Source organism: Microtus pennsylvanicus, chromosome 11, assembly GCF_037038515.1.
Source record: "Microtus pennsylvanicus isolate mMicPen1 chromosome 11, mMicPen1.hap1, whole genome shotgun sequence".
Taxonomy (NCBI): Eukaryota; Metazoa; Chordata; class Mammalia; order Rodentia; family Cricetidae; genus Microtus; species Microtus pennsylvanicus.
Genome location: NC_134589.1, coordinates 17,616,330 through 17,759,390, shown reverse-complemented (window position 1 = coordinate 17,759,390; position 143,061 = coordinate 17,616,330). Strand labels below are relative to the sequence as shown.

General features: G+C 50.0%; 2 protein-coding genes across 4 annotated transcripts; both read left to right on the top strand.

Annotated features, from left to right (window-relative positions):
• Positions 1-81,483: 81,483 nt before the first annotated feature.
• Crhr1 (corticotropin releasing hormone receptor 1) lies at positions 81,484-124,485 on the top strand. Of its 3 annotated transcripts, XM_075990466.1 has the most exons (13): positions 81,484-82,038; positions 101,768-101,855; positions 106,842-106,961; positions 111,246-111,331; positions 117,767-117,873; positions 118,574-118,694; positions 119,031-119,184; positions 119,395-119,455; positions 121,840-121,912; positions 122,255-122,340; positions 122,543-122,678; positions 122,848-122,889; positions 123,339-124,485. In XM_075990466.1, exons 1-13 carry the CDS (start codon positions 82,006-82,008, stop codon positions 123,477-123,479), a joined length of 1,248 nt encoding a protein of 415 aa, XP_075846581.1. In that variant the 5' UTR covers positions 81,484-82,005; the 3' UTR covers positions 123,480-124,485. The 3 variants fall into 3 exon arrangements, with proteins under 3 accessions (XP_075846581.1, XP_075846582.1, XP_075846583.1); XM_075990467.1 differs by lacking the exon at positions 111,246-111,331 and having other exon boundaries at positions 81,490-82,038; XM_075990468.1 differs by lacking the exons at positions 106,842-106,961; positions 111,246-111,331 and having other exon boundaries at positions 82,015-82,038.
• A 9,203-nt stretch (positions 124,486-133,688) lies between these two features.
• Positions 133,689-135,752, top strand: Sppl2c (signal peptide peptidase like 2C). The gene has a single exon (XM_075942162.1). The coding sequence runs from the start codon at positions 133,689-133,691 to the stop codon at positions 135,750-135,752; it is 2,064 nt and encodes a 687-aa protein (XP_075798277.1).
• The last annotated feature ends 7,309 nt before the right edge of the window (positions 135,753-143,061 follow it).

Below are 143,061 nucleotides of genomic sequence, written 5' to 3'. Positions count from 1 at the left end.
AACCTAGAGAGGTCAAAGAAGCTGGCCCAGGGTCATACGACTGCGGGGCAGAGTTTCACTTTGCTGCATCTGAGACCTCAACCAAGAAAAGGAAAGGCAGGAGTTGAAGCCCCCTTTTCTGGTGGGCAAACACAGGGCTGGGTTTCATCCTGACATCCAGATTGGGTGAAGCTCCGCCTGTGCTCCACTTCCCTAGCCCTGCCCTCCTGAGGTCTCAGCCATGGCAATCCCTTCTGTTCCAGAGAGAAGACCAGCAGAAATCAATAATACATGAACCACTGCTCCTGTCAGGGCAGAGGATGATGTTTTAAATGCTTCTTAAAATTCAGTATTAACAAGCCTTCGAAAGGGTGAAAATATTTGAATTAGGGAAAATGAATGTTTTATGAGCTAGGAGGGAAACCTAATCTCCCAGGGTTGGTCAATGCGGTGAGCCCACAAGCATTATGCAGTAAACGGACAGCTGACAGATCTATTGGGCTAGCCACAGAGAGTGTATATGTGCATGCCACTTGGAGTAACCTGTTTTTGCAGAGCTATGAGGACACCTGTCCTTTGGATAAGTCATTCTCAGTTCTGTAAAAATCTTGTGAAATCATGGCATTTCTGCCTTCTATAGTCTCCCAGCAGTGTATAAACCTGACATTTCCTGTAGGGCAAACATATACCTCCCCCCCACACACACATCATAAAGCCATGGGGTGAAAAGAATTTACTCAGTCAAAACTTTTGTCCCCACAGCCAAAATCTGCATAAAAATAGTCCCCAACAAACTTTCTTATTGACAGAACTCACTGATTAGAAAGGAGCCTCACACAGGAGGCAGTATGTCTGCTCTAACAGCAGACTCAGAAAGGTGTAATCTACTGATCTGCTCTGACCTAACAAATTGCTAATATTTTGTATTTACCCTTCACCTTGGTTTCAACCAACATAGGATCACAGCCCAGGAAATTAACTGTTTATACAGAAAAAAGGCCTGAGTTGCTTCAGAGAGAAAAATTCTCACCCGGGCATCCTGCTACATTCAAAAGCAGGGTTCCAGAGCTACCGAGAAGCAAAACAAAAGGCAGGCTAGGAAAGCCATGGGGAGGAAGCCAACAAGCAGCCGCACTGCCTCATGACTTCTGCATCAGCTCCCACCTCCGGGTTCCTGCTCTGACTTCCCAGGATGATGGAGCACAAAATGCAAGATGAAAGAAACCATTTCCTCGCCAAGCCGCTTTTGGTCACGGTGTCTGTCACAGCAGTGAAAACCTACCTAAGATACCTGTACTTGGTACTCTTCTTGTCACCGGACAAAACACTGACAAAAGTAACTGGAGGAAGGAAGGGTTTGTTCAGGCTTGCAGTGTGAGGGTGCACAGTCCATCATGATGGAGGAAGAGTTTGTTCAGGCTTGCAGTGTGAGGGTGCACAGTCCATCATGATGGGGTCAGGAAGGGTTTGTTCAGGCTTGCAGTGTGAGGGTGCACAGTCCATCATGATGGGGTCAGGAAGGGTTTGTTCAGGCTTGCAGTGTGAGGGTGCACAGTCCATCATGATGGGGTCAGGAAGGGTTTGTTCAGGCTTGCAGTGTGAGGGTGCACAGTCCATCATGGCAGGGATGGCATGGAGGCTGGAGCATGAGGCAGCTGGTCACCTGAATCCATCAACAAGAAGTGGAGAGACAGATGGATTCTGGCGCCCAACTTGTCTTCTCCTTTTTCTTTGATCCTGGATCCCCACCCATGATGGTACCACTCCCGCTCAGGGTGTGTCATCCCTCCTCAGTTAAACTAGAAACCCTCTCACAGACACACTCAGCTTGTGTCTCTATGACTACTCTTGATCCAGTCAGATTTGCCATCATGTGCCCTCCTCACTGTACCTGTAAATGCTTGTCCCCTGTGAAGAAATGTAGGTAGGACACCGGCAAACACCGGCATGATTGCCACACACTGCCTGGCAGCTGTGTGACACAGGGTGTCATAGCTAGAATTTCCGGTGCTGTGATAAAGCACCAAAGCAGCGTGGGGAAGGAAGGGTTAATTTCACTTGCTCTTCCATATCTCAGCTCATCACAGAAGAAAGTCAGGAGAGGAACTCCGGGAGTTAACCCGGAGGCAGGAGCTGATGCAGAGGCCATGGAGGGGAAGCTGCTCACTGGCTTGCCCCTTCTGGCTTGCTCAGCCTTCTTCCTTATAGAACCTAGGACCACCAGCCCAGAGGTGGCTTCACCCACAATGGACTGGGCCCTCCCCCATCAGTCACCAATTAAGAAGATGCCCTATAGACTCGCCTAAAGGCAATCTAATGGAGGTATTTTCTCAATTGAAGTTCCTCTTCCCGGGCATCTCTAGCTTGTGTTAAATTGACAGAAAAGATAAGAAAAACCAGGATGCTGGGTGGACTGCTTAGCCTTTTCAGACTGGTGACAGGGATCATACAGTGACAGGTAAGGGCAGTTTACAATCTAGAAATCTTTCAGAACTGTGAGCATGCCCTCACTCCCTCACGCTTCTACCCCCACACCACTGCCCCCACACCCTGTTGGAAAATACTCCTCTACATTGTGAGAGCCCTTTCCTGTAACAGACCTTGTCCTCAGCTCCTTTCGGGTTGAGAGTCTGCATTTTGGTAGGCATTGATTCGAAGAGGGCTGGGGGAGGACCTCAGCCAGAAAAAAGTGAGTATGAATTCGTTACCCTTTTAGACTGATTACATTTGATCCGCCGTACAGCGGTTTGGGAATACCCATAAAGGAGAGCACACACGAGAGATGGGATGCTTGTCCATCCCTCTGTACACACTGCAGATCTCATTCCGGCGACCCAAGACTTAAGAGCAGACAGGCAGCGTGTCAGCAAGCCACTGTAGTGTACAAATGAGGACATAAGTGGTAAGGCGTGGATGTGGCTTCCTGAGCACATTTGGGCAGGGGGCAAAGAATTCCCTGTTCAGAATCGGGTGCAGAGACCAGTACAGAAATGTCACTCACCGCCTTGCTTCCAGGCTTGATTTTGGCTACCTTTCTTATACAGCTCGTACAGACTTGTCTAGGGATTGTGGGCTGGGCCCTCCTATGTCAATCAACACCCAAGAACAGGCCCACAGACATTCCAGAGGCCAGTCTGATGGAGGCAATTCCTCCACTGACATTCTCTCTTCCAGGGAGTAACTGTGACGGGTATCTTCTTCTATTTCTCTCCACCTATTATTTTTTGAGACAGGGTCTCCAACTAAATGTGAAGTTCACTGATTTATTGAGGCTGGTGGTCAGTGAGCTCTGGGGATTCTCCTGTCTCCACATACCATCTTGCCTAGCTGGGTGCTGGGATCTGAGTTCAAGTCCTTGTGTGTGTGTGTGTGTGTGGCGGCGAGTGCACTTGCTGACCAAGCCACACACCCCAGCCCCTGCCTGATCTTATCTATTTTGTCTTTAGATCTTTCAGGATTTCCTGGTGCTTGTAGGATGTATGCTAAACTGGCCATAAATTCACAAAACGGCAGAGAATGGCCTTGAACTCTTGATCCACCTGCCTCCATTCCTTGAATGTTGGGATCGCAGCCATGTATTATCTTTCCTTCTAGTTTCCCATTGCTTTATCGGTCCCATGACTGAGGTCCAGACTTAGAGCAGACTCCCAACCTCAGTGTTACCACTTGCAGAACAGGGAACATAGTCCTGCGAATGTGGGGTTGAGGGCAAGCGGGATCCGTGAACAGCTAGTAACAGTAGGCGCGGCGCCATTTTCTTCCTTCCTCCTCATCTGCTGGCCCGCCTGCCTTTCACTCTGCTCATACAGGAGACTCACATGTCCACACAGCTTCCCCAGCCCCTGACTCCTCACAAAGCCCCTCTCCCTGAATGCATCTGTCACTCCCTAGTGTCCTGATAGCTGCTGTCAGGGACTTAATCACAGATTAATTGAAGATCCTGTTTACAGCTCCTCAACTGCAATCCTGTGTACCTTTGACCTACAGGCCTCTGCCTTAATTAAAGCAATTAGAGCCAGCCGCCAGTGACAGGCCCGGGGTTCTCCGGCCTTTGCCGGTTTCACACTTGCCTGCATTGGATGACAGGGCCAGCTGTCTACACCTGGTGTTCATAGCAGGGCCAGGTTCTCACCTAAGTGACTGACCACTCTAGAGGTAGAAACTGAATCCTGCCAGGCAGGCAGAGCAAGGCAAGATGAACATTTGGCTAAGTCGGGGACTCTCTCTCTCTCTCCCCCTCTTCCCTCCCCTGCCCTCACCCTCACCCTACCCTTCTCTCCCTTTCTCCACTGGCTTTTCTATTTTTCACACCAATAACTGGGCCACAGTGACCTCCTGTCTCAGCCTCAGCCTCCTGGGGCCAAGTCACATGCTCCCCGCCTGCATCCCCCCCTCCCCCAGCCCCGGCCTTGCAGGCCAGTGCAGGATGTTGACATCATTAATATCCAGGATAAGCTAAAGACCGTGCAGCACTTAGAGGGTATTCTGAGTGCTCTGAACAGACGATATGAATGGCAGTGAGCACAAGGACGAAGCCCTCAGCTTCACAAGTCACCAAAGGGCACAAATTAAACACCACCTCGCTCCTCAAAACAGTTATCCTCAAAAGGACAAAGCAGTTAGGTAGGGTGTATGCCCACAGTCCCAACATTTGTGAGGTAGAGACAGGAAGACCAGAAGTTCAAGGTTAATGTTGAGCTACATAGCGGGCTTAAGGCCCGCTTCGTTTCCTGAGACCCTTCCAGAGGAGGAACAAGGTGGCGTTTCACAGGCTGTGGGTACAGAGACCAGGGGGTGCTTGCTTGCGCTTGGTGGGTGGGAAAGCGGATTACACAGTCACAGCGAAAGCAGGGAGATTCCTCGGCAAGTTAAAACTACAGCCACCAAGGGGCCCAGCAATCCCTCTACGGAATAGGTGGAAAATAAAGTCAGCATGTTGAGAAGACAGCTACACTCGGTGATTACTGCAGTACCATTCACAGAAGGCGAGACGTGGAACCGACCTAAGATTCCATCAACTGAGGAGGAAGAGGGGTAGGAGAGAAGTCACGTGTGGAAGTGGAGTTCTGTCTGTCTTAAAGAGGAAAGAAATCCTTCCACGGATGAAGTCGAAGGACAGTACGGCCGTGGAATAAACCAGGCCTAGAAAAATAAATGCTGCAAGACCTCATCCATATGCAGACTCTGAGGACTGACTCCAAGCCAGGCTTGGAGGTGCAGGCCTGCGATCACTGCATTCAGGAGCCTGAGGCAGGGACTGAGAAGACTGAAGAACGTTGGCCAAAAAGGTCAAGTTTCTATTAAAGAGAAGGAATGCATTTGAGAAGTCTATTACATGACATGGTGATTATAGGGAATAATCGGGTTTGCATTTTATTAGTTTGTGTGCATATGTGTGTGTGTATTATGCTGTGTGCCTATGTCGCATATGTGTGTGTGTGTACATGTGGTGTGTGTGTGTACGTGTGTGGTGTGTGTATGTATGGTTGTGCTATGGCACACATGTAGAGGTCAGAGGACAATCTGTGGAAATCTGTTCTCTCCTTCTTCCATGTGGGTTCTGGGAATCAAACTCAGGTTATCAGGTTTGGCAGCAAGCCCCTTTACCTACTGAGCCAACTCGCTGGCCCTAAAACACTGCATTCTTGAAGACTGCTAAGAGAACACAAATGTCACGTGTTTTCTTATCATGTGGAATCTACATTTAAACATGTTTTCATAGCACACACACATATATATATGACTTTACAGAAAGATTATATATATGAGTATGTGTATATGGTATGGGACATGAGAGTAGAGGGGGGTTCTATGTGGGGAGGGGAGAGGTCTAGATAGGGGAGAAGTGGAAACAAGAAAAGATGATGGGGAGGAAGAGGAAAGAAAAACTTTGCCTGTCTTTCTTCACATGCAGAGTCTGGATTTCAACAAAAGTTGAATGTGTGTGACATGGAAACAGAGAGAAACTATTGGGGGCATCAGAGAGGAGGGGTCATCAGAGAGGAGGGGTCATCAGAGAGGAGGGGGCATCAGAGGGGAGGGGGCATCAGAGAGGAGGGGGCATCAGTGGGGAGGGGGGCATAAGAGAGGAGGGGGCATCAGAGAGGAGGGGGCATCAGAGGGGAGGGGGCATCAGAGAGGAAGGGGCATCAGAGAGGAGGGGGCATCAGAGAGGAGGGGGCATCAGAGAGGAAGGGGCATCAGAGAGGAGGGGGCATCAGAGAGGAGGGGGCATCAGGGGGCATCAGAGAGGAGGGGGCATCAGAGAGGAGGGGGCATCAGGGGGCATCAGAGAGGAGGGGGGAGTCAGAGGGGAGGGGGCATCAGAGAGGATGGGCATCAGAGAGGAGGGGGCATCAGGGGGCATCAGAGACGAGGGGGGCGTCAGAGGGGAGGGTGCATCAGAGGGAAGGGGGCATCAGAGAGGAGGGTGCATCAGAGAGGAGGGGGGCGTCAGAGAGGAGCGGGTACCAGGAAAGTGGATATGAACAAGGAACAGCATGAAGATGTCATAATGAAACCTGCTAATTTTATATTGTAATTTAAAATTTAGTTAAAATCTGGGATTTAAATATAGCAAAAACAGTAAATGTAAATTAATCTTGCCATAAAAGTATGCCAAAAATGTATGTGAGGTGATGTGTATGCCAACTAGCTCCATATAGCCACTGTACGATGTACATGTATTTCAAAATATGCTGTATGCCGGGCGGTGGTGGCGCGCGCCTTTAATCCCAGCACTTGGGAGGCAGAGGCAGGTGGATCTCTGTGAGTTCGAGACCAGCCTGGCCTACAAGAGCTAGTTCCAGGACAGGCTCCAAAACCACAGAGAAACCCTGTCTCGAAAAACCAAAAAAAAAAAAAAAAAAAAAAATGCTGTATGGAGCAAATATATACAACTTTGTCAGTTAATTAGACCATCCGTTTAAAAAGGCGTTCTGTATGTCAGTTCATTAAAATATCAATTTTAAAACGTGTTCTGTATTTGTCAATTAAAATATTATTTTTTTTTAAGTGTTCTGTTTGGGCCACTGCCCTGGCTGCTTGACATTGTGCAAACGACTGACCCTCTCAGAGTCTTGGCTTCTCCCTCCGTGATGTAGGATGTAGCCTCCGCCGGCGGGGCAACAGTGGAGCTGAAGGAAGCAGTCGCTGCTCATTGCAAGCTCAGTGCAGTGACTGGCACATGAGAAGAACCCCATTCATGGCAGCTGGGCTCCCGTTTTTATCACGACAATGCTTTGACCTGGTAACTCTGTGGAGCAGCTGACCATATATCTCCCTGTTAGCAGAGGACAAGACAGGTTCAGAGACGGTAAGTAGCTTGCCTAGTACCACACAGCAGGTAAGAGTTGAGCCCCACTTGGTGTGGTGAGGATGGCAGGGAACTCCTTGTGCCAACTGAAGAAACAGATGCCTTTGTGGATGCAGCCATGGGTCAACTCCTCCGGCAGGAGCCTCAGAAGCTTCGCTGGTGGGTCGCATTTAAAATCCTGACCCTCAGGCTGGCTAGATGGCTCGGTGAGCGTGCTGGCTAGTAAGATAGTAACGGTGCTTGTCATCAAGGCTGATTGTCTGGGTTTGAACCCCCAGGACCCACATGGAGAAAAGGAAGAGCAGACTTCTCATGTTCTCTGACTTCTTTGTGTGCTTCCTGGCGCACACGCGTGTGTGCATACACGCACACACAAATTAATAGTAAAACAAATTATGCACTATTTTATTAATCACCATTTGCAACTCTTTTCTCCCCTACTTGTTCTTGGCCATGCTGCCTTTATCACAGCAATAGAAACGCTAAGACACGAGCCAAAGAAGCTTTCCTGCCACAGTTGCCTTTGGTCATCAACAGAATTGAACCTAGGACACCTTGCCACAGGAAGGCATGGCCCCATCCAGGATGCACGCAGGACAACGATGTTGACAGTACCCAGGGGCCCTCAAAGGTCACAGGCATGCCTGCTTCTCTTCACAGCCCCGCTGCTCAACAGGAGCTCGCCTCGCTGAAGACCGTCAGCGTTATACACGAGTCCCTCGGCGGACATCTAGCAAACATTTGCTCTTTTTAAGAAAATAGCACAGAGACTTACCACACACACATTTTGCCCAGTCATTTCCCCTGTTTATTTATCCTGAAGATCATTCCAGTGCAGTTCATGGAGAATCGCCATGTTTTCTATGAAGTTGCCTCTATACTGCTGTGTGGATAATTCCTGTAGTTGGTTCCTTAGCCATTTCTGTGGTCCTCGGGCTCAGAAAGGTGCATTTCTCGTTATTGTGAGAAGATGCCTGACCAAAGCAACTGAAGCAAGGATTTGTGTTGGTTCACATTTCAGCAGACAGTCCATCACGGTGGGGAATCACAGCGGCATGAGCGTGAAGCCGTTGGTCATGTCGGACCCACAGGTGGGAAGCAGAGAGAGAGAGTGAACGCTGGCATTCAGTTTGCTCTCTCCTCTGTATTCACCAGCCCGTGGCACGGAGCCACCCACAGTTGGGGCGTCTTCTCACCTCAACCCAGTCCAGAAACTCCCTCACAGACATGCCCAAAAGTCTGTCTCCTTGGTGACTCTAGATCCTGTCGAGTTGACAATCGCTCCACCATCACAGAGGGCATGCAAGTTTTACTTTTTCTTTTGAGGGCTGAATTGACCTAAAATTTCTTTTACATTTTTTAATGTGTGTGTATGTATCTGTATGTATATATGTGTGTATGTTTGTGTGTATATATATATGTGTATGTATGCCTGTGTGTATGTGTGTGTGTAGGCATACCCATGTGGAGATCAGAGAAAAGCTTATGGAAAGAGGTACCTTTTTTTCCACCATGTGGTTTCGGGGGATCAGACTCAGGTCATCAGACTTGGTGGAAAATGCCTTTACCAAGTGAACCCTCAGAAGCTCAACAATAGTGATATTTTATTTGTATTTTAACAAATCAAGCTTGCCTGAAGATCAGAGTGCAAAGCTAGCCACACTAGTCAGCCATACAGGCCAGGCAGTGGTGGTGCACACCTTTAATCCAAGCAGCCACACTGGTTAGCCATAGAGGTCGGGCAGTGGTGTGTATGCTTTTAATACCAGCGCTTCAGAGCAGAGGCAAGCCAATTTCTGTGAATTTGAGACCATCCTGGTCTACAGATTGAGTTCTAAGACAGCCAGGGCTACACAGAGAAACCCTGTCTTGTAATAAATAGATAGATAGATAGATAGATAGATAGATAGATAGATAGATGGATGGATGGATGGATGGATGGATGGATGGGTGGGTGGGTGGGTGGGTGGGTGGGTGGGTGGGTGGGTGGGTGGATGGATAGATAGATGGATAGATAGATGGATAGAAAGAAAGGAAACCCCCCCATTCCTCCTCCTCTCAGCACTGATTTGAGGCCCCTGTTAATTTGTGTCTGGATAGTTGTTTCTTTTTCTTGTAAGCACAAAGAGACCTTTAGATGTGGCAAAATCAAACCACTTGCTCAGGCTAGGAGTTGACAGCTTGTGACTTCATAATGGTGTTTTTGCCCATGGAGGAAATCTTAATTTCTATGCAGTTGTTATGTTTTGAATATGAAATTTCCCCTGTGGGCTTATCATCTGTGGGACCCTTGGTTTGTGAGTGTTGGTGACTTTTCTCAAGGGATGTCAGCAAAGGTCTACTCACCCCAGACAGGGAAGCAACGACAGGCCGAACACGTCCGCCTAAGCCTCATTTAGCAAACCCATGCGTTTCACTGGGGTTACTTACAGGATCATGGATGACTCAAAGGCCTCTTTATCACTGCCTTAGTTAGGGCTTCTATTGCTGTGAAGAGACACCATGACCACAGCAACTCTTACAAAGGAGAACATTTAATTGGGGTGGCTTACATTTTCAGAGGTTTAGTCCCTTATCATTACGGTGGGAAGCATGGTGGCAGATGTGGTGCTGGAGATGCAGCTGTGAGCTCTACATCTGGATCCAAAGGCAGCTGAAAGAGACAAGTCACAGATGTCCCCCAACAACGCCACATCTGCTCCAATGAGCGCAGACCTCCTCGGTGCCACTCCCTACAGACCTAGGGAAGCCATTTTTATTCAAACCACCACAATCCTCATGGGCTTGCCCCAGCCTGGGTGGCTTTGAGCTCTGCACATCCACCACTCAGACCCCTGCACTCCACTCCCTGGCCCCACAGACTCTGGCATTTGACTGTCGGGTCCACAGTTAGTGGCGCTGTTTGGAGAGGCTCAGGAGGTGTGACCTTGTTGGAGGAAGGATGTCACTGGTGATACATTTTGAGAGCTTAAAGATATGCTGTTTCTAGTGTACTCTCTGTTTCTTGCTATAATTCAAGATGTGGTGGCACCTGCCATGTGCTACCACTGGTCTGCAAACAAAGCCAGTTATCTGTGTAAGTAGAACTGTAAGGCAAATAAACTTTTTTTTTTAATTGAGACAGGGTTTCTCTGTAGCTTTGAAACCTTGAAGCCTGTCCTGGAACTAGCTCTTATAGACCAGACTGGCCTCGAATTCACAGAGATCCACCTGCCTCTGCCTCTCGAGTGCTGGGATTAAAGGCGTGGGCCACCACCACATGGCTATAAACTCTTTCTTTTATAAGTGCCTTGGTGGCGGTATTTTATCACAGCAATAGAAAGCCAGCTGAGACAAAAGCTGGTGTCAGGGAGTGGCTGTGGCTACGAACAACCTGACTGTGGCTTTTCAGAGGAATGTGGAAGACTTTGGGTCTTAGGAGAAAAGCAGTTGAATGCACTAAATAGGGCTTAATGGGCAATTCAAGCAGACACTTGAACGGCAACTCTGAGTGCAATGAGGACCACTGAGGCCCAGCTCAAGAGGTTGCAGAGGGGAGCAATAATGGTAACTGTGCTAGAGACTGTTTATTGTGATATTTTGGCAAAGGATGTGGCTGCCTTTCGCCCATGTCTTATTAAAAACTTACCTGAGGCCAAATTTAAGAGTAATGGTCTAATTTCTTTGGTGGAAGATACTTCATGGTAGCCTAATATTGACTCTGTCACCTAGGTATAAGTAATCATTCTCGAGCAGATTTTCAATGAAAAAGAGCAACAGGGAGGTCGAAAGAAATACAAAATGTACAGTTTGAAGAGAAAAAGGACTCTAGCAAGCTTAATGTTACAGCCAAGGCTTGTGCGGGAAAAGAGGTTATAACCATTCAGGTTAGTGCCATTAAGGAGTCAAACCTGCACTGACTAGAGGGAGGGGCACCCTCAGTGCTAGACCCCGCCCACGTAAGCCTCCAGCCTGGGAAAGGAAAAGGTCTAAGGGTTATTCTGATTCTAGAGAGGAACAAACAAAAGCTGCTTGTAAATATGATTTGAGGTGGCCAAGGTCCATCCTAGCCTGGGATGAGCTTGGCAGTGCCGTCCATCGCGCTGACCTTAGAGTTAAGAAGATCACCAAAGTAAAGGGGTCGCGGAATCTTCCTCTGTGGGTATGGAGAGCTACCGAGGACGGACGTGTGGCAGGGAAGTCCCTTCACGCATGACCCGAGAGACCATTGCATGAAGCAGTGAAGATGAAGCCTGGTTTACGTCGGAGACCCCAAGATATTAGTGCCAGGGCGAGACATCTGCTAAGGCATGCTGCACGAGAAAGTGGAATAGTGGGGTTGGAGAGATGGCTCAGAGGTTAAGAGCACTGACTGCTCTTCCAGAGGACCTGAGTTCAATTCACAGCAACCCCATGATGGCTCACAACCATCTATAATGAGACCTGGTGCCCTCTTCTGGTGTGCAGGCATACACGCAAGCAGAACACTGTATACATAAGTAAATAAATCTTTAAAAGGTGTGGGGGGGGACCAACCCAAGAGAGAGATGTATTGTGTAGTTAACAAAGCTGGAAGGGTAAAGCCATCTAAGGCCTTTGAAATCCAGCATGGAGCTTCAGGATTTGAAGTTTCCCCTGCTGGATGTTGGTCCTGTATTTTCTTACTATCTCCCCATTCCTCCCTTTCGGAATGGTCATGTAAATTATGTCCCATTGCATGTTAGAAATATGTAATTTGCTTTTTGATTTTATAGGAGGCTATAGTATAGAGAATGCCTTGAGTCTCAGTAGGTATTTGAACTTTGGTTTGTTGAGATTATGAAAGATTATGGGGTTTTTGAAGTTGGACTAAATGCATTTTGCCTGATGATATGGCCACGAGACTTTTGGGCCAGGGAGTGAACTGTAGTGGTTTGAATGAGATGATCCTCCATATTCTTGGGCATCTGAATACTTGGTTCCAAGTTGGTGACGCTGTTTGGGAAGGTTTAGGAAGTGTGACCTTGCTGGAGGAAATATGTCACTAAGGGGCAGGATTTGAGGTTTCAAAAGCTATGCGATGGTTTTCCAATGTGTTCTCTCTCTCTCTCTCTCTCTCTCTCTCTCTCTCTCTCTCTCTCTCTCTCTCTCTCTCCACCCTTGCAGTTTGAGATGTGAGCTGTCAGCTGTTGCTCAAGCCACCTGCCACCTTGGCTCTGCCATCACGGACTATTATCCCTCTGGAACAACGAGCCAAATAAACCCTTTCCTCTATGGTTTATTCCTGCATTGTTTATTTCCTGATGGTGTTTTATCACAGCAATAGAAAAGTAAGACAAGGACGTGTAAGTCAGATTGCTTTGGCTCCATATTAGTCAAAAGTGAGCTACAGAGCAACTTTGCATTCTGGGAGCAGTTATTCAATGAGTTTAATAAACAATCCACTTAAGCCAATGATTAAAAACTTTACACATCCCCAATTGCTGTTTCTTTCTACCTCCATTTTCTGCTTTCCCCTGTTCCATTGATGAGTCTTTTTCTTGTGTTGTCTTAATCACTATGGCTTTGTTCTATTTTTAACATTGGTAGGTGTGAGGCCAGTCTTCATTTTTTTTAGAATGTTTCTCCTTATTCTTGTTTGGCTATATTTATATGCACTGGGCTTTATGATGAGGCTGACTCATTCCAGAAAGGAAGAACTGGTTTCAGAGATGTTGTGGGTGAGCAGGGGATGCCACCTCTAGTCCTGATGCAGAGTCCCTTCAGAAAGGGGGAGGGTTTATTGGATGGTTCCAGCTGCCTCGCGGTGTTCTTCCTTCTCTCTCCTTAACCATAGAGGGATTTCTAGTGGACAGAGAGGTGAAGAAATCGGGAAAGGAAACAAGCAAAAACGTACAGGTAGAAGAATCATGAAGCAAGGAAGAGAAGAGGCAGAGAGGGAGGTGGGACTAAGGGCATCACTCTTTGGAGGAGCCTGGCAGACGAAGCAGCGAAAACTAGAAGGAAGGAGGGTTCCTTGCAAGAGTGGGAAGAGGGATGCATGAGATGTGGGGGCTGGGTGAGAGGCCTGGGGTAGGGATGGGGTGGTCTGGAGCTGTGCCCACAGGACTCTGGTAAGAAGAGGCTGGCCATAGAAAAGAAAAGGAATAAAAGTTGGGAACTCTTACCAGCCTCGCACAGCCTGTGTGATCCTCTGGAGGTAAACTCTCACGTCCCTGCTGTAAGGATTACAGCGTGAGTTGGGACCCTAACAGGTCCCATGCCGGGTAAGGAACGGGGTAGGAGACAAATACCCCATACAGACAGAGCTTGAGTTTATTGAGAGGAGGGTAGAGGAGAGGGGAGAATGAGGGGGAGGGGTAATACGGAAGTGGGGGAGAGACGGAAAGCGGCCTCCTCAAAGAAAACAGCAGAAAGGAAGAGAGAGGGAGTACGCCCGGCTTGGCTCTTAAAGGGACCTTTTGCATCTGAGTACAAGACTAGGACCCTGGACTGACCAGGGTACTACCTGGGTGCATCTGGCCAGATGACAGGGCAGACCAGCATAATGCCTGAATCCTAACACCTTCCATATCCGGACCCTGCCTTCAGAGAAGCTACCGAGCTGGCTTTTGGATTGGCTCCCGTGAACAAGCATGGAACTCAGAGCTGTGATCAAGCTGTACACACCCTATGGAAGGAACTCAGAGCCGGGCTTGCGGAGCTGGATGCAGGCAGGCCTCTGGTCTGCCGTGAGCTTCGCGTCGAGGAGGTATTGCAGCTCTGTCATCAGATGCTGTGATTCTCCACACACAAAGAAGACAGCATAGAACTTTGCTCTAGAAGAGCAGGGCAGTATCAGAAAGGTGCCAGCACGGGACGCCGTGAACACTGGAGGAGGAAGGAAGGCAGAAGAAGCAGACATGGCGGCTCATGCACACCGGTCCAAGTGGGTACGCCGCTGAAAGGGGGCCCAAAGGCTCACACAAGCCTCTCTGGCCCAGCCAGAGCCTTGCAAAGGAATTCTCCTGGGAGAAGTTCTGTGTAGGCACCCTGTCCCTGAAGGTCCACCCTCCAGGCCTACAGTGGGCAGTCACAATGTCAACCTTCCTAGCAGGAACCCCTATTACTCCCACCCTCAAAATGACCGTTTCTCCACTGGGTTCTGAGTTTTAGCACCCCTTGGAAGCAGGATCCTGCTTATCCACCCTATGGCTAAATTTGTTTCTTCCCTCTGCAGCGAGGATGACCAGGCCCAAGCCCTCTCCTTCCCTCATAACTTACCAAGAACCACAGAGTACATTGATGATTCAAAGCTACCTGATCGTGACCCAACGTGTCCAGAAACACAACAAAATGTCAACAAATGGAGTTTAAAGGCCTAACTGACATTTATTAGGGATTCATGAATCAGGCAGTGTTCCATCCATAGAACAGAGAGGTGTCCTGCCGTGGCTGACCATTTGGCAGGAACAAAGAAACAGCATGAAACAAAAATAAAAACCAAAAATAGGTTTGTTTACCAGCTGTGGTGGTATAGCCTGGTTACCCCGGCTTCTCCAGAGGCTGAGGGGTTGCCAGTTTGAAACCAGCCTGGACTACATAGCCAGACAGTCTCAATAGTCCATAAATAAGTAGGGCTTGGGAACTAGCCTCGTGGTAAAATGGTTAGGCCAGCTTGGATTGTGTAGCCAGACTGTCTCAATAATAGATAGATAGATAGATAGATAGATAGATAGATAGATAGATAGATAGATAGATAAATGGTGGGGAGCTAGCTCTGAGGTCGAGTGCTTGCCCCGTATATACAGGTCCTGGGTTCAATCCCCACTGCTGGTAGAAAACAGCAAAAGCAGCTGATATCAGGTGTCTTTCCTTCTAAGAGTTACTGCAATGTGGCTGGCCTGGAGGCCTGGCTTGTGTGCCCTCATTTCTCACAGGTCAGATGTTAGAAGTTAATAGCTGAGCTTCCGTTTGGAGATGAGGAATCTTCACCCAAGTGACTCCATCTTGGGTTGTCTGTTGAGGTCCAGTCTGGAAGTTCAGGCCAAGTCAATGGCCTCCCATAAATCTTACTGACAATAAAATGTGACTCACTTCTCCTGGTGGTTGGGCTTTTTCTAGGTCTGGGCTCCCTGCTGTGATAGGGCTGCATTATAGGGCACATTGGCATCAGGGGCCCAATCTTGCCCTCCTCCCTGAGGCCTGACTGCTGGATGCCTGGGTGGGGGATCAGTTTCCTTCCTGACAAACACCTTGCTCTTTCAGAGCCAGTGTCTTGAAGAACTGCATTTCAGTTATGGTGGATAGGATGTGTGTGTGCATGCGTGTGTGTGTACATGCATGTGTGTGCATGCATGTGTGTGCATGCGTGTGTGTGCATGTGTGTGTTTGTGTGTGTGTCCATCCCCAGAATGTGATCTGGGGAAGGAAGCCAGAGGTACAAATCTATAGAGAGCAAGTGGGCTTGCTGAGGATTAAGTTTTTTCTCCGGGAATCTCCCTCTTTCTAAGCCTCACTTCCTTAGTCTGCCAATGGAAGGGTTTTTGGATTTGACTCTCTGGATGCCCCTCTAGCACTGGCCTGCTCTGGTTTTCTTTGTTTTCATTTGTGTTATTTATTTATTTTCAACAATATCATATATGTGTGTATGTGTACATATAATATACCTTAATCAGCCCCCCATTATCCTCTTCCTGCCCCCACCTTTCCTCTATTCCAACACTCCCCCTCTGTCCTACTTAGGGTCACTATAGCTGTGACGAACACCATGACCAAAAGTAACCTGGGGAGGAAGGGTTTCTTTGGCTTATACTCCACATCATAGTCCGTCATTGGAGGAAGTCAGGATAGGAACTCAAACAAGGCAGATCCTGGAGGCAGGACCTGATGCAGAGGCCATGGAGGGGAGCTACTTATTGGTTTTCCCATGACTTGCTCAGACTGCTTTCTTATAGACCCCAGGACCGGCAGCCCAGGGATGGCACCACCCACAATGGGCTTCCCCCTCCCTATCAACCACTAGTTAAGAAAATGTCCTGCAAGCTGGATTTTTTTAAATAATGTATTTATTTTTATTTTCTGTACATTGGTGTTTGTCCCGCAGGTGTGGATTGCCTTGGGCGGGCCACTTAGTCTAGGGTTAGTAGCCCGCCTGGCAGGTCAGTTATTCCAGGGTCCCGGAGAGGCACTACCTGGAAGATATGGGCTAGGAGACAGGAAGAAGGCCATGCAAAGTTTGTCAAAGCCTCCGTTTATTAGGGACGAGATACAACCTTTTATAGGGTAAGGAGTTGGGGGGATGGGGCACAGGGTTCTGGGCTCTTGCCGCGTGGTTCACGTTGGTCACATGGTCCTCGTTGGTCACGTAGGCAGGCAGGAGGTTATCTTTGGTCAGGTCACTTTAGGCCTGGAAGTTAACACACCTAGCTCCCTAGATAGTTTGGAATGTGGGGTGGGTTCCGCTAACAGATAGCTCTCATTAACAGCCAATTTGGGTGTGGGGTAGGCTCTGTCAATAGAACCATTCTTAACACAATTAGGGGTGTGGGGTTCTCTGCAGACTCCCCAGGGTGATGGTTCCTGTAATGATTTTAGGAGGAAACTGGCTCCTGACAGATCCCCCTTTCTTTTATAAAGACAGGCAGCTATTAAGTGAAGGGCATCAGGTCAGAGTCCAACCAAGGTGTCAGATCTAAAAGAGAAGTGACTGGGACAAGGAAAGACCCTCCTCTCGAATGGTGAAGCAATTTACCTCTCCTGGGAACAGAGGGGTGCCTTATGATTCTTAGGTCTAGTGGGGACCAGGTCTTTATCCCCCTTACCCGTCCTAGGATTCCCAGTATCCTGTCTTAGGTTGGGGGATTTCCTGCCACAAGTCACCCATCCTTGGAGCTCCTCAAATGAAAGGTATCTAGCGAGATTTAAAGTAAACAGATCACAGGTCACCCTGTCTTAGGCCATGTGGAGGGCACTCCTCATGCCTGGCACCATGCCATGTTGAGCCGGCCAGTACAGCCTCTGTATGGTGTGCTGTTCAGGCGAGGATCCACACTAACTCCCGTCATTGGGCCCCTGTGTCTATCACTAATGAAAAGGCTGTGAGTAGCTCCTCAAACAAAATATAATGATATAATTTTGGGCACCAATAACTCCATCTTCCAGACAAGAAGAAAGGGCATTTTCCAAACCCAGTATTCACCTTTTAATCTGGCCTTAGGTATCCTCCTTCCTAAATGCCTACTCCACAATAAAATTATGAGTGCTGCCTGCCAACAATTAGGGCAGTGTAAAAGGGATCTAAATCTAAAATTTTTAACATATGCATTAAACCCAAACACTTTACAGCGTGTGTCAGACTTTTCCCAACATCTATAAGCAGTTATAAGTATCATTAGATCAATTGCAGTAAGAGCACAATGACATACATAGTTGTTACCAAATACCAGTTCCAGTCTCTGAGCAACAGTGACAGGAACCCTAATCTTTCCCCTTCTTAAGTGAAGAGAGGTTAATATTTTAATTAAAATGAGTTTTGTGTCCCAAAGATTAAAACTGTCTGATGTTTAGTGCGCATCAGAAGCAGCTTAGCGTTTGTGCTTTAGGGCAGGTGGGATTCCTGGGTGAGGTGAGCTGGAGTCAGCTATCTGAAGCAGCACATCCTGGCACTTATCTCAGGCCGGTCTCCCTGGACTCTCTAGGGGCAGAATGACACCCTGCAGAGTGGGGTAGCAGGTTCTGTTATCAGGCACTCCTCTCCTTGGGGCAGGAAAGGCCGGACCAAGGACCTCTCCCCAATCTCCTCTGGAACTCCTCTGTGGGATGTCCGCAGCCTCGACAGCATCAGATCCAGCTTTTATTTTCTTTCTGTGAAAAAAGCATAAACATATCCTCGACCCCAAATATATATAGGTCGGGTTTTTTTCATAATGCATTGCAAGGGCTTTTCCACCTTGCCTTAGCAAAGGTCAGCTTGGTGTTATCACGCCAGATCCATTTGCATCAAGATCTGCTTGCAACCTTTTATGAGTTGCTTTCAAGGAGCCTTGTTACGCTCCACAATTTTTTTTTTATTAGCCATATATGCAGCTCTTCCATTGGAAAAGCCATTTGTAAAATTTAGCATAAAATCCTTTAAGGGATTTTTTAGCTATAACATTAGCAAAATACAGTTGTGTGAATTGTAGCAATGATCTTGGAAAAGATTATTGTTTTTGCCTTTGAATTGAGCAAACATAATTGTCCAGGAATCAGTCTTAAAATTATCAATGAATCTATTATTTAGTATAAGAAACATTGATCATAGTCAATATTTTGTCAAACCATTTTTCAGCTTTTATCCTGTCCTTTTGTATTAGACAGGCTATTGTTTTAAATTAAGAGTTTAATATCTTAACTGGCAAAACTGAGAAGGTTTAGCCATAAACAGCATTTTTTTATAAAACTGTTGTAGAATAAGTTTTATATTTAATATACACATTCTCCATAGCTGAATTATAATTAATATACTGTATTTGTTGATTATTGTATATTTTACCTGTTGATTTATATTTTACCTGCTTGAATACCTGCTAGGCAGCTTTCTTTAAGCTCTCTATTGGAAACTGTTTTTTTGTAAGAATTTTCACTAGCAGCTCAAGGTCTTTCATAAGAATATTATAACTAGGGCTTTAACCATTGTATATCTAATTAAAAGTTTTTAAGCTATCCTCCTCTTAAGTTTTAAGTCTGCCTTGCAGATAGGAAAATGGAAAAATGAAGCATTTTTTGACTAATAATGCTGGCCTCATTAGACACCAACATGTAGAAGAATGAAAATAAATCTATATCCATCTCCATATACAAAACTTAAGTTTAAATGAGCCAAAGGCCTCAGCATATAAAAATTATGTTGAATCTCATAGAGAAAAATTTTTGAAGCACACTTTGCCACATCTCAAACACAGCCTCAGTGGCACAAACATTGTGAGAAACCATAAATCTCCTGAACTGAGAAACTTTTGTATAACAAGGCTATATAGTGGGAAAAGATCTTTACTTATCATAAATCCATTCCAAAAATATATGAAGAACTCAGGAAATTAGTTATTAAAAATTTTAATCCCAAAAAATATTTGTTATAAACCTAAACTGAAAACTCTCAGACGAACTTAAAAATGACTGAGACATTTAAAAATGCTCAAACATAACAACCTTTAGTCCTCAGAGAAATGCAAACTAAAACTCCGAGATTTTATCTTATCCTTGTAGAAATGACCAAGATTAAAAATTATTATTAACAATTTATGTTTAAGAAAATGTGGTTAAAGAAAAAACTTTATTGCTGGAAGTGTAAACTGGTGTTGGAAGTGCATACTGGCACAGCCACTTTTGGATCATACCTAGTATTGAAAATCCTGGATAAACCAGACTCTCCCAGCAGGAAGAGAAGAACCAAAAATCCAGGGCTAGCCGCTTCAGCCCTAGGAACCAGCTGAAGACAAAGCCTTGACCTCGGAAAAACAGGTTTTCCAGCTGCGATTATCACAGTACTGTTTTAGGAACTAGGGGATTACAACCTTGGGAGTGGTCCCGAGGCAGGAGAGCTGTCCTCCTGCAACCACCATAGGATTTTTGGAATTTATGACCCTCCCGGACCACTAGGGTGTGGCCCCTTTCCTCAAAAAATTCTTTCTCCTGGTCACTGGGGGTCGAACTCCTCCCCCACCAACCAAGGCCACGTGTGCGACCTCAGCAAGGATGGTCTCCAGCGAGCTATGGGGCAGCTGCGCCATCCCAAGACCTGAGTGAGAGTCTCCCCAGCATTGAGGGACCCTCATTCTGTCTATTTTTTAAAATTAGGCAAATATCTACCTCAAAACTTAGCAATACCCCTTTTGGGCCTAAATACAAAGATGTTTAACCATACCACAAGGACATGTGCTCAGCCATGCCCATAGCAGAACCATTTTATCATAGCCTAGAATCTGAAAATAACCCAGATGTACCTCTTTTACATCTAGGATAAATGAGACATCATCCTTTTAAATATCCATGAATACCACAAAATATCTTGGAGTAACTCCAAGCAAGCAGGACAGACGTTTTGGGTCCTGTCATCTCTGCCTGTGAAGGCAGAAATGTTTTTTATTTTTAACCATTATCATTTGTTAGAGTATAACTCTGGCCCTTGATAAAGTTAATTAAGAGGCATGAGTCTCAGCAATTCGCCCTGAAGCCACACCTAGCAGCAGGGAAGGACCTCAAGCTGAAACAATACAACTCCCACCCAAGAGCGGGCCGTACAAATGGAAAAACTTGTAGGATAAGAACTTTAAATCTTGAAAGATCCCCTACTTTCTTGCGAAAGCAGAAGAAACACAGCAAAAATGACAATTTCACTGAAAGCAGTTTACAGATTCAGTGTAAATGTCCATTAAAAAATTATAGCAACATTTCTCACAGAATTCACATACAGATTTTAATGTAAATGTTCATTAAAATTATAGCAAAACTTTTTACAGAACTCGAAAGAACAATATAGAACTCAAAAGAACAATCTCCAACCTTATACAAAAGAAATAAAAACTCAGGATAGCCTAAACAATTCTAAAAATCCTCTGAATATATCACAATCTTTGATTTTAAAACTTTTTTACAGAAACACAGTGCTGAAATTAATCTACCTTAGATATAAACTTATACACCTACAAACTAAAGATTTTTGACCAAGAAGCAAGATTTTTAAAATGGAAAAGAAGCATATTTACTGTCCTAAATGAAGCTGCAGCTTTTTGAGTCTAGATTCCTGTATAGCAAACCTGCCTGTCAGCTTTCGCTCCATATGGCAGGGGGTTAAAGACATAGGCTCTCTAGCCCTAACAGCCAGCCTGCTTGGCAGGAGTAGCTGTGTGGATTGTATCCTAACTTCTCGCATCTTGAGGGACTCCCTTTTGAGTCCGCAAGCAAACACATTAAGCAAACACATGAAGCAAACATATGAATCTCTGTTTTTGACTCTTACTCCTCTCTCCCTGAGTGATTGATTAAATTCCTGTATGAATTTCTCTTCCCTTGAAAGTCCCATATCTTTTTGGACGACGGTGAGCCTGCGCCTACCTTATCCTGCAGATCTGTCCGAGTTCTACAGCTGCAGAACCTTCTGTTTTCTTCTTGTTGTCCCGGGACTGCGCGTTGTCGTCCGATAGTTGACCGTGCTCCGCGTCGCTGGTTCGGGCGCCACTGTGGATTGCCTTGGGCGGGCCACTTAGTCTAGGGTTAGTAGCCCGCCTGGCAGGTCAGTTATTCCAGGGTCCCGGAGAGGCACTACCTGGAAGATATGGGCTAGGAGACAGGAAGAAGGCCATGCAAAGTTTGTCAAAGCCTCCGTTTATTAGGGACGAGATACAACCTTTTATAGGGTAAGGAGTTGGGGGGATGGGGCACAGGGTTCTGGGCTCTTGCCGCGTGGTTCACGTTGGTCACATGGTCCTCGTTGGTCACGTAGGCAGGCAGGAGGTTATCTTTGGTCAGGTCACTTTAGGCCTGGAAGTTAACACACCTAGCTCCCTAGATAGTTTGGAATGTGGGGTGGGTTCCGCTAACAGATAGCTCTCATTAACAGCCAATTTGGGTGTGGGGTAGGCTCTGTCAATAGAACCATTCTTAACACAATTAGGGGTGTGGGGTTCTCTGCAGACTCCCCAGGGTGATGGTTCCTGTAATGATTTTAGGAGGAAACTGGCTCCTGACACGCAGGTATGTCTGTATGAGCACAAAGGATCCCCTAGAAGAGGGGTTACAGACAATTGTGAGTTGCCATGTGGGCATTGGGAATTGAACCCCAGTCCTTTGGAATAGAAACAGTGCTCCTAACCACTGAGCCATCTCCCTAGTTCTTGAAAGCTTATGGAGTCATTTTCTCAATTTCAGATAACTCTAGTTCGTGTCAAGTTGACATAAAACTAGTCAGCATGCCCTGCAGACTTTTATGGCCTGTGTATTTATGTGTTTACACCGAATTTCATTACGGTCGTGAGTGGTGTGGAAGTGAGTGGCTCATTTACAAAAACAAGGGCAACTTACCAGCCCGCTGCTGAGGGATAGGACTTCCTCTCTCCCTGTGACAATTAACTGCCTGTAGCTTCTCAGGGAGAGGTGAAAATTTGTGAGTCGCTTCCCCAGGTTTGAGAGCATGTTGGTGGCCCTGTGCTGTGCAGGCACCCGCTGTTGTCGTAAGCTCATGTGTGAAAGACAGTGCTTCCCAGCCTCTCCTTCATGATGCTCTCTGAGCCTTGGTAATATAGATGTTCGGTTTAGCGCTGGGCATTCAATTGGTCACTGATTCTCAACATTTTGTCCTGAATTGCCCATTGCCTAATGCTAACAGGGGTTTCTCTGACAGCAGCGCTAGTCTGCGGGTCGTTTCTGAGCCTTCTGTTGGGTAGATGGATGGGAGAGGGCGTGCTGTCTGCCTACTAAGTGCTTCCATTCATCTCATTTGTGGAAGGGAAGCAGCTGCCAAACAGAGTCCCATGGACCCAGCCAGAGACCGCAGTCTCACAGCGAGAGAGGCCAGAGATGGAAAAGCCGGTAGAGGAGAGAGCACTCCTCATGTCCAGGACAACTCCTCTCAAACGTGGTCACAGGAAGACCACTGGTTGAGGATTTTCCCTCTCAACTTCTCAGAGGGGAGCTAGGCTTCAGGACTGTTGGAAGCATGAGTTATCTCCAGAAGGGGACGAACTCTCAGGGGAGTCACCAAGGAGTCCAGTTTCTATCTGTGCTGAAAGTAAAAAGAGAAAAGAGAAAAATCAGAGCGGAAGAAATGACTCAGTCAGCAAAGCACTTGCCTCAAAAGCATGGGAACCTGAGTTGGATCCCAAGAGTCCATGCAAATACGGGGTATGGTCACATGATTGTGATCTCAGCACTGGGGAAACACAGATGAGAGAATCCCTGGGATTTGCTTGTCTGACAGCCTAACCTGATGGGTGAGCCCAGGCCAATGAGGATCTTGCCTAAACATACACACACACACACCACATACACACATATAAACACATGCATACACACACACACACCACCATACACACACACACCACATACACACATATAAACACATGCATACACACATACACACCACCATACATACACACACCACCATACATACACATACCCATACACACACACCACACATACACACATATGAATGTTGTAATATTGAGCAGCGGGCTACGTTCCTGGCACCCGGCCGCCCACACGGCTAGCTTTATACCTGAAATAATTACACAGAAACTGTATTCTTTTAAACACTGTTTGGCCCATTAGTTCTAGCCTCTTATTGGTTAATTCTTACATATTGATCTAACCCATTTCTAATATTCTGTGTAGTACCACGAGCTGGCTTACCAGGAAAGATCTTAGCCTGCGTCTGTCTGGAGTGGGAGAATCATGGCCACTGCCTGACTCAGCTTCTTTCTCCCAGTATTCTGTTCTGTTTACTCCGCCTATCTAAATTCTACCCTATCAGAGGGCCAAGCAGTTTCTTTATTAATTAACCAATAAAAGCAACAAATAGATACAAGACTCACCTCCATCATTGTTGGAGTAAGCCAAGTGTAGTGGCTTAAATGAAGTCAGACAGAAATTGTAATAATATATACAGCTTTAATTGGGAAATAGACTTACAGAACCAGAAGTTCCAGTGGAGAACAGGAAAGCAGAAGGGAAGGTGGGGAGCACGCCCGCAATCTTTATAAGTAAAAAATATCCTTGGGGGACCCGGCCCTACAAACAAGGTGATTGGCTGTGTCCCCCTACATATGAACACACAAACACACCATACACACACACAAAGAAAAAAGTCTCAGAGAAAACTCACAAGCCTGAAGCATGATTCTGGAGACAATAATGCTTTCCTTGCAGGACCTGTCAGACTTCTTGCCAAGTCAGAGTTTTGCAGACTTTTACATCATGTATCCACTCTCTTTCAGTCATTCCTAGCAGAGTGATCCTTAACATATGAGCCATTCTCCTTAACATATGAGCCAAGTTAAAGCCAGGCTGCTGGCGCAGAGAGCCCCAGCAGTGACTCAGAAGACAACTGTGGGATTCTCTGTCCTCTGGTGAGAGAAACAATCCAGGCTTGCTCACACAGACTTACAGAGAGACCCAGGTTCCTTCTGCTATGTGGCTCTGTTGATCCATATCCTGGGTTGCCATGGAGACACGGTCTCCATGTTTCTCTTAGTCTGTTCTAAGACTATAACAAAATACCGTAGACTGGGAGATTTGCAAAAGTAGAAATTTACCATTCATGGTTCGAGATCCAGTGCCTGGGACATCCTGTTCCATTTCACAGCTACCATTTTCTAGCTGTCCATGTCCACTGGCAGTGATAAACCAGCACCCTTGAGCCTCTTAGCAGAGTGCTATTCCCTAGCTAGGCGTGGTGGCACTTGCCTCTAATCACAGCACTCAGGAGACAGAGACAGGCAGATCTCTTGTAAGTTTGAAGCCAGCCTGGCCTGCATAGCCAAGTTTCAGGCTAACCAAAGCTACATAGTGAGACCTGTCTATAAAGAAGCATGAGTGCCGATGGAGCCCCCAATTTAATTTCCCAAGATCTCATCTCTCCGCACTATAGACACCCTGACTTACAATGGTATGATAACGTTTTTACTAGGCTCTGAATTTTTATCTTTCCTCAGTTAGTGATACACAGTGCAGTACTCTGACCATGCCAGACAGCAGCAGCAAGCAGTATGTAACTCCAGCCAGCCATGTGATCACAAGAGAAAACAACAGAATTGTGCAGAATTGCCAGCCTGCTTTAAATGCGAGCACTTAAAGTATTCAAGACAGTCCATATTTTTGCTAAAAGGTATGTTCATGCTATGTGGATTTGCCCAAATGCAGGTCCCTGGAGGTGTTCTGAGGATGATGAGGTAGACTAAACCAAAGTATAATATTGGGCAGGTTGGCTGTCAGTTGCATTTTTGACTTTGCCTTTACACATCTGTGCATATGTAAACCCTTATGTTTGTGTATTATTATGTTTTCTTGAAATGGGTCTTTCTGCATAACCATAGCTGGTTTCAAATCCTCTTTCTAGCTAAGGTTGGTGTTGAACTCACAATCCTTCTGGCCCAGCTTCCCAGTCCTGGGGTTATAGCCATGTATCACCATGCCAGGCTTCTTACAGTGTTTCCCCCTTCCACGGATTTCCCCGGATGTAACCCATTTACAAGAGGAGGTGTGTCTGTATTACACCGCACATTAGAAAACAGCACACAAATTGTGTGAGGAACAAACATTCAGGCCGCAGCATTAGTTCCAGCCTGGAAACAGGCCCCTCTCCTTGCTCACCTTCCATTGAGGAGAACTTAAGCTAAAGGTCACAGCTACAGCTGGACACGATGCATCCCAGGCAGCTTCAGCCAGTATCATCATAGAACAAGCAGCAGGACATGCAATCTCTAGATCCTTGAAAACTGTGTCAGCCTTGAAGTTTCTGTTTCCCTGAGAAGAATTTTTTCATGTAATTTTTGTTTTATTGGCATCTGCCTCTTTTTTTATCGTTCCTTCCTCTCCCTTGCCCCCCTCCCCCTACACACACACACATCCTTCCTTCCACTTCTTCTCTAAGCTGATGTCAAACTCAGAGGATAAACAGTATTGAGGTTCCAGGTTTCATGAGTCAGGCACAGCACAGTCAGGATAGGGACTGTGGGCTTCTCTGTCTTCCTTCCCAATGCAAGCCCATGACCACCTCCCCATCCTAGGGCTCCCTCAGTCCTATGCAAGCCCATGACCACCCCCCCATGCTAAGGCCCCCTCAGTCTAAACAGCCCTCGACAACCAATTTCGAAGATGGAGGGGATAGCAAGTAGACAAAGAGCTTGATGTGTAAATATGAGGTCCTGAGTTCACGCCCTAGAACCCAATTCTTAAAAAGTTGGGCATGGTAACCCACACTGTGATTCCACACCTGGGGAAGCAGAGGCAGGAGGAGCCCTGGGGCTCACTGCCCAGCTAATCTAGCCTATTGATGCATCCCCCACAGTGAAGCTGACTGGTTCTGAGGAACAACACCCGAGTTGTCCTTTGTCCTCTACATGTGTGAGTACACATACATACACATACAATGCACACATACATGTATGCATGCACACACACACCCCACCCACAACCACCACTATCACCAAATGCATTGGAGAAACAAATCGAGTATAAAGCAAGAAACAAGTACTGATTTTTGTAGGAAGGAGACCCAGATTTTATGTCTGATCTATATGCTACTAGTTGTCTGGATCTCCTGGCCTTCGCACGTTGTCAGAGGCAGACAGGGAGGCAGGGAAGGAGAAAGGGAGGGAGAGAGAAAAAAGAAAGAGAGAAAGAAGAGGAGGAGAAAGAGAAGGGAGAGAAAAGAGGGAAGGGGAGAGAGGAACTTCACTCGTGACCACTAAAACGTTTCAATGATTCTGACACAAGTTCCAGCTTGAGAAAGAGCATCTGCAGTTTTGGGGACTTTAACTGGCCTTCCAGTCTGAGAATGCCCGGCCAGGGTTTAATATCCTCCTCCAGCAATGAGTCTCACTGTGGTTTCCATCCACTGGTGTCTGGCTCACTTTCTCCTGGCTCCTGTAATTGTGGGTTGTAAGCTCATGTTCACCCCCAGCTTTCCTCTCCCTGCGAGGCCTGGGTTATGATCTTACTCCAAAAAGGATTAATATTCTAACCCCAGGGTGCTCCTAGCCTGGCCCCACTTCCAGTGAATTTCTCGTGTAGGGTTTTCCAAATCACATACGCAGCCCTCATTTAAACTCCGAGCATAGGAAGGAGCCTGTGGTGCTGGGTTTCTCGGGCAAGGCTGATGCTTTTCCACACAATGCCCAGATCAAGGCAGACATGTTTCCTTCAGTCTCCCGTGGCTGACAGGTGCACTTTGCCACTGTGACGTTAGCTGCTCTAATATCCCGCCCTGCTGGGGCCTTCATATAGGCTTGAAAACGCAGGACGGGTGAAGCAGCTTGTGGAAGGGCTTGCTGAGCAGGCCTGAAGACCTGGCTATGATTCATCCCTGAAATCCTGGGTGAAAGAGAACGACTCTCAAAAGTTAACCTCCAACTTCTACATGTGTTCAGTGACACACATGCATCCATAGTCACACCCCCACCTCTCTCTCTCTCTCTCTCTCTCTCTCTCTCTCTCTCTCTCTCTCTCTCACACACACACACACACACACACACACACACTATAAAGCTCTAGAAGCTATGTAAAGGAGGTGGGCTAGGGGGTTACCCTTGAGTCTTAACTTTCTACCCTTCTGTTCTCCCTTTACATAGGACCCTTGGAGTTGGCCCTGGCCTTCCTATGGTTTTAGCACTTTGTGAGACAGGTGTCTGTCACATTCTGCCTGGTTTCTAGGTGTCCTGTCTTGGGAGCTGTTCAGGTGTGGTACCTGATGGAGTTTGACACCCCACTGCTTTCAGACCTTTGTAAGCCCTTTTTCTACTCCTTTGTTCCACAGGGCCCCCACCCCTCAACTCCCCCCACCCCTCCCCTCCGTCTCCAATCTCTCTCCATACGTACACCACACGTCTTTATTCCATCTCGGTTGTTCAATTGGGGTCTTCTCAAGGAATATTCTGATAGGTTTTCCTCCGTGCTCCTGGTTGGCCCTCCCCAGCTTCTCCCTGTGGCTCTGGCCCTCCAATGTGACCAGTGGATCCATCTAACCCCCCCACTGCCCTGGCTCTGCCCCCTGCCCTCCCATCTGTGCTGTCTTGTCAGATTTGCTTACGCAGTCAGAGCGCTCAACCATCACATTCAATGTGTCAAAATGCGCTCAGCCTGAAGCAGGCTTAGGTCAGAGCCTTTCTAGCATCTCTATAGGGACTTCCTCCTTTGAATCACCGTGAACACCACGCATTTTGGAAAAATCAAGTTTAATTCTTTGAGATTGAAATATCATCACCAAACCTAGTGCTCAGCCAAACACAAATTAGCCACAAGCTAGCCTGCAGGGTAGAGGGGGGTCAAGAATTTGACCAACTTCCTGGGCCCTAGCTGTGTTGGAGAAAGTGTGTGAGAATCATGGCATGAGTTAGCCAACAGAATCACCAGAGATAGAAGAAGATCTGGTGTTAATTAGGGGGTCATTTTACTTTTGCCAACTTCCTAGGCTTCCTCCCCTCCCCCCTCTCTGCCTCTCTCTGCTCCCTTCTCTCCTTCCCCCTCTTTTTCCCTTCCCTTCCATAACCCACAAAATAAATACCCACTTTCTCTGCATGGCATGCCTATCCTAGTCTCTCACCCACCATGTGGCTCCCTGCCTGGGACCCTGCTGCCTTTGTGACCCTCTGCCTGCCACCGCTCAGGGACCTGCAGCGTGATCTCAGGACCCACTGCCCATTGCCGCTACTCGGGGGCCTGCAGTGTTTCTGCCACGGTGCCCCTCGGGGACCTGTAGTGTTTTATTTTTACCATTACATTGGTGCCTGAGACTTGAGAGGCTTTCCCACCCCTCTCCCAGGGTTGGGATCTGGAACTGGGTATTTTTCCATAACAACCACGTGTTCCATCTGCCTGAACGCCAACCTCTACGCACACCAGCAGCTTCGGTGGCGAGTTTTCCCCTTCCAGCCCCCAACCATAGCCTTCACCGCTACAGTTGAGCTCTTTCCATAGCTGAAAATGTGACTGGATGACCTGGGGTCAATCCTCCTGCTAGCCCTGCACATGCTGTGTGGTGCATGTGACTGGGGGCCTAGGATTCTCAGATTTTTCTTTCTCCCTTTTCTTTTCTTTCCTTTTCTTTTCTTTTGAACCATGAAGGCAGAGAGATGGGATGCTTATATAAAAAAAAGGAACCCCACACTAGCCCAGAACTAAGAAACAGACCGATGTTTACTAAAAGGTAAAACTTAAAAAAATCAGGATTCTCTGCTTGAATGATGGATGTAGATCAGATCCAAAGCAAACTGAACAGCAAATGGGGCCCAAGGGGAAGCAGAGAGGAAAGGGGGCGGACGCACTTCCGCATCAAGGTAAATAGTCTATGAGGCCACGCCCCAATAGGTGGGTAGTTGCTAGCTATACACCTTCCTGCAGCAGAACCACTCATCAGTGGTCCCTGCCATGAGAGACCATTCGGAGCGGCCTCTGGCCTCTCTGGCTTCCCAGTGCCTGTAGAGAGGAGATGTCCTTCAATAGGCCCTGTGGTGTTCTCTGCCGTTTTCACAGGTTTTCACGTTTTCAGCTATGGTATAAACTCTCACTCCGCCAGAGCCCCACCAGCTCCACTTTTCCTCACACTGTCCCTGCCACAGCTACTGCTGCCAACAAGATTGGTCAGATCCACGAGGCAGCTGTTCTCAATTCCAGCCTTTGCTCCCCACCACAGCTTGTGGTGTGGCGGCTGAGCAACAGGGCGGATCATGCCTCTAGGTCTCTCTTGTTATTATGTTGAAAACTCCCACGGCTTAGAAAATCATGACTTTTCCATACAACCCGTGAATGCTGCCATTTTGATTGAAGTCAGGTGACCTTACCACCATATTAACCGAAGTCAGGTGACTTCACCACCATCTTAACTGAGAGCCAGGTCAGGTGACCAAGTTCTGCCATCTTTACTGAGGTATTCCCTGCCTGGTTCCCTGGTGCTGACACTGTTACATGTATGTTTAGCACAGTGGCATGCCTTTGGTAGGGCCCACCAAGAGCATTCGCTTCACCCAATTCCTGTTTACTGTTAAATGCTATAATTGTCTGTTTATTGTATTTCATTCCAGACTACAAAGCAATAAGTCTCATGTTTTAAACTGGTATGTTCTTTTAAGTTTCTAATATAAAATACTATATATGTAATCCAACCCTGCTTTAAAGTATATTAAGCTGTTTTCTACTTTTGTCAGTATAGTCAAACTCGGATTCAACTCTCCAGGCAGATTCTATACTGAAGTTACATCTGATAAACAGCCCTCAACTGCTCAGAGATCTGGGGAATATGGCATTTAAATATTTAATTATTAAAAGACTTTTTCATAACAAAAAGAGACAGGTTGGCTCCTAGCAGCAACACTCTGCTTCCTCCAAAGAAGACAGAAGACAAATGGGCACAGAACAATGTCCATCTACAATATGCTTCAACTGCCAAGCACTGACCACTGGAAAAAATTACCTTTCATCTAAACGGAAGATCACCAGACAGTGGAAAGAATCGCTGGAACTGACAGCCTAGCTGCTCAGGTCAAGGTAGGCTTGTCTTCCCATGGATTTCTTAGTCCACAGGATCTTCTGGAGCCTGGCAGGCCCTGCGCTAAACAGCAAAAGGCAAATACAACGCTCAGCAACCCTGAGAAGTAGCTCTAGGTGCCAACCAAGTAAGTTCTCTGTTGTTTTAAAATCAATAACTCCTCAAGTAAAATTTTTTCATTCTCAAAGATCTCTGATGCAGTTTGACAGCTGAGAGGTTTTGTCAGTTTAAAAGGACAACCTCACCAAAAAATCTCAGGAAAATACAAATACAAGTTATTAAGGTGTATACCTACAAGTTATAAAGGTGTGAGGACAAGTGCACACTATCAAATTTCTCTCTCATGCTGCCTCTCATAGTCTTAAAAATACTTTCATTGTACAAAATATATCTGTCAGTCATTCTGCTGCTGTTTAAAACTTATGTTTTCACAAACCCAAAGAATTCTTGTGAGTTACAGGGAGCCAAATTGAAGGATCCACCTTAAACAGATCAGACACACCCCTTTCAATTCCCTGGTCCTAATTTTTTTCCCCTAAACTTAACTTTGTCCTCTGTTCTGTCAATACTTTAAACAGGTGTAAGAGGCAAGGCATTTCCATACCACAAACACCAGACAGGAGCAAGGAGACCAGCTACCCCAGGATGTGACCTAAAGAGACCAGCTATGTCAGGATGTAACTAGCATCCAGTTTTCTCAGGTTCGCCCCAAGACAATACCCACAAATAAGCAGAAAGCAGTCTTGAGAATCTGCCGCCCCAATTCCTTTAACCTGTTGTGCCTAACCTTCTGCCTTTTTATTATAAAAAGAGATGGGAATGCAATGGTCTGTACTTCCCTTGAAAAGACAAGCCCTACCCACTCCCTCTCCCATCCACCTGTCACCGCTGAGGCAGGCAGATCTTCCTTCTGCTTCTGTCCTGAACTCTCTTCCTTCTCATTTCTCTCCCAAAGAGGCAGCTTCTGTCTCACTTCCTTCTCCCCACTTTTCTCCCCTTCCCCCTCTCTGTTTCTCTCTTTCTGCCTCTCTCTCTCTGCTCTTCTTTCTTCTCCCCTTCTTCCATTTTCCCTTCATAACCCACTAAAAAAATATCCAACCTCACTCTGCATGGCATGCCTATCTGTCTCCGTCACTCACCTGCCATGCAGCTGTGGCTCCTCCAGGAACTGGCTTCTCCACAGCTCCCTGCCTGGGATCCGCTGGCCCTCATGGCCCACTGTGGTCTCAGGACCTGCTTCCTGCCTGGGATCCACTGGCCCTCATGGCCCACTGTGGTCTCAGGACCTGCTTCCTGCCTGGGATCCACTGGCCCTCATGGCCCACTGTGGTCTCAGGACCTGCTTCCTGCCTGGGATCCACTGGCCCTCATGGCCCACTGTGGTCTCAGGACCTGCTTCCTGCCTGGGATCCACTGGCCCTCATGGCCCACTGTGGTCTCAGGACCTGCTTCCTGCCTGGGATCCACTGGCCCTCATGGCCCACTGTGGTCTCAGGACCTGCTTCCCGCTGCTGCAGCTTGGGGACCTATGGTGTGTTCTCTTAGCTTGATGCCTGCTGCCACTTGGGGACCTGTAGCATTTTATCTAAACCATTACAGTCAGTTTCTCCTTAGGGAATCCACCCCGGGACTTCAAATGCATTGTCTTTATCGGAGACTCAAACAGTGACAGAAGACAAAGCCTTAAGTCATGTGACAGAATTCTAGGCTTCCCATTGGAAAGGGGAGCATGTCCTTCTTCTAGGGGTCAATTTTCTCACGTGTCAAATTGAGAGTAGCCCCATTGGGGTGAGGAGAAGTGGATGCCTGTGCAATTTCCACATCACAGGGATCTTCTGTTATTTAAACTGAGAGGTGATTCGGAATCACTACGACATTGCCCTGGGGCTTGTGTGATGGAGGGCTAAGGGTCACAGTCCTCTTCCCTATTGTCAGCAAAACCCACTAACCAATCAACTGGCCATTTCCCAATGTGTCCACTCTACTGCCTTATCATGAGGATGACTAGAAAGTGAGTTTTCAGTGAACCCACCATGGCCTTGAATCAGAATCCCACGTAGATTACAGCTGTTTGTTACTCCAGTGTGGTGGTTTTGATAGGAATGGCCCCAGAGGCTCACAGATTTGAATGCATAGTCATTAGGGGCACTATTAGAAGGTGTGGCTTTGTAAGAGTGGGTGTGGCCTTGGAGGAAGTGTGTCACTGAGGGTGGGCTTTGGGGTTTCAAACACTCAAGCCAGACCCTGTGTCTCTCTTCCTGCTGCCTGTGGATCCAGATTCATGGCAGCCAGATTCATGGCATAATTCATCCAGATTCATGCAGCTAAGGGAGAGGGAAGCAGAGAGCCACAGTCATAGTCAAGGGCACACTCCAGGGACCAAACCTCTTTCCTCATGGCTGCCACCTCTGAGAGACTCCACCTCCTTTCGTATCAAGGTGAGGACCATCCAGTGCCCTGTACTCAGTGCCTTGCCTGTCTGGCAGTAGGAAACCCTCAGGGCTCCATGCAATGCCAGCTCCCACTCTTTCCCTGCATCTGGACAACAATGGCACACGTGCATGCAGGGGGCTCCCCTCACCTGGAAAGGGCATGTGGGAAGGTGTGGTTAAGCCTCCTTTGCTGGCAAGCAGCACAAATGAACCCCAGCTGCCTCAGGTCACAGGGGACATGAGCTGGGCAGATCTGGAGACTTCTAATCAACAGCAAGGGCCTTCGCAGGGAAAGCAATGGTGGAGGCTTTGGGAGAAATGGTTCTTGGTACCCCCCGACATTCTTCCCAGGGACAGTCACATGGGGAAGGGTTGCCTCTCACCTCAGGGTAGAAGTTCAGATTCACGGGAGAAAAAACTCCCACCAGTTAGTTCCCACCAATAACTCTTTTGGGCTTACATAAATGTCTGGCACACAGTAGGGGGTCTGGACCACAGGAAGACACTGTGCCTGACAAAGACAGTGGGGGGCAACATTTGTACACAAAGTCATCCGCTGTTGACTCATACCTCCTCTGGAGGGGGCTACTCCCCATTTCCCCCAAAGAACAAGGGAGTTTGTCACTTTCAGCACTCATGGGAGCTCTCGTTGACAGTTCCAGGGCACCAGGCTTGTGGAGGATTCTGGGATAGAAACAGTTCTTACCAGCCTTCCTTGGGGAGGAAACACAGTAATGCGAGGCTGAGGGGCCCGGGGAGTCCAACTCTCTCTTCTCCTGACTAGGGGATGCTTAGGGCTGGCTGACACGGTCACAGAAAGTGCTAGATGTTGTTAACCTGCTTTACCAATTCCTACACAGATGGCTTCGTTTTTCTCACTGTGTGTGTGTGTATATATGTGTGTGTGTGTACAGATTCATGTTCCACAGCACGTATGTGGCAGTCAGATGGTAACTATTGGGAATCAGTGCTCTCCTTCCACCGTGTGGGGCCGGGAGACTGAGCTCAGGTTTCAGGCTTGGCAGCAGGCTTCTTCACCTGCTGGATGATCTTGAAGTCCATGGATGGCTTCTGTATGCCTGTCACCCTTGGCATCCTGAGTGGAGAGGAAGACCTGCCCTTTGATCTTACTCTGGACCTACCTGTGAAGTTCCCTCAGGTCGATCCCTTGCCCCTGATTCCCATACTTACCCCCAATACCCCCTCAAGTCCTTTTGCGATTCACCCTATCTCCAAGTCAAACTATCGTTTCACTCATTGGAGGCCTGACCAGAGGCCCTGTTGTTATTTTTACTCCTTTTCTTGTAATGGTCCCTGTGGAAAGGAAGAAAAAAAATGTCACCCAGATAAAGACACAAAACATTAAAAGAGAAGAAAACAAGGAGTGACATTTGGAAAAGTTTAGACAAGAATGCCCTAGAAAAGCTGAACTTGGGAGGCAGGAGCAAACCAGAGCCAAGGGGACTCGGGATGGACGGATGGTCAAAGGGCTGACATAGCCTACTGCAGAGTTCACTATCTGCACTGAGCAACCCTCGGGAATTCCTGACCTCAATCCCGTAATGGCCATAGGAGGCAGGAGTGGTTATTGAGCTTGAATAGGACGTTGAAGGTGTTAAGTAACCTTTCAGAGATCCATATCAAGTCTGGACATGGTCCCATATCCTTCGGACTCTGTATCTTAATCGCCAAGGCTCACAGACTGGCCTCTGCATCCAAGATCTCCGTGTCTTCAAGGTCTGAGCTGCCAAACTGTGGGAGACAGTGAGGAGCCCAAGGGACTCTTAAGCAGAGCAGACTCACTAAGGCAGAAGCCCTGCAGCACTGCAGAAAGGGGTGGGGACCAAAAGAAACTAATATGGAGGAATGGGGCCCAGCTCAGACTTTGCTTTTATGTTGTATTGCAAGCTTTGACTTCCTCTTCTTCAGAATGAGCCAGTCCTACTGACTCAGGTGGGCCATCCTGTGAGGTGCAGGTACAAAGACAGCCCTGGTTGTTGATCCTTAGGTGTCTTCTCTAGGACCCCTTACATACCACCCCCTCCTTTGTTCTGTTGAGACAGTGCATCATGTAGCTCAGGTTGGCCTCAAACATCTTACATAGCCAAGGATGCACTTGAATTCCTGATCGTCCTGCCTCCATTGCCTGAACACTGGAATCACGGGTATGTGACAGCATACCTTGTTTATGCAGTGCTGGAGACTGAGCCCAGGACTCGGTGCCTTCTAAGTAAGTCCTTTATCAACTGAGCTGGAGCCTGAGGCCCACTGCCTTTTGTCCCAGGGCCCATGGGTGGAGTAAAGCATTCTGCCCAGGAATCCGTAAGTGGAACAAACCCCTTATCTAGCCTCCCCTCACTCTGTTAGACCTGACTTTTGCTCCAGCTTCTTGGGAGGGACAGTGGGGTCATTTGTGACCACAAATACAGCCATCCATAGGGTGACATGTATGGGGTACTGGGTGCCAAATCACCCGGCCATTGTATTGTTTCTGGTTCTCGGGGTTCAGGGTACCAGCTCCCTTCTCAGACAGTTTATCCATCTGCTGTCTGCCACAGGCTTCCGACACTCAGTTTCACACAGACGCACAAAAACAAGACAACACTTCTCTCTCATCCCTGTTACAACAAACAAACAGGGAAACCCTCCAGCTGGTCCAGCTAGTCAGGACCGGCTCAGATGGTCTCGTCTGTACCAATCACTGTCTTATTTGGATCACAGAGCCAGGACAGGTATGAGCAGCTCTTTACAGAGAAACAAAGGAAAAAGTGGTTCTGAGCAAGTTAATCATGTCTTTTACTGTTGAAACCTTCCTTCTCTCGACTCTAAGGGTTCCCATCTAACTTGAAGCACAGGTGCTGTTTGCATTCTGTGACTTTCTGTTCCTTCCCTGGGGCTCAGGTCCCCCTGTTACCCACAGAGTACAGGCTACTTGTAGACCTGCTAGTTTTTCCAAGTTCAAGGAGGCACCGAGCCTTTTGCAACCGCCTTAATCAATCTCCTAACTCCCCCTTCCCGACATACATACCCCCCACCTTGCATGCTGGACTGCCCCCCACCTCGCCTCTGCATGCTGGGCCAGCAGTGTCCCTGTTAGAAGAGCCACTTTTGGTATAACAAGCCCTGCTTCCTAACCACAGAATCCCTTTGTGGGCAGCCCCTTGTCAACAGTCATGCAGTAGTTGGCTTGGGGCTTAGCTTGGGGAGGTGAAAGAAAGAAGCCATAAATGGCTTGCTTCAGGGTGTGAGACTGGAGGAGGAAGAATCTAACACACCTCCTGGGGCCATGGTGAGTGCAGGCTACTGGTTGTCAGCGTTCGCCATTCTCATTTTAACCTGGCATAGCAACGGCTGCTTTCCCTCCAAAATTGTGTGTGTGTGTGTCCTGATGCACTTGCACAAGTGTGTGCGCATACGTGTGGAGGCCAGAGGACAGCATCAAATGTCTCCTTCCATGGCACCCCACCTTGTTTTTTTGAGACAAAATCCCTCACTGAATCTGGCTCATGGATTCAGCTGTGCTGACTGGCCAGCGAGTTCCAGGGAACTGCTGCTCTCCGCGGCCCTGTCTGGCTTTTCACACAAGTACTGGTGATCTGAACTCAAATCCCCGTGCTGTGTGGCAGAATGAACTCCAAACTTCAGACATTATTTACACTTGTTCATTCATGTAGGGTAAGCCCAGCCCAATGGGGGGCGTGTTCGCCTCGGGCTAATGATTACGTATAAATCTGGTGGGAGTGAGCCGCTGGTCCTTTTTGTATTTCCTGCCCATCGCTGGATCCCTGATGTTGTAAGCTATCCCTTCATTAAAATTTGCTGTTTCATATTAAGCTAGCCTGGTTATTACGTCGCATACACATTCACACCGGGGCGTGGTAGATTCACGTGGTTTTAAGAGGCGTTCAGAGGGAACCCAGACCCCCTCGATGCTCGGTTTCCCACGAGAGCATCTTGCAAAACTCTCATCGCATATCCAGAATGTGGACAATGATGCAGGCAAGACATGGGAGGTTACTGTCCCTGCAGGGGCCTCTGTGCTGTCCTGTGATAGCCACACCCACTTCCCTCTCCCACCCCCACCCTGTCTCTAACTAGTGGTGTAACCGCTGGTCTGTTTTCTGTGTCTTTAGCTGTGCTGTTTGCAGAGTGCATGGTCACCTTAGGTGATCACCTTTTCCACGCAGCATAACTGAGATTCACCAGGTTTGCTCTGTGAACTGGCAATTCCTTCCTTCCTGTTCCCGAGCGATACTTCACAAGGACATCAAGGCAGTTTGTTTATATTTTAGTCGTTCCCCTACTGGAGGATAACCGGATGTCTTCCAGTTTGAGAAGAGACCAACATAGCTGCCACACACATTCACATACCTTTTTGCAATTTTTTTAAATTTTTATTTTATATGCATGTGCTTTGCCTGTATGTCTGTGCACCATGTGTGTGCGGTGCCCATGGGAGTGAGAAGAAGGTGGTGGATGCCCTGGAACTATGGATAGTTGTGACCTTCTGTGTGGATGCTGGGATCACACCTGAGTCCTCAGCAAGAGCAGTAAATGTTCTTCACCGTAGAGCCATCTCTCCATCCGCTAACCCATTTCTCCAATTATTTTCTGTCTGTTGTTTCACCGCATTGTGATACACGTCTGCTTAACATATGTGCATGCCACTGCGATCACCTGGAGGTCAGAGGCCACCGTGAGGGAGTCCGTCTCTCTCTCCTTCCACTGTGGATTCTAGGGACAGAACTCAGGTCATCGTTTTACCCGTGGAACCAGCTCTCCAGCCCAGCAGACATGATTTAGGTGAGTGCAGTCTTCACTTCTGTGGGATCAGTACCCAAAAGGGCACTCACTCGGCTGTCCAGTCATTGTTTAGTAATGAAACTGCCCCCTGCCTTCCACAAGGCAGCACTGACCATTCTACCAGCGACAGGTGAGTGACCCAGGGGCTATGACCCCTTGTCCGCACTGGACATGTCAGTGGTTTCTATTTTAGCTCTTCAGATGGGTTGGATGCTGCCTCATTGTGACTGAAACCTCCACTTCCTTAAAAGTGAGCATCTTTGCAAGTGCTAGCTGTTACCCACACCTTCCTCACCTAACTACCTTCTTCGAGTCTTACATTTCCCAATTAAACCACACTCGGGTTTTGTCGTTTGTTTTAAGTGTTATAAACTTAGGTGGCACATACCTTTGGTTCCAGCACTCGGGAGGCAGAGGCAGGTGGAACTCTGTGAGTTCAAGATCAGTCTGGTCTACAGAGTGAGACTTCATCTGATGTATGTGTGCACTTTATTACAATATACATATACTCTATTATATAAATAAATTTATTATATAAAACTTATAAATAAAAAAACTTCATACACCAAAATGAATACAACCCAAAGTCTATACATTTCGATGAACTTCTCTACAGTTAAAATAACCATTTAGAATGGAGGCTGTGCCGTGTCACACTGGACTTTACAGTTTGACTATCAAATATATTTTCTGTACTATCCACCCTCTGTTGTGAAAAATTCATAACAGAGAACTAGAAAAACAATTCGCTTTATGTCCTCTTTCATAACTCATGTTGATTCCCTGCATTGTTTGTTGTTCGGGTGATTTCTTTTTTAAGACAGGGTCTCCCTCTGTAGACCAGGCTGGCCTTGAACTCAGAGATCTGCCTACCTCTTGAGTGTTGGGTCTAAAGTCATGTTTCACTATGCCGAACACCCTTTGTTTTTGAATGACAGGTCTATGGCTGCTTTCATTGTTGCTGGTGGTTAGTTGGCTGTTTAGTTTGTGAGTTTTGTTGTTCTTGCTCTACTGGCTTCAAGTTCACTAAGTTCAAGGATGACCTTGAACTTCTGAAGCTCCTGCCTGCACCTCCCAGCGTTAGGATTATATTATAGGCTTGAACCACCATGCCTGGTTTATGTGGGGCTAGGGATTGAACCAAGGACGTCATGCATGCTAGGCAAGCACTCTACCATCTGAACTGCATCCCCAGCCTCCAGGCCTGTGGGTTTTTAAGGAGGGTTACACTAAGTGTATGAAGGAGAATGAGCCCCAGGGACAAGGTTGGGGACACAGTACTGACTGAGAAAGGTGTTGGTGGTGGCAGCCCAGAGTAATAAGACCTAAGAGGCCTGGCCCATTTGTTCAGAGATTGTCAGACATGGGATAGAACCACCCTGAAGCCTCGGTGTCCTCCAACCCCCGCCCCCTGAGACTTCCAGTCATTTCCAGCAGAGGGGGCTGTAGTCTCCTAGGATCAGACCCCAGAGTGAAGAGATTGGCATGAAGCCTGGCATGGGGTCCAGCTGTTTGACACCTGAATCCTGGGGAGGGCGGCTGAATGACTAGACCCACGGGGCCTCCTGGGACAGCCAGGGACAGGGAGGGCCAGCTCATGTTTCACCACCGCCTAGTGTATGACCTGAGTTGGGTGGATAACAGAATCACATCAGGACCTGTCCCCGCTGGTGACACTTTTCACCATCCCACAGGGATTTCTCTGGACATTAGGTGCTGTAGCCTAGAAGTAATGGGACAATACTTTAGCCAGACCCCGAGACAGAAGCCTGCATGTGTGAAGTGTGTGAGCTGGGGCTGGTGGGGGCGTGCCTACAATCCCTGCGCTTGGGAGGTGGAGGCAGAACCAGGAGTTCAAGGCCAGCCTCTGCCACACATAGAATCTGAGGTCAGTCTGGGTTATGTGAAACCCTATGTCACAGGATGGGGCTTCAGTTCAATGGCAAAACACTTGCCTGGCATTCTCAAAGTCCTGGGTTTTGATCCCTAGCGCTGAAAATCAGAAAAGCAGAAAGAGAGTCTCCCCAAATACGAGGGTACATGAGAGAGTTGTGGTGTGCACATCTGGAGTTTGTGTGTGCAGGTGTGAGAGGCGGGGAGAGGTGTCGGAGGAGGACCAGTAACCTCCCCAGCATTTGCTTCCAATCCATTGGCTATACGACCTTGGGCAAGAGACAGCCTTTGAGGGCTTTGGTTCACCAGGGTTCTGATTCAAAGGCCTATAGTATGCGGCGTTTCCTCAAATTACATTCGATGCCAGCATTAAGTGGAATTTGTGAGAAACTAGATTCCTGAGGCCGTGGGGAAGCTCAATCAATAAAGTGCTTGCTGCTCAAGCATGAGAACCCCAGTCCCTTCTCCAGCACCCACATGTGAAGCTGGGCATGTCAGTTCACATCTGCAATCCTAGCAGTGGGGGACACAGACAAGAGGACCCCTAGACCAGCTCGTCTAGCCAAATCATTGCCCTCCAGATTCAGGGAGAGACCCTATCTTAAAAAGCAAGGTAGAGAAGCTGGAGAGATGCTCAATGCTTAGAGCACTGATTGCTCTTCCAGAGGCTCTGTGTCTGGTTCCCAGTGCTTACATAACGGCTCACAACAGCCAGCAACTACAGTTCCAGGGGATCCAACATCCTCTCCTGGCCTCTAAGGGCTCACATATGTGGTGCCCAGACATGTAACCAGCAGAACCACTCATACACATAAAATAAATAAATCTTAAAAGTGAAGGTAGAGTGACTGAGGAAGAGACCCAATGCTGACCTTGGGCTCCACATTTACAAGTACACACACACACACACACACACACACACACACACACACACACACACATCTGGATATCCAGGCTCTAGCAAAAGGCTAAGGCCTAAGAATCTAACATCTTTTGGTCCAGGATACTGACACTTGGGTATATAACAGGCTTAGGCTAGTTGTGGTGTGGCCAACATGCTTCTGACACCTCTGGACACACTGATTTAAAAGCTGGCTAAATCCAAGCCTGGGAATACTGGGGAAGAAATTGAGGCCATTCCTGAACGCTTGAAGGAGCTAGAGATGGAGAACTGACTGATTAAGGGGATGGGAGAAGCAGCCACGGCTGGTGGAGGACAGATCAAAGCTCACCTTTGATGTGGGATTTCCCTCTGTATGCTGTGATTACCATTGATAAATAAAGGAACTGCTTTGGGGAACGGAGCTAGGCAGGGAAAACTAAACTTAATGCCCGGAGAAAGTAGGCAGAGTCAGAGAGAAGCCATGTAGCTCCCAGAGACAGACGCTGGAACTTTAGCTGGTAAGCCACAGCCATGTGGCAATATACAGATTAATAGAAATGGGTTAAATTAACATGTAAGAGTTAGCCAATAAGAAGCTAGAGCTAATGGGCCAAACAGTGTTTTAAATAATATAGTTTCTGTGTGGTTATTTTGTATCTGGGCGGCTGGGACAAATAAGCAGCCTCCTCGTACATACCTTGTGAGGGAACCTAAAGCTTTCCTTCCAGACAGAGCTGGGACTGGATGCCTGGAATGAGAAGTCCGTTTGGGCCACTGCGTTTAGCGAGGCAGATAGAGGCAGCGGTACTTGCAATTCAGGAGGCTTAGCACATCTCATTGCTACCCGGAGGCTCCTCCGAAAGGGTCTGGGAGCAGCTACAATAAACACCCTAAGACCTGCATACCTTAAATAAATCTGCACATCCAGTACTAGACTAGGGTTGGAGGATGAGGGCCCCAGTCTGCCACTTCTTTTGTGTCTTTTTGTAGCACAATTAATAAAAACCCAAAGACAGAAATTGGGGTTCAGCCTGAAGGTCAGAAAAGCAAAACAGCCAGTGGCTCTTGTTTCTACCTCAGTCTAAAATGGTGATTCTGCCTCCTGGAATCCCAGAATGAGACTGTGTGCGAGAGCTGTCTCCTCCCGCCTTATATTCCTCTCTAGGGCCGGAATTAAAGGCGCACACCATTACCACTCGGTTTCTATGGCAGACTAGTGTGGCTACTGGGATTAAAGGAGTGTGTCACCACTGCCTGATCTGTAAGGCTGGTAAGTGCGACTGTTTTACTCTCTGAACTTCAGGCAATCTGCATTAAAATACAGATGAAATATCACTACATTCTGGACCTTTCTGACACTGTCACTTCGTCTGTAAAACAGGAAGAAGAGTTACACCTCCCCATCCCCCAGTGTCACTGTGACCAGCACCATCAGATGAGAGAGGTGGCTGTGCTGTCACCTGCAGTACGCCATATAGTCAGTGGGGGCACTGCTGCTGGGACCTGAGAAAGGAAGGGACCCTGCTGCCCTGGAGTAGGAACATCGGGGCTTAAAATAAAATCACCCAAGTGTTCTGCCTCTTAAATTGTAAGTTGGTCACGTGTAGGTGCACATGTGTGTGAATGCTTGTAACCTCAGGTGTCACTCCGTGGGAATGACTTACTTTTAAGACATTTCCCAGGGCCTAACTCATGAGTCTTGTCTGGCTGGCTGGTGAGCCCCCAAAGATTCAACTGTCTTTGTCTCCCCATCTGGGATTACAAGCCTGTGCCTTGTAATATTCCCAATCTTTTTAAAACAAGGGTTCTATGTGCTGAACTCAGGTCCTCAAGCTTGTGTGGCAAGCACTTGTACTATGTGACTTCTCTCTAGTCCAGTACGGTTCCTTTAAACTGGAGGTTGCATGTCTGAGCTCTAACTAGGTCATTCCTTTTATCTACCATGTAGCTTTCTGCCTGGTCAGCCTCCCCTCCCCCGCCACGTGCCCCCCATTTAACCTGATGCTAAAATTGCTCCACAGCCGAAGTTGTGCCTTTTTCTCCCTACGCAGGACAGATGGGCTGGCTCTGGCTGTAAGCCCGGAGTGTCGGTGAGAAAGGAGGCTGCGAGGATGCCTAAGGGTGAGTCAGCACCTCTGGACCAGAGGGAGCTTCCCTTCTGCCTCGCCCTCTCTGGTCCATCACAGCCTGCGTGGGGGAGGGGGGGGACAGAGAGGGAAAAGATGCGAGAAACTGCCCTTCCGAAGCTGACAGAACGCTTTTCATTTTCACGGGAAAGGGAGGGTGTTTTGTTTCATTTTTTCATGTTTTTGTTGTCCTATTTTTCGTTTTGTTTTATTTAGATTTGATTGATTTCTGCTTGTTTTTGTTTGAGACTAGGTCTCACTATGTAAATTTGACTTTCCTGGAACTTGCTACGCAGATCAGGCTAACCTACAACTCACAGTGATCTGCCTGCCTCTGCCTCCTGGGTCCGAGCGTTAAAGACCTGGGAAGATGGTAAAAGTTCTTAGCGGGTGGAGGAATACAGCTGGGAAAGCAGTTGGTAGGTAGCATGCTTGCACAGCATGCAGGAAGGTTCAAATCCTGGCATTGCATAGAACCGGTGCTGGTGGTGCATGCCTGTAATCCAGCATTTAAGGAGATGGAAACAGGAGGATCTGAAATTCAAGGTCACCTTTGACTTTTTTAAATAAGCTTTTAAGTAGTTTTCTTCTTTTTGTTTATAGCTGGCATCTGTAACAGTAGAGCCCATTTTTTATGATTTATTTATTTATTTATTTATTTATTTATTATTTTGCATGTATTAGTGTTTTGCCATGGGAAGTTTTGGGTCCCCTGCAACTGGAGTCACAGACAGTTGTGAGCTGTCACGTGAGTGCTGGGAGTTGAACCTAGGTCCTCTGGAGGAGCAGTCAGTGCTCTTATTCACTTAGCCATCTCTTCATCCCCCACCTTCAACTTTTTAAAAGTTCTTGGCTGAGTGTACCTCAGTTGGTAGAATACTTGTCTGCCAGGCATGAAGCCCTGGGGTTCTCTCCCCAAAGCCTCTTAAAACTAGATGTGATGGTTCATCCCTATGATCCCAACAGTTAGGAAATAGAGGAAGGATAATCAGATGATCAAGGCTATCCTTGGCCACATAATATTAAGTGTTGTCTAGCCTGAGCTATGTGAAGACTTGTCTTAAAACAAAACAAGTTCTTTAGGGTTGCTTTCACAGACCCCTCTGGCTATGATATAGAGACCCTTGGACCCTTGACCTCAGGCCCAGCCTAGGTGGCATGGGACTTTCTTTACCTTTGCCGCTCTCCCCAAAGAAGGTGGCCTGGGTAGCCCACCCTTGGGGTGAGAGCATCTCAGGTATACAGCTTCTTCACTGCCAGTGGGGGATAAAGACAATCAGTGCCAATGGGCTTAGGTGATATTGTCAGGGGGCATCCAGCCAGAGTCCTGACTCAGTGAGCTTGAAATGCTGTCTCCACATCCTGAGCCTACTTTGCTGCCTGGCATTCATGGAACTTAGTAGGGGTCAGAGAGGTAAGCAAACAGACCCACTCGGTTGTTATTTAAAGTGACACGCTGCAAGCGTGGGCACCCTGCTTTTATTAACAGAGTTCCTGGAGGTCCGCCTCCCGCCTCCCACACGTCTGTCTTTGGTACTGGTGGAGGAGGGTGCTGATGCAGGTATGGTGAGCAAGTGAGCTCATTTGGCCCCTGTGCCCAGAGGATGGCCCTGGGGACAGAGTGAGCCCTGAACCAGTCTTGAGGATGGGGTGGGAAGGCAGTGAAGGAACAACCACACTCTCCTGTAAAGACCTTTTCGGAGCAGACATGGCTAAATAATGTGGACAGATGATGCTGGGTGCAGGGGGATGAAGTCGGGATAGGGCAGGCAAGAGTGTGTTGGTGAGTTCTACTGAAGATCTGAACCCTGTCCAGGATCTGAGGTTAAACTCCTACCAGGTGAGTGAGGGCTTAGCGCGCATGGGTGAGGAGCAACAGTCAGAATTCCTTGAAGTCTCAGGCTCTCGGTAACCCCATGAGGACATTCTCTGCTGCCATCAAAGTGAATGAAAAGCCCATTGGGCTCCGAGCCCAAACAAGAGCCTTCCAGGCAGCAACTCAGCTTTCAAAGAAAAGACTTCATAGGACCAGCAAGATGGCTCAGTAGGTAAAGGTGCTTGCTGCTAAGCCTGCTGCTGACCTGAGTTTAACTCCTGGTGGAAGGAAAAATAAAACAAAACAACTCTTGCAAGTTGTCCTTGACCCTCGTGTATGCTCATGTGTATACGTCCTGGTGAACACATGCACACACATGTGGGCACCCTAGAGCTCACGCACACACACACTTTAAAATGTAATTTTTAAACGAAAAAAACACTATAAGCAGCTAAGTGTCCAATAAGAAACAAGGGCATGTGAAGTTCCCTAGCTCCAGCAGAATAAGAGTCTGTTGGTCTGTCTGTCTGCAAGGCATCATGTGGCCATGCTGGGAATTGGACCTGGAGCTTCGTGCCGTCTCTCTATCAAGTGAGCTACATCCTCAGCCCCTCAAAATGCCTTCAGTGAGTTCTATCCTGGGAGCTCCGAGATCCACACAGAGAACAAGACGAACATCCTGCCCACGGTGGTGCTTGCAGCCTAGAGGGAGAGAAGATAAAAGCACTTGCCCGCATGACACCAGTTTAGACAGAGTTGCAAAAGCATCTTGCCACAATATGGATTCTTATACAGGGTTGAACCTGAGGTTCCAAGAAATGACTCCCGGTGTTGCTGGGCTGCAGCTTAAAGGGCAAGAAGTTTGTGTATCTATCCCTCCTGGGCGTGCTGAAGGTCTGAGAGAGAGCTCCCTGAGGCAGCAACAATGTAACAAAAGGAACAGCCAGCTAACAGCGATGTTCTGGGGGTGGCATTGGCAGTGGTGGGGTGGGAGACTGGGACTTTGGGCGGGCTTATGAGGCTGATTTCCTTGACTATAGATGAAGCTGGCTTAGCTTCCCAGCCCAGCTCCTTAGCTCCCCCACTGCTCAGCCAGCCTGTGGGTGAGAACATCTGGATAGGATTCCCTGGAACTCGAGGGCATTTCCAGGCGAGCCAGGCTGTCAGCCCTACTGGGAGCACCCACTGTACCATCTGCCGCAGTCCTAGGGAGTCATGTGAGAAAATGTCACTTCTAGCTCTCCAAGGGAACAGCTGCCTGTGTCTCTGAGTCCCGCCCCAGGCAGAAGAGTGGATGCCCCCATTCTTGGAGGAGCTTCCAGGAGTTGAGGCTCCTTAAGACTCTTCTCAGCAGGCAGCTGTCCTGTCCTCTGGCAGGAGGGCTATCTAGGACTGCTCAGGTCAGTGATAGACGGAGAGGCTATTGTTTGGCCCAGGCAAACATATAACCATGTCCTGGGCCACAGCTCTGGAATAAATATACTGCCCCGGTCCAGCCTCAAACAGCTATGTCCACTCTGGAGCTGGAGGAAATGGGTTCACATACAAGTAGAGAGCCAGCTGCTCCAGGGGCTTCCTACAGGGAATGGCAGAGCCAATATGAATATAGTCACTTGATACTGATATCCAGGGTTAAGTCCTCAGTCACTGCAAGGCACTGGTGGACAGGTGGGTCCTGCCTCAGCTTGAATGTCACCCCAAATCTCTTCTGTCCAGGGAAGTCCCTTACCCAGAGTTTGGGGTAGGTGGACCCAGCATTACTTGTCATATACCTGCCTGAGACCAGGCAGCCCTTGTTCAAGCAGCTGGCAAGTGCCTGTCATAGCCTAGGAGCTACTCAGTGTCAAGGGTGAGTGTCCTTTGTCACATCCTTCTTATGAACAATGGCAAAGAGCAGAATGTTTAATCCTGAACCAGGAGGAGGCCAGGGCTGTAGCTTAGTGGGCAGAGCACTTGTCTAACACAAACAAGGCCCTGGGTTCTAGCCTTAGCCATGCACAAACCCAGCACAGTGGTACATGCCTAAAGTCCCAGCTTTTAGGAGGCAGAGATAGGAGGATGAGAAGTTCAAGGCCATCCTTGACTACTCAGTGAGTTCGAGGTCAGCCTGGGCTACACGAGACATCTGTTTCCAAAAACAAAAAACAAAAAAAAACACACACACACACAAAAGAAACCAAACCAGGTCTCTTGCATCTAGAAGCAATTGGGGGCTCTAGCAACAGCTTCTTGAGTTCGGGGTCAGCTCTCTAAGGAAGGCTGAGACTACAATGTCTCTTTCTCCCACCTGCTAAGCACTGTCAGAATTTGGGCCAATGGCATCATGGGTGCCGAAGCCCAGGGTTCACCCATGTTGTTTCACTGTCTCTATCAACTCCTCTGGGAGTTGTGCTGAGCTGGCAGGCTGGAGAACAGGATCAACACAGAGATACAGTTGCCACAGTGGCCCTGCCAGTGCCTGCCCCTCTGGCCTCTCTAAACGCTGGGCCTTGAGTTGTAAACCTGAGCCAGCAGGTGCAGTCAGGGAAAGAGACCTTTCTCACCAAGATTTGCTCAGAGATTAAAGGCCCCTGAGGAAAGGCTTTTGTTTCTGTATTTTGGTTTCACAGCTTGGGGAGATAAGCTTTTGTTCCCTGGAGACTGCTGTCTCTTCTAGCCCAGCGAGGGCCCTTGCCTGGGAATGGGAGGACAGACATTGCCATTTTAAGGGCCCATTAGAACAGGCACACAGGGGTTGGTCCACCCACTGAGACAGTATGCCTGTTCTAATGGGAGCTCACCAAATCCAGCTGGACCGGGACTGAATGAGCATGCAATCAAACTGGACTCTCTGAATGTGGCTGAAAATGGGGGCTGACTGAGAAGCCATTTGATAAAGGCACTGGGACTTGTTTCTACTGCATGTACTGGCTTTTTGGGACCCTAGTCTATTTGGATGCACAGCTTCCTAGGCCTGGATGGGAGGGGCTTGGACTTCCCACAGGGCAGTGTTCCCTGGCCTCTCTTGAGGAGGGAGGGGGAGGGAGGAAGGTGAGTGGGGGGGGGCGGGAGGGGGATGGGAGGAGGGGAGGAAGTGTAAATTTTTTGAATGGAAAAAGAAAAAAAAAGAAATCATATAAAAAAAATTCTGTGTGTCACCAGGCCCGGGAGGCATCTCTCTGGGCTTCCAGGGAGAGGAAAGAGGGAATGGTTTTAGCTATAGAGAAGATGGTGAGGACGTAAGAGCTTGCGGAGGCAGCTGCAGGTTGCAGAAGCCAGGGTAGGGCGCTAAAAGCACATAGTCCCAGGCCATGCGAGGGAGGGCTGTGCCCAGAGGCTCCCACCTCCACCACAGTCTCCACCTCCTTTCTACTAGCTTAGTTGCCCCTGGCTCCCAGCTGTCTACCTGTCGTAAACATGTGGGGGGGGGGGGAGATAGACCCCAGAGGTTTCCAGGGCCCCGCCCATCTCATGCCCCACCGCCATAGTTCTGGGAAGCATGGGAAGTGGTTAGCCTCTCTCCACATGATCAGCAGCTTCCTCCCCTTCCCAGACAGAGGGATTTTATGAGGGCAATTACACTGTCATGTGCCTCTTCTTGGCTCTTTATAGTCCAACCTTCTGTTGGCTTCAGACTTGGATTCAGATCCCAGCTCTACTGCCCACAGTATCTGTACCCGCTTTTCACCCTGAATCCTAGATCCCCGATTTGTATCGGTGGTGTCCCCCTCCCAACGTTCTTTGAGGATCTGAAGAAACTTCTGGTGCTGTCAAGCAAGTGCCTTAGCCCTAGGCTGAGGGTAGGACCCACATAACTAGGTGGTGGCTCCCTGGCCTTCCAGAATTCTCCCTGCTACCCAGGCTTGTGCAGGTGAACGTGCTCATCTCTGACAGCCTTGGGTATGAGCAATGAACACCCAAGCAGTAAAGGAGGATGGGTTAGGCAGAGCTGGTGTCCTTCAAACGCCGTGCGAGGGCCAGCCTCTCAGCACATGAGAACAGAATCCTCAACAGGATCAGAAATAGGATTCCACTATCCATGCCAGGGGCTGGGGACAGAAGTTCAAGACATACACTGTCCGGGTCTCCCAGTAGCGAAAGTGGTCTAGCTGGAATTCAAATCCAGCCTGGGCTCTACCATATTGCCCAATCTTATAGGACCTGGAATCACTTGAGATGGTGGAGGACTCTGAAGAGATCAGATCTCCCACAAGGCATCTGGACGGCGTATTTATTTTCCCCACTTAACCGTGGCGAGCAGGAAAAACTATTTTCTTTTTACAAAACCCACCTATTATGTATGAGAAACAGGTCTCCGGAGCCTGCAGGCCCATCATACTCCAAAGCAAGCCAAGGACCAGGCAGCACGCTGCAGACCGGCCAGAGGTCAAAGACGCTATTCCAGGTATGAATGTCATTAGGGACCAGGTGACACCTGAAGAGGCTCAAGAAATTGGGGCGAGAAAGTCCTGGGTTGTGATTATTTGGCGCAGGCGGTAAAGAATAAAAGGTTCTTTGTGGGACCATGAAAGAGACTGATCCCTGGAGGGCCCAGGGCCCTGGGAGCGGGCCTCAATCAGCTCCTCCATCGGCGGCATTTTCTCCATTAGTTCTGGAGCATGCTCAGACCATTCCCCCTTTCAGCCCCACCCCCAACCCCCCACCCCCAGTGCAAAACTGTGCAGGCCACCTTAACTAAGATGTGAAAAATCCTTTCCAACAATGTTCACTGCTCCCCTCCCCCTCTTGTTTATTGTATCTCCTCTTTTTCTCACTTTCCCCTGGGAACAATGGCATTCTCTGACACCGCTGACATTGTAAGGCAGGAACAACATGAAGCAAAGGAGAGACGGCATGCGTTCCTTAGGAAAGAAGAAATACAGGCAGCCACCGGGGCTCCAAGCCTCTTCTGGACCCACCTGCTGGAACTGCTATCAGAACCTCTTCAGCCCCCTCCTTGTCATCACCCCATCTCCTGCCCTCTGTGTCCCCTGCGTCCCCTTGGCTCCGCTGCCTGGACACTACCTCACCCCTGCCCTCACCTCTCCTTGCCAACCTTCGGTTTTCTGAAATCTCCCATATCCCAGCATCCCCCAGCCCACAGTCTTCAGCTGCTTCCATTGTGGGGAAGGGTGAAGCCTCATCTGCCCCAGTGACTAAGCTTGGACCCTATTTGTGACGTCCAAAGGTGGACTGCCCACTACTTGGCCAAGGCTTCCTGTACCCTCTGCCTCCTTGCTGCCCTCTGCAGGAGTCGGCTGCCATGAAGCCCTATGAGGACTCTAGGCTGTGAGTGTGGCAGTCAGGAAGGGGATTCTGAATTTATGCAAACGTAAATCCTGAAACTTCTCTCTCCATTCCATTCTGAACTTTTTGAAACCATTTAAGTAACGGGAGCTGTTTTTGAAACTGTAACTTTTGTGAAATCTGAAGGCAGGGCTGGCTAGAACCCTGGTGCCTGCATTTGGCATCCACACCAAAGTGTGGGGTAATCATAAAATACTAATTGATTTTTGTTTTATTTTGGTCTGGTTTGGTCTCAATGTGTAGCTCTAGCTGTCCTGGAACTAACTCACACAGTAGACCAGGCTGGCCTAGAACACACAGAGATCCTCCTCCCTCTGCCTCTTGAGAACTGGGACTACAGTCATGTTTATGTTTAAAGACTAGTCACTGGTTTTGTTTTTTGTGAGGTTTTTTTCCCCCGAGATAAGGTTACTCTGTAGCCCTGGATATCTTGGAACTTGCTCCTGCCTCTGCCACCCTGCCTTCCGAGTGCTGGGATTAAAGGCATATGCCATCACCTCCTGGCTAGTCACTGGTTTTAAAGACATAGTATGGGGGCAGGGAATAAAATATCCTTCCATGACCCAGTCTACCCTAGAATTCTCCACAATTCTCCTACCTCAGCCTCGTGAATGCTGAGGTTATTGCTTAGCCAAGGCCAAGAACGCTGGCTGTTTTGTTTGTATCTGGTTTTCTGAGACTGGGTCTCACTCGGTAGTGCACATTGGCTTGGAACTCACAGCAATCCTCCTGCCTCAGTTTCTCAAGGGCCGCGTTTACAGGCAGTAGCCACCACCATGCCCAGCTTCTTTCTTGCTTTCTAACAAAGTTGCTAAAGAATTGAAAGTGATATGCCCAATTGCAGTTCTGTTTCTCACAGACACGTTTATATGTGTCTCTGATCATGTGTGATCCACACTCCAGGCCGGCCACGTCTCCTTCCCTACTCCTCAGGGTCACTCTCTGGTGGCCTTTGATGGGGTACCCACCCACCCACCCCATTCATCGGCCTGTTTGTGGGGCCTCAGGCTTCTCTCTCTCCATGAGTACAGATGTGCGTGTTGAAAGCAGACCTCATCATGACTTCTGGGGGTGAACACAGTCACAGCAGGCAGCGACCCAACCCCCATAAAAGCACGCAGATGCACATTTGAATAAAATATCTCACGAAGAGTTGACATGAGGACAGGGCCTTGGGCGTGGAACCTCAGGTTGTCCCTCCACTCCCAGGAATGCTAGGACAGATAGCGCTTCCACGACAAGCTGATGAGAATGTCATGTAAGACGGAAGCCACGGCGCCCTGAAATCAAGATCGATGACAGCTCCTTCAGGCCCCTGGCTGAGGGTGTCCGTCACTCCATCACTGGAGAGAAATTAAATTGCCTTGCGACGTTGTTTGCTGTTCCCACCACCAATTTGGTCGCTGTTATGTAGTGTCGCGCATTTCGAGAAGGTGCCTGATTGATCATTTGGTTTATTTATAGCTATCTGCAGAGCTAACCACCCCACAAAACATCGAAGGGCTATGCTTGTTTCTCGTCTAAAGACACCATAAGTCAGGTTGGGGTGCAGCTTGATGGTAGAGCACTGCCTAGGAGGCATGAAGCCCTGGGGTCCACCCCCAGCACCAGAAAGAAAAGTTAACACCGTATTCAGCCATCTGTCTGCCCTTTCATTCACCCACTGAGCCATTCACGGATACAGTCAATATACCTGGAGAGCGGGGCACTGTGGAGTCTTTGCAGATGCTTCTAGAAAATCCGATTCTGATACTATCCTCAGGCAGATGGCACGTTCTCTGGGCCCAGGTTCCTCGAACAGGAGGAGCTGGACTCCTGACCACCAAACTCTGAGGACTCCGGCCTCATTTCTGGGCAATTTCTCATTTGCTGGCAGTTGTCTCTTTCTCCCTGTACTCGGAGGCTGCTGGCCTATATGCCGGGGCAACCAAGGAGGAGTCCAGGGTTCAGAGCATCACCAGTTCCCGCAAGATGACAGTCCAGATGTCAGGAGTGGGCTGGCCCTGGGATAGAAGAGTCAGCTCAAGTGGGATTGGCTGTGTCTTGGCAATCTGGAGCAGGACCCATGACTGGAAGTCGGTATTTTAGAGGCTGTGACTTGCGTTTGGGATTCCTTCTGATTTCTCACCACGCCACAGCCAGAGTCCTACATTGACCATTTCCAGGACTCCCTTGAGGTACAGAGTAAGCTCTCTCTCACCTTTCCTGGCCTTTTCTTTCTGACTCCAGGCCCCCTTGCCTCTCAGCTTCCCAGACTCTCTCCTTGCCTGGCCTCATTTCTGAAATTGCTTCCCATACTTCAAAACCCACAGAGTCCTTCCAGGAACCTTTGGCCTCAGCCTAGCTGATTGGCACGGTGGCAGAGCCCTGTCACTCTGGTTTCTGTGAGTGCTACCTCTCCCCTCCCCGATAAACGTCTGATGCAGCGGCGCTCTCAGAGCCCTGTCTGTGGGACATCAGTCTTCATAATGAAGGACGCTGATTGCGGGCTGTCTGGATGGCAGGTGGGCGGAAGCCGAGGGACAGAGCCAGAGAGAGGTGTCTGTTGTCGCTGAACCCCTGCTTTGATCCTTCCCTAATAGAGCAATTTTTCCATCTCCTCCTCCAACACCAAAGTCAGCAACAAATCTGCAAAACCCACACTTTGAACCACAATACAGAACATGCGACAACATCCCGGAATTCAAGAGAAGGGGTGAGAGGGAGAATAGAGGTTCTGGGAGCATAAAACCTCTATGAGAACCTCTCCCCCGACTTGCTGAGAAATCTTGCCCTCTCCTGGCTCCTCTCCTCTTCAAGTTAGGCCAGAAGCAAACCCAAAGCAGTCTCCCCACCCCTTTTCCCTTTCTGGAGCCCCTGAACCCAGCTTAGAAGCCGGAACTTAGTAGCTGTTCAATAAATGGTGTTGGATAAATGAATTTGCAGTTCTAAGATCACTCTGAGGATTTCCTGGTAACGAGCCAGATCTGAAGGGACTTGCGGGTATAATTTATTCACTGAGCAGCAGTTTTTAAGCAGCGCTCAGGTTCCTGGCACCACTCCAGATGTTAGGGCCTGAGATGAGAATATTAAAATTCAACAATCTGCCTGGAGCTCTCATTGGCACCAGAAGCTATGCTGGGTTCAAGAGATAGGTGAATGGCAAAGATATTCACGCCTGCACGGAACCTGTGTGCCTGCCACGGGAGGCAGGCGTTAAGAGAGTTAATTATGAATCAGTACGACGGCTCCAGATGGGGCATGGGCTACGGAGGAAACAGGTGGACACAGAGGATGGCGTCCATTTGAATGGATGGCTTTGGACAGGGGAATTCCAGGGCGAGAGCCGGAAGACATGAAAACTGAGCAGTTGACACAAAGGCGCTGGGGTCAGAATCTGCTGTGATCTGACGGCAGCGTGGCTTGGGTACCTGACTGAGGGCGGGATGGAGCTGCACATGTCACTGTTTCTGCACACAAGCAGCAAGTCCGATCAGGGGTAGGAGCTGTCCGGGAGGCAGGGATGTTCAGGGAAGCCATGAGGCCATCCGTGAGGATGGCACCAAGTCCTGACTTCGCGCTGAGCCTGGTGCAGCCTCTCAGTCTCCCTTCCCGGCCAGGAGTGACTCTGGGTGGCACCAGCTGCACACTGTGCTGACCCCTCCCCCACAGTGATTCCCTTGTCCCAAGGCTTTTCGCAGCCTCTTTTGGGTGTGTGTGCGGCTGCAGTCTCCTGGGGTGAGTGAGCAAGAGAGTTCAGCAGCTGCTGCTGTGTCTGGGTAATGCGAGCCTCGCGTGGCACGACTCTGCTTTCATCTCGCTGCCTCCCCCAGAGCTTTGACTCTCACGGAGCCCAGCATCCAGCAGATAGCCCCATTGCCGCCTTTTATCTGGCTGACTTTCAACTTGAGCCACCCTCTCCCAGTCCCCAATTGCAGAGACAGTATAGAGCTGCAGGCCTCAGAGTGGGCCGTGCCAAGTGCACGGTGATAGTGCTAATAATTAATGGTGTAGCAGTAGCTGGAGGTCAGCTCCCTGTTAATTAGGGTCTGGACATGCCGGGGACTGTACTAAACGCGGGCTGTGCACCAATGTAAATCTCGCAATCACAAGACAGATGTCCGGTATGTAGCCGAGAGAGGTTCACTCACTTGCCTGGGGTTGCACAGAGCTCTGTGCTGACTACTCCATAGCCCTCTTCCCACTGCGCATGAATGAGAAGGTCCTTCTTCTTCAGTAATTCCGCTCCTGGGTCTGGTATATGGCTCAGTGAATAAACGCACTTGCCATCAAGATTGACAACTTGAGTTTCATCTCCAAGACTCACACCATGGAAAAAGAGAGCTCCCTCTCTTGTCCTCTGACCTTCACACACATGCTGTGGCATCCACACGTCACACACACACACACACACACATGTAATTTAATTTTTACAAAAGGAAGTCTGATTCCATAGGTTTGCAGTGAGGGCTAAGAATGATTGTGTTAGAAGACAGCGGAGCTGGCAAGAGAGAGGAGGTCTCCTGCAGGACTTGCCTCCGTCCCCGCCTCTGGATATATGCCTATCTCAGTTCTTCCTCTGCCTCATCTTCTTCCTTCTCCCTCCTCCACTCTTCCACTTTTCCCTTCCTCACCCTCCTGTGCTCTCCCCCCACCCACTTCTCTTCCCCTCCAGGTCCTCCTTCACTCTTTCCTTACCCTCCTTCTTCTCCCCCTCCCTCTTTCTCCTCTTCTGTTCCTCCTCCCATTCAAGAGAACAGCATAGGAGGCAGGAGAGAAGCATAGGAGGCATCGGAGAGGTGGGGCTGTAGATGACACAGAAGAGGTCTGAGTGGACAGGAGAGCGTGGATGATGTATGTGTGTGCACGTGTGTACTCACCCACAGACACACACACACACAATATGAAAGAAAGAGGGCCTCAGTAGAGCTCTCAGGGGATCTCTGTCAAGTGGGAAAATAGACAGCCAAGGGGCTGTTTAGCACGCTGTCACCTTACAGCAGACCAGTTCCCTGGACACACACTGCTGACAGCCTCCCTGTAATATAGGTGAGGTTGTCATCATGCCCTTTTCCAGGGGAAACTGAGGCTCATGTGCAGCCTAACTGGGGCTATACGGATCAGCAACGGGCAGGGCTGTCCAGAGGGTTGTGTGCTCTACAACCCACACTCCTGACCGCCTCGTGAAACAGTGGTAGCGATGAACCCAGAGTGGTCGTGTTCATTTGTGTGACTGGGTGAGCTCTGCATGGGAGACGACACTGTTTTGAGCTATAAAAAGGGTCTCATGGTGAGAAGCAGCAGAGACAGGGACACTGTGAGGCTGACCCTCATGGTTTTTTATGAGGTGAGGTAAGAGGCAAGAGGGCTCACTCTGTCCAGAGGGTTTGGGGCTTGTTTCTTAGGAAGCCATTGTCTGGGAGCCTGGAAGTGCTTCTGGTAAAATGGCTTAAATTTTGTTCTATTGTTGTTGTTTTTGTTGTTATTTTATTTTGGACAGGGTCTTACCTGTCCCAGGCTGCCCTTCAACATACTATGTAGTCAAGGATATCCTTGAACTTTGAACTTTAGATCCTCCTGCCTTTGCCTCCCTCAGAGTGCTAGGATTATAAGTGTGTTCCACCATTCTATCAGCCCTGCCAGAAGTACCAGACCCACGATGATGGCTTTTCCAGATAGGTTCTGATTACTGCACACCCCAGACCAGCCAAGGTGTTCCATGCCTGTAACCATAACACTCTAGAAATAGAGCTTATTGGAGAATCAGGAATTCAAGATCATCCCCGGCTAGAGAGAGAACATGAGGCTAGCCTGAGCTACATGAGACCCTGCCCTGCTTGCCACCAAAAGTCCAAATTCTTCCTAGGGAGGAAGAGCTGGGAAGGTGCAGAGGAGGGAAGGAGGGACAGAAAGGCGTTAGGAAACACAGATAGCACTGCCTGAACAGCAGTGTGTGGAACACGTGTGTGCAAGCCTGAAAGGATAATTAATGCCCAACAACTGACGTAGCACAGCCCCGTGGAAAGGCCTCGGAAAGAGAAATTAAAAAGAGAAATTGCAAGCGGATAGACTGAGAACTGTGGATTTTAATAACTGGAGGATTTCTAGAGAGATTGAGGGAGAAGGCAGAATTGAGTTAAGCCAAGATTTATAGCAGGTTCCCGGGACAGAGAACATCACCATCCATTCTGCCTTATTAGAGTACAATACGTCAGGCAAGCTGCTTAGGAAGGAGTTTACTGAGCTCACCGTCCTGGGGTTCAGGGGTGAGGTGCCTGCATGCATCTTGTTTCCAGAGAGGAGTCAACACAGCCGAGGCATTTGTGGGAATCAGTGACTGCATTGCCATTCAGGATGGCTCTGAGGAGTTAGTCCCTCCCCCTAAGAAATGACCCTCCCACTAAGCCCCACCTCAGAGACGCCTTCGGCTCCCATCCCCACACTGAGGACCAAGAACCCAACACAGGAACCTTTGAGGAAACATTAACAATACTCAAACCATAGCAGCCTCCATCTCTAGTTAGGGATAAGAGGTTTCAAGTCACAGTATTTACCCATAACCCATCATATCTATTTATGAAGGTGGCCCAATACAAAATCATAAATTCATGTAAAACAGAAATAAGATGAGGTGGTGCCTGGGGCAATGGCTCAGCCAGCGAGGTGCGTGGCATGCAAGCATGAGGAACTGAGTCAGGCATGGAGACGCACGCCTAGAACCCTGGGAAGAGAGCAAAGGTGCCGGAGCTCGAGGACCAGTCTAGCCAATAGGTGAGCTCCAGGCTCACAAGAGAACCTTTCTCAAAACAAACAAATGAAGAAAATAAATTCCATGGAAGCTTGGGGAGATGGCTCACCCGTGAAGTTACCTTCACTTCGTGGACGATAATGTGTCGCAGTGGCACACAAAATAAACCTGTGTGTGCTTTGGCAACCCGAGACCACAGGTTGGTCGTCTCTGTGTGGTCGTAAACAATTCTATGTTCAATGTGGCCCAGTGAAGCCGAAAAGTTGGGCACCTCCCCTCTAAGGCTCACCCCACATTAGATTTTATCTTTACTTTGTTGTCTTATGAACAAAAGGCCTCACAAAAGCTGGGTAAGGACTCTCCCTCTGAACCCTGCCCTCAACCCCAGCTGGGTAAGGACTCTCCCTCTGAACCCTGTCCTCAGCCCCGATCTTAAGCTGACAAGCAAAGAGCGGGTCAGAGGAGTGGTTTTCATATTATTATTGCTGTCACTGCTTCTTTATTTTTATTTTTAAAGATTTATTTTATGTGTATGAGTGTTCTTGCTGTATATATGCATGTGTATCACATGCATGCCTGGTGCCCAGGGAGTTCAGAAGCAGGCACCAGAGCCCCAGCAACTGGAGTTGTGGTTGGTTGTCAGGCACCGTATAGGTTCTGGGATCTGAGCCCAGGTCCTCTGCAAGAACAACAAATGCACCTTCCTGTGGATCCATCCTTCCAGCACCGTTATTGCTACAGCAGAGTCTTACTGTGTGGTCCAGCCTGGCTTCAAACTCACAGTGCCTGCCCAGCTTCCCTCCCGCTGAGATCCATCCAGGCGCTGCCATGCCCCCAGTGCTATTATTTTGACGAGTTTCTGCTCTATGGAAGCCAAACCTATTTATGAAGAGGACGGCATACGTTGTCACCATTCCATGACCTGTTGCTGAAAGTGGGATGGCTCCTGTGGGGTGTCCTCTGGGGTGACAGCTGGTGATTCACTACCACCAGAGAGAGGGCTCTGTCCTGCGTGAATAGTTCTACCCCTAGGGTAAGATGTGAAAGGCGTGAAGGGAGGGGAGGGATAGCAGCCTGGAGACCTGTCCTACAGAAGACAAGGACCCTACACCCCTTCCTGTCTGCCTTACCTCAGACTCTGCAAAGGGCCGTGTGTGTGTGTGTGTGTGTGTGTGTGTGTGTGTGTGTGTGTGATATGTGCATATGTATCAGCATGTGTGTGGAAGCCAGAAGACAATCTTAGGTGTCATTTCAGATGTGTTATGCATTTTATTTTTCTTTCTCTTTTGAGACAGGGTCTCTCACTGACCTGGAGTCACCAAACAGGCTGACTGGGGATTGAACCTGGGTCCCTGAGCTTGCAAGGCAATCATTTTACTGACTGAACCATTTCCCTGAGGTCCCTGTAAAGTGCTTTTGTTGGCTGATGTCATTCCACTCCTGGGAAGAAAGCAGAGCACCCACAGGACAGCGAGATCCTGCTTTTCAGAGGAGAGGCCTCCAAGAGATTTCCAGGTCACATGGATTCCAAGTAGCTTGGAAACAGCTCCAACCTCAGCCAGGGGTGCTACCCCAAGGTCTCCTGGAGCCAGCAAAATGGAGGTTTGCAAGGGCATGAAGGTTAGGACCCCAGGTAGGCTGTGGGTGAGGAGGACGGGGCAGGACTGGATTTGGGGGAGCCTCCTTGACCCTTCTCCCCCTTAGGTCTTTCTTACTTCTCCGTTTATAGCTCCCTCCTGAATAATCCTCTTCTCTAAGACACCGTGTCCCCAAGCCAAGCAATTGTCTGCCAAGCTCTGAATGCTGGCAAAGCTTCTCGGTTTTCTTTTTCAAAACCCTAGTATTAAAAGAAAATCAATACCCATGACAGAACCTACGGCAGATCAATTGGAGAAGCTGCGATGCCTTTGCAAGGGGCTTCTGCCTTCCGTGAACCTTTCTGTGGGTGGAATCTTCCACATGCCCCTTCCGGGGAGCCAGCCTAGTCCATCTACTCCGGCCAAAAGCTTTTTTTGTTTGTTTGTTTCAGACACAGTTTCTCTGTATAGTTCTGGCTGTCCTGGAACTCGCTCTGTAAACCAGGCTTCAGGCTGGCCCTGAACTCAGAGATCCACCTGCCTCTGCCTTCTGAGTGCTGGGATCAAAGGTGAGCACCACCCCTATTTGGCTAGCCAACAGCTCTTCTCAGTACCTGCTCCTCCTCCGGCAGAACACCTTCTCCCAGGACACTCCTGTGTCTCTCGCTTCCTGTCATTCCCCCAATGCCAAGCTGCTAAGAGACACTTTGGAATAACCACTCTGGTCTCTGTTTGCTGCTCTGTATCCCTGGACCTCGGATGACTTCTCTGAGCCTGGGGTTTCTCATGAGTAAAACTGTTGCTGATAAGACCACTTTCTTGGGGCTAGGTTAAGAGCTCTGGTTGTTCTTGCAAAGGGCCTGAGTTCAATTTCCTGCACCCACATAATGGCTCCTCAACCGTTTGTAACTCCAGCTCCGGGGGGACCAATATCTTCTTCTGACTTCCATGGGCACGTGGTAGACAGACACACATGCAGACAAAACATTCATACACACAAAATAAAATAATCTCTTTTTTTTTTTTAAAAAAAGACCACTTTCTTTATAACCAATGAAACTGTCCAGTGTAGGTCACAGCCTCAGCCATGCTCAGCAGAGAGAGGGCACAGACATGCTCCACTCCTTAGGTCGCTTCCACTCTGACCCTTCCCTCCAAGCCACCGGCAGAGCAGCCCACCCATCTCGGATGCTTTCAGGATCCAGCATGATATTGAGCCTCTGTGTGTGGAGCCTACTTCTGAAGGCAGGGCTGGAAGTCCGCATCAAGGAGCATGCTGGGGAGGTAGGGATCAGAGAGGCAAGGCAAATGGAGAAAGGGTGGAGGGAGAGAATCCACGGGTACAGGAGGAAAAACGGGATCCCTGTGTCCTCATCAGACACTTGGGAAGAATCTTAAACTAGCCCCCACAAACCATTGTGGGGTGGCGCATGTAGTACTGCTGTCTGAAGGGTGGGACGCCAAGAGAGCATAGGCTCTCGCTCCCCAGACCTGTCTCTGTACCTTCCTCAGGGTGAAAAGCCAGGAGGGAGCCTGCAAGGGTCGTGTGAGTCAGGGTGGGGAGCAGGCTTTCTATTTGAGTTCAGGATCTGGGGGTCCATGGAGGAAGATACAAATAACTACCAGCTACTAGGTGTGGGCAACAAGCACCCCTAACTTCTGGAGAAGAGCCCTGCCTTTGGTTCAGCCCTTAGTCCAGTCCTCCCTACACGTAATCCTTCCTAGATGATTAAGTTACCCATGGGGTAACTGGCTTGGGTCTCCTTCCACTCCCCTACCATCCACAGGACTTGTGGGAAGAGTAAACTACCTCCCATTGACTCTTTCCTCAGAGAGTACCGGAGGAACCTGCCTATGATTACAAACCAGCCTGATGCACCCAGAGGAAGATCTGGCTCCGAGCGCTAACATCCTGCATGAGCGGGGCCTCGGATCAGCAGTTTTGCTCCAGGAATTTATCCTGTATTCATTCATGCATCCAGCGATCGGCGGACAAGCTCATTTGCTGCAATTTTGCTTTTGAGCAGGCATGATTGGTGCCAACTCGGCGGCGGGATTAGGAGTCCAAGATCCATCTAGGTTATAATAGCAAGTTCAAGGCCAGCCTGGGCTATGTGAGATTCGGTGTTGCAGGTGTTTGCAGCAAGAATGTACTACGATATCTTAGCTGAGCAACTGCTGGAGAAAGCAATCTACTGCTGGAAACAGGGGCAGTAGTGGGTGTCAGAATTTCTCCTGGGCATCTTTTGCCATTTATGTGGGATGCAAATTTTCAATATCCATAAAATATGCAAAAGGTAAAAAGAACAACACAGAGAAGCCATATATGTGCCCAGGGATTGCAGGATGGCCGATCCATGTTGTGCTTGTCTCTGGAATGCTAGTCCAGTGGGCAGTACCAATAGCCTTAGGTCTCATTTTGCATTCCCACAAGTATGCTCGAATCAGCGTACAGGTTTCTAAATAAGAACAGTGGCCTGGTTTAGGCTGATCAGAAACCCTGAAGTGTATGTCATACCTGTCCACACCCTGTACCCAAGACACCAGGAACTTCCCAAGTTCCCAGGCCCAGCGGGGCCTAGCCCCTTCACTCTGCTGCATGGAGTGCCAGGTGCAGTCTTTGACAAGGACTAGATGATGGAGATGGGACAAAGTAGCCAGTGACCTCTCCATGTGAGCGGTCTGTGGGTGGGTATCCGAGTTTGTCTGTGACTGTGACCAATAGAAACACGAGAAGAAAAGGGTCTGTTCCTAATTACAGGCTCTATTCCACCATCGAGGTAAGTCAAGGCAAGAACTCAAGGCTGGGGTTTGAAGCAGAAACCACGGAGGAACCCCACTTACCCGCTTGTTCCCCTAGTGTATTCAGCTACTGTTTTAGTTAGGGTTTCTATTGCTGTGAAGAGACACCATGACCAGAGCAACTCTTAGTTAGGGTGGCTCCCTTACAGTCAGAGGTTTTGTCCAAGGCATCATGCAGGCAGACATGGTGCTGAAGGAGCTGAGGGTTCTTGCATCTTGACCAGCAGGCAATAGGAAGTGAACTGAGACCTCAAAGCCCTCCTCCACAATGACACACTTCCTCCAACAAGACCACACCTCCTAATAGTGTCACTCCCTTTGGAGGTCATTTTCTTTCAAAATACCACATTCCCCATCTTGGCCCCCAAACACTTGTAACCATCTCATAATTCAAAAATGCATTCAATCCAACTTCAAAAGTCCCCATAGTCTATATCAGTCTCAAATTTATTTAAAAGTCTAAAGTTCAAAGTCTCTTCTGAGATTCATACAATCTCTTAACTATAATCCCTTATAAAAGCAAAAGCAAAAAGCAAATCACACACTTGCAACAGGATATGCGTTACCATTCTAAGTTTTTCTTTAATTCTATTTCACAAGTTGGACCTTGCCCTGAGGTCACTTTCTTAATCTATTTGAACACAGGATTTATCTCTATGCCACTTACTGGGGTTCTTTTTCTCCTCAAATTTTACATTTTGTAATTTACCCAGCTCAGCTTGCTCCTTTTCATTATAAGTCTTCATTAGAGTTGCCACTAATAAGCCCACGATAGAGTCTGTACTAGGCTGCTTTGAGATTCCCTCTGCCAACAGATTAATCCAAAACTCTTCACTTTAGCCTCAGGTTCTTCAGACAAGGGCAAAAAGCAGCTATTCTCTTCACCAAAATATCACGAGAATGATCTCTAGGCCACACACTAACGGTCTTCTCCTCTGAAGTCTCTTGAGCCAGGCACCCACAGTTCAAATCACCCCCAGCACCACTGTCTTCCAGGTTCCTATTCCTATGGCCCATTACACAGCACTTAAGGCATTCAACTGATTTTCTAGCCCACAGCCCCAAGGCCCATATTCCTCCAAACAGAAGCATGGTCAGGCCTATCACAACAGTACCCCACTTCTGGTACCAACTTCTGTCTTAGCTAGAGTTTCTGTTGCTGTAAAGAGGCACCGTGATTTATAAAGAAAAAGCATTTAGTTGGGGTGGCTGACTTACAGGTCAGAGGTTCAGTCCATTATCATCATAGCAGAAAGCAAAGCAGCATGCAGCAGACATGGTGCTGGAGAAAGAGCTGAGAACATCTTGATCAGCAGGCAACAGGAAGTGAACTGAGACACTGGGTGTGGCTTGAGCATATATGAGACTTCCAAGCCCACCTCCACAGTAACATGATTCCTCCAACAAAACCACACCTACTCCAACAAGGCCACACCTCCTAGTGGTGCCACTCCCATTGGGAGCCAATTCCTTTCAAACCACCACAGCAACCCTTCTTGTATAACTCAAATCCACATGCCTGGGGATAGCACAGCCCACAGAAGGCTGGACTCTTCTACATCAACTACCAATGAAGAAATTCCCCATCCCCTCACAAGGCTTGAGAAATGGTTCAGTGGTTAAGAACTTTTGCTGCTTCTGCAGAAGACCCAGCTTTGGTTCCCAGCATGCATGCGACAGCTCACAATCATCTGTGACTGCAGTTCCAGGGGATATAGCCTTTTCTTCCGGTCTTGCAGGCACATCCATAATATGCAGGTACTCGCGCATAGACATAAAATAAAATGAATCTTCCTTTTTAAAAAGGACCAAGAAAATGCCCCACAGACATGCTCAAGGGCCAATCTGATAGAGGCCTCACTTGAGGTCCCCTCTCGTCAAGTGTCTGGTTTGTGTCAAGTTAACAATAAAACTAACTAGTACCGTGGGCATTGTGTGCTCTCTCTCCACAGAGTGGCCAGGTTGACCTTAAATTTCTCACGTAGCCTAGGATGCCCTTGAACTCCTGAGCCTTCAGCTTCCACTTCCTTAGAACTAGGATTCACAGATGCTCAGCCACACTGGCCTATATTCTGCATCTCCACTGCAGGGACCAGACGCAGTGCCTGGCACACTTTTCCAATGCCTGACGGTCTGGAGGTCTTTATGTTCCCGAATCTAAGACACAGAGTGAGGGGAGCGGAGCCTTTTCCTTGACCCCTGAGATCTTAACCTGTGAGGGTGGTGAGCAGAGCTCTGGAGTTAGACACGATTGTTTGGTTTAAGCTCTGCCCTTACCACAGCCAGGGTTTCACCTGAGCATCAGCTTCTCCATCCATTCAATGAGATCAGAGGTTCCTCCCCTGGAGTGTAGAGTGAGACCGCAGGGTGCCATACTGTGCTGTGCCCACCTCTCTGAATAGAGGAATAAGCACTACTGAAACCAGACACCACCGCACCCTGACCCCCACCAATGGCCTTCTGCCTGGATGAAAACTCTCACATTGTAGCCCAACTGTAGCCTCCTAAGCTTTTGTCCAAGAGCTGGAGGACGAGCTGTCAATGCTGACCCTGAAGGAGAGTTTTCCAGAGCTGCCTGCCCAAAGAAGGTCAAGGAAGAGCCAGGCAAACCTGGCCCCTCCTATTGCACCCCTAGTCCAGTGGCCACCCTTCCAAGAACCCCTGACACAAGGTCTTGGAGCTGTCCAGGGTGCTAAGCTCCAGCTTGGCCCTTCGCCACATCCCCACTGCCTTCCCTGCACTAAAAAAGCCCAAGAGAGCGGAAACAACTCAGATTCCTCTGACAGGAGACTGCACCCGGGGCGGGCTGAGTTGACAAGTTGCATTTTACGAGGACTCTGCAATTAGACCTTGCATCCAACGCGCCTGTCGCTCAGTTTTCTGATTTACAGCGGCAAACTAGCTTAATGCTCAGGGACTCAAAATAGTTGCTCTGTGACATCACCTCTCCCTCCCCAGTCTGTGATCTCTGGCAGTGGGCGAGCGGGGAGGGAGATGGTGTGTGGCAGTGACCCAGCTTCTAGGCTTTCCTCCATCTACTCAGGAAACAGAGCATCAAGGGAGGAACTGGTGTGACTCTAATGGGAGTGACCACCTTCTCCAAGACCCACTGTGTCACCTGGGCCAGTTCTTTGGGAGGAAGGAAGAAGTGAGTGATCTGTTTGGGGCTTGGATTCCAGATATTGGGGCTCCAATCATTGCCTGTATTCTGTCCCCAGTGTCCTCACAAAGCCATCGTGCATGAGCACAGAGCCCCATGCTAGCTTTCCCTTGTCAGACAGCCACTCGAATGCTGCCTTGGAAGCATTCTGGACATGCCCAAATCCTTCCCAGCCTCAGAGCCGCAAGCCCTATCACAGCCATCACCATATGAAACAGGCCATTTGCAAGTTTTATCAGTCAGCCACATCTCAGTACAAGCAAGTCTGAAAACCTTTTTCCGGAATCAGGAGGGCCATAGATTCTGGGTCCCTTCTAGGGCTGTCGGGTATTTAAAATCTTCCTGAGTTCCCACAGCCCCTGGGGAAAGCTCTTAAGTGGAGGCCAAGGGCTTCTATGAACTGTGCCCCCAGCCAATCTTTCTTTTCTTTCCTCTCTTTCTCTCTCTCTGAGACTATATTTGTGTGTGCAACATATGTGCCTATGTGTGTGTAGCATATATGCCTGTGTGCATGTGTGTGTGTGACATGTGTGTCTGTCTGTATGGACATGTGTATGTGTGAATGCAAATATGTCTGTGTATGGCATATGTTCCTGTATGTGTGTGTCGTATATGCCTGTGTGTATGTGTCATATGTACCTGTGTGTGTCATATATGTCTACGTATGTGTGTGTGTGCGTGCGTGTATGAATGTGACTATGTCTCTGTGTGCAGGTACACATGACTATGCACATTTGGAGGTCATATGTGTCGTATATGCCTGTGTGTATGTGTCATATGTACCTGTGTGTGTCATATATGTCTACGTATATGTGTGTGTGTGCGTGCGTGTATGAATGTGACTATGTCTCTGTGTGCAGGTACACATGACTATGCACAAGTGGAGGTCATATGTGTCGTATATGCCTGTGTGTATGTGTCATATGTACCTGTGTGTGTCATATATGTCTGCGTATGTGTGTGTGTGTGGTGTATGAATGTGACTATGTCTCTGTGTGCAGGTACACATGACTATGCACAAGTGGAGGTCAGAGGAGAGCACCAGCTGTCCTCCGTCACTCTCTGCCTTCTTCCTTTGGGACAGAGCCTCCCCCAAACCTGGAGCTGCACTGGTGGCCAGCAAGACCCAGACATCCCCCTGTCTCTGCCCACTACAGTGCAGGGGTTAAAGGTGTTTATGGCCACACCCAGTTTTGGTTTTGTTGTCACAGGTGCTGGGATCTGATGTGGGAAGGTCATTGGTTAATTAATAAAGAAACTGCTTGGCCTCATAGGTTAGAACATAGATGGGTGGAGTAAACAGAACAGAATGCTGGGAGAAAGAGGAAGTGAGCTAAGATGCCATGCCGCTCTTCTCTAGGGCAGACGTGATGAAGCAAGCCGCCAGGTCAGACATGCTGAATCTTTCCTGGTAAGACTGGAGCTACACAGATTATTAGGAATGGGTTAGTCAAAATATGAGAATTAGCCAGTTAGAGGCTAGAGCTAGTGGGCCAAGCAGTGTTTAAATTAATACAATGTGTGTGTTGTTATTTTGGGGCATAAGCTAGCCAGGCAACTGAGAGCCGGGCTGTGGGAAGAGGCCCGCAGCTCCCTCAACAGGGATCCAAACTCAGGTCCTCATGGTAACTCAACAAATGCACTTACCCACTGAGCCATCTGTCCAGCACGCCTCCCAGCTCACTTTTCTGTCCTGAGCCTGTTCCAGTCACCCCGTCCACATGTAGCAAGCATGGTTCACTCTGGGCCTTTGCTCCCTGTGTGACCCCCTCTGAAACCCTATCTTCTGTCTGCCCTCCGACTATCACTACAGCTCTCTGTTGGAGGAAACCACACTCATCTTCAAACGTACAAATGTCACCATCACTACCCATTGCTCAGTAGAGTCGTCCCTTTGAGTCCCTTTTCTAGAAGCATGTGGAACCTTTTGGTGTTAGAACCGGAAGATCCCCAAGGAGCCAAGCACAATGGCTCATGCCTGTAGTCCTATAACTCAGGAGTCTGAGGCAAGAGCATCTACCCTGATTTCAAGGTCAGCCGTGGCTACAGAATGAGACCTGGGCCGCCCAGGGCTAGAGAGTAAGACCCTGTCTCAAACAAACAAAACACTTCTTAATAAGAGCCTCAGAAACTATCTATAACCAATATTCCCCTCTAATATTCTGTCTGAGATACAGAGAGGAGCCCACTGTGTGTGGTGAACATACAAACGGAGGCATATTCATGCGACATATGAGCAGACACATGCATTTGACACAGTCGTGCACGCAAACATACTTGTACACACAAGTGCACAGAAACCTCTCCTGGCAACAAGTTAAGTGAGAGTCCCCCATAGTATTCAAAGCTCTGGCATACAGGTTTTGGCCTTCTCCAAACACTGGTTTGACTCCCTCTGTTGTTTATTTATCCAGTGATGAGTTGAGAACAGCCACGTGGAAAGCATCAACGTAGTTCCATCTCTCAGCGACAAAGAAAAACATCAAAACCTAGTGAAAGATGGAGGCTGGTCTACAGAGGTACAGCCAGGTGCCAGCACCCTACGCTTTGGTAGAGATCAAAAATCCCCAGGCTGAGGGTCCCAAAAGATGACTGAGCGAGTAAACCTTCTTGCTGTCAAACCTGCTTGAAGTCAATCCTGGGAACCCAGGTGATTGAAGAAGAGAATGGACCCTGCAAATCGTCTGACAGCCCCAGTAGTGCTGCGACAGGAGTGCAATCACACGCACGCACACACACACACACACACACACTAGCTAGCTAGATGATAGATAGATAGATAGATAGATAGATAGATAGATAGATAGATAAATAGATGATAGATAGCTAGATAGATAGACTAGATAGATGATGATGATGATGATGATGAAGATAGATAGATAGATAGATAGATAGATAGATAGATAGATAGATAGATAGATAGATAGATAGACTAGATAAATACATAGATACATAGATAGACTAGATAGATAGATATAGATAGATAGATAGATAGATAGATAGATAGATAGATAGATAGATAGATTAGATAGATACATAGATACATAGATAGACTAGATAGATAGATATAGATAGATAGATAGATAGATAGATAGATAGATAGATAGATAGATAGATAGATCTAATTTTTAAATTAAAAGAGAGAGAAGTTCCAGATTGGGGATATGACTCAGTTTGTAGGATATTCGCCTTCTAGCTTCCTGGGCTTGCTTCTCCACACTGCGATACCTGCCTGTAATATCAAACCCCAAAGCAGAAGGATCAGGAGTTCAAGGTCACCAAGTTAAAGGCCAACCTGACCCTATCTCCCTCTCCTATGGCAAGGTTGTCTCCTACCTGCCCCAGGCCTTGCCTATAGTTGGCACCCATCCCAACAGACAGAACAGCGATGACCTGCTTTGGGAACCAACAAGGGTTTTATGTTAGCCCCTGAGGCTGGAGATATGGCCTTCAGCTCTGGACTGGCACTAGGCTTTTCCTGGCTTAGGAAACTGATCTTCACCATGGGGCCTCACCGAAGAGGAAGGTGGTTAAATCCTAAAATGCAGGCCACCAAGAGGAGAACTGGGGTGCTGCAGAGATGGCGGCATGGTGACCAGAGATGTCAGGGGTACAGCCGCCAAAGATCATGGAAGATCTGAGCCAATTCCCAGCATCTGCTGCCCCTCTGTGTGAGAGGCCAGAAAACATGAGGTGCTGTGCTGTTGCATGTCACCCCGAGATGACCCATCAGAGGCAGTGTCACCCAGGGATACCCACAACCTCTCTATCCTCCAAGGTCCAGGTACCCTACATAGCTGGGGACCCATAGGAAGGACTCTGGGCCTAAGGTCCTGTGGAAGATGAATGGGAGCAGGTAATGGAGAAACAGTAAAAGCACATTCTCTTGATGAGCTGGGGAACTGCTCCCCCACTTAGGCTGGGAGGACTTGGAGTTTGTCCCAAAGATTCTGAATGAAGGGATTCTGGTGAGCTTGGCGACCGTGAGCTCTGGCAGGCCTTGCCCTTCTCTCCCATTCTCTCTGCCTTGCTAAATAAAATAAATAAATAAATAAATAAATAAATACAGATTACATTCCTAAAACTAGCCACATTTGCCTATGGGCCACATCTGTCTTCCCTCTATCTGGAGGCAGTCCTTTGTCCCTCGAAGAAAAATACCCTTTCCCCCTTTCTATTGTCCCCTTCCCCCTTATCCTCTCTCTCCTTTACCACCACATCCTAGCCCATTCTAACACAAAGTCCCCTTTCCTTCCTCTTAAAACTGACATCTGCCAAAAGCAATCCACATATTCAACGCAATGCCTAGCAAAATTCTTCAAAGATCTCAAAAGAATGGTACTCAACTTCATATAGAAAAGCAAAAAAAAAAAAAAAAAAAAAAGAAAAGAAAAAAAAGAAAAAAAAAGAAAAACACCAGGATAGCCAAAACAATCCTGTACAATAAAAGAACTTTTGGAGGCATCACAATCTCTGACATCAAACTCTAGTACAGAGCTACAGTATTGAAAACAGCCTGGTATTGGTATAAGAACAGACAGGAGGACCAATGAAACCGAATAGAAGATGCGATATCAATCCACACATCTTCGAACACCTGATCTTCGATAAAAAAGCAAAAAATATTAAATGAAAAAATCATAAGCATATTTAACAAGTGGTGCAGGCATAACTGGATATCAACATGTAGAAGAATGAAAATAGACCCATATCTATCGCCATGCACAAAACTCAAATCCAAATGGATCAAAGACCTCAACATAAAGCCAGCCACACTGAACCTTATAGAAGAGAAAGTGGGAAGTACACTTGAATGCATTGGCACAGGAGACTAGTTCCTAAATACAGCCCCAGTAGCACAGATACTGAGAGAAACAATTAATAAATGGGACCTCCTGAAACTGAAAAGCTTTACTTGTCTGTAAAGCAAAGGGCACAGTCAACAAGACAAAACAACAGCCTACAGAATGAAAAAAGATCTTCACTAACCCCACATCAAACAGAGGTCTGATCTCCAAAATATACAAAGAATTCAAGAAATTGGACACCAAAAGAACAAATAATCCAGTAAAAAAATGGAGTACAGACCTAAACAGAGAACTCTCAACAGAGGAATCTAAAATGGCTGAAAGACACTTAAGGAAATGTTCAACATCCTTAGTCATCAGAGAAATGAAAATCAAAACAACTCTGAGATTCCATCTTACACCTGTATGAATGGCCAAGATCAAAAACACTGATGACAACTTATGCTGGAGAGGTTGTGGGGGAAAGGGAACACTTCTGCATTGCTGGTGGGAATGCAAGCTGGTACAACCCCTTTGGATGTCAGTGTGGCAATTTCTCAGAAAATTAGGAAACAACCTTCCTCAAGACCCAGGAATACCACTTTTGGGTAAATATCCAAAGGATGCTCAATAGTGACACAAGGGCATGTGCTCATCTTTGTTTGTCATAGCCAGAACCTGGAAACAACCTAAATGCCCCTCGATCAAAGCATGGAGAAGGAAAATGTGGTACATTTACACAATGGAGTACTACACAGCAGAAAAAAATAACGACAGCTTGAATTTTGCAGGAAAATGGATGGAGCTAGAAAACATTATTTTGAGTGAGGTAACCCAGACACAGAAAGACAATTATCATATTACTCATAAGTGGTTTTTAAACATAAAGCAAAGAAAACCAGCCTACAAACCACAATCCCAGAGAACTTAGACAACAATGTGGACACTAAGAGAAACTTACATAGATCTAATCTACATGGGAAGTAGAAAGTATAAAAAGACAAAATATCCTGAGTAAATTGGGAGCATGGAGACCTTGGGGGAGGATTGAAGGAGGGAGGGGAGAGGCAGGGAGGGGAGAAGAGAAAAATGTAGAGCTCAACAAATATAAATTAAAAAATAAAATTTAAAACAAAACAAAACCAAAAAACCCCTGACATCTGCACAGCCATTTGCTGCTCTTTTCTGCCTGAGTCAGAAGGCAGCCGCTTTAACTTCTCCTTCCCACTTAAGAAAAGATCTCTCTGTGAAAACAGGTGTTTGGGTGTGGTTCGTGCCTACTCTGGAGTCTGGAAGGAAGCCCCCACTATTTGGGGGTCTCCTTCACTACGCACTTGTTGGATGGATCGTTGAGGAAGAGGCCTGGAATGCAGCTGGGAGACAGCCCTAGAGCCTAGAGTGTAGCTGGGAGCGCCCTCTCAGGACTGGCCGATCTGAGTACAGAGAAGTCCGCAGTAGGCTTGTGCCCACTGGGAAGTGAATGTGGGCCTTCGGGGGATTTTTCCAGCGATGAGGTTGTGGGGTACAATGTACAATGGTGCTAGGGAAAGTGTGGTCTGATGGATTTTTCCTCAGCCCCAGATCTCAGCCTTGTGACGTGGACGATGAAGTTGTTTCATCTGCCTCCAATAGGACTCTGACTCACAGTAAACAAAACCGTCCTGAGACTGAGTCATACATCAACATGACTATTTGTTTTTCTGAAGTGGACGTCCACTTGGCTGAACTAAGCTCTGTCCGCAGTATGCTTCTGAAACAGAAACCCACTGCAGGTCTCAGCGCCACGCCCTCCCTTCTAGAAAGCGATGGGCAAAATTTCCTGTGAGCCCATTTCCCAGGGGATTATCAGGATAATGCTGCCACTGAGCCTAAAGAAAGCTGTGTTTAACGAGAGGTTTAATGAGTAGCATAAAGTTCAGGCTACAGCTGCCTCCTCGCGCTGAAGTTGGGCTTACGGGGTTTCTCTGCACTTGGCCAACTGCAACCTAACTTGATGTCCAGATTGCGGCCTGTCCCATATCAGGTGACCTGCGCTCAGCCAATCTCAAACAGTCAACTGTCACCAATCAGAGTGTCAGTTCCTCTTCTCTGGCTGTATATATAGTCTGCCCACCTGGTGAAGCAGGACATCCAGAAATCGGCGCCATAGGACTCACTATTAGGTGGTTACAGAGGCCCAAAGCCCGTTAGGATCTGTACACGTAGCTTCCTTCCTGGAGTCATCAGGAAGATAAAGTGAGTTGTTATGGGGTTTGGGGATTTGGCTCAGAGGTAGAGCTCTCGCCCAGTAAGTGTAAGGCCCTGGGTTCAGTCCTCAGCCCAGAAAAAAAAAAAGAATATAAAAGTGTATCTCAGATCTGCGCACAATGCGTGAATTCATTGTTGTTTGTTTTTGTTTTTTGAGACAGGATCTCACTATATAGCTCTAGCTGCCCTGGAACTCACTATGCACACCCAGCTGGCCTCAAACTCACAGAGATCCTCCTGCCTCTGCCTCCCAAGTGCTGGGATTAAAGGTGTGTGCCACCACCACCTGACCATGTATAAGTTCTTAAATGTGTGCATAAAAAAAAAGATGACTGAGGAGCTTGTTACAAAATCTAGAAAATAGTAAAAGAACTAACTAATTAGTCTCCTGCTCTGCACTCCTACCCCAGCCCCCACCTCCTCACCCCTGCCCCAGCCAGCAGTCCCTCACCCTGCCCCAGCCCCCAGCTCCTCACCCTGCCCCAGCCCCCAGCCCCTCACCCTGCCCCAGCCCCCAGCCCCTCACCCTGCCCCAGCCCCCAGCTCCTCACCCTGCCCCAGCCCCCAGCTCCTCACCCTGCCCCAGCCCCCAGCCCCTCACCCCTGCCCCAGCTCCCAGCTCCTCACCCCTGCCCCACCCCCAGCCCCTCACCCTGCCCCAGCCCCCAGCCCCTCACCCTGCCCCAGCCCCCAGCTCCTCACCCTGCCCCAGCCCCCAGCCCCTCACCCCTGCCCCAGCCCCCAGCTCCTCACCCTGCCCCACCCCCAGCTACTCTTAGAAGTACCGCAATCAATGGTTCTTTATGTGTGACCCTCACAAAAACACCACTCACCTTTTTCTATCTTTGTTTTGCACATTTTTTCCTATCCTTTATGCCAACTTCATACATTCATATAATACATTTAATAATATTTACACACACACACATTATCCTCTCTCCCCCACATAACTCCCTCTTGACTCCCCTTTCTTCCCAATGAGTCCCCTCCTACTCCATGTCTCCCCCCCCCCCCCCAGTGAGATTAATGGGTCAGGAGTTACTTCCTGAAACACAGAGGAATTGACCAATGGCTACACTACTGAAGAAAACTCTCTCTGTCTCTCTCTCTCTCTCTCTCTCTCTCTCTCTCTCTCTCTCTCTCACACACACACACACACACACACACACCAGCAGTTATTGGGGACAGAGTCCCTCCATCACGCTGTAACGCTGATTGGACCAATCCTGTACAGCTATTAAGAGAAGAAGCATTATGTCAAGTCCAGAAGACAGCATCCCACAGCCTTCCTCCATGCTCTGGTTCTTTCATTCTGCCCCTTGTTTTTCTTTCTTGTCTCCCAAGTGCTACATTGACAAGCACAGACACTACACCCAGAAGGCAATTTCCCCCCGGGTCCTGGGCTTTGAACTCAGGGCCTCACATATATATGGCTAGTGTGCTACCACTGACCTACAACCTATACCCCAGACCTTGTATATCATAAACGTAACTCCTGGCTTAAAGAAGACTATGCGAGAACAAACATGAACCCTATAAATACTTTGGTTTCCCTAAACCCCAAAGCTGACACCCCCCTCACAGTAGTCAGTGATCTTTGCTACTCCTTTCAAATGTGACTGTCACGGCTCATTCCAGAGAGAATAGTCTGCCCAGGAGACCAAGTTACAAATGAGAACATGCTGGATTAGCCAGGCAGTGGGCAGAGGCGGTGGCAAGTACCTAGGGGATATTTCTATCATCCCAGAAACATGGAATGAAGTGCCTCTGTCCCTGCAGGGAGATTCATCATCCACCCACCCAGCCGCCCCTCCATCCCTCCAGCCTCACTGCAGGGGCCTCCGCTGGGTGCCAAACAGAATTCAAGGAGTAAGGAGGCTCACTCTCTGTTGTGTCATTTACTAGAGCTACGGATCTAGGCAAGTCTAAGAGGGACAAGAGAAGTCAGCCAAAGCACCTCCCGCCACCATGACCATTTCACAGATCCAGAGACAAATGTGATTTTCCCAAGGTCACACAGCAAGAGCATGGCTGAGCCAGGGTGAAAGGCAGGCTCAGGGAGAAAACCCTCTCATAAGGTGGGCACCCATATACAAAAGAACAGAAGGGCAAGCTGTGGCTGTGGAGGGGATCATTCTGGGCTCAGAGCCATGAAGGGGACCCCATCTGGTAATGGGGTTCAGGAAGAGTCCATGGTCTTGGGAGCACTCAAGGTTCGAGGCTCCGGTTAGAGGACTCCGAGGTATCAGGAGGGACCTTCAGATAAGGAGCCATCATCAGCCATGGCTGACCCACAGCCAGAGAGTTAGTGGGGTAAATCCCAGTCTCGCCTCTCTCCAGCCAGAGTTTCCTGTTGGCTAGACATGCTGTGGATTTGAAAGAGGAGGCTGTCCATGGGTATGAGTTCCTCCCTCTAGCCCTGGGACAGTATGAACGGCAAGGATAGAGGCAGAGGACAAACCGGTGATTCTCATGACCACCGGTCCCTCTCTGACATCAGTTAGTATCTGGTCTCCCTTCGTGTCCCCTAACCCAGTCAGATTTCTGGCCTTGAACCTCTGCTACAACGTGACAGGTTCTTCTACCATGTAACTCCAAAGTCCCTTCTGCCCTTAGCCTGCAGATGGGACCCACTGCCTTGAGCCCTCATCACCACCTTTCCCTGACTATCTAGGGGTAGAACCCCAGGCTAGCCCCTCACACAGGAGAGACTCAGGCAGAAAAAGTGGGGGGGGGGACACAAGGCTTTCCCTCCCGGAATATGCTGTGGTGTGGCCTTTGGCTGGACCCTGTTCACTCAGGGCTTCTCTGGCTCAGGTGCATCTGGAAGGCACTGGCCCCCGTCCAGCTAAGCTGCTGGGGCCTGGCCACATGGCAGGCAGCAAAAGCCAAGGCTGGCTCAGTGTCACAGGCCTAGCTTTAGAAACCAAGCGTTGGGTAGTCAGAGGGAGAGGCAGCATGTTCTCAGCCAACTTGGAACAGAGATGGCCCAGCCCAGCCAGGTCCCCTCTAGACTTAGACCCCAAGTCCTCAGTCTTGCAGCATCCACGTTTGAAGAAGCCAGTGTGGCATCACACCATATGCAGGAGGTCAAGAGCTGGAGCCTTAGCTGAGTCAGCTGTGCTCCCCATCACATCCGGTTCAGGGAAACTGCTCACCCCCTAGGCAGAACCTTTCCCAGCATGCGATCTCCTGCGTGATGCCGCTGTCTAAAACCCAGTTTCCCCTGGTGTAGCGGTGCATGAACGTGACCCCAGCTCTCTGGGAGCAGAAGTAAGATAAGCAGGAGGGCAAAGCCAGTCTGGAGTGTTCACCAAGTTCAAAAGAGCCTGGACTAGCTAAGTCCCTGTGCCAAAAACGCCTATCGTGTAGCTCAGCTGGTGGTGTCTGCCTACCGTGCATGAAGTCCTGGCTTCAGTCCCTAGCACCACACAGTCTGGGCATAGCAGCGCACGTCTGTCATCCTAACACTTAGGAGGTAAAAGCAGGAGGACCAAAGTTCAAGGTCATCCTCAGCTATTTTGCACGTATAAGGCTGGTCTAGGCCACATGAGACCCTGTCTCAAAAACAAACAGATGAAATAATAAAATAAGCATTTTTTTAAAGATACCAAAGCTTAGCCAAGTGGTGGTGGTGCATGCCTTTAATCCCAGCACTCTCTGTGAGTTTGAGGCCAGCCTGGTCTACAGATTGAGTTGCAGGACAGCTAGAGAAAAACCCTGTCTTGACAGGGAAAAAATAGTTGAAGGGAGAGAGCACCCTGGCATGGTGACAGCTTGCTCCTCTGATTACAACACTCAGGAAGATGAGGCAGAAGAATTGTCATTTGAGGTCTGCCTGGATTACATAGAAAAAGGAGGAGGAGGGAATTTCTCCCTCACAGTCCCTCCCCTTCCTCCGCATCACTTTTGGTGGTCTCTCTCTGGGTTCTTGGGATTCACAGGAAATAGTCTGGAAACCCTGGTCTATCAGTTCCCTAAGTATCCCGGCAGCCTCTCCATGCTCAGAGTTGTGTGGCTCTTGGCTCTGTGTTGAGGATGGAAGCTGGGGTCTCATACCTGCTAATCACAAGCTCTTCAGCAGAGCAGCGCAGCCCCTCGTGAATATGTAAAATCGTTAAATGTTATCTTAAACATGTGCCCGGCACCTAGGTTTAACAATTAACAATTGAATCTGGTTTCATCGGGATTCTCACACTCCACTCCATGTCTTCCTGTATCACTCAGTACAAATCCAGGACATCATGACATTTCATCTGTAAATATCTGAGTTTGTATCTCCAAAATATAGGCCCTCACTTTTATTTTATTTATTTATTTTGCTTTTTCAAGACAAGGTTTCTCTGTGTAACACAGCCCTAACTATCTTGGAACTAGCTCTTGTAGACTAGGCTGGTCTCGAACTCACAGAGAACCACCTGCCTCTGCCTCCCAAGTGCTGGAATTAAAGGTGTGCGCCACCACTGCCTGACTCCTTTTATTTTTTAAGATTTAGTTTCTCAGTGTGTGTGTGTGTGTGTGTGTGTGTGTGTGTGTGTGTGTGTGTGTGTGCAAGCACACGCTCCCGCAGAGGCCAGAAGAGGGCATCAGAATCCCTGGAGTTGAAATTATAGGCGGCTATGGGCTATCCAATGTAGGTACTGGGGATAGAACTGGCGCCCCCAGGGCTAGAGGTGACAGTGCTCAGAGACATGAATGCGGCCCCTCTGCGATTTCCATGCAGAACAGGACATCTAGGTTTGGACCCAAGTTTCTTAGAGTACCAAGTCTGCCGTGCATGGTGCCACTGCACTGGCTGGGCCAGATGGCCTGTGGGTGTTTCGAGCCAGATAGCTCTTTGTTTTGGGGTGTACCACTTTGTACTTTGTAGGTTATCTCTACAAAATCCCTAGACCCCTAGATACCAGCAACAACACCCCCAAACATGGCAATCAAAAAATGTCCTTACACATTGTTAAAGGCTCTCCCTGGACTGAACACAAAAGGATCCCTGGTCTACAGCTTCTGTCTTAGGCTTCTAGAGGAAGGTAATTTCTCTGTAGAGATAAGTGGGCATGTGTTCTTCCTTTCAAAAATTCCCTTCTACTTCCAGAATTTTATCAAGGTACCTTTCCATTTACACAAAACTTTTTTTACTTTCACATATCTTCAAAAAGTCTTCTTACAAAAGAACAAAATAAATATAAACAAGAAAACATCACACACCAAAATTAGTCAGATCCCAGATCTATGTAACTCAATGAATGCCTATAAGATTTATTTGCATGATTTTAATAATTAAGTTATAAAATTTTAATAATAAAAAGAACAAACTAATAAACTTCAATGGCTTTCTTGGCCCCAGTTAATAAATGCAAAAATATGGTAATTGTGCTTCAGATAAGTGTACATGGTGCCCTTGATTGATGCAACCTCAGACTTGGAGAAAGACAAGGAGGAGTCACAAGAATATTCTCCTTGGCCTGTGTCATTGCAAAGCCCCATCCTACAGTCTGTCTCATCCCAAGGTGTCACTTTCCTGGAACTGAAGCCACCTCTAAATCACAGTACATCTCCCTAGAGGACCAGGCTCAAGCCGTCTCTCTATGGTACATAGAAACATCCAGAGGGGGAGTCAAGGATATGGGGTTGATGGTGTCTACCCAGCTGTGTGGCCATGAGCAAGGTGTGATGTGGCTTCCCATCTGTAAAAGGCTGCTAAGATCTCCATCACAGAGCCGTTGCAGAGATGAAATGAGAAGATGTTTGTGCAAGAGCTGAGCCTTGGAAGCTGCCTCACAAATCCTGCTGTTAGTGCCTACAGTTCTAAGGGAATAAACGATACCACCCTTTCTCCAGCCTTCTTCCTGCCGCCAGCCTCCGAGACCCATGTTTGATCTCTAAGGAAATCTTCCCTCTCTTGCCACCGTCACCTCCCCACACTCTTCCCTCAACTGTATCCTCTGACAAAGGCACTAAGATTAAAGCCAAATGGTCCTTCTCTACTTAGTGTGGCACCAGAACCCCACCCCAAAGCTAAGGGAAGTGCAGGATACATCCCTAGAAGGATGTCAGTGATTCCCATTTATAATATTTTAATAATAAAAATGGAAGCTGGGCTGCAGCATGGCTTAGCTGGTAGAAGAGTTGCCGGAAGCCCTGGGGTTCGTCTGGAGCATAAACCAGGCATTGGGGCATGTGCCTATAATCCCAGAATTTAGGAGGTAAAAATAGGAGAATTACAAGTTCAAGTCGTTTTTGGCTATTTGGTGAGTTCAAGGCCAACCTGGGTTATATGATCATTTCTCTCTCTCTCTCAAGAAAAAGAAAAAGAGAAAGGGAAATGACTCAGCAGATAAACGTGCACTTTCCATGCAAATCTTGACCCGAGGTCCGTCCCTGGGACCCATGTAAAAGCCAAACACAACGGTGCAAAATCCTACACCAAGAAGGGAGATAGAGAAGGGAGAGTCACCTAGAAGTTCAAGGGTCGGTTAGCCAGGCGTAGGAAGCACAGCAGAAATTCAAGAGACCCTACCTCAAAAACAAGGTAGAGGGCTGTTGGCATGGCTCAGCAGGTAAAGAAAGGCTCTTTGCTTTTCAAGCCTGAGCCTCTGGCCTGAATTAAATCCCTGGAAGTCCATGTAAAGGCGAAAAAGGGTGAAACAGCTCCCCAAACTGTCCTCTGATCTTGACATGTGTGCCATAGCATGTGTGTTCACATATACACCACACACAATTAATAATAATAATAATTTAAAATAATTAATTTAATGTTTAAGTGTGGAAGTTGAGAACTGACTTCTGAAAGTTGTCCTCTGATTTCCACACCCATGCTGGGGCATGAGTTATGCACACACACACACACGCGCGCGCGCACACACACACACACACACACGCACACACACAGAGTAATGATAAATAATCTTTTTAAAAGAGTTTAAATAACTGGGCAGTGGTGGCGCTAGCGCACACCTTTAATCCCAGCACTCAGGAGGCAGAAGCAGGCGGATCTCTGAGTCTGAGGCCAGCCTGGTCTACAAAGTGAGTTCCAGGATGGTTGGGGCTATACAAAGAGATTTTTTTCTTGGAAAGGGGTCGAGGCTTAAATGGCACAGACAGTGCACAGGAAGCTCTTGACACACCTTATTTGTTGAGAGCAGAAGGCACGTGCTACTAAATCCATACCTTCCCCCCTCCAGATCCCTCAAAAGCCTTGCCTCCTTGATGGCACCTTCCCTGTTGGCACACACAGGATTAATATTCTTGCCTCTGTGGCCACAGTGCCTGGTCTATTGTTGACCTAATTTTACTAGCTTTTAATTCTTCATCAAAGTGTCTGCATCCTATTCCACGCTGTGAACACCTTGAGGGCTAGGACCCTGGCACATTAATCATTATTAGCGTTGGCATCCCACAGTGACTGGCACGTAGTTGCTGCCCATTAAATGTCTGTTGAGTAAGTGGTGGCTCTAACACTGTCTCTCCCAGCGATCCTGGGATTCTAAAGACTGCTTTCTCTGCAAAGCCTTTCTCCTGGCTCCATCCTTTGGACTGGGGCTGTGGGCACGTATGATTGACAGACCGATGGGAGTCTGCCAATTGTGTTTCCAGTGTGTGACAAGGCAAATGGAAAACAGAATAAGTGTCCAGACGCGCCAAAGCCGTCCACTAGAGTCACGAAGGCCTACTGGATCTTCTAGGTTTTGAACTGTGCCTTTATTTTGTGTGCCTCCATTAAAAAATATTTTTCATTTGCTAGTTATTTCTCACCACTGAATTTGCAATAGTGTCAGCTGTGACCAATCAGAAATGTGAAAATAGCTAAGTTTGATGGAGCATGCCTATAATTCCAGCGCTTAAGAGACTGAGACAAGAAGATTGCCAGGAGTTAGAGGCCAGCCTAGGCTACTAAGACCCTGCTGCAATAAATAAATAGGCCTGGTTCTTAGTAACACTTGATCTGAGAGGTCCCATTGTCCAACACCCCCTTCCCCCTACTTCCCCACTCGGCCACTGTCCCTACAACTCTCTGATATCTGGAAGGTCAATCGAATGTCTTTTATTTCTGTTTGGGTGACTTATGCTGCTCCTTTCTTTGGAAGTGGTGCTGAGTGAAAGCTGATTCCTGCTTGAACCTAGACTGGATAGAGAACAAAAGGAGCCATGGGAAGGGAGTGTGGGAAGGCTCGGCTGCGGAAAGATGGCTCCAATGGGGTGGAGCGGGTCCAGAGCAGGGTGTGGGGAGGCTGCTGAGGAGACCACCCTGAGCATTGGGCTGTATGCATGTGTGCATGGGGGAAGGGTGCCAAACACCAAGCTGGCAGAGCAGCGAGGAAAGCCACTGAAGGTAAGAAGTTTCAGTCTCTGGACAAATACAAGGGAATACTGAGGACCATTGAACCACGGCTCTCAGAACAGGTTGAATCCTGGCAAGCAAGTCCCTGCTCCAGCCTCGGGTGCCTGATGGAGATTAGATCAGGGAATAACACAACCGGAGTGAGTTGAACTGGCTGGAGACACTTCAGGGAGAAGGTGTTCACAGGCTCAAAGCCAGAAGAACCAGAGTTGATTTCTGTGAACGGATGGCATTAGCATATTTAAAAATCGTGTCAAGGGGAGGAGGGTGAGCTCAGAGCAAAAATCTGCTGCTGTTTACTGAGCCCAGGGAGTCGGAATCGAGAGAAGGGCAGCCCTGAAGCTGTCCTTCCCCCCAGAAACTGTGCTCCAAGGCCAGGGTTGGGATGTGGCCCTGGGGAACGAGCGAACCTCCCCTCCCTTCCTCCATCCCACAGTCCAGGGTTCTGGGGACCTTCTCAAGAATCTACTTCCTGCCAAGAATTTCCTGGAAGAGCACCCAGCCCACTCTATCTTGATGATGACCATGAGAGGGACTATATGCCAGGCACAATGCCAAGCCCTCTCCCCTCGACAGCCCTCAGAGATGCGCGTTTCTGTGCCCATTTAATACATGAAAATAGTGAGGCACCACTAAATCATTTTCTAGAGCTGTTCGGCTTGAACTCTGAAGAGCCTAGACTCCAGTCCAGGCTGCCTGACTTCAGGACCAGTAGGCCACCCCAGCACTCTGTATTTTCCTTTTGTTGGTAACTGTGGGGACAGTAAACTGGCAATCTGCTCGGTGTCCATGCATCTCTCTGGAACTGATTGGGCTGAGTCACTGCCCTGAACCTGAAGACTCAGAACTCTGTCTCACCTGGGCACACACACACACACACACACACACTGGTTAAATCAACGTGACCTGTGAATCTCGTCAGTAGCTCCTTCTACCTCAGCACCCACAACCCCATCAGAGCCAAGACCCCCCCCCCCGGGTGTCTTGAGCTGGAAATTAGGAAGGAGAGTATTGCCTACGGGGGGGGGGGGGATTTGGACAAGCCATGCTCCCCGTGCCTCAGTTTCCTCACCAATAAACTATCACAGGACCCACAGCGACTCCAGCTCCAAACTGCCTATCCACTGGGCCCCTAGATGTCATGGATCTGGCTCAGTGTGCTGAGAGCAGACGTAAGAGAAGGGGGTATACAAAGTATAGGGTCCAGAGCAGTCAGGCTCAGCTGGATTTCAAAGCAAGCTGGTCCCGGCACTAGGACCCGCCTCTTGGGTGCTTCTGTGTACTCAGGAGCGGCCACCACAGGTTCTGAGGGGTGAAGATGTCTCCACCTCTGAGAGGCTACTTTTCTCCCTCTCCAGATCCTGCTGGTGGGTGGTGGGGCCGGGTGGGGGGGGAGAGGAAGAAATCAAAAGGCCAGTCCACCTAAGGGGCCTAAAGCTGGCGAGACCTGCTTTTCAGGTTGGAGTGGAGTTGAAAAGCCAGCCCAGATGAAGACCCCGAGGTCTGGCGGGACAGCCCACCCCAACCCCAAGATCTTAGCCAAGAGGGTGCGCTGTGGCGCCCTCCACGCTCTGCCTGCTGGATTCCCTGCTGTGTCCACAGCGTCGCAGCGCAGTGCGCGCCCGGCTTTGCCCTCTGCGCAGTCCAGGTGCCCAGGACTGCTGTCTCCATTTCATCTTGCGAATCCTAAGTACGACCTGGATCAAAGTGGCGGGCTCTTAGTTTGAAAAATGAATAAATGAATGAAAGATTGAAAAAGGAAAGGCTCCTGCCGCAGAGCTTTGGTGTCTCAGCACACCCTGGGTGTGTCTAGGCCAAAGGCGCTGGGGGTGGGGGTGGGGGGGCTCGGGCCCGGGCTCCGCTCCGGGATGAAGAGGGGGCGGCGGTAGACTCCTGGCTGGATGCAGGGCGGGAACGGCCCAAATGTAGTTCCCGGCTTCTTGTTTCCATGTAGGCTGAGCTTGGTGGAGATAGCCCTATTCTCCAGCTCCTACTAGCCTTGTAAATTCCCCAGAACCCCACAATCCCCCTGAGACCCCCGAATTTCCTTGATCCCGACCTCCAGCCACACAGGAGGCTAGAGGAGACATTGACTGCTCTCCCGCCGCCGCCTCCCCAATTCCTGGTTCTCCCAGAGCTGCGGCGGCCGCCACTGCTGCCTGCGCGCCCCGCGCACTGCCGCAAGCCGGGGTGCGGAAAGAGGGGGGTCAGCAACGCCAGGACGCAGGACCCGGCCCGGGGCTGGGCAGCGAACCGAGGAGGCGGGAGCCGGGAATCAGCGGAGGGGCGAGGCGCGGAGGAGGGACTGGAGAAGAGGGGAGGGGAGGAAGAAAGAGGAGGGGACGCGAGGCGAGGGGGCGGGGAGCCGAGGCGAGCGGCAGGCGGACCGTGGGGGAGGCGGCGGGCTACGCGGGCTTCAGGAAGGAGTGAGGTGGCGGCGGGTCGGGCTGAGTAGGGAGACGGCGACCAGACTTGCTCGCGAAGGGCGAGTCAGAGCCGACCAGCGGGGCGGGGCGGGAGGGTGCGAAGCCGGGCTCCGGGGAGCAGCGCAGCGGCCCGAGAGACCGGCCGCCCACTGGAGACCGCAGCCGCCGGTTCTTGGCTCTGGGATGTCGGAGGGATTCTGGCATCCAGGACGCTGACGGTGCGAGCCCGAGGATGGGACGGCGCCCGCAGCTCCGGCTTGTGAAGGTAAGAGCGGACCGACCCGCCGGGAATCAGAGGCACTCTGGGCCCGGCGAGCGCAGGACAAGCGTGGGCAGGGATGCTGGGGGAGGGGAGCAGGGAACCCGGTGCGTCCCGGGAAGCTGGGGTGCAGCCTGATATCCTCTACCTGGACCTCTGGAGCCTGGCTTCGGAGACTGAGGAAGAACTCCGGTGGAAAAAGAAGGGATGGTGGCGAAGCCGTTGCGGTGCCAGAGGAGGAGGGGGTCCGCCCACTCTAGGAACCGGCTCAGCGCGAAGAATCGCTGCAGTCTTAGGGGCTGAAGCGACGTCCACTCCGAGCCCTGGAGGGGGTTCCCGTCCCCGCCAGACACCCTCCGATCCGCTTCTGTCCCGGTCCTGGGCGCGCTTTCCCGCTGGTTCCCCTCGATAGAAAGCCTCAGGTTCCAGAGGTAGATGGGGCTGGCGCCTCGCGGCCCTCGATCCACATAGCATCTCTGGGATGCCACGGTGCCAGTGCCTCGAGTCCCAGTGTCCGACCGGTTCCCCCCACCTCCCCGGGCGCCGCAGTCCCTGAGCGCAACGCTTTCTCTCCAGCCGGCGGCCGCGCTCGTTCCTGCCACCGGGCTGGGGAAGCAGTACGGCCGCCCGGAGTTTCTTAAAGTCTCCAGTAGGCGTTTGCAGCGCCTGCTGGATGAAATTCGGGGGCGACCTGGGGCTGTGCGGGGGTGGACAGAGTGAGGGAAGAGCTAGGTGCTTCGCAACCCTGCCCGCAGCTTAGAGACAGGCGTCACTTCGCTGGTGCCAAGCGCGTCCTGGAGCGCACGGGCTCGCTGGGTACCAGCACCTCAGCGCTAATGCCTGGGAAGGTGAGTGGGCCTGGGCGCCGCCGCCCCGCCGCTCCAGTTACCATGCCTGGGTCTCGGGACTGCTCAGAGCCTACGGGGACCTCCTGGGCCCCAGGGACACCGGGTTAACTGTGGCCAGGGCATTCAAAGGCAATTGCGTTCAAAAGATTAAAGTGGATTTGGGGGCGGAGGTTGTGTGTGTGGGAGCAGTGAAGATTGACTGACTGACTTTTCCATCAGTTATTAAGCTGACTGTACGTTTACTTGCTCAAAAAGCGTTTGAGTTAAATCACTATGCTTTTAAAATGTGACTTATGCCCGGCTTACCAGTGACTCAGGTTCCCATGTCTTCCCTCTCCAAATACTCAAAAGGTTGTCTTCAAATCTGCGGTAGTTTCAGTGAAACCTAAGGGCTGGAGCCTCACATTATTCTCTGGGCGACCAAAGTCTCCCTCAAAGAAGGTGGGGAGATTCAGGGAGGTTGCATAGCTAGGCATCAATGGGAGTATTTTTCCAAAGCTTGTCTGTGTCCTGAACCCTGATCTAAATTCACAGAGGGGTTATTATGCAGTTGGGTTTTTTTTTTTTTAAAGCGAATTCAAAAGGTTTGGGCTGTGGATTTTTTTCAAGTTTACATGGAAATCAATAAATGTTCTTTTCTCAAGCCCTTCTTAGAATTGTATGCAATGACCTGTTTAGAATGTTCACGTTTTCTTAAAATAAAAATCCTCTTTTTTTCTCTTGTTCCTACTGGCTAGTAGGCGTTGGGGGATTTGTCTCACCTGATAAATTCAGCAGTTCTCAGGAAATGCCGACTAAGGGGCAGAAAATGTGGTGTTTGTATGCTACACACACATTTCCTGGCAGTAGTCTAGTTGTTTTATAAATATTAAGTCATTTAGTCTTCATAACCGTCCAAGAAGTAGGATTATATCCTAGGCTTACAGAATCTAAGCCACTTTTTCAGAAAGGGGAACCATAAGCTTGGCGGTCAGCAAGCCTGACTTTGCCCTTAGAGCCTGCACATAGAATACAAACCCAGGCACTCGCTGCTAAGGCTTTGTTTCCAGCTTTTGCCAGTAAAAAAAAATCTTAAAACCCACTCTCAATCCCTACCCACCGGGAGCCTGAGAGTTTCATCAGTTTGAACACAGGACTCTAGGGAACTTGGAGATCATGCAAAAACCAGTTCTGTTTGGTACCCACGACTGCCAGACAAGCCATGCTGGGGAAAGGGTTATTCAGGGTCCTGTAGTGAGGGTTTCACATTGAATTGGTTATAGATAGAGCATTGTGGGAGAGTGTAAGAAAGATGAAGAATGTGTGTGTGTGTGTGTGTGTGTGTGTGTGTGTGTGTGTGTTTGCATGCGCACCCATGCGTGCACCAAATGAAGGGAGATACATGTGTGGAGTGTTTATGGATAGAATACAGGTGAGCCGGGCAGTGGTGGTGCACACCTTTAATCCCAGCACTCAGGAGGCAGAAGCAAGCAGATCTCTGTGAGTTCGAGGCCAGCCTGGTCTACAAGAGCTAGTTCCAGGACAGGCTCCAAAGCTACAGAGAAACCCTGTCTCAAAGAAAGAAAGAAAGGAAGGAAGGAAGGAAGGAAGGAAGGAAGGAAGGAAAGAAGGAATGAATGAATGAATGAATGAATACAGGTGAGACACGGTCCCTCGCCCTGTCACCCCACTAGCTGCTTTTGCTGGAGACAGGTCTATGCTCTGGTGACAAGTGACTCCTGACAGTGACTGTGAGGGGTTAACCAGGCCTCCGCGGGTTCTTAAAGGACAACAAGTGTCCAGTGACTTCCAGGGAGGCCAGTTTCATTGCTGTTGTTAGCTTATGACTGTTCAGAAGCATTAGGTACAGTCTGCGAACCAGAGGAGGAAATAACTGTGACATCATCCCTTACATGCCGCTGTGACCGCTTTAACAATGATCCTTGCCGGTCCTGTTTTTAAAGAGCAGGTCTGGGCATTGCTGTGACCATCGGACAGCCCTCTCTCTTGCAGTGTCCCCACCCTAGTCTTGTCCCATGCCATTTCTGAACCTTCGGAGAGAGCTTGCCCACCGCTGGGCAATGGCCATAGTGGCTATGAGTGATCCTCTTCCTGTTGTTCCTCTGCTTAAGAATTAATGGAGTTGGATTTTCTAGAGGTGCTGGGATGAATAGAAGGGGAAAACTGAGCGAGGCTGGGACTGTAAGCCGTGGAGTATGAAGTGGCCTGGGTCACAGACTGGAAGCAGAGTAGGAAAGGGAAGCCCCCCTCCCCAAATAAGGGCAAACCATGGGCTTTGATAGTCAGCCTAGGGAGAAACCAGGCAGCTCAGGTTTCTCAAAGCAGCAGACACAAAAAGCAAGAGCCTAGAGCTCAAGTGGAAAATCCATTTCTTATCCTTGTTGACTTTCGACTCCTTGGGGGGCATCAGCAGCCAGCAAAGATCAACCTCACGTCTTTAGGGGTCAAATATACTCTTTGGCTCCACTGTTAGGGTCCAGATTCTTGCCAAGATTCTGACCTCTCGTCCTAGGGACTGGGAATGATGGGGAAGTAAGGCCTCCGTAGAGTGCAAGGTGCAAGGCCGAGAATTTCAATAGCAGAAGGGGTAGGCAGGCCATCAGCTTGGCAGTCAGCAAGCCTGACTTTGCCCTTACCTCTGCATCCAGTGAACTGTGTGATCTCAAGTAGGTCACCTTCCCTCTCTGAGCCGCAGTTTCTCTGTGTGAACTGACTCCCTTTACCTGTTTGTCTCTCTGGAATGTTCCCAAGAGCTCCTGGGGGCTGCAGCCTTACTTGGGAAGAGCAAGTCCAGCAAACCCATTCCACAGCTCTGCGCCTCTTCATCTGGGACCTCAGTGTGTGGGGACCAAGTATTCTTCTCTGCTTACTTCCCCTTCATAGCACTGGTCCTGGAAACCCAGTGAACACAGATCATATCTACCAGACACCTACGATGAGGGTTGTGTGCCACCTTCTCCTTTTAGTAGATGTAGTCGGGATGAAGGAATTCTTGTTGTCCCCGGGGGACATAAATGTCACCTCCGAACGGAGGAGCCAGAGAGAGATGTAGGCTTAGATGAGAAAGCAGCAAAGCAAAACCTCCTTAGATATGGAAAACACGAGTCCCATCCTAAGCCACTGTGGTTATTACAAAGGAGACTCAAAAGCAGCAGGCATCGGCACAGCTCACAGTGACCTGCAGCCTAAGGAGGCTGGAGACGCAGCCTTGTAGGGAATCTGGAAAGACTGAGTGAGCCCTGCAGGGTCCTCCCTTTCCTGCCTCCTTCTGGGTGACAGGAGAGGTAGGGGTGTTGTCTTCCATCTCAGATTCCATCCCGGCCATTTCTGGACTCTCTGGAACTGAAAGCCCATAGGGGACGGAAAGACAAGCGGAGATTTTGACTGCAGTTTTCTGGTCAAATGATGAATTGTTAATTAGAAACGATCCCGGTCCTGTCAGCAGAGAAACTGGCAAGCCATACAGTGATTCCTTTTAAAATGCTCCTCACTAGACATTTGCTCTTGGCCAGGCATTTTCTTGTAGGAGTTAGGAACATCCGTGAAGCAGTTGTGGGCTTGAATCCCGACTCTACTGTGAGGCTCCGAGAAGCAGGGTTAGCACTCTGATCTGTTTCTCCATGGTTTAAAGGATGGGAAAGATGAAGCTGGAGAGATTGCTCGGTTGGTACCGTGCCACCCGTGAATGTGTGAGGACCTGAGTTTGGGTCCCTCGAACCCACATATAAAAACTTGGGCATGGCAGTTTATGTTTGTAACTTCAGTGCCTGGTGAGTGGATGGGGGTAGAGGGGACGCACAGTAAGACAAGTGGATCCCTGAAGCTCGTTCATTAGCCAGCCACCCCAGCCTAATCGACGAGCTTCGGCGTCCATGAAAGACGCTGTCTGAGAAAAATAACGACCAAGAGTCCTAAAGATACCTGATACCTGTCTCTGTCCTCCCCACACACATGAGCATGGTTGCCCACGCTAACAAGCACACATATCACATGTGCACATGTGAGCACGCGTTACCCACACTAACAAGTGCACACATGAGCACGCGTTACCCACACTAACAAGCACACATATCACATGTGCACACATGAGCACGCGTTACCCACACTAACAAGCATATGTATCACATGTGCACACATGAGCACGCGTTACCCACACTAAGAAGCACACGTATCACATATACACATGTGAGCACGCGTTACCCACACTAACAAGCACACGTATCATATGCACAACACAGCACGCATACGTACTCTTCCCAAAGTCGGAAAAATGGGGTAACCATGACTTCCTGCACTGCTGCATGTGGAATGAAACAATCCGAACGTGTCTGGCATATGGTCTACCCTTAATAAGCGTGAGCTGGAGCGGCCCTGTAAGATATCCTAGCAATGACTTCAGTCTAAGAAAGGCCATCAGAAGTGGGGAGCGGGGAGGCTGGGATGCAGCTCATTTGGTTGTGTTTGCCTAGGCAAGAAGTCCTAGGTTTGGCTCCTCAAACTGCATAAACCAGGCACGGTGGTTCATGCATCTGTCATTCTAGTACTACGGTAATAATAAGAATTAGAATTTCTTGGTCATACTGGGCTACGTAATGAATTTGAGGCTAACCTGAGCTACATGAGACCCTATCTTTAAAAAAAATCAACTAAACCAAATATAAATAAAAACTTGAAGAGGATGAGGAGAAGGAGGGCGGGGGAAGAGGGAGGAAGAGGATGAGGAGAAGGAGGGAGAGGGAAGAGGGAGGTGAAGGAGGAGTCGGGAGGAAGAAACATTCTGTGGGGCTTTTCACTTCTCACTCCCTGGGGAAAAGCTAGAGCCACCAGCCTGCAGCTGAGCTCAAGGTCCGGGGCCAGACTGACCGTGAGACCATCTGTTAGTAAGAGTGGACACCTGCAAGGAGGGTGACACAATGTGATTAACTTTGGGATGCGAGCAATTGCTTTGAAAACAACTCTTTGGAGTCTGTCAGGTAACAGAATATCAACCACTGATTTTCCAAGCAGCAGCTGCTTGGGTGGAAGTAAAAAGCAGGACAGCAGAGAGAGAGCGAGGCAGAGAGGGAAGGAGGCCCAGCCTAGCAGAATTTCACCTCAGAATTGGGACAGGTCCTTCCTCCTGTGTGAAATGGACATGTCAGGATTCTGCTCCAGGACACAGGACCCTGTGCCCAGAGCCACCTCTTGAGATGCCTGATCTAAACCTGTTCTTTGGCAGTCATCCACCGGGAAACTGCTCCTGGATCGCATGAAGATGCTATGGAAACAGACAATCTCACCATTGGCCTGCTGGGCCCAGGGAAGAACAAACTACAAGAGCCCAGAGGTGGTCTGAGTGGCACCCACCCTCCTCACTGTCACCCTGATCTCTGGTCTGGTGGGTAGCCAGAGCACTGAGGTCAGAGTACAGAAGAGAAACTGGCTGGGCAGGTCCAACTGCTTCACTACCTGGGAGGGGATCACTGAAACTCAGTTTGAAATCTCCTATGTTACATTGAACAGGGCTACCAACCTTTTGGCTTCTTTGGACCACACTGGATACAGAATTGTCTGGGATGTACAATAAATGCTGGAGCTGTCCATCCAATCCACCCAAAGGTGTAATGTGGCCGAAAAGCCGTGGGTGGGACACCCCTGGTAGAGATATAGGGCTGCCATGAGGCAGGGTAGGAGTCCTCAGGCACTGGGAGGTCAGGACATTCAGGGGGACAAGAACAACTTACTAGTCAAAGTCCCTGGCAAGCACACAGAGTGAGAGCTGAAAGGCAGCCTGTCCAGGTACAGGGCTAGGACAGGAGGTGGCTGCAACAAGGACAAGAGTGTCATCTGGCAGAGGGAAGGGTGTAATCTTCCCCTTTGACGTCTTTTGCTTCCCCAGCCCTCTTGGGAAGGGCTCAGTGGTTTCCAGAAGGCCTTTGCCGGTTCAGCGGTCACCTTCCACTGCGAGGATATTGCTGGTGGGCAGCCTTTGGGTAAAGATGGGAGAAAGATAGAGGCCCAGGCAGCAGCAGAGTAAAGTCTTAACTGATGAGGAAGGATTGGGAATACAAGTAGGGCATGGTCCTTCTGGGACCAGACTCTCCTGTACTGAAGGACCAGCCTTGTCTGCAGTCTGCCCAGGTTGGACAGTCCAGCTGTGTTATGATAAAGGAGGCAGTCTTCAAGACAGTCTGGTGGAGAGAGACTTCACTGGCTAAAGTAGAGGAGAAGGAGGTATTGAACATGAACATGAGATCCCAACAGGCTTGAGGAGGGTGACTTGCATCTCTACCTTGGTCATTCTGGCCTTTCCTTTTTCTCTATCCCCAAGATGGCATGTACCCCTGCTTCTGAGTGTTCAGTAACATCTGTATCCCCTGACATGTGCTGGGGGGTGGTCCCCACACTGGCAGAGGCATCTGCATCTTGAGGGCTTCTAGGGAGAAATCAATAAGGATCCAGGCTGGAGACACAAGAGAACAAGAAAGACTCTTAGAAGCTGGGATACTTCTGTTCCCCAAGGTGGAATTAGAGGTTCTCTGATCCTCCCGGTATCGAGGCAGGAGTAGTCAGAACTGTGGCATTCCTGCCTCCTCTAAATGGTCTTGTCCTGAGTGCATGTCCAACCCCCAGCACCCTATGGGTGGCAGTGGGACAGCTTGGGGTCCTTTCTCTGCACATAGCTGGACCCCATGGCCCAGGGTGAATGCTGCTGCCAGCTGTGTGACACAGGCCAGGAGTGGCAGGCTCATGTGTGCCCTGAGAAACAGAGTGTCCCAGGGAAGGGGCACATCCCTAATATTAAAACTATAGGAGTCCTGGGGTGAGAGTTGATTCTGTCGCTTCCTGGTCGGGAAGTCACCCCATCTCTCTGGGATCCTGTATCCTCTTTACCTGGACAATGATGAGGATTAAAGCAGGAAATGTTTGTGCGGTGAGCAGCCTGCACCCACTAAAGCTCAGAGTGGGGGACCTGCTGCTTTCATGGGTGCCAGCCGTCTTCCCCATTCCTCCCCTTATGCTGAGCTCCGCAGTTCCTCCTTCTCTGTGAGGCCTTCTGTAATGAGCTCTGTCCTCCAGCTAGCCAGCCAGGAGAAAGACCATGGGGATTTTCCAGTCCTCTGCAGACTAGCATGTGGTCCCGGCTGCACCCCGTGATTCACCTTGCCAGTCTGACAACACTGGAATTGGTCTAGACCCAGTTTATCGACAACTGGCTTGGGTGTCGCAGCAAGGTCAGATTCCCATCCAAGTTTCTAAGGAGTTGCTCTCAGTCTTTGGACTTAGCACACTGGGCACTGGTATTGAATTGTTTGTCTCTGGCAAACCTGCCCAAACAGGTCATGAGCACTCTGAGCAGCACACCTCTGGGATGCACCTGGGGGTGACAGTTCCCACCCCCGGTACCGGATCACTGCACAGGCCCTGTATGGCCATGCCCTTCGGACCTGATCAGCTCTGCTGTGGAGACTTGCGTTAAGAACATCTTTAGGGGCTGAGGCGGAGGTGTGAAGCCTTGGAGGAAACCTTGAGAATTATCCTGGCAGGACTCAGTGCTGGCTTCTCTCTCATCCTTATCCTACAGCAGTAGAAACCCTAAGATGCTCGTCAACCTGCTCCTTGTCACAGATGTAAGAGAAAGTCTAAGCATAGTCAATGGGTCCTAGTGCCCCAGAGAAGACAGAGATGTTTTTCCTTGAATAGTGTGCTATCTACAGCTACAAAGGCCAGTCCTGCACTGTCTGTCATTGGGCTGCGACTCAGTCTAGATAAAGAGACCAGTTCCCATATCCAGGACCCTGTTCTGCCAGGGAGGCTGGTCCTGTTCTGGCTGCCCTTAAACTTCAGCCATGCCAACAGTCAGTCCTTCCTCATCTTCTTGGCTTTCTGCCACATCCCACCCTGGAGGAACTGGGAGGAACTGGCTGGGTGGGATCCTTGCCGCCAGTCTTCTGATCTCAAAGGCCAGAAATAGGGAAGCTTGGTCAATGGTTGCAAAGGGCCGTGGACAGGGAGCACACAGAACGTCTCCCTCGATGTAGATGGCTTTTTCCCTGTGTTTTCCTTTTTGCCAAGGACCTCCTATGTCTCCCCACTTCTCTTCCTAATGGGCAGACAGGTGAGTGCTGTCAGAATAGGGGTGGCCAAGGCCATTGCTGTTGGTGTTTGGTAACGGTAGTTTTGTTTGTTTGTTTTGTGTGTGCACATCAGTGTACATGTGTGTATGGTGACCAGAAGACAACTTTAGATGTTATCTTTGGGACCACCCTCCATCTCCTTAGAGACAGGGCTGGAGCTCACCAATGAGGCTAAGCTCGCTGGCTGTTCACCCTTGGGGAATCTGCGTGTCTCCACCTCCCCAACCCCGGGACTGAAAGCGTGAACCACATCCAGCATTCATACATGGGTTCTGGAGACCAGACTCAGGACGTCATTCAGCAGGACAAACACTTTGCCAGTCAAGTGAGCCCCCAGGCTGGGTCAGCAGTTCTTTGCTGTGGGGCTGCCTTGAACACTGGGATGTCCAAGCACCCCTGGCCTTTACCCACGCCAGTCACTCTTCCCTCTTAGTGTCTGCCAGGCATCGCCTGGAAACTTCTGGGGGTGCCTACCTCACATTTACAGGTGGAGAAGCACAGGACAGGGCCACTACCTGCCCCATGATTATTCCTAACTTCTGCTCAGTGGACCCTGGCCCAGCAGCAGCTTACGCTCCCGAATGTCCTTGGTGGGCAGCTGCTCGCAAAACATCCAGGCGTTACAGAAGCTTTGGGCTTTCTATACTAGACCCACTTGCCAGCTACCAAGCTCCTTCTTCCTTCCCAGCCTCCTCGGATCCCTTCTGAAATGCTTCTCCTCCAAGGACATGCTTCTGCTGCTGTGTGGAGACCTCCCACGTCACACCCGTCTCTGTCGCTGATCAAGAGCCCCCTGGCATGTCACTCGCAGGGTCGTTGCCGTCACAGCTGCTCCCACACCTGAGATCTGGCTTCTGCCTCCTCAGAGACATTTCTCAGCATTCAGGGATCACACATAGTGCATAACTCCCTGTCCTCTGACTGGGAGCAGAGTTAGAGCCCAGTCCCGGCTCCCGTGAGTTCTAAGTTCTACCTAACTCGTGCCTCCCACGCTGGCCCCATAAGGAACTCCACTTCCCCATTCTCACTACAGCACAGGGCAGCTCCTGTTATGACCTGGAGATGTAGAAGCAAAAGAAACTGCATCAGGCTTATAGAAGGGGTTGGGGAACAGACTGTCCTGATAGGATAGGAGAGTAGCTGCTATCCCCGTGCCTCGAGTTGTAGGGTAAGAGCCATGAGTAAGATTCTCTATTCACACCGGTTTGTCATCTGTACAGGAGTATTGGTAAGGGCTCCAACTTGGGATGGGTTAAGATTGTTAGTCAGTGTTCTCTTGCTGTGAAGGGACACCATGACCAAGGCAACTTTTTTTTTAAGATTTATTTATTTATTTATTAGGTATACAACATTCCTTCCATGTATGCTTGCATGCCAGAAGAGGGCACCAGATCTCATTATAGATGGCTGTGAGCCACCATGTGGTTGCTGGGAATTGAACTCAGGACCTCTGGAAGAGCAGTCAGTGCTCTTAACCTCTGAGCCATCTCTCCAGCCCCCTCAAGGCAACTCTTATAAAGGAAAACATTTAATTGAGATGACTCTGCTACAATTTTAGAGGTTCACTCCATTATCATCATGGCAGGAAGCATGGTAGTAGCAGGCTGACATGGTGCTGGCTACATCTTGCCAGAAGTCAACAGGAAAATGGACCCAGACACTGAGTGAAGCTTAAGCTTAGGAGACCTCACAGCCCACCTCCCCTGTGACACACTTCCTCCATCAAGGCCACACCTACTCCACCAAGACCACACCTCCTAAAAGGGCCACTCCCTAAGAGCTTCTGGGGCCAGTTACATTCAAACTACCGCAATGGCACTAGCCAAGAAGCGGAGCAAGGTTTTGCCCGCATCTGGTCCACTCACTTTCTCCTGTCCCCCCTTTTACTCACTGGCAGACTTCAGGCCAGGGGATGATGCCACCCATATTCAGAGAGAGGTTCCGCTCCTCATTCACTGAGATTTAGCATCTCTCTGGAACCCGCTCCCTAGAGACACCCAAAGGTGTGTCTCATTGTACTTCTCTCTTTTCGGGCCTGCGGCGTTTGGTTCCTTTGAGACAGGATTTCTCTGTGAAACAGTCCTACAAAACTCGCTCTGTAGACCAGGCTTCGTTGTGTGTCTTAATCCAATTAGGCATACAGTGGAAGTTAGTCATCATGATGAGGATTGGAGATAGGTTCCACCCTATGTCCCCCCTTTCCCAAGTCCAGCTAATCCACATCGAGGGTGACACACACCCCACTTTTATAGGTGGCCACAGCTCCTGGGATCAGACTGCAGATGTGATGGGCAGGAGACCAGGCGGGGACAGTCCTGGTAGGGAAGACTGAGTCAGGAAAATAAAAAAGCATCCTGCAAAGAGGAGGCCCCTTGCTGTGGAGCTGGCCAGGACCTTGACTGCTTGTTGCACCAAATCACCAAATCTTTCCAAGAGCTCCTGGCTATAAATGTTTCATTCTGACTTGTCCCATTTAGAACAAGGCCGGGAGAAGTCCAGTGGTTTTCCCAAGGTTATACAATGGGCCTGGCAGTAAGCTATTCCACTGTGGAGCTCTCTGACCCCAGAGTTAGAGGTCTGGATTTGGACTTTTCTGGGGGTCCGGGAGCCAGAGCTTATTCATACCTATAGAGGAATTCTGGGAACAGATATCCTTCTCATTTCCCACTTGCGGAAACAGACTGGAAGAGGAACTTGTCCACTGTCCCAGAACCAGCCTGTCAGATCCACACTTCCTGCCAGAGTGTCCATTCTTGAGCTCGGCTCTCTGAAGTCCAAAGCAGGGATGCGAAGCATGAAGGCAGGACAAGAGGAGGAAGGGTGCTCCATCAGCAGGGGGAAAGGAAAGGAGAAAGAAGTAGGTGTCCAAGTGTCTTGGTGGAGCTGGACACAGTGGCACATGCCTGCAATTCCAGCAGGAGGAGGCTGATGCAGGAGGATAGCCATGAGTTCAAGGCCAGTGTAGGGCACTTAGTGAGTTCCTAGATTAGAGTGAGCGCTTGTTCCAGAAAAATCAAAGGTAGAAAAAGAAGAAAATAAAGCAAAGGAGGGAGATATAAAGGAGCAGAGGGAGGGAGAGCGGAAGGAAGGGAGGGGAAGTGCTAAAAGTTGTGGAAATTGGCCCAGGACCCTTTGGACCAAGGAGTCAGAATGGGAAAGTTAGTCTGTTTGTTCGTTCATTCACTCATTCATCCATCCATCCATTCATTCATCCACCCAATCCACAGGTCTTGCAGTTCATTGAGGTTATCAAAATAGCCACGGACCCTCCCCCAGAAGCTTATAGCCCAAGAAGACATACTCCTGTGTCCTCGAAGGCCAAGTATAAACTCCATGGCCCGGTGGGAGAAGCTGGGATGGGACAGGTCCTGCCCTGCCATGAACGAGGGGAGGTTAGAGACCTGCAGGAGCAGGAGAAAGGACAAGGGAACACACATGGAAGCTCGGGACCCAGGGAGACAGTCTGGAGGTGGGGAACACCCAGCCACACACCCCGCCCCTTGAGTGTAGGCAGATTTTCCCTTCCATTTTTTTCTTCTCTGCACAACAGCAATTTAAGCTAATTAAATACAACAATACATTATTTCTTGTCTACCTGGAATAATCTTTCGCTGTTCACCCACTCTGGAGGGAAACAGGCTCTTTCCCTTGAGATGGGGACAGGTTGCGGCTGTCAACAGAAAGAAGTGGTTGGGAAGGAACTGGCCTAGGGCGGGGTAAGGGGAGATAGCTGCACGGGCACATCAGGAAGACAGAGGAAGGACTTGTGACCTTGCTGCCCTCCGCCTTTAGTTCGATGTTGCCCTGACTCAATTTTTGAGCATCTCTGCGGATCAAAAGCAAAGGCATCCCCTTCACGTTTCAGCTGGGCTGTGAACACCTTGAAGTCGGAACCACACTGACCCCTGACACTCGGGAGTCCGTAGAGTTCAGGGAGTTGCCTGTGGGGTCCTTCGCTATCCCCAGGACCCCCATCAAGGTTCAGTCTGCCCATAACTGTGCATGTATCTGTAGCAGCAGAGATGGGGGTTGAAGAGCTGATGGTACTCGTCTTGTTTCTGCAGCCAGATATTAGCATTCAGTGCAGTGGGGGAGTCGGCTTGGGGAGGGAAATTATGGTGTATGAGTCCTGTGTGCTCTCACATCTTGGCTTGTTCCCCTTGGCCTTGCCTAAGTCAGGCTCCTCCAGAGTACGGATTGGAACAGACAAAGGAGGGCGGGAGGGATGGCTCAGTGGCTAAAGTATTTGCTGCGTAACTGTGAGGCCCTGAGTTCATATCTCCAGCAAAAAAACCTGGGGTGTCTCGGGGCTCACTAGTCAGCCAGCTGAGCTAATCAGTGAGCTTCAGATTCAGTGGGAGACCCTGTCTCCAAAACTAGTGTGGAAATGATAGAGGAAGATATTATTGACCTCTGACCTCCACATGTGCACAGACACATGTACCCACATGCACATGAGCACACTCTCCTATGAAACACACACACACACACACACACACACGGTGCCGGGGAGAAATGTCAAAAGCAAGGAGCAGAGCTATGATTTGACTTCATTGGGGAATGGGGGGGGGGCACATTTCTGGTCCATAAACCACGGTCAAGGACCTACGATACCACCTCTGCCTCATGTAATAGGAGGCTCTGGCTTTCAGTTTCTCCCCAGGCTTCAGCTTCCATACCTGCAAACAATGGCACTGATAAGACCCAGTTGTCTGCCACAGACAGAAATCCCTGTTGACTCTCTCGGCCTCCTGGATCCCTCTCAGTTTAGTGTCTGAGTCCCCCGATTCTGGCAGCTTGCATCTCCGTGGGCCAAGAATGCATCTCCTCCAAATTGTACCCACCCTCAACAGGCTCACCTCCCTCCAGAAGCCAGCTCATGGTCATGCTATGTAGCTCCCTTCCCCCTGTACTCAGTTACATTTTCTTTGTCTTTGTGGTGTGGTGTGGTGTGTGTGTGTGTGTATGTGTGTGTGTGTGTGTGTGTGTGTGTGTGTGTGTGTGTGAGAGAGAGAGAGAGAGAGAGAGAGAGAGAGAGAGAGAGAGAGAGAGAGAGAGGTTGTCCTGGTCCTCTCTGCCTCTGTCTGAATTCTTTTACTCTTCTAAAAATTCTTGGTTTTGGGCTCCATGAAGGTAGACTCTCAGAATAGCAAGGGCTTGCAAAACAAACATGGTAAATGACAAAAAGCCATTTGTTTAGGCTGAAAGCCCCTTCCCAAGGGCAAGCTTACAGAGAGAGCAGGATGTGACTGAGGTAGACAGGGAGTGGCGCAGGTGGCAGCGGGAGCACCCTCATGGCTGTTACACCAAGAGCTAAGGAGGATTCCGGGGCCCAGAGGGACCAAGTGATGAGGACGGCTCTGCTGGCCCCATCTTCCAGGAGCATCCCGCTCCTTTCTCCCAGGAATGTCCCTGCTTCCCAGAAAAGGAAGTGGAGTGTCAGGGGGCAGGTGACTCACTTAGTCAGAGCTGCACTCTGAGTTCCCTCAGAAGAGGGAAGAAATGGCTGGGGATACTTGAAGAGGACCCAGTGCTGAGAGGAGGCCATGCCTGCCCTGTGGCTCACCTTCCAGGAGGAACTTTAAAAGGAAGGCAGGTCCCGTTCCTGATTCTTTGGGAACTTTGAGGAGGTGGGGGTGGCCCTAGCTGCCTCTGGGCCACATCCCCCTCCCTCCTGTGGCTCCTCGGGTCCCTCCCCAAAAGGTTAATCATAGAATGGTCCCATCAAAGAAAATTGTACTTGGTGCCTCAAAGACCAAATGGAGCTTCAGTAAAGTGGTTATTTACAGCCTCTAATGAGCGTTTTCTGGGTGTGATTAACCTTTATGCCAAAGTCACACTGGGAACTCGGATGGCAGCTCAGATTGTGCTGGCCTGGGTTGGGGGGGGTGCTGGAGCTGGAGCAGGCAGCTGTCAGGCTCAGCCCTCCCACCAGCACTCCAGAGACTTCCGTGCTGCTTTTCTTGCTTCTCTATGACTGTTCCCGCTCCCACTGGGAGTGCCCTGTGCTCGCCAGGGCCTCGGTGCAGCTACTTGAAGGCAGACGCCCTCTTTGAGTGGCAGGACGCCCTTGTCTTTCTCAGACTTGACCTCCAAAGCCTGTAAAGATTAGCAGTGAGACAGAGGTTTCATTTGGGGCCTGGCAAGTGGGGTCCAGAACCAGGCACTCGCCAGGGAGTGAACTAGCATACTGCTGGCTTCATCTGCTGACTAGAAATGGCAACTTGCATGAGATACTGTGTTGCAGAATGTTTAGCTGTCTTCATCTGTTTATGCTAGGGGATGTTACTTTAACTGTATAAAGGTGTGTTCCATTTGTTTCTGTTGCCCTTGTTTAATTATGTAAAGATGTGTTGCTCTGCCTGTCTAAGGCACCTGATTGGTCCAATTAAAAGCTAAGTGGCCAATAGCTAAGCAGGAGAGGGATAGGCAGGGCTGTTGGGCAGAGAGAATAAGTAGGAGGAGACATCTAGGCTCAAAAGAAAGAAGAGAGGGCAGAACAAGGGAGAAAGAGAGGGAGATGACCAGGGGCCAGTCAGTCACCAGCCAACTAGATGGAGTAGGGCATACAGAAAGAAAAGGTAAAAAAAAACCCCAAGGCAAAGCATAGATGAAAAGAAACAGGTTAATTTAAGTTAAAGGAAAAAAAGCTAGCCAGAAACAAGCGTGAGCTAAGGGCAAGCATTCAAAACTAATAGTAAGGCTCCATGTCATGGTTTGGAAGCTGGTTGATTGCCCCAAATAAAAAATCTGGTATAATATTGAAAACTTTACCCCCCCTAAACTAGTCCTATGAGATGGCTCAGTGGATAAGGGAGCTTGTAGCACAAGCATGAGGACCTGAGTTCAAATCCCAAGTACCTCCATAAAATGTTGCACATCACTGCATATGCCTCTAAACCCAGCATCAAGAGATAGATCCCGGGAGCCCACTGGGCAGCCATTCTATCTAAAGGACTGAGCTTGCAATCACTGAAAGACCCTGTCTCAAAGAAATAAGGCGGAGAAGAATAGAGGGCAACATCTGGTATCTTCCTCTAAACTCCACATCCGTGTGCTGCACTCTTGGGCATGCAACACACACACACACACACACACACACACACACACGTTTAAAATGGTTCTGAAGAGACAGCCGCCAGTGTTCAGTGCTAAGGTTGGCAGGAGGGAGCAATGGTGAAGAGGCCAAGGAAGCGGTGGTTTTCAGGATGAAACTACGTTGGCCTGATTTAAGAAGATCCCGATCTGATTTTGTAGAGGTCTGGACCTTGTTAAGAAGTAGAGGAAGTGATGAGAAAAATAGCTTTTTTAAAATGACAGGTACCATTCCACTCTTCATTACAGGGTACACACTGCCCACTACCCCAGTGTGTTTGCGGACTCCAGAATAAGAATTCCCAGTTTTTGACTGGCAGTGGTGGCGCACGCCTTTAATCCCTGCAATTGGGAGGCAGAGGCAGGTGGATCTCTGTAAATTTGAGGCCAGCCTGGTCTACAAAGCGAGTTCCAGGACAACCAGGACTGTGACATAAAGAAACCCCGTCTTGGGGGGAAAAAAAACAGAATTTCCAGTTTTAGCTGGGTGTGGTGGCTCACGCCTTTAATCCTTGTGCTTGGGAAACTGAGGCAGGAGGATTTTGAGTTTGAGGTGAGCCTGGACTACGTTGAGAGTCTGTCTTCAAACAAACAAGTCTCCATTAAGAGGAAGTCAGCATTAGCCTGGGCCACTTGAGAGCCTTTTGCTGCGGACAGAGAAGTAGCTTGCTGATGTGGCTGATGTGGAAGAGAGTCCCAGCGGGTCCGAAGAGATTCCTAGGAAAAACGCTGGATCTTTTGTGGAAGTATAATTTCTGAATTAGCTGGAAGCTTTTATAAACCTCCGCAGAGCAGGAGGGGGCGCAGGCAAAGATTCTGCCACGGAGCTGACCTTTTGGGGGAGGAAAGACCAGCTTAGAAATTTTAAAAAGCATTTGCCTTTGCATAACGAAGCCCAAGACCTCCGTGGGTGGAAAACAGGTACATCCAAGACAGCCAGACTAGCACCAGGGTTCAAGGTCAGCCGAGCCCTTTGCCCTGTGGCATTTGATTCTTTTTTTCAACAAATCTGAGTTTCTGCTCTAATGAACCCCAGGACATTAAGATGTGTGAATAAGAGCTTCTGGCCCTTGCATTCGCCGTCCCCTAATTGGAGCTGGGTCGAGTGTGTGTGGTAATGAGCTGGCTTTCACACGCTCTGAACTCCCCCAAGGCCTCCCCTGCGGGCATCCGTGACATGCACAGGGTACGGGGGCGTACTCAGGCACACTGAAAGGGTATACTGAGTCTGAGTCACTTTGCTTTGCAGGGCTAAGGAGAAGCTCTGACCCTATGGACAGCTGAGTCACCAGGTGCTGGGCAGGGTTAGAAGAGACATAGACTGTGTGGGCAAAGGTGTACCTGAGCAGGAGGGACTGCATGGTGAGAGGTGACGGGGTTAAGTAGATGGGAATGGGGAGTGATGTTTCTTTAAGGGCAAGCTGGAAGACGGAAGCATGTTTTAAGTATTAGATTGATAAGGGTAGGTGTCAGGCGGTGGACTGATGTTTTCCAACAGGGTATGCTGTTTCTTTAGTTTGCCTGTTACTGAAACGAGATTGATTGATTGGTTGGTTGGTTGGTTGATTTGTGTGTATGTTAGAGGTGAAGGGGAGCAAGATTTTCTAGACGGGACCTCTAGCCCCAGCAGCCATCACCCATCTCTGAGGACAGCACAGGGTCCCTGCTGACTCTAAGTGAGCGGTGTAGCTTTGTCATGAAGACACTGCTCTCTGCTTCGCGGACAAGAGCCACCCGCTAGCCTGTGACTTCTCTCCACTTCTGCCTTTGCATTTGGAAAATGGGGCTAATGATATTTCTCCACCCTCTGGAGATTGTGTAGCTTCATTACTGATTAGTAGAGTATGGGAAATTGCTCAGGGCCAGAATCAAAGGGTTTATCCTGACCATTGTCAAGGCCCAGGAGTAGTTCACGGTCCCCAGGGCTGATGGCAGAGTGGCTTCTGTACCTGCCCAGGATGGTGGGACTGAGGTCTGCTGAGGAGTCTGAAGCATGTATCAGAAAGAGCAAAGAGAGCCCTGGGGGAAGATGGAGGGAGGGTGCTTGAGGCGGGGGAATGAATTAAAGCCCACTAAGGACTCGGACAGACATCAAGGGTACAATGTGGCTGTGTAAGTCACCAGGATTAGAGGTAGTGCTTATGAGGGTGGGTTCAGGCCCTGGTCAGGAATTCAAATGCATGGTGGGAAAGCAGGCAGTAGCCTTCCTTTGTTATCAACAGATGACAGAATGGGGAAGGAGTGAGTACTGGTGAGGCTGGGGGATTGCTGGGATGGGAGTAGACAGGGGACATTCCTAACAGGTGAACATAGAAATCTGGCCTTTGAAGGGAGACAGACAGATGGACGCAGACATACACACACACACACACACACACACACACACACACACACACACACTTAGCCCAGTCACAGTCAAATAAACTAGGGTTCCATTTTTCTCAAGCTATGTGTGGTGGCTCTTGATCCTAGGGTCCCCAAAGAGGAAACAGGAGAACAGAGTGGGGTGGCTGTGTGGAGAACACTCCCAGGGTTGCCATCCTACCTGGTGATTCTTTGCTCACCATGGTTAGGGCCCCAGCAGAGGAAGGAACACACGCTGTAGTGCCCCTCCCCCACCCCCATGCTTCTGAACTCCCCTGCAGAAGGAATCCCAACAGACACAGCTCCAACCCATTTCTGCCTCACCCAGTTGAAGCACTGAGTTCAAGTCAGTCTGTCTGTCTTCATTGACCACCCATCGTGGACCCGAAACACAGAGAGCATCATCATTAACCTGGTTGCCAAGCGTGAGACTAGTATATGCTTAGACACAGCAAGCGTGAGACTAGTATATGCTCTTAGACACAGCAAGCGTGAGACTAGTATATGCTCTTAGACACGGGGAGGGCTCATTTGCTTTACAGCAAGGACACTGAGGCCCAGAGGGGTCACACGGCCCACCTGTTCAGACTCTAACATGGAGAGAGAGAGGGTGGTAACCCAAGAAAGGGAGCATCGTTGTTGGGGGCGTCCACTCAAGAAGAGACAGCCTTCTGGTCTTAGGGCCCATGTCACTCCTATCCCAGCAGGGCTGAAATCCTGGAGTCAGAGTAACACAGGGCCCTCAATAGCGCTAAAGGACAAAGGCCTTCCCTGGAACGAGGACCCATCTTCCCAGACACAATCATTTCTTCAGTGCCTCAGTTTTCCCACCTTCAGCAGCCATATCCACGCAGGTCCCAGGGAGAATTAAGCCATCATAGACATCACAGCACGTCAGAAGGGCTTGAAGAGCTTGATGCATGAAACACAATTTGCAATGACTGACAGGAAGCCAGGCAGGGAAGAGGACTCAGGAGGAGCTCATTAAAACCACAGGCCTGAAATGCCACAGAGGAAGGGAAGGCGGAAGGGTTGTGTGCAAATGTGTGTGTGTGCATTTGCAGGGGCCTAGGCAGACATGTTCGAGGTCTGAGCAGTGCAGGAGGCCTTCTCCAGTAGCCAGAAACAAACATCCTCTTTGCCTAAGTAGCTTGGGCTTCCCCACTGACCAGCTTCCATCCCCCAACACAATTTCAAACATTCAGGGAGGGACCAGGAAACTGGGCAAGGGTAGAATGCTTGGCAGATAAGGAGGGGGCAAGAATCATTAGGTCAGACCCTAACAGTGTCCTACACCTCTTATGCCCGCAGGCTCTTCTCCTCCTGGGGCTGAACCCCGTGTCCACCTCCCTACAGGATCAGCGCTGTGAGAGCCTGTCCCTGGCCAGCAATGTCTCTGGTGAGTCATCCTGCCCCTTACCTCCCAGGATGCCAGGTTCCCTCATGATCTCCATCCCTGGGGCTCTGAGCAGTGGTCTGTATGGAAAAAGATCTGGAACTGGAGTTAGTGTGTGGGAAGGGCCTGTGGTTAGCCAGTGACCTCGACTGTGGACACAGGAGACACACTCAGCAAATGTGCCACATGGTCACCCTCCCATGGGCAGCAGGGGAAGGCCCTCCCGGCCTCTCTGCTGGGGATAGTGGCAGAAGGACAGAGGTTGCTGCTGTTAGGGATTTGAGATGCTGTCCCCATCGGACACCTAAGGTGACCAAGGCACAGAGAAACACTAAGTGCTGGACCCTGGGTTGCAAAGGCAATCTGGCTCCTTCACGATGCTCAATACTTCCCCAATAGAAAATGCTAGATGAATGCAAATTCACCAAGACCTATAGCTTACCCATTGACTAACGGCTTCTGAGTAGTTATCCTCCATGAACTAAAAACCTGATCTCTGTCCATATGAGGAAACTGAGGCATGAAAGACTTTCATCGGTTTCCCAGGGTGTCACAGTCAGTACTAGCAGGGTCTGGTCCCAAATCTAGGTCTGCTGGATCCCAAGGCCAAGCCTCCTCTCACCCTGGACATGGCCCCAGGGATGGCAGTTGCCAGGCAAGATGTCGTAAAGATACATCTTTGCCTTCTTGAATCAGCCATCAACACCTGCTGTGCCGCAGATCCCATGTGTGTCACCAGAGGAGCTGAGAGGGTCTCCTAGTCTCACCCATGTTCCCAGCGCTGAGAGTAGCCAGTGGAGAGATGGACTCAGGAAGGTTAAGGAGGCAAGAGGAGTTCATTCCTACAGCTGAGCCTTGTGCAACTGAGAGCAGTGGCCACGTGGCCTGCTGTCCCCGCACAGAGGTGGTGGAAGAAGGGAGGAGTGCTGGGCCTGCGGCGACCAACTGGGTCCTGTACTGACTCCAAGCTGGATTGGTTTGCACCCAAACTGTGGGTACCCACAGGAAGACTATACCCTGGACTTTGTGGGGGGTGGAATCATGAAGTTAAATGTACTGAGTTTTGTGGATCTGTTTCACAAGTGGAGAATGCAGACGCCTACTGGGCATAACCGTGGGTGGCTTTTGAAAAGTACTTACTGCATACCTAGGAGGAAGAGAGAGTACACCCTACCAAATGCTTGCTTACCACAATGAGGTGTCAGGGAGGCTGGGGCACGGGTAGAGCAAATCCAAGAAGCCTTCCTGAAGGTGGGTTTTTAAAAATGAGCCTTGAGATAGAACAGTCAATGATTGAATGCCAGTGGGGAAGTTGGCAGAAGGACTCACCAGGGTTAAGAGGCACTGGCCAGTCCAGCACTGGACTACCCACTGGCTGAACTGAGCAGGAAGTGTATTGTTCTCAGCCTGAGCAGTGGCAGCCAAGCACAGGGAGGGAGGAGGCCTGGAAGGAAGGTCCCAGCCCTCCTCTCCACCCCAGGCCACGTCAGGCCCCATTAACTTGCTTGTGCTCAAGAGAAGTGACACCCTGGGGCCACACAGGTGTCACCTGTCCTTGGAAGCGGCCAGGCAGCGGGTCTCGTGATTTGTACTGGACGCCCCGCCCCCTTCCCAGCCTTCCTGGCTTCATAGGATGCGATCCATCACCCTCCACAACGGCCTCCTCCGCTATGGCCATTTGTCATCTGATGGGCATTGGCAGAGACAGATGGTGAGGGTGGGGTGAGGGCCCGGGACAGATGGATGGGCGTCTGGCCGGAGTGGCTGGCACAGTGCCGGAACCTTTGGGGGCCTTGCACATGCCTCGTGCCAGAAGTAAGAAGGGGCTAGGTTCCCATGGCCAAGGCCCCCATCATGTGACAGATTACAGACTTGGCGATTTATAAAATCATGACATGAGTCTGACTGTGCCAGAAACTAATAGAATTACTGACTCTAGACAAGTGGAGTCGGAGCGCAGTAGGACCAGGGGTCGCCCGCTCCCATCGCTGTCCTTAAGGTGGTAATGATGAGCAACAAACAGCAATAGTAAGAGCCAATATGTGTGAATGTCCGCTTTGTGTTGGACACATGCTAACTGTCTCATTTAGCCATCACAACAGAGTCAGCAAGGATCTCTGTTCCTGCTCTTAAGAAAAGGAATCTTAGGCTCAGAGAGGTTGAGTTACTTGACTGAACACACACAGTTGTCAAGCCCTGGCCACAGGAGCTGAGCCCACTGGGCCTGACTTCAGATTTAGTACATTATGTGGTCACTTAAGAGATCTGTCATAGCCAGGGCTCAGTGTCCTCAGTTACTCGGAGACAAAGTGTCATGTGGAGGTACAGTGCCACCCCTGAAGTTTCCCCTGTATATACTGAGCTTGTATATGGCCCTACAGTTTCTTCAGCACCTACTATGTGCCTGGACTTCTACTAAGTATTAAGTGCAAAACTCAAGAGTCTTCAGAGCCACGAGACAAAGGTTCACAGTCTCCTATCCACTCTTCTGGTGTGGCCCACACTCTACAGAGACACCCTTCTTTGCCCTGCTAAAGAGTCAGCTTAGCCCGGATTCGAACCTGTCTGCCCGCCTCTGTGCCTCTCTCCATACTCTGTCACCCAAACAGAGCAACTATCCTTTCATTCCAGGACACTCGCCTCCCGCTGGCAGGAGTGCCCATCTCCAAGGTTGCCCCAGGGCACCTGGCTGCTCCCTAGGCAGCCTCCGAGGAGTCACGGCACCAGCCTCAAACCACACGGGTAGATGGCCTTCCTACCTGAAAAGGGGGCTGCCCGGTGCTCACACCCCTTATGGTTCACCCAGAGCAGGTGATGGGAGACCCCTCCTAACTGGGACAAGAACGTGGTTCTGGTTTCCTTCTGGCATTACCTGCAGTGAAAGGGTCCTCTGAGCACATTTGAGCACTAAGCTTGTGGCCAACTTGACAGAAGAAACCAGTGCCCAACTGTGCCCGAGCAGAAACTGGGCCACCCTTCAAAGAGACCTTATCTATGTTATCTGAGAGACACAGTGGCAGGAATGTCAACCCCAGAGACCTCAGCAAACACCTGCCTCAGGACCTTTGTATGGGCGGCTCCCTCTTTGCCATGTACGTCCACAACTCCCTCCCTCCTTTCAAGTCTGTAATTAAATTTAGTGTTTTAGAGAAATCCCAGGTTAAAAGAACACCCAGTCCGTCTTTATCTCCACACATTGTTTGTAGTATCTCTTACTGTGTAGCTCGTGCTTGCTCCATCACCCTGTCTACATGCAGTCACCTTTGGGGCAGGACATCTGTTTTATTCTCTGTTTCGTTTTGTTTGTTTGTTTTGTTTCTTGAGTTAGGGTTTCTCTGTGTAACACCTCTGGCTGTCCTGGAACTCACTCTGCAAACCAGGCTGGCCTCGAACTCACAGAGATTCTCCTGCCTCTGCCTCCCGAGTGCTGGGACTAAAGGTGTGCACCATCACCTCATCTTATTGACCATCTTCAGAGACCCTGCCTGTCTGCCGGATTCCCAGGGACCCGGCTCTCTTTCCCAGACGTGGGGTCACAGGGTGAGCTGCAAACATTAGTCAAGATGTTACTGGACAGCACAGGGCCCCAGAGAGACAGTCTCAGGACCGGAGGTGCGCTGGGCAGCGCCGTCAAGAGGCTCTGACAACCTCCCAGCTCCCGGCCCTCCATACCAGGGTCCCCGTCTTTCTTTCCTTCATTTCTTCAGCACCAATCCCACCCTGGAGCTCTTAGAGGTGAATAGAAACCCTACTGCTAGTTCAGCAGTTAAGTGTAAGGATGAAGCCCAGCCGCTGCTCGTGATTCGCCCCCTAGGCCCCACCCTCTCCCACACTGCCCCGCCCATAGGACCGGGTGCTGCTCTCTGAAAGAGGCTGGTGCCTTTCTTTGCTGCCTACCCCAGTTCATTCCACCTCTCTTCTCCAATCTCGCAACCTCTCACAGACTTTTCATCCTCCAGGATTTTCTGGGCTTTTAGTATAAAGGTCCTATATCCCCTAGGTCACTTCAGTAGCTTTCTGTAAGTGTCAGGGACAAGCGTGAGCTACGAAGAACATGGCGCAGATGCTGCCAAAGGCAGCTGCCGTCCACGGGCCTCTGTGGGGTGGTAAAGGCGCCTGGGCTGGCCTCAGAAGCCCAGGGCTCAAAATCCTCTCTGTCCCTTGGTAGCCTCTTGATGTTGACCCCTGCGCGTTCTTCATCCTTTAGTGTCCCTTATCTTCTTTGGTTTGTTTTTGTTTTGTTTTGTTTTGTTTTTTGAAACAGGGTTTCTCTGTGTACAGCCCTACCTGCCCTGAAACTAGCTCTTGTAGATCAGCCTGGCCTTGAACTCCCATACAACCAGAGTAGATTTTAGGTCATCTAAAGGAAAACCCCAGAGACATTTGCCATTCTGTATCGCCCACCGTCATGTGGGTCCCCAAATCACTGGACAAATGTGGGCAGAGTTAGAGCTCCAATTAGGATCTTTAAAATGGGGGACCTTAGAGGTGGTGTTCCCAGCTGGAGCCTCCTCTGGGTGGAACCTCACTGATGTAGAATGGGCCCTGACATCAGCGGGTGCTAGCTGAGCTAGGGCCTTTCTGTCTTTCCCCTTCTCTGGTCTTAGCAGAAGCGGATCTGGGAACTGTTAAAGGAGGGAAAGAGGCATTTTGGCAGAAGGTGTGCTGGGCGCTTCCTTCCCTGGACCCCTGACAGTGCATATAACTGCCCCAGAGCTGGGTGAATGTGTGAGACCCTGTGAAGGAAGCATCCTCACCAACGGAGCCCAGCTGAAACCAGCCAGGGCTTGAACTCTTTGTTCTGCTCTGGAACCCACGGTCTCCCTAGTGCTGTGGCAACAGAGCCACCTTATTCTATAGGCTGAACTCATGTCTGCCCTGGGGCGTTGCTTTTCCTGTCTGTAGTGGGGCTGAGCTCTACAGGAACTTCTATCTGCCTGGGGCCTTGGTAGGGCCTCACTCTCTCTCCCCTGTTGTCTCTGTGCCCAGGCCTGCATTGCAATGCCTCCGTGGACCTCATTGGCACCTGCTGGCCCAGGAGCCCTGCAGGGCAGCTGGTGGTTCGGCCGTGCCCTGCCTTTTTCTACGGTGTCCGCTACAACACAACAAGTAAGGAAGGAAAGGAAGAGGGCGGGCTGCTGGGGGCTGTGGAGCAGTTTGCACCTGGGAGAAATAATCCAACAGGGGCAACACCCCTAGGACCAGCTCTGCTCTCTGGGGGCTCCTGCGGATTCTTGCAGAGTTAACGTCCAGCATCTGACTGCTGAGGCCTCAGGACTGCAGAAGTTAGAGAACTGCCCAAGTCACCAGCTGGCAGGGGTGAAGCTGCAATGCACTGGTCTACCTGACACTTTCTTCTTGTAGTTGACAAGCCTTCTGGTTAGTCCCATTGGGCCTCAGCCACTCCCAAGATAGGTCTTAATGGTCCTGATAGTCCTGACTTTGCTTATAAGGACCCTAGGGCAGGGAAGTTCTGGGAAGACCGGATACCTAGAATACCACATCCATGATAGAGAGTGATTTGTACCCCAGCATCCCAGGCCCACAGGTGTAATGGGGTGGGCAAGGACTGACCCACAGACTAAGCACTGGATACTGGATCCCCATGTAAACACCTTGCTCCCCAGAGGCCCAGCCTTCATGCTGGGCTTTGCAGCTCCTTGCTAGAGCATCTGCCACCCTCAGAATTAATTTGTTTTCTCCTGCCAATGACTCAGGTCCCTGCTATCAAGAGAAAAACAGATGGAAGCCAGGGGCCCTGGGCTACACAAAGGAGCTTGGGTTCTGGGTCCCCAGGGCTGGAAGCCCCTGTGTGAATCCTGGAGGTGTGCTGGGTGATCCCCAAGCTCCAAAAAGTGCCCAGATACCAGGTGACCCATGTCAAGACTCAGTGGGTGACATCAGTGCTTCCTCCCTTCTTGTGACCCTCTGGCTTTCTTGTGTAGGGGTTAGAGGGTTGAGGATCTCTTCCTGCTCAGAAGTCCCTAACCTCTCCTGCCTCTCCCTCCTTTACTAAGTGGGTGAAGGGGTTAGGATTAGAAATGCAGCCAGAAGGGCTTGCCAAGATGACTGTGGGAAGGTCAAGAGAAAAAGTACTAGAATGGGCTAGGAGGAGAGATCAGGTAAGAAGCAAAGATGAAGAGGAGACTTAGTGGTGCACCGTTGGCTAGTTTCCGACATGCGGTTTTTGTAAAGAGGAAACTGAGGAATAGTTTGGTTGATAACCTAATGAGGGTCACAGACCCTGAAGGTGGAGGCTGAACTCAGGAGTCCAGAGCCTGCATGCTGCTCTGCATACACGCCACATCTTGTCCCAGGACAGTGGCAGCGTGGGCTGGCACACCCAAGCTCCCCAGGGGGTCTCTCTCTTTGCAGCAGCACCAGAGCCTGTTTGGTCACCTCCAAAACACTCAGCTCCCTACCTGCCTGCTGCGCAGTCTCAGACACTCTGGTCACACCCACCTCATAGCCTTTCCTTGCTGTGCCCCACCCACTGCCTGTTTTCCCGAGTGAAGGCTTTCAGGCTGGCTGGCTGTGGTTACAACCCTGCCCACTTTTGAAGCCAGCCACAGCCATTCTCCACGGATATCCTCAACTTGGATTACCAAAGTTTCCTGGACACGTCCCAGGAAGCGCTGTTGGGCTTTAATGCTATGGTATACATGGGCCCTGCCTTGAGTAGAAGCCAGGCACCCTGCGCTATATATCCATCTGTTTGTCCATAGTTCAAGAGCCCGTGGCTTTGGGCCCTCTCTAGGACTTTGTTCTCTACCTACAGGATGGATGGGGGTGGGATGAGGTGTCCCCTGGGTTCCCCTGCTCACCCAATAGCTCCAAAGAGAAAGTTGGGATGTTGGTTTCTTGGCATGGGCTGCCAGACTTCCTGTGCAGGGGCCGCTTGTGCCAGACTTTGGGAATGCAACCACTTTGGCATCAGGAGGGGGCAGAGCTGCTCCCAATCATTAGTTTCTAATTAACTCATTTACTGATGAGGTGTTGCTAGGACTTCCAGGCTGCTCCCTACCGTCCTCCCTCCTGTGGCATCAGATCTTCAAAAGGATGGGAAACATTTCCAAAAATATCCATTTTCCCATGATCCTCCAGGAGGACTGCTCGGCTCAGCAATTAGACGAGGAAGTTGGCTCCTCCCTGGCAACAAGCCCCTGTGTGTGAGGCTTGTTTTCCTTCAGGGTCAGTTGGTCCCTCTGGGTCAAAGCCTGCTGCTTCCAATGGTCCAGCCTGGGAATGGGCTCCAGGCACCCTATGCTAGACGAGGGTGGGCAAAGGGAAGCTGTTGAACAAAGATGATTCTTATAAAATCTCCACCTGCACCTCCTTGGATAGAGACAAGTGATATGTTCTATTATGTAAGGTTATATAAATACAACTCAGAGACAACAATAATAAACACAGGACGGACACCATATGTCCAGTACGCTTCCAACTGCTAACTAAAAATACTAACCCAAAGAGGCCAGAGTGTCTTCAAGATGGCTCTGTCTCAAGATAGGGAAGCTGAGCCGTCAAGTGACTCACCCAAGGTCACACAGTTTGTGGAAGGGTGGTGACAGCCTTTGAACCCAGACTCTGTAACTCTAGGACCCTGCTCTGAAACCTCCTTTGGGTCGCCTCTCTGCTTTATGCTCTCCCCAGCTGTCTCTGCCCGAAGTCCCTTTCTCTGCTGACATTCCAAGCAGCCTCTGGTTGATACTGTAGTTAGTCCCCTTGTTCTTGGCTTCCTGTCCCCACAGATATCCCAGAGCATCCTCACCATGAGCCCTTTGGGGATCAGCTCTTATTTAACACCAATAAAGAGCCTGTGGCCTCGTTTCCAACTCGGCGCAGATCATAGCTTTTCCTAGGACTCAGATCTGTTCACGGTGAGGCCAAACAGAGCTGGGAAAATCCATAAAGATAATTTCCCCCATCAGGTCGCTGCAGCTAGAGCAGCTTCTGAGGTTAGAGAGGAGGCCACAGCCTTTCAGCTTGAAGGTCAAACCAGCTCCCTCTGTTGAGGCAGCATCAATTCCCCTGATCCCTCATTCTGCATCTCTGGTCCTGATGCTGCCAATAGAGGCAGCTCCCAGGCTGATGGTCATCAGAGGTCAACTGAAGCATCTCCACCTTTGGAGATGAATGGAGGGACCGAGAGACACTCCGGCTGCTCAGCCACAGCTGAGTTATGCCTTTGGCCCCCTGTAAGGGCTTCAAGCCCAGAGACTGGGGCTCTGGCAGCTTCCCCAGCCCTCCTCCAGCCTGTGGGTCAGTTGGAGCCACAGAGTGGACTCTAGCCAAGAGAGACACCAGTGGAAATGACTCAGAGCTCAGTTTCTTCTATGACCAGTGCTGTCTAGAGTGACAGCTAGAAATACAAGGGAGCATGGGTGACCATACTGATTCCAGAGAGAATACAGATGAGGTCGGAGACATCACAGGAGGGGAGGAGAGTGTGGACTCCTTAATCTCCATCCCTAGTGGATTTCCTAGCTCTGCTACCCAAGGCACTATCCAGAAAATGGATAAAAGGGGTTCTTCGGGCAATCCTGTCTCCTAAGGCTCTAAAGCTAAGTAGAGAAGCCCTAACTGCCCCCCCACGCCTCCTTAGGAGGTGGACTTGTAGCTACAGCCCAGTCTGACAGTGACACAGGAGCCCCCACCTTCTGCCATCTGTCCTTTTCTACCAAAAAGGCCTCCCTGTAGAGTCTCCAGCATAAGGTGTGCTGTGGAGAAATGGTACTATTGGGACCTTCTGTAAGTCTGACCCGTGTGAAACACCCTAATATGTGAACTGCACACAGAGAGATCAACCCAAGGAACCCCAACATTTAAACCGCCCATGTGAGCAGTCACTAGGTATCATCCACCAGATCTTCCCAGCCACGAATCTTTATTAAAGCCAGTCTCACTGTGTATCCCTGGCTGGCCCGGAACTTACTATGTAGACCAGGCTAACCTCGAACTTGCAGAGATCTGCCTGCTGCTGTCTCCTGAGTGCCAAGATTTAAGGCATACGTACACCACCACGTCCGTGTATCTCAGGTCGCAGGATCTGCATTCTCTGTTGTCATGCAGGACCCCAAATGGGAACATCTTAGAAGAATAGCAACCAGGAAATTTACCACTGGAAAGCATTTGTGAGGACATAGGCCTCCGGGTGAGGGGTGAGAGAAGCCCATGATAATGCCAGTTTGGGCTAACAGAGCCAACGTCCTGTGGGCAGCTTGTAGGGAACAGTACTTTTGTGGTACAGGAGGTGGAAAGAGGTGGGACATGGGACAATCAGGAAGCCCCTCCCCCAGTTTTATTCTGCCTTCCCAGGCAGCAGGCCCTGTGCTAGCTCAGATGTGTGGACAGACAGATGTCTCTTCTGTCATGGTTTTCTTCTTTTCCCAGACAATGGCTACCGGGAGTGCCTGGCCAACGGCAGCTGGGCGGCCCGCGTGAATTACTCCGAGTGCCAGGAGATTCTCAACGAAGAGGTGAGAATAGGCTGCCCTACTGAGGGAGCAGGCCAGGGCCACCAGTACAAGCTGGGTGCCTGCCACATGGCCAGTTGGGGCCTGGGAACTTTTCAGAAGCTGGTACTGAGACTCTGCCACAGGGAAGCTGGTGGGGAGCCGCTGGACATGCCAAGGACAGTGAATTCAGTCCTTGTCCCTTTTCCTTCCTTCCTTCCTTCCTTCCTTCCTTCCTTCCTTCCTTCCTTCCTCCCTCCCTCTCTCCCTTCCTTCCCTCCCTCCCTCCCTTCTTTTCCTTCCTCCCTCCCTCCCTCCTTCCCTCCTTCCCTCCTCCATTTCTTCCCTTCCTTCTTGCCTCCCTCCTTCCTTCCCCCATCCCTACCCCTCCCTTCTTCTCTCCTCCTTCCCTCTCTCATTCATCTTTGGCTGCTTTCACTGGATGTGGGACAAGGCTGGGGTGCAGTCAAACCAGAGAGTAGCTGGATCACACGAAACAGTGACATCAAGGTCCAGCTGTGGGACCTTTTCAGAACCAAGGCTGGAAGTGGGACGATGATGCACTTTGAAAAAGCCCCAGAGCTGCTTTGCAAAGCTTCAATGGTTTTGAACAGCTGTTGCTTACATGGAATGCAAAATTTAAAAGGTACAGATGGGAATACAGCAAGAAGAGCCCCTCCCATCGCTATCCGTAGCCAGTTTCTCACATGTTCTGTACGTACGAGTCAGAGTGTCTCTGCATAATGTTTTTGGCTTTACCCAAACTTCACCCGTTAAACAAACTACTTGACGCTTGCTTCCTCCTGTAGCCATCTATCCCAGAGATTATTCCAAGTCAGTTTAGAGCAAGCATCTTCGTTCTCTTTATATTTGCATGAAATCCGCTCTCCAGATGTGCTGTAACTTAGTGGGTCAGTCTTTAGTCTCAGTCTTTGGTTTTTACAGACTTGGAAGGTGCATGGATGTGTGAGTTCCTCTGTTACTGCCTCTACCTACAGTCACCCTTACCCGATCTGTGCGGTCAGGCTGCCAGGTCCCTGTGCTGCAGGAGTGAGGAAGACAGACTGGTCCAGAGGATTCTGGGAATTCCATCATCTGAAAGTCTGAGTTAGAAAGGAACTTGGAGAGCCTCCATCTCGTCTTGAGATTTCCAGACCTGCTTAATCTTACCTAGAGCACTAATTCACACACAGGTTCCAGAAGCCCAGCCATAACCTATAAGGTCAAGCTGCCCAGGGACAACCTGGGAATAGGCATTTTCACATGTGTCTGCAGTATGCATGTATGTGCATATTCCTGATCACATGTATGTGAGTACATGCCAACATGTGTGTGCTGTGTGGGAGGGAGAGGGTATCAGCTTGAACCTTGGCAAAGAAAGAAGATTCATCCTCCCACCATGCCTGAGTTCCTAGTAGAGGAAGTCAGAATAGATGGCAGTGTAACTGAGAGAAGGTGACATCGTTGGGAAAACCCCAGGTACCATGGGTCCTGCTCTGTCAGGACTGAGACCCACATATACCATGCAGTGACCCACCCCTGCCTGGTTCTCTTCTATCTTCCCTTCCCCGGCCACCCCTGCTGGCCTGGTTGCATGTCTGCCCTTAGTTACCAGTTCCTTTAGTGGAAACGCCATCTCCACTGCCAGCCCCTAGCCTCCAAGGCTCTCTGCCTGCTCAGATTTACGAAGAGGCAGGTGTCTAGCTGAATAAGCAGTAGGTTGCTCAGCTCTGAGCCTAGGATTAGCCCAGATCACGTACAAGGGTGGGGGTGGGGTGCAAATAAAGGGTCTGTCTTAGTTACTTTTCTATTGTAACAAAAGTGAGGCAATTTACAAAGGTATCAGTGAGTCCTTTAATCTGTTCCAGAGGGTTCATGACCATCACAGCTGGGAGAATGATGGCAAAGAGCCAGGCATAGCAGGGGCAATAACTTATATCTTGAAGCACAACCATGAAGCAGACAGAAATAAGAACAGTGTGGGCTTTTGAAACCTTAAAGCCCACCCCCAGTGACACACTTCCTCTAACAAGGCCACACCTCCTAATCCTTCCCAAACAGTTCCACCAGCTGGAGACCAAATAGTCAAACATAAGATCTTTTAGGAGTCATTCTCCTCCAAACCGCCATCGGGACCTCAGAAGGCTGCCTGAGAAGTGGCACCTGTGAGGGCATGGAGACAGCAGGTGCAGAGATCTGTCCACAGTGGGCACCTCCTGGCGACAGATCCTCAGCTGGGAAGCTTGACTCTTCTGGGCCAGGGATGACACCAAGCCCCCCAGGACCACCCTGCCTGCACTAACTTCTGCTTCCTGGAGCTCTACCCACAAAGTGACCCGTTACAATGTCCTCAACTATTATCTGTTCCCCTGATACTTAGAAATACTGTCTCCTTCCCACACCCTGCTGAGCACAGGGTCTCCAGCTCATCCTGAGAGGGTGTAGTGGAGACGTGAACGGGACTCTGTGAGCTTATGAGCCAGGGGTTGGGGCTGGAGGTGGGGCAGTGATTGGAATGGGCCACTAGAATGTTCAGACGCTCAACAACTTCCTGGGCTTCTTGCTAAAGGAAAGGTTCTGATTCTGTGCAGCTGGGGCAGAGCTTGACTGCCTCTCTCAAGATGTCTGCCAACTCCCGGCCTCTGATGCTGTTGGCTTAAGGACCACACTTTAAGAACTAGAGGTACAGACCACCCACAGAGGAGTAAAAGAGGCAACTCAGGAAGCCAGACGGACAGGAAATGCCACGCGTCTGATGAGCAGGGATGGGAAGTGAAAGAAGTGGGCCACGGGGAAGGAGCTATGGAGATCTCATCGCTTTCATACTGGCAGGGCATCCGAGCAGGTCTAATGGTGCTGGCCTTTGGGGTAAGATGATTTCCTCCGGTCTGGTCAGAATCAGTTCAGCCAGCTCTAACTGCTTGTTAGAGTCCGGTTTTGAGGGTCCAACACTGGTCCTTCTCCAACACCCTGCTGTGCCACCCTCCTCAGGGAGCCTGTGGACCTCATCCCTAGATTGGGCAGGGAATGAATTGCTTAAGCTTCCCGGGGTTGGTTCTGTCTGCTTGTGCTGTGGGAATCCAGTGGCTTTTGCAGTTCTTGGTGGCTTGTCCCCAGGAACTCAGGGTATCATTGGCATTTTTGCCGGGAATCCAGGGAGATCATTGGTTGTCTCTTGAGACATTTCCTGGCTGGTCTGTCCAGGTGTCCTTGACAACCTCTTGGGGGTGTTACTAGCTTTTCCTTGGGGTGCTGCTGGCTGCCTCTCAGGGTATTGCAAGGTGTTTTTCTAGACAGCGCCAACCAGAGTTCTGGTTTGTTAATGGAACTTTCTCATTGTCACTACTATTCTGCCTGGGTGTCACTGGCTGCGTTCATCTCTCAGAGAATTGGCAACTGTTTTGCTCTGGTTTTACAACTGTAACAGAATACTTAAGATTGAATCTTTTAATTTTTGAGACAAGGTCACATGTAATCCAAGCTGACCTCAGACATTGTATATCAATGAGGGGCTGGAGACATGGCTCAGCAGACAAAAGCACTTGCTCTTTGCACACACCCAGGTTCTGTTCTAAGCATTCACATTGATTCACAACTGTTTTGTAACCTCAGATCCAAGAGAGCCAGTGCCCTCTTCTGACCTCTGCAGGCACATACTTGGTGCACATGCATACATGCAAACAAAACACTCATAGACATAAAGATAAAATAAATAAATCTAAATGATTTTTTAAACTTGACTCCTAAGCCCTGAGTTCCAGGTTTCCAGGCATATGCCACCACGGTTGGTGTTATGAATTGCTAAGAATCGAACCTGAGGCTTCATGCATGCTAGGCAAGCAGTCTATCAGTGGGGCTATATCCCCAGTTCGTGGGTCACTTATTATGAGTAGAAAAGTATTGGCTTTTGGTTCTGGAAGCTGGGACATCCAAGGTTGAGGGCTAGCATCTTGCAAAGGGCTTCCTACTGTATCATCTCTTGACAGGAGGCAAAGGAAGAGAAAGCAGATGGGCTTCACATCCTTTTAGAAGGAACCAGATCCTGCAGTGAGGCCCCCACTCTGCTGGGAGGCCCCACATCCAACAGTACTGGGCACCGTGTTTGCAGCACTTTAACTTTCAGGGACACATTCATATCACAGTGGTTGCCATGGCAGGGGGCGTCTCTGTCGCTCTCTCCGTGACCTTTGCCCTCCCCACAGCTGTCTTGGTGCTCTGGTGCTCAGATTGCACCAGGCCTGTGGGGCATGAGGTGAGTAGGTCCCATAGCTTGACCCAGCGGGATCTCTGTTCCCTGCAGCACTGAACTTTGTTTTTCACTCACCTTAGTGAGGAAAAACACTAGTGAGCCACACTCTCTCTGCAGAAATCCCTCCCCTAGATCCTGGACACAGGATGAGATACCCCACCCCCCACCCCTCATCGTCAAGAGAGTGCCTTTCCCCTAGTCCCTGCTTGTCACCCTCATAACCCTTTGAGTGGAAGGAGAAAAGGATCCCAAAAGCCAGGCTGGTCCAGATTCTGATTGCTAAAACTACATCTTGGATCAGTTGTGTGGCCTTTCCATCCAGAAAACAAGAGTGCAGGGACCATCTCAGTGACGTCACGAGGATTAGGTTCTGGGACCCAGCATACGGTGTGTGCTTAGTTGTGACTTCTCTCAAAGTTACCAAGCCTCACCCTGATGAGCAAGTGGAGTGACTAGGGTAGGGGCTCTGACAGAAGAGGCCAGTAAGTCCCTCCTCCCCCTCTCCTCCTAGGCCCTGAGAGAATGCTGGGGTGTGGCAGCAGCTCAGCGCCACAGATGCTGTTATTACCCAGGGGCTTCTCAGCATGGATGTGAAAAATTTAATAAAAAGAAATCAAGTGCTGGTTCCAGAAAGGCTTTGCATTGTGCATGTCTGTCTGGAGCCTCTGGTAGGATCCTGGAAGCTGCCAAAGGCCCGTAGAGACCCTTGGCGTTGGAAGGGCAGAACGGAAGCCTCCCCTTGCCTTCCTGCCCTGTCTCCACTCACCACCCTAGGGTCCTAGGACTCCAGAGGCATGAGCTGCTCATGTGATGTCCTGTCTTCCTGGGGCCTAGGACAGGGTGAATGGGTTTTGCACTGGGACTCTGTAGAGAGCTGAGCACTGGGTACTGGCTGGTTCCCCCATTAAGTAAGGACCTATATGTAACAAAAGATGGATTATAAAATGAAGTTGGTAATCTCGAACAAGTCAGCATAATCTGGGTTTCTTCTTCTGCAAAGAAAGTTATGGATGCCTTTCCAGCTTTTCCCACAGAGTCACTTTGAAGCTTCAAGATGAGGAAACTCTAAGTAAGAAGGCTTTCGTATGTGTGCCAGTAGCGTGTGGTGAATATTCACGATTGAATAATTAAGAAAGTTAGGGCCAAAGAGATGGCCCAGTGGGTAAAGGTGTTTGCCACCAAGTGTGACAAACTGAGTTTAATCTAAAGGACCACCTGGTGGAAGGAGAGGCCTGGCTTGTGCAAGTTGTCCCTACCTTCCGCACACACGCCATGACACACATGATCACAGACATGCTCCTACACACATACACACATTAAATAAATAAGTGTGCTAAAATTTTTTTTTTTAATTAGGAATGGCTAAGGATGTAGTCCACAGAAGACAGAGCATTTGCCTAACCTTCTCAAGGCCCTGGGTTCCATTTCTGCTATCCAGAAAGAGAGGAGGAAGTGTCAAGGGGAGGGAATGAAGAGCTATTGTTCACTTGGGGCCAGGCAAGGAGTAGGGAAAGGCCCTGGGAATGAGGAATTCGTCTTCTTTCTTTCAGGGTATGTGTATGGTACACGCATGTGTTCATATATATGCACATGGGGGGGAAACACATCCATGTGTACCTGTGGAGATGGATTCAGAATGCTTTCATCAATGGTTTTTGACCTTATTGTTTTGAGTCAGGGATCTCTTCACTAAGCCTGAACTGATAGTGTTACTGGGGGTGGCAGGCCAGGACCCCAGGGAGCCACCTGTCTCTGATCCCCTGTTGGAATTACAGCTTCCCATAGTCACACTTGGCTTTCGTGTGGGTACCAGATCCTCGTGCAGCCAGATGGGGACTCAATTCAGAAGTGGATGAGGGATGAGATCCTGGGGTGGGGGGAGAGGCTCTGCACCCACTGCAGCCATGGCATCAGGACAGAATGCGGCACGAACATCTGTGAGCACAGGAGTGCGTGTACGGGTGGGAACCGCGTTTGTTAACGTGACACGGGAACTCTGCGTGACATGGGTGCAGCTTCAGTTCCTATCAGTCTAACCACACAGCACGGTCACTCTGGAGCAGGGCAAATGCTGTTAGTATTTCCCACTCCCTCCCCCAGTACCTCTCCCTGGTGCTGTCCTCACGGAACGGAATGGTCCCTTCAACGGGCTCAGAGGTGTAGGTGTGCAGGAGCCTCAACTCTGCCTCTCTCTCTCTCTCCTGCCTTAGAAGAAGAGCAAAGTGCACTACCACATCGCCGTCATCATCAACTACCTGGGCCACTGCATCTCCCTGGTAGCCCTCCTAGTGGCCTTTGTCCTCTTTCTGCGTCTCAGGTGAGAGGGCCCAGGAGCTGCCTCCTGCTATCCCCTGGGCCCTTGCACATGCGCAGGGGAGGCAGAGAAGGTGCAAGCATAGCTCTGAGATAGGGGTGCTGAGAAAGGGGTAACCTGCCTCTCACTTGAGTAGTAGGGAGCAGCGTCCACGGGAATTTGTAGTCTCTTAGGGACTCTGGCAGACTCACATCTGTCCTTTCTCCCAGCAGCTGCCAGGGCAGGGAGAGTGAGGTAGGACAAAGCCCGGGCTCACCTGTGTTACCCCTAAAGCTGGTCCTCATCCCTCTTGGGGGCTCTCAGGTAGACCCCAGGAGGTAAGAGTTCCACAGAGTGGCATTCCTGACTCAAGGTTAGGTTGCCATGGCCCAAGTGACAAGAAAAAGCTAGGAACAGGTGGGACCAAAACCTGAAAGTTGAGAGGGGACTTACAGTTGAAGGTCTTTTTTTGCCAGCCCTCTGCCTCTCAGTCCTGGAGTGCGGAGAACAAAGGGGGATCCCTGACCACATCAGCCCTGACAAGAGCAGGTGTCTTGGTGCCCCAGATAGGCCCCGTGGAGCTCAGGCCGACCTGTCAGCCCCACTGACTCCAAGCTTTAGTTCCTCCATCTTGTGTCTGGGCTGGGGTAATGTCGGCATCCGCCTTCATCCCTCCCTCTCTTCTTCCATTGCTCTTGCCACCTGCTCTCCCCTGCTGCCCCAGGAGCATCCGGTGCCTGAGAAACATCATCCACTGGAACCTCATCTCGGCTTTCATCCTGCGCAATGCCACATGGTTTGTGGTCCAGCTCACCATGAACCCCGAGGTCCACCAGAGCAATGTGGTGAGTCCCAGCTAGGGAGACAGAAAAGGCCAAGCCTGGGTCAGAGGAGCTGGAGTGGGGCTACCCTGCAGAAGGGCTAGGCCTGGGGCTGGGGTTCTTCCGGAGGACCCGAGTGGAACCGAGTTCAGTTCCCAGCAGCCAGATGGCAGCTCACAACTGTCTGTAGCCCCGGTTCCAGGGCATCTGACATCTTCACACCAATGCACATAAAGTTTTAAAAAGGTGGGGGTGCGGGCCTGGGTACCCACAGAACAAGAGCAGGATCCCGAAGAGTCTGGAGATGAGACACCGTTACTGATGCCCTCTCAAGCTCATTGTCCTTTCTGGTTGGGACAGGGATGGTGCAGGCTGGTGACGGCTGCCTACAACTATTTCCACGTCACCAACTTCTTCTGGATGTTTGGTGAGGGCTGCTACCTACACACCGCCATTGTACTCACCTACTCCACCGACCGGCTGCACAAATGGATGTTCGTCTGCATCGGCTGGGGTGAGCTGCAGCCCGGCCTCAGCATCTTTTTATGTGGACTGGCCGGGTCAGGAGGGTGGGGTTCGCACCCCTGTTAGGGGTGAGAGTCGTGGGATCCCGTGAAGGAAACATCAGAGCTCAACTCCCAGAAATCGCTGCTCTTCTGCAGGCCCTGGACTGCCCTGGGGTCGTCCATCAAAGGGCTCAATGACAGTCCCCTCTCTCCCTCAGGTGTACCTTTCCCCATCATTGTGGCATGGGCCATCGGGAAGCTGTACTACGACAACGAAAAGTAAGTCACTTTGTGAGGTCAGAGTCTGGCTCTTCAGAGCACTCCCCAGGGGACTTTGGTCATTGTCCTGTAAGAGCAGTGACTGCATCAACAAAGGCAGAGAACACTGGCCTCAATTCAAGGATCCTTTCCAGTGCTCTGCCAAAGGTGGAGCCAGACAGCCGGGGTCCCTGCCTCTCATCTGTCCAAAGGTGGAGCCAGAGAGCCAGGGTCCCTCCCTGTCTGTCACCTGTCCAAAGGTGGAGCCAGACAGCCAGGGTCCCTGGGGATGAAGTGCATACCAAGCACATAGACCTGGCACCCAGTAAGCGCTGCACAAATGCTTATTACCATCAAGGTGTGTTTTATAATAAGATTATATGGGCTTAATGGAAGCTGGTCCAGGTGGTCTCAAAGACTGGTCCAGCTCCTCTCTGAAGCCTCGGGTGTTTGTAAAGGAGACTCGGGTATTCCCAGTCAGTCCTGAAGTCGCAGCTTGCACATGTGGGGGAATCCTATGGGCAAACCTAGAAAGTTCTCTCCCTCAGAACTCTGTGCTATGGAACTGAGGTGTGGCCTGGGTAACAGGGTGGTTCCAGTGTGAAGCTGAGATTGGGAACTTCACAGAAAGAGAAGTGGGGAGGAGCCAGGCAAGACTGAAGCCATAAGCATCCTCCCATGCCCACTGACTGGCTGGTTGACTGGGGGTTCACGGAGGCAGGCCCTCCCCTCCCTTCACTGGGCTGCACCAGAAGTCCGGAAGAGCATCACCCACATTTGTGAAAATGGGTTCCTTCTGCCTCAGGCTGGAGTGTTTGCGCAGCGGCAGGGTAGGCGGCAGGCTGCAGGGTTCACTGAAGTGGGTGTGGGGTGTCCCTGGGATCCTCCTGGGAATTCCGGGACGGGGGTGCCTGTGCTTTGTAGGACGTGAAAATGTGAGCGCAGGAGATGGCGGTGGGGAAGGGGGAAGCAGAAGGAAAAGAGAGGTAAGGTAAGCCCTGTTACATGCCTTCCCACCCTGGAGCAGAAAGGGTGCTGCTTAAAAGAAAGTTAGGTCTGAGCAGCCCCGAAGCCCCATCTGGTGGACAGATGCAGGCAGTGCAGCAGGAGGATTCTGGGTGTATGAACATAGGAGTAGGGGAATGTGAGCAGAGAGGCCCTAGGGCCCCAGTTTGGAGCCCACAACAGTGGTATATGACCCGAGTAGTGTTAAACAAGCTTGTTACAACCAGAAGGTCACCTATACAAACTTCACGTTCTGGTTTGCAGACGCATCCACGGCAAGTCCATGTGCCCCTAAGGACACAGGACTTCTAATTTGCCCTGTCCTCACCTACTCCCTCGAGCTTGCTGCAGGGCAGCTCAGGAGCCTGCAAGGCAGCCCACCTCTTGCCATAGGTGTTAGCTGTGAAACCTTCCCTGCACAGGCTGCTCTGGAGAAACTGTGGCAGGGCAGAGTCCCTGAGTGGGCGCCAGACACAGCAGTGCTAGGCCAGGCTCCAGGCTGTTTCTTGCTGCTGTTTTGAGAATTCTTTCCCTGAGAAATACATCAGGAAAAACAAGCATCTACCCCTTCCTTCTAGGGGTCCAATGACAAACTCAAAGCAACTCACAGAAGTCCAGCTGGGAAAACCAGGAGGGTTCACTGGGATTACTTACAGGGCATAGGTTAGATTTTATCGGAGCATCGGTGACCTCAAAGTAGCCACACCACTAGGGCTCCCCACAGCATGGGTAATGACGTCCCTATGGCCACATAAATGGAGTCTCGCCTCCAATCAACGCTATAAACGTTAGCACCTCCTACGACGTGAGGCTATGTGCAGTCAGGGAAGAGTTATATACAAGAAGTATAGGAGGAAATGGCTGGACTCTCAGGCAAGGGTCCACTGACCCTCCCTCCCTACTCACCTTTCTGTGAAGGAAAGTCAACAGTCAGGCCCATTTTGAAAGTCTCTCTCAAATAGTCACAGCTGCTTGGATGAGGGTTATAACTGTTTAGGGGCCTTTTTCTCAGACTTTCCCTCCACAGAGATTGCTCCAAACTTTACATCCTACAGCACGGGGTATCATCCACTTTGCAGACAGACAGGACCACGTCCCATAGCACAGGGTATCATCCACTTTGCAGGTAGACAGGACCACGTCCCATAGCACAGGGTACCATCCACTTTGCAGACAGACAGAACCACGTCCCACAGAAGAGGGTTACCATCCACTCTGCAGATAGGATCACTGAGGCACTGGAGCAGAGTCCGCTGTTTGGATTTCTTAGAAATTGGGGCCCTTTCCTGGCCACTGGCACTGATCCTGCTCTGGTCAAGCACTGCCCTACGGTCAAGCAATGTGCCGCTGAAAGGACCGTGATGACCCCCTCCCTTCCTTTTCCTTCTGTGACCTTCTAGGTGCTGGTTTGGCAAACGTCCTGGAGTGTACACTGACTACATCTACCAGGGCCCCATGATCCTGGTCCTGCTGGTAAGAGCCTGGGGGAGGTAGCAGGAGACAAGCCAACATGGGGAAGGACAATCTGTCTACCACGGATAGAAAGGACCCTCTACCTAGGTGGCCCCAGAGAGGGAGCCTGGGCCAGGAATTTGCTTAAGTGTTAGTGAGAGGAGGAGGGAAGAGAGGGAGAGAGAAGGGGTGAGAGACTGCATCAGGAACACCAAGAACTGAGCTAAGAGGGCTGAGGGCCTGTCCTGTCCACCACACCCACCTCCATTTTCTGCATATATCCCTGCCACATGTCCCTATCCCTGCTGCCCATCCCCACCCCTACCACCCATCCTCACTCCTGTTGCTGTGCTCCAATTGCAGATCAACTTTATCTTTCTCTTCAACATTGTCCGCATCCTCATGACCAAACTCCGGGCATCCACCACGTCTGAGACTATTCAGTACAGGTACCTGGCTCCCCAGGGATGCTTTGTAGGGCCCAGCCTCCTCTGAACCTGATCACTTCCAAGCCAGTCAGTCAACCCAAGAACAGTAGCTCCACCTTGCTAGACATCCCTGAGACCATCTCCCAAACCCATCACTCTCCCCACAGCTAACAGCCCCACCCCTTCTGGGTAGCCTGTGACTCTGGCCTCTGTTCCACCCTAGGAAGGCTGTGAAGGCCACTCTGGTGCTGCTGCCCCTGCTGGGAATCACCTACATGCTATTCTTTGTCAACCCTGGAGAGGACGAGGTCTCCAGGATTGTCTTCATCTACTTCAACTCTTTTCTGGAGTCCTTTCAGGTACCACCGTCCTCCCTGAGCCCTGCCACTCCGGCTCCAGGAGGACCATATTTGTGTCTGCATGGATGAGGATTCTTCTGGCAGAGGCCCGGAAGATTAGGGGTGGGGGACTGGAGCAACCTGGGCTGGTAGGGACCCCACTTACCTCTGACTCCCCTCTTCCCTTTAGGGCTTCTTCGTGTCTGTGTTCTACTGTTTTCTGAACAGTGAGGTAAGGACCTACAGCCAGGACTGAGACTACCAAGACTGGGAACTGTCCCCTCATATTTCTTCTGCCCTGGGTTCACTTCCCTCCCTCTTCCCGGGTCCCCATGGGTTGCTGCAGGGAACTTTAAGAAGTCCCTGTCTATCTGCATCTGTGAGGACAGATCCCCCTCCTACTTTAGGCATGGCATGGGTGGTGGCTAGAAGGTAGGGTCTCTGTCTTAGGAGTGGAGCAAGGTAGGGGTTCTGTATGGCAAAAGCCAGATGGCACCTTTATTAGACTAGAAAAGGGTGTCCTCTTCCTCCCTGAGGAAACCGGCTCAACAAATAGCAAACCAATAGCAGTAATTATATGCATGTGGCCCCCTACCGTAGAGTCTGTCACTACACCTGAGCAGCTGCTAGCTGGGCTAAGGGAGGGGCGTGTCCTGAGCCCGAGCTCTGATGTGCCCACAGGTCCGCTCTGCTATCCGGAAGAGGTGGCATCGGTGGCAGGACAATCACTCCATCAGAGCCCGCGTGGCCCGTGCCATGTCCATCCCCACCTCCCCCACCAGAGTCAGCTTCCACAGCATCAAGCAGTCCTCAGCAGTGTGAGCTACAGACCCAGAGCAGCCCCCAGGACCTGAGGCTGGGACAATGATGCAAGCTCGCAGGCAAGCCTGTCTGCAGAGGCGATTGGCCTTCCCGTTCCTACCCCTGGGCTGCAGAGCTGAGAGCCGGCCCAGTCATAGGCGATAGCTCACAGCACTGGGCTGGGCCCACAGCATCCGGCTGCCTGCTGCCCCTTCTTCTTGGAGAGTGGAAATGGAGACCGGGGGCTGGAAATCCTGAAGCAGTTTCATGGACGCTGTGAGAGCTGTCTTCTCCCAGAGCAGTTCACTGAAGATGGGCAGTCTTCAGCAGCTGTAGGGAGGCCGCTTGCTACCGCCGGGGCATCATGGGAAACTCTCTTCTGTGACTGTGATGCCTCTGAGTCTTTGCTCGCTACTGAGAACCAATGCCACACAGTCCAGTCAGGAGAGCTGGAGACAGCATTAGAAGTCTGGTGACTTCAGACAGCATTCCACAGCCGTGGGAGCCACTCCTGAGTCGCCAGAATGTCATCAGCACGGTGGCACTGCCACGGGAAGGCCATGCCTTGCTGCCTTGCTGCCTTGCACCCTTGGACGTTCACTGTCCTACAGGCCAATCCAGCTTTCTGTCACTTACTCCCCGCAGCAACGGTCTCCTTGCCCCGAACTCCCACCTCCTGCCTTTGGATGGCTTCTGATTTGTGACAAGATGGTGGTTGGGAAGGGGACTGAGTTGTTCATGACGGGGAATCAGAGTGGCCCAGACTCTGAGGAAGTAGTGGCCCCTGGGTGCCTAGGCCACTGGCTTCATTGGCTGGCCTCTGCAATGTGCTCACGGACTGAGTGACGCAAGAAGGGCCCTCTGCTCAAGTTCCCTGAACTGGGACAGGTGGCTCCCGGGACAGCTAACTGACAGACCCCTTACTCCTGGGTATGGAATGGCCCAGCCCTAACTGTGTCAGAGGGCTGAGGAGCTACAGCAGGACTGAGGTGGGGGGGGGGGATATAAATAATATTTATCTTTTCAACTCCCTTTGTGAAGGCTTGCACTCTGCTGGGGCTGGGAGTAAGCCGAGGGGGCCCTCTGAGAAGTAGACATCAGGGACTACTGCATGACCGGAAGCCTGGTTACACTCATGTTATCCAGGATGAGCCCTGGGGGCTGGTGGCAGGGTGCGAACTTCAGACGTGAAGCTACAGGTGTGATCAAGGATGCTTAGTAAGAAACAGCTCCTGGTAAGGAGGTGGTGGTACCTGGAGAGAAGGGCCGTGGACAGTTACCGTGGCCGGGACAGCCAGACAATTGTAGCAATGAGTGGCAGAAGTGGGCCTCGGATCGATGGAAGAGAATCAGGCAGCAGCTAGGGAGCTGAGCAGCCTACAGGGCTGAAGACTCCTCAGAAGCAGATATGGGCATGTGGTTGCCAGGGCAATCTCAAGGCAGGACCAGAGGTGGGCAAGGTCAGGCAGGGAGAGAAAGGGAAAGGTCAGACGGCATACACGCGCCATGGCAGGCGGCTGGAACTTTGGCTTACTGGGGAGCCTGGAGAACAAGGCATGGGAACTGAGTTGGGAGAGATATCCACCTACTCCTGCTACCCATGGTTCATTGATTTGAGCTGCTCCCAAGGGACATCCGTTGCCCTGCACTGGCCACATCCGTGTGGCCACAGAGTTGTCCGGTGCAGCACACTGCAGGCCTCTGGAAGCCAGTAGGTGCCTTGTAGGCAGAGAGGAGACTGGTGGAATTCTCATGAGGGTCTCAGTGCCTCTAGGACATGCCCCTGAGTCTCTGGCCAGGGAGGAAGGTCACCTATGCGTGCACACACACACACGCACACAATTGCATACATGGGTACGTGGCATGAGATGCCAAGAGCAGACTGAAATGGCTGTCACTGGAGAGCACCGTAGTTCCTGCTGAGCCGAAGGGGCTGATTGGAGGAGGAAGAGGTGGATTCTTGAAGGGCACATGGGGTGCCCTTCCCTGCCTATTACCCAAGCAGAAGTGTTGCCCTTAAGTAGGGGTGGGCATGGGAGGCACAGAGAACACCCGGACAGCAATGACCTTCTACATCAACTTAGGAGTTTGGGGTGGCCTAGGGAGAGCGAGGGACAGCCCTCCCAGATGCTACAGGGACCTACAGTGGCTAAAGTGACAAACAGTCACACTGAGATGCTTCTCCACTCTTTTGTCTTTCAACCCGAGCAGAAGAGAGAGCAAGGTGTCACACAGTGTGGCAACATCGGGTGTGTCCTAAAGAAACCGAAGGCTGAGGTCTCAGAGAAGCAGGGTGTGCCTGAGTGAGCGGGGATAGGTTGAGATGAAGGGTGGGGCCTCCCATCCAGAGGCCGCTTGAGGAAAGTAGGAACACGAAGCAGGAGTCGCTTCAGGAGAGTGTGTGGTCCTGGCTTCAGGCAATGTCTGGGCAGGCACCTCACTGGATATCGGGGGCCGTTCTTCTTCAAGGTTTGGGTGGGGAAAGCTTCCTCTGGCTGTGAGTTGACACACATCACTACATGGAAGGACCTGATTGACAGTTGCCATCTGGAGTCACGGGCCCTCTTCAGCCCCATGGCGGGCCTGTCCTTCATGTTCAAAAGAATGCTGTTCCATGTCACACCTAGGGAACACAGTCTCCTGAGAGCTACCTCCTTGCACAGGATCTCACTTCTCCTGAGGTTCTCTTGGTTAACACAGAACAGCAGTAGGAGGAGCCTCACTTTCCTGAGGGCAATACAGCCCCCTCCCTGGGATTCTGGTTCCCCACCAAGTCTCTGTGCTGGTAAGACATTTGCCTTAGGTCTGAGGTAGGATCAGCCAGATCAGGGTAACCACCTCCTGAAGAGGGAGGGACAGGGGTTGAGAATCCAGATAGTCATACACACCTTAACTGGGGCCCCTGTAGTTTGCTTTATAGCCTACAGCTAGTCTAACATGCTGTCTAATGTTAACTCAATGGGGAGTAGGCCCGTTTTGCAACAGAGGGAGCCAAGGCTGAGCATGGAAGACCTGGCTGCACATCTGGAGGTCTTCCCTTCCCAGAGTCCTCCAGCCTTGGTTGGGAAGGCCACGGCCCACAGAGTAGCCCTGGAGCAAGGGGACAGTGGGACCAGCACAGGGTCTCAGACTGATCACAACTGTGTTGTAAAATTGGCATCTTCAGTGGCTCACCCAATGTCCAACTGCCAGGCCAGCTGGGGAGGAGGAACTGAGGCTGTGTGCTCAGGGTCTCTTCCCTTCTCTACTCCACTCATCCCCCTCCTTCAAATGAGGCTTCATTTCAAACTGTACAGCCCAGGTCACCAGAAGCCACTGTCAGCCTTGTGTTCCCCATCAGGGATCCCCGCAGCCCCTGCAGAGGACTCCACTGGCCTCATCTCCTCCAGGTCCACCCATGATTTCAAACTCACCTGTTCGACAACACCGGGCCCAGCAGGGGGAGAGAGCCTCTGCAGCAACCGTGCTCCCAGTCCTTACTGTCAGTGGACACCAGGCCACAGTCGGGTCACGCTGCTCTTCAGTCAACCCTGGGGAGCAGGTGCTGTCCTCCCGTTTGACAGATGAGAGAGTGGAGCCCAGAGAGGATAAGAGGCCTTCCTGAGAGTGGTCAGCAGTGGCATGGCCAGATGAGAACCCAGGCAGCCCCAGATGTTCCAGTGTTCTACCGTGCACCCCCAAGAGTCCATTGCAAGGAGACCCCTTATCTCCTCCCTTTGGGGACATTCTTCAGCCTTCCAATCAGCTAACAAGTAGTACTCGGAGATGAACTAGCAGAAAGAGCCCACAACCTCCCAGTGTCCCAGCCTGCCCCGCCTCTACATTCGAGCATGGCTTCCCAGTCCGCTGCTAACACACCAACCCTGTAGATTCTGTAGCTCAGGGTGAAGAAAGACCTCGACCAGGTGAATTTTGCAAAGCTCTCCACATTCAGGAAACAGTCATGAGATGGGTTCCAGACCTCGAGCCGTCTTCCTGTCCCTCTGTGGGGTCCTAGACAGACCCCCGATGCCCAGCCTCATTACCCCGGGACCAAGGCACCGGGCAGAGGCAGGGAAGCTGAAGAATATCCCAAATAACAAGCTAGGATGGACAAGGGGGTGTCCCTTCCTCAGCCTTCATTTCTAGGGTGATTGGGAGAATACGAAGTGTACAGGTCCAGATCTGCTCCAGCTGGAAAAGTGTGGGCCATGAGCCAGGACAAGAAAGAGTCTAGGGTACCCAGTCCCTTTCCCACCTTCTAGAGTCCCTGACGTAGGCTAAGACCCACTGCCCCCATCCGCAGTCTTCACTACCTTGATTTAGATAAAGATAAATATTCCAGCTGCCACCTAGTACCTAGGTCCCAATGGAAGGCAGACACTTTGTCTCAAACTACCTGGGGAGCCCCTGAGATCCCAGATCCTAGCAGAGGGTAGCAATGGGGTCAGGCAACACTGCCCATCTAAGAGCACACCCGGAAGGGCGTAACTGGAGGTCACAGAGAGATCTCTGCAGAAATACAACCTGGAGAGTAGCAGTAGGCCCAAGCTGCTCCGGCCACATACTCAAGAGGACAGTTCCAGGACTCGTGGACTGGTGGTCCTGGGGCATCGAAAAATGAAGAGGTCTCCACAAACCCCCAGTGAACCAGACAAAAGTCACGTGGAGTGAACAGTTCAGAGAATTCTGGGAACCCAGGGCACCCCTCGCCTGAGGATCAGGCATGGAGGATGGTGGAATTAGCAATATGGTGTGTTCTCATATTCTCAATCTCACTGGGGCACCCACTGGCCAACAGAGTCCTGATGACCAGAATTAAGCCCACTCTGAGGCCAGTGCTACTGCAGCAAACTGAAGTCCTGGCTTCTTGGTTTTTGTTTTTATTATGGTAAAATACACATGCACATAAAAACTCACATCCCAACGTGAAAGTATACAATTCTGAGGTGTTGATATCATCTTAGCCTACAAGTGTGTTTAAATATTGTATGTAAATAAAAACACACCCACGACACTATTTCCAGAAAGTTTCATCATCCCGAGTGGAAACCCCGTCCCTCCTCCTCCAGCCCTGGCCACAGTGAGTCTGATCTCAGTCCTTGTGGGTGGATCTCCAGAAGGATGCCAACTCCTACGAGTCTCGCTATAACTGAAGAGGAATCTGCCAGCCTGCTTCCCATGTGGCCATGCCACTCCGCATCCTCAGCAGCTGTGCAGAAGGCTCTAGCTTGTCAATGTCACCTGTGGCCAAGCTGGTTAGTTGGTCTGTTGGTGTTGAGACAAGATCGTGTGTAGCCCAGCCACCCTCGAGCGTGGTATGAAGTCAAGGACAACTTTAAGCTTCTGATCCTCATGCCTCCACCTCCTGAGTGCTGGGATTACAGGCATGCAGCACAGCACTTGGGTACTTGCAGTGCTGGGGTTTGAACCCAGGGCTTCGTGCATGCTAGGCAGGCACTCTATCAAATGAGAATGCATTGGTCTTGGTTTCTAAGACTCCCAATGGGGAGCAGGACCTTAGTAAGGATCATAACCTTTGGTGAAAGCTGCCTGTCTGTCTGGTCAACATCTGTGTGCTTGGATCAAGAGCAGTGGTTCTCAACCTGTGGGTTGTGACCCTTTGGGGGTCAAATAACCCTTTCACAGGGGTTTCCTAAAATGATCAGAAAACACAGATATTTCCATTACAATTTGTAACAATAGCAAAATTACAGTTGTGAAGTAGCATGAAAGTAAGTTTATGGTTAGGGTCACCACAACATGAGGAACTGTATTAAAGGGTTGCAGCATTAGGAAGGTTGAGGACCACTGCTGTAGAGGGATGCACTCAGAAGTGACATTGCCTCTGGGTGGTGGCGGGGCATGCTTTTAATCCCAGGACTCAGGAGGCAGAAGCAGGTGGATATCTGTGAGTTTGAGGCCAACCTAGTCTATAGAGCAAATTCCAAGACAGTCAAGGCTATACAATGAAATTCTGTCTCAAAAAATCAAAAACAAACAAACAAAAAGGAAATGACATCGTTACATGCTCTGACAACAGTTGTACTTGCTGAGCCTCCTCCCTTGCCCCAGTTCCCCTTAGCAATGCATTTGCACCTCTCTGAAATAAAGGTCCCTCAGAAGGGACCAGCCCTCTCTGGGCTCTGCACACTTCCCCAGCTGGTGGCAAGTCGCCAGTCAGTTGTGCTAGCTCCCAAATGTGTTTCTGACAGCTCATTTGTCATTGTAATTACTGTTTGTAATGTAATTAAATGTTATGTTAATGGACAAATCAGAAGTGCACAAACACAGGGAAATGCTTTTGATGATAATTCAGTTGGATGCTTTGAAAGGCAGTTATAAATGAGTCACCGAAAACCAAACTGTCAAATTTGGTGTCTGGCGAGACAAATGTAAATAATTCGGGACAAGAAAAAGTCAGAATCTAAATGCGACCTGCTGGCCACTTTACAGTGCTCTTTAAAAATGGCCTCCACTTCAGAGGATCCAAGCTGGGTTCTGGAAAACACCTTTCATTCCCTCCCACTGGTGTGGAGCAAACTAGGCCTTCACAGGATAATCAAATTAGGAAAGAGTGGGCTGTAAGTCGTGGCGGCACGGACACAGGCAGGGAGAGGGCCACATGACAACAGCTGCAGCAGAGTGGAGTGGTAGGCAAAAATGCTACCAGACTCTCTACTGCTCCGGCTGCACAGTAAGTACAACTGGGAAGATGCTAACGCAACAGGCATTGACGTCTCACATGGTTCTACAGCATCCAAGACTAAGGTACTCACTGATTCAGGTCCTGGAGATGGAAAGGGCCCCTCTCTCATTGCATCTTTGCAAGGCCAAAGAGATTATCTCTCCTGAGTCTCTTTCATAAGTCTTAGAACCTGATGAGAAGGCTCCTGTCCTCTGGTCCCTTGTGGGCTGGGCTTCAGTGCACAGATTAAGTGAGGGACATAAGGCTTCCATCTATAGCCCACTTACACCTTCCAGAATTAGGAGGGAATGTATTTCTGGCTGTGGTGGTGGTGGTAGCACGCATGTGCACACACATGCGGGGGGGGGAGGGGGCAGGAGAGAGATATGGGGAGATGGGTGAGGTTATTATTGAAGTGAGGTCTGGCTTTGTAGCCCAAACTGGCCTTAAACTCACCATCTTCCTGCTGCCGCCTCCCTAGTGCCACAACTGGGTGTGCACCACCACACCTGGCTCCATTTCTAGTGGTTTCTTTTTAAGATTACACTTAATTTAGTTACTAAGCGGGTGGGTGTCCGTGTTCCAAGGTCAGAGGACAGCTTTCAAGCGCTGGTTCTTTTCCTTCTGCTATGTGGATCCTGGATTAAATTCAGGCAGTCAGGCCTGGCAGCAAGCTCTCTCACCTGCTGAGCCAACTCACTGGCCCCATTTCTGTTGTTTTTAGCCATGTGGTTCATATCATTATTTACAGAAGTCCACGCAATTAATGCAATGAATAAAATAAGTAGGAAACACGCCCCCCCACCATGTGTGTGTGTGTTGCATGTATGTAGCTGTCTTACTTTTCTATCACTGTGATCAAGCACCACGACCGAAGGTATTTGTAAAAGGAAGGATTTGATTTGGTCTGTGGTTTCAGAGAGATTCCCTGATGGCAGAGAGAAGGAACAGCTGAGAGCTCATATCCTGGCCCATGCCCACTGGGCAGTGGGCACTAGTCTTTTGACATCTCAAATCCTGCCCCCAGGAACACACCTCTTCCAACAAGTTCACACCTCCCAATCCTTCCCAAACAGTTCCACCAACTGGGGACCAAATATTCAAATATATGAGCCTAAGAGGGGGATTCTCATCCAAACCACCACCTTAGTGATGGTGGAGATGTGTGGCCACGGGGACACACGTGAGGATCAGAGCAGGACAAATCAGGCACCTCCCTATATGGCACCCTAGCCAGTTCTCTTCAGAAAGAATCTGTCCTTGGACCTGCATCTGCCTAGGCAGTCCTAGCCTATCCCTTCCCTCTAATGCTGCAGTTATAGGCTCATACAGCCATGCCTGGCTCTGCATGTGTGTGCTAGGATCCAAACTCAGGCCCTCAGACTTGTAGAGCAAGCAATCTTATTCACTCAGCCATCTCCCTAGTTCTAAGGCACAGATTTTTTTTTAAGGATTTCCCATTTCAATTGATTTTATCAATGAATCCACCTCCCACCCAGTCCCCAGCATCACCACCTCCACAGTCCATGAGTGAATGCTATACACAGTGGTGACAGATGCTATGTGCTGTGATAACAGATGTTACAAGCATTGATAACAGATGCTACATGCAGTGATAAAGGATGCTACACGCAGTGATAACGGATGCTACACGCAGTGATAACGGATGCTACATGCAGTGATAATGGATGCTACGTGCATTGATAACAGATGCTACATGCAGTGATAACAGATGTTACATGCATTGATAACGGATGCTACACGCAGTGATAACGGATGCTACATGCAGTGATAACAGATGTTACATGCAGTGATAACGGATGCTACACGCAGTGATAACGGATGCTACATGCAATGATAACGGATGTTACGTGCATTGATAACAGATGCTACATGCAGTGATAACGGATGCTACATGCAGTGATAACAGATGCTTACATGCAGTGATAACGGATGCTACACGCAGTGATAACGGATGCTTACATGCAGTGATAACAGATGCTTACATGCAGTGATAACGGATGCTACATGCAGTGATAACGGATGCTACATGCAGTGATAACGGATGCTACATGCAGTGATAACGGATGCTTACATGCATTGATAACAGATGCTACATGCAGTGATAACGGATGCTTACATGCAGTGATAATGGATGCTACATGCAGTGATAACAGATGCTACATGCAGTGATAACAGATGCTACATGCAGTTATAACGGATGCTACATGCAGTGATAACAGATGCTACATGCAGTGATAACGGGTGCTACATGCAGTGACAATGAATGCTGTGTGCAGTGACAACGGATGCTGTGGTAGTGACAAGGGGTCAACCAGAGGCTCTGCCACTTAGCAACCTGACTGTGAGCCTGGTTCCTAAACTCAAGCAGGACCTTGGGGAAAAGTTCCCTAATTGCCCCGAACATCAATCCTGTGACTGTGAATCCAGTCACTCACTTGCCCATCCCACACACATTTCCCGAGCATTGCTTTCTATTCAAGAATCTTAGCACACTAAGCAGAGCAGATGGCCCCTGCCTTCACACACATGTCCACATGTAATATGCACACCGTCCTGCTTTACTTTCTATTGCTGCGATAAAACGCCACGACCGAGAACAACTTAGGAGAGAAAGGGTTTCTTTGGCTTACAGATTACAGTCCATCACCAAGGCAAACCCAGGCAGGAACTCAAAGACAGAAGCTGAAGCAGAGGCCATGGAGAGGTGCTGCTTGCTGGCTTGTTCCCCACAGTGTGCTCAGCCTGCTTTCTTATATCACTCAGAACCACCACCCTAAGGGTAGCGTCACCCACAGTGGTCTGGGCCCTCCTGCATTAGTCATTAATCAAGAAAAATCCAGCAATGGCAGGCAGATCTCTGTGAGTTTGAGGTCAGCTTGGTCTGCATAGTGAGTTCCAGGACAGCCAGAGCTACACAGTGAGACCCTGTCTCAAAACAAAATAAGAAGAAAACAAAAGAAAATGCCCCCCACACACACACACTTACCTACAGGACGACCTGTTGGAGGTCTTTTCTCAATGTAGGTTCCTCTTCCCAGATAACTCTAGCTTGTGTCAAGCTGACAAAAATAACTAGCCAACACACGCGCGTGAGAACATGTGCACACACACACACACACACACACACACACACACACACACACAGAAACCAGGCCAAAGAGGAGAGGTGACCTGAACTGCCTAGGCTATCCAGGAGGAAAGTTGAAACACTGTTTCTAGAATCTTGCCTGGGATCTCTGGACCCCCAATCCCACACTTACCATCTTGCCTGGTTTAGTCCTACTGGGGCCTGGGCAAAGATAAGATCTCAGATGAATGACCTCCCTGCTGGCTCCAGGCTTGGGAGCATAATCCTAAGAGGGGCCCCTTGTCCCACAGCAGTGCCCTTCGTTACTTTATGACAAGTTAGGTGTGGCTCTGGTTTCCAAGACAAGTGGCCAAGCTACTCTGTGACAAAGAGCCACACCCTCCCCCCTGGGAGGGGAATAGAGCTGTGGGCAGCTGTCCCCTTGGGAGGACACAGTAGATGGCTGAGGAGGATGGCGTGCCTGGGTTCCCTCCTCCCCGTGGGCTCGCTCCTCCTCCTCCTCCTCCTCAGCCCTGAGACCCGGGGAGAATACGGTGTGGTCCGCGTCGTGTCAAAGAACTGGAGCAAGGACTACTGTGTCCTGTATAGCTCCGACTATGTCACCCTGCCCCGGGACCTGCACCACGCCCCATTCCTGCCTCTGTACGACGGCACCAAGACACCATGGTGTCCAGATGAGGACTTCTTCCACCAGGCCCAGGACATCTCCCCCAGGCAGCAACCCTTTCACCAGACTGCTACCATGGTGATGCGTGGCAACTGCAGCTTCTATGCCAAGGGATGGCTGGCTCAGAGCCAAGGTGCCCACGGGCTGCTCATTGTGAGCCGGGCCGGCGATCAACAGTGTTCAGACCCCATCTCAAAGCCCCAGGACCCCAGCAAACCCCGGCCTGCTCTCACCACCCCAGTGGCTGTGCTCCGCTACACCGACATGCTGGACATCCTCAGTCACACTTACGGTGACACCAACGTCCGTGTGGCCATGTATGCTCCCCTAGAGCCCATCATTGACTATAACATGGCAGTTATCTTCATACTGGCTGTGGGCACTGTTGCGGCGGGTGGCTACTGGGCTGGCCTGATGGAGGCAGACCGGCTGCAGAGGCGCCGGGCCCGAGGAGGAGGGGCCCTTGGTGGTCACAATCAGCCACGAGTAGTAAGAGCCCAGAGGTTCCAGAGGACCTGGGAAGGGGAAGAGGACGACGATGTGCCTGTGGATTTCACACCAGCCATGACAGGCGCTGTGGTCACCATGTCCTGTTCCATCATGATTCTGCTGTACTTCTTCTACGACTGCTTTGTCTACGTCATGATCGGAATCTTTGGTCTGGGTGCCAGCACTGGCCTCTACAGCTGCCTGGCACCCATAGTCCGCCACCTGCCCCTATGGCAAAACCAACGGGCACTACCTGGCCACCGGACTTATCTGAAGTTGCCATTACTACTGCTGGCAGGCCTGTGTGCCATGGTGGCTCTTCTCTGGGTTGTCTACCGCAATGAGGACCGTTGGGCATGGCTCCTGCAGGACACCTTGGGTGTTGCCTACTGCCTTTTTGTCCTGAGGCGGGTGCGGCTGCCCACGCTCAAGAACTGCACCTCATTCCTGCTGGCCCTGCTGGCCTTCGACGTCTTCTTCGTCTTTGTCACGCCCCTCTTCACCAAGACCGGGGAGAGCATCATGGTGGAAGTCGCGTCAGGACCGGCAGATTCTTCAAGCCGTGAGAGGCTCCCCATGGTGCTCAAAGTGCCCCGGCTAAGATTCTCAGCCTTGACGTTGTGTGACCAGCCTTTCTCCATCCTTGGCTTTGGTGACATTGTTGTCCCTGGCTTCCTGGTGGCCTACTGTCATCGCTTTGATGTGCAAATCCACTCTCGCCAGGTCTACTATATTGCCTGTACGGTGGCCTATGCCGTAGGCTTGCTGGTCACCTTCGTTGCCATGGTCGTCATGGAGATGGGCCAGCCTGCACTGCTGTACTTAGTGTCCAGCACCCTGCTCACCAGCCTTGCTGTGGCTGCCTGCCGCCAAGAGCTTACCCTTTTCTGGACTGGCCAGGGCAGAGCTAAGATACCTGCTGGGCCTGTGGCAGAGCCCTGCATTGCTTCTGGGGGAGGCTCCAAGCTCAAGCTGGAGGGTATGGCAGATTCCCACAGAGCCAACAGGTTCGAGGAGGCCGCTGACCAAGACAGCAACCCTGAGGATGACATGTCAGAGATGGTCATCCTATCGGAGGACGAAGCCACAAGTCCAGAGGGCCACAGCGAGAGCTCCGAGGGCTGGAGCGATGCCAACTTGGATTCTGATGAGCTGCCCCCTGGCTCCCCCATGGCCCTGGAGGAGCTGATGCCTCTGGCCATGTTGATACCACTGATCCCACCAATGCCACCCCCCTCAGAGTTGGGTCACATCCACACCCAGGCTCAGGCCCATGATGCCAGTCTGCCCTGGGTGGGGCTGCACAAGAGAAAGGGCTTGAAGGTGAAGAAGAGCATGTCAACGCAAGCTCCCCTATGAACAGAGCTCCCTGGGACCTGGACCTCTCAAAGGGCTTCCGGAACACTGCACGACAAAGCTAGACAGGATAAGAGATCGGGCATTAGAGAAACTCCTATCTTCCTCTGGGGTCTCTTTGCTTGTTAAGACTGTAAGACAATCGTGGCATAGGATAAGCTATGCAATGCTGGGAAGGTCCCTGTGGGCTTGTGCCCACAAATTGAGCAAAGGGGAAACTGAGGCTCAGGGAAGTCGTGTGACTCACAGGTCCACTCAAGATTTGTCCCTCCAGAGTTCCCTGGGTAGCAACTTGCCCTTTCCCTGCCTGTCCGGCTCCTCAAGCCAAAACCCCCGACCCCTTACTCTGGCACACAGCCACCCATCCACCTTCTTCCATCTCCAACATCAGCACCCCATATGGCTTCTTGCTCCCTTCACATCCTCTTCCTCCCTATTTGCATATGCTGTTCCCTCTCCTGGATGCCTTTCCTGTCACAGAAACACCCCAGCCCCAGGAAATCATGAGGCTTCCTTCCAACCTTAGCTCACGTGGGTTTGCTGATCCCCTCAGTCCAAGGCCCAGACATCAGCACTCAGCCCCATCCCTGAGACATTGAACATGACCCTGCCGCATGAGGTAGCAGGCACAGGGGGGAAGTACCCTGTCATCTGGAAGAGCAGAAGTAGAGAGTATAGGGCAGGCAACAACCTAAAGCCAGGAGCGCACACTGCCAGCTCCCACTGACTGCATAAGGAGAGGGTTCTGTAGGACTCAGAGGTGCCATCTGCATATAATGTGGCTTGTAGTACTGTATCCTCTGAAGCAGGGGCATGGACAGAATGACCTCCTTAGGACTCCACTCGGTTTTAGACCATGTGGTATGTCTAAAAGCTGTTTGATTGGAGCAACTAGGCCGTAGAGTGAGGGAGGGTCTTCTGAAAGAGGCCCTGTTGGGGGATGGGGGCGGTGGTAATGTCCCAAGAGACAGTGCTGCAAAGTCAGAGTCATAGAGCTGGACACCTCAGCCCCACACTGACTTAGAGTCTGTCACTTAATGGAGACTGATCCACACCGTGCTCAACTTGTTTATCTATAGTACGGGATGAGCAGTACACTCTTTGTGGGATTATCAATAGGTCTGAAAAGGTGTCTGTCTGGTGACCAGCACCCGGAGGGAGGACGAGCTACAGGCTTTCGTCCTTCCTTCGTGAAGTGCTCAGGCCTTGTTCATATCCGTGTACCCGTTACTCTTTGGTTTTCTTGTCCTTTACAGTAGAGCTCAGCTTTGTGCGGGCGAGGGCTTTGTCCTCCTTGTTCATAGGTGTATTTCTGAGCCAAGGACAGAGATTGGAGTGTCATAGGTATTTGGCTTCTGTTTGCTGGATGAAGGAAGGAAAGAAGGGAGGAAGATAGGAGGGAGGGAGAGAGGGAGGGAGAGAGGGAGGGAGGGAGGAAGGAAGGAAGGAAGGAAGGAAGGAAGGAAGGAAGGAAGGAAGGAAGGAAGGAAAGAAGGGAGTTAGGCACCGATCTCATTTGAACTGTGGAGGACAGCATGTCTCCATAAAGAAAGACCCCATTGTCTAGGCCTTTTTCTTGGAGTTCGGTCAGAGCCCACAGGCATCTCAGAGCCCACCCCACTTTCAGGGAAGAAGCACATCACAGCAAACAGTGGCTTGAGACACAGTGGACAGGATAGGGTGAAATGCCTGAGCCCTGACTCTGACCTGAGGTCTTGGCAGATCCTCCCACTGCAGCCAGTGGCCATCTGGCCTGGACAGAGGGGTCGCCATAGGTCCTGGCTCATTCCCAGCCCAGGCAGCCTCCCCACGGCTGGCCTGCGTCACTGGACCCACGGGGCAGGCTGTACCCCTGCCAGGCCTGAAAGGAAGGGCTGGAAAGAGTCCAGGCCTCAGCCCCCTCAGCCCTGAGTGAGAGGCAGGCAGGAGGCTTCCTCTCTGGGTCATGTGCCGCAGGAAGTTCTGAAGATGCCAGCCACCACAGGTGCAAGAGCCATGAGGCTGACACAGGCCTTCAAGGAGCAGAACCGTGAGGAGGGTCTGGTCAGGGCAACTAACCTTGCTTGTTTACCAGAGTCCGGGTGGGCAGAAGCCATTCATAGATCTGCTTAGTATGTGCTATTGGAACAGAGACGTACCCATAGGGATTTGGAGAACAGGCCCACACTGGAGTTAACCCAGCATGCAGTGGTCACCAGTGTCCCAGGCACCCCAGTGCAGCCAAATCTCAGCTCCTCGGTGGGAAATCATTCCTCCCTGTGAAAACCCAGCTCCCCTGGGGGCAACCCTCTCTCCCCTCTCTCCCCAGGATGCCTTGGGGAAGTTTTTGTGTGAACAACCTAAGCTCCAGAACTCACTATGGACTGACTCTTTTTCCGTACTCTGCTCCCTGCCCTCACCTGCAGGTGTCTCCCCAAACCCAGGCCTCTCCTCCTAGGACTCCTCTGAGCCCCATTCCTGAGTGTGCAACTCATCTAAGTCCCTGCCTGCACCTGCTGAGCTGCTGGGCCCAGAGGGGCTGGGAAGGGGCAGGAGAGGCCCCAGGGCCTGTTTTCTTTTCCTTTCTTTTCTGTTTTTCCGTCAAAGAACTACCACAGCAACTCTGCCTACTGCAAGCAGGTCTAGGCAATGACTCCAAGTCGCTGTGGTTGTCACTGTCACAGCCTGGGATGTTTAAACAGAGACACAGAAACTCAGCTTCCTATCAGGTACTCAGCTGGGGACACATTTGAAAAGTAAGAGTTCCTGAGCCCAGTGTTCTGATCTGTACTTCAGTGGGACCAGGTTTCTATGGGTTTGAAGGGTCCCACCTCTGCCTCAAGCTGAGTCTTGAAACTTAGGCCCTGGTCCCACTATGCAGGGTGAGAAGACAGACAAAAGTTCAAGGTACAGAACCCAGGGCAGCATATATGTCCCACCATCTTCTCATAGATTTATGCCCCTGCCAGGGCCCTGGACCCACAAGTCCATCCCCCGCCCCCACAGAGGTTCAGGCTCCGCTAGACTTTACTGGTCAATCCTTAGACAGGAGGAACTGAGTCAGCATCACCAGTCCACCAGTAAGATTTATCCACGCCCTATACTCTAGAATATTCTGACACGAAAGCAAAGGTTAATTTTATCTGTTCATCATGTATTAGACCTGATACATCATAGGTGCTCAAGAAAGTAGTCGTCAAACCAATTACGATGTAAATGAATACTCCCCCTTGTTAGCTGGTACTATGGGGACATAACGTATCTTTACCCACTAAAAGGACAAAGTAGCATTACCTGGCCTGGCATTTGTGTTCAGTGTTAGGTCATCTGGGGATGAACAGAACCCTGTGCTTGGCACAGCCAGAAATCTCACTGCTGCAGCTGCCACTCTTGGATGGCACTGTTTCTACCCAGAGACCTCCTTCTATGTGCCTGCCCCCCCAACTTTGCAAGTCAGCTTCCTAGGGATTGAACTAAGTAGCTGGACCAAGCCATATTCTTCCAGAGCAGCCCAGAGCTGGCAGACTCCACCTGGGTGCTGGAAAGACAAAGACACAGGAAACTGCAAATGTGCGCCAGCATACATGAGTGCTACACTATATTGCTTGAACAGACATGCACGCACGCACACACACACACACACACACACACACGTAGCAAGCGCATATTTCTTAGTATACACCTACTACACACACACACACACCTGTAGCAAGCTCACATTCCTTAGTATACACCTTACTACACACACACACCTGTAGCAAGCTCGCATTCCTTAGTATACACCTTACTACACACACAGACACACACACACACACACACAGTCTAACCTGCTCTCCTCAGAGCCAGTCCTCCCCTACTGGGCCTAGTTCATGCAGTTGGAGGCTCTGAGGATATCTATCTGAGCTGGTAGGAGACACCAGTCCCTGGTACATGGAGAACAAGCTAATGGCTAGCCAAGAGTGGCACTGGGGCCCAGCCCCTTGTGCTTTGCGTGGCCTCCAACAGTGGCCTTTACTCAGACTCTTGCTAGGCTTGGGGGCAGGCCTGGGTGATGACCCTAGCTGCAGTCTGCTCCCACTTCTTTAGATGTGGGTTTCCGGCCCCGCTAGTCCTCTGCTTCCTGTATCGTCCAGCCTGTGGGACTTAAGGAAGAGCCAAGGCAAGAGCCTCAAGATATCAACCAAGGTTCCAGGTGGCCCACTTCCATGCCGAGGCTGCATCTACTTCTCCCTGGGACCTCATTTAATCCCAATCAGCGCTCCATAGGCCTTCAACTTGATCCTTTTAAGGAGTTTGGTGGCAGACTCCAGGGTCCCCAGCAGAGAGCCAATGAGGACCTGGGAGAGGAAATGAAAACTCAGAAAAAGCCAGGGCCTGCTGTAGTCAAACGACAGAAAAAGGACCGCACTCCAGGCTCCTGCCTCCCAGTCCAACATGTGGAATAAAATCCCGTCCTCATCCTCCTAGTTCTTTGGAAACATACGTCTCCCCCACCCCAGGAAAGATCTAGGCCCATTGCTCCCTTACCTCATTTCCCTCAGTAGATATAGACACCACCAGTTCTGCATTCCCAATGAGAAGTGTTTCACCTGATGAGGTGTGGCACCTCCCCAGCTAGGGAGCAAGGGAGGACACAGCTAGACCCGTCTCCCCGACCTGATCTTAAGTCCGGCATCACCTTTGTTTACCGAGACTTTGAACAAGTGAAACCTTCCCTGTGAGCCCACTTTGCCCTCTGTAAAGTGGACCAATAATACCTACCTGTGCTTTGCTTAAGTTAAAACATGCAGACACACAGCTGATACTTGCTAAACGCTTAGAACGGCTTAGTACGGCAGGTGGTGAGTTATACACCAGCCAAGTTAGCAGGTTTCCAAGACGGCACCCAATTAGTTTACCCAGAATCCGCTTCCCTGGAGGCAGTGAGTGGATGGTATGGGTGTCACTACTAGGAAGAGGCGTTGCTATGGGTTACCAGAACAACCAGACCATTGCTGCTGTTTTAGCCTTCAACCCTGATGTTTGTGTGCTCCTGTGCTGCCACCTGCTGGTCAATATATGTGTGTGCAGGTGCTGGAATAGATAAATAAGTCACTTTCCAGGGTTGCGGTGTCCCCAGTGGTCCATGATTGACCCTTTAGGATCTTATCTTTGTGAGGGAGTGAAAGCAGCCTGGGAAGGCATGGTGGTTCTGAGAGGAAGTAACTGCAGCAGGTAAAGGTGGGTAAAGACGATCCCTACTCCACACGTGGCTTGCCCGCCCGCAGACCACAGTGAGCCAGTGTTCTCAGGAGCAAAGGCTTCTCCACAAGACCTGCCCTAGTGTGCGCACCTCCAAACTCACAAGAACTCATCAGCTGTGGTAGTTAATTCTGTTCCTAAACAAACTCCTCCCAGTGTGGCTGTTGTTTGAGACAGGTTCTGGCCTTGAACTGATGATTCTCCCGCCTCTGGAGATGAGAGCCCCCACGCGGTATTTTCAAGTGCACGCTCTATCTTTGTGTCTCTGGTTTAAGAATGCTCATTTGGATGCCCCCCCCATGTGAGAGTCTAGGAGAGCGAGCCCAAGCCTCACTCCCCGCCCCTCCTGGGATGACCCCACCCACCAAATGACTGGAGGGGGATTTCAAAATCATGGTGATCACAAAGGCCTTCCAGAACAAGAAAGAGAGAGAGAGAACAGCCTGCCCATGGACATTCAGCAAACCATCCCCTGGTACAAAGTGTGCTCTTGTCTCACCTCTCTAGGCCTGGTTCTCCAAAGCCGCTTGCACACCAACCTTGGAAAAATGGTTGTTCAAATACTTTACCCATTTTGAATCAGGTTACTGTAAGCTACAGTATCCGGCAATTTTTTTAAGATGGATCTAGTGGTTTTTTTTTTATTTCCAAAGAACCAGGATGTGAAAGTCTTTAAGCTCCCAATGCATTTAGTAAGCTATTTCCCAAATCACACGTGCCAGCTTCTCCTCTTGTGAGCTAGAGCATGGAGGAGACCGAAATCGTCCCCAGCAGCAGCTCCGCTAACTTGATATGACGGAAAGTTGTATCAGTCTCGGCTTATACATCTCGAAGTTCCTGTGAGGCTGGATGTCTACTTCCATACTTTGGTATGTTAAGGGAACATTCTTCATTCCGGAGCTTAGAGTATCTGGTCAGTTACCGTCTCCTGCAAGTTCTACCCTGGAAAGCTCTTTGGGATCTGTCACAAGCACTGCCAAAGCCATAGATGGGAGAAAAAAGGGGGGAGGGCTAGAGAGAAGTTGGACCGCAGCTACCAAGTTACAGATGGTATCCTTTGGCACTGAGGGTAGCGACATTAATAATAGACTGCGTATTTCCAAATAGCAAGAAGAATCTTCAAATGTTCTCTTCACAGTGAAATGATAACTGTTTGAGGTGATAAGTAGTCTATTAATCACTCAACTCTGATCATTTTCACATCACATGCATGTATCCAGACACCAGAAAGACCTCAAAGACATATGCAATTATGTGTTCAATTTTGTAAAATATAAAGCCCAGACAAGTGTGCTAGTGCACACCTTTAAGCCCAGCACATGGGAGACAGAGGCAAGCAGATCTCTATGAGTTCAAGGCCAACCTGATCTACATAGCAAGCTCCAGGCCAGCCATGACTATGTAGTAATAACTTGTCTCAAAACAAACAATGTAAAGCCTGTTTCTAGATGCTGTCCCATTTCCTGGACCATTAGGATCCTTGTTTAAAATAAAAAAATACAGCAAATGTCTATTATGTCTCTCCAATGCCTGCCCAGCAAGTCAGTCCCCGCCTCTCAGCCTGGGGTTTAAGGCCACCCAGGTTCCGTCTCTTGCCCTGGCCAAACTTAGCTCCCAGGAGCCCCTGAGGTCCTGAGTCATTCTTACATGGGTCTTAGACACTCACCCTCCCCATACCCACGCTCTGCGGTTCTGCTGACCCAGAACTTTGTCCTGGTTCCCACACTGAATCTTCTCTGAGGCGCCGCCAGTGCTTGACAGTCCAGCTATGCTGGGTACTGTCCAAGGTCCTGGAGAGAAACTTGGGACCTGATCTACGGCAGAGAGGGTCTCACCAAGGAAGGCAGGTAGGTGGGGTGGAGGGCACAGGTGTGTCTCCCCTTTCTACTTATCTCTTCCTCTCCCCACCCCTCCTCTCCTCCTCCCATTCCTCCCTCTTTCTTCACTTTCTCCTTTTCTCTCCAGGGTCTGGTAGCCCAGTCCACCCTCAAATTCTCTATGTAGCCAACTAAAGATGACCTTGAACTTTTATCTTCCTGCTTCTGCCTTTATTCCCTTTATTCTGGGATTATAGGTGTGCACCACCTCACTT

Excerpts from the sequence above, each read along its gene's own strand:
- Crhr1 (XM_075990466.1), top strand. The coding sequence starts at position 82,006 with ATGGGACGGCGCCCGCAGCTCCGGCTTGTGAAG. Across the intron at positions 119,456-121,839 it reads CTGTACTACGACAACGAAAA|GTGCTGGTTTGGCAAACGTC; the intron begins GTAAGTCACTTT and ends GTGACCTTCTAG. Across the intron at positions 122,890-123,338 it reads ACTGTTTTCTGAACAGTGAG|GTCCGCTCTGCTATCCGGAA; the intron begins GTAAGGACCTAC and ends ATGTGCCCACAG.
- Sppl2c (XM_075942162.1), top strand. The coding sequence starts at position 133,689 with ATGGCGTGCCTGGGTTCCCTCCTCCCCGTGGGCTCGCTCCTCCTCCTC.